Source organism: Petromyzon marinus, chromosome 8 (assembly GCF_048934315.1).
Source record: "Petromyzon marinus isolate PM22_M1 ecotype Great Lakes invasive population chromosome 8, UKy_Petmar_22M1.pri1.0, whole genome shotgun sequence".
Lineage (NCBI taxonomy): Eukaryota > Metazoa > Chordata > Hyperoartia > Petromyzontiformes > Petromyzontidae > Petromyzon > Petromyzon marinus.
Genome location: NC_133674.1, coordinates 4,037,010 through 4,161,974, shown reverse-complemented (window position 1 = coordinate 4,161,974; position 124,965 = coordinate 4,037,010). Strand labels below are relative to the sequence as shown.

Below are 124,965 nucleotides of genomic sequence, written 5' to 3'. Positions count from 1 at the left end.
AATTGATTTTGACAATGTTGCAGTGGTGTGTAAAACGAATTATTACTGGCAAAGACTAATTAGAGAATCCATTGAAATTGAGAGGAACAAGAATAACTTTAATCGCTCTGACAGCTACCGGCTTAGTGCGGCCTGGAAGCGTATTATTAAATAATACACATTACATTTTGATTTAAAGAATTACTAATCTACAACTCATTACTAATCATAACCAATGACTGATTACTAATCGATTATATAATTACATTACCCCCCCCTCCGCCTCTAATCACTGCACCTGATGAGTTAAGTGATGACGTCACCCTGCTGCTCTATATAAAACCGGGAGCAAGCGAGGGCTTTACCATTCTGGCGAATTGCCCGATGATGCTGGAAGTATTTACCAGCGAAACGTCGTACTCAAACTGTAAATGTGGATTAACTCTTCAACACACCGGTGGGCTGAAGTAGTGAATTATTTGTCTTTTGTCAACGTGACACTTTTTTTTTTGCTGATTGGCCGTGTCGGGTGGTGGAGGGTTACGACACATTTATAAATAAACGCGATCTAACCCAAAAACCTTTATTATGAATAATATTGGTCGCGAAAGCCTACGTGTTAAACTGGTCGAATGTAAAGCGGCACTTCGACACGCGCCACGCTACCTTTGCATCAAAATACCCTGCGGGAGACAGCAGAAAGAAAGCGTGCCAAGAGCTGAGCAGGGTGCAAGCTAGCCAGCAGCAACTCCGCGTATGGACCCGGCAAGGTGACTATAATTTGGCTAGCTTTGCTGGTTCTTTAGCAATAGTGAGGAACGGAAAACCATTCACAGATGGCGAGTATGCTAAAACGTTCATGCTGGATGTAGCCAATGAACTTTTTGATGATCTTCCGAACAAAGACAAGATAATCAAACGGATACAAGACATGCCTCTGTCGGCAAGAACTGTTCATGATCGTACCATCGTGATGGCAAACAAAGTGGAGGAAACGCAAGTGAAGGACATAAATGCAGCGCCGTTCTTTTCTCTGGCTTTGGATGAGTCAACAGACGTGAGCCATTTGTCGCAGTTCAGCGTGATTGCAAGATATGCTGTTGGTGACACACTGCGCGAAGAAAGTCTTGCTGTTCTGCCATTAAAAGGGTCCACAAGAGGTGAGGATTTATTCAAGTCTTTCATGGAGTTTGCTCAAGAAAAAAGTCTACCTATGGATAAACTTCTCTCAGTGTGTACTGATGGTGCTCCGTGTATGGTGGGGAAAAACAAAGCATTTGTGGCGCTTCTCCGTGAACATGAAAATAGACCCATCCTAAGTTTCCATTGCATTATACACCAGGAGGCACTTTGTGCTCAGATGTGTGACAGGCAGTTTGGCGAAGTGATGTCGCTGGTCATTCGTGTGATCAACTTTATTGTTGCCCGAGCCTTAAATGATCGCCAGTTTAAAACACTGCTGGATGAAGTTGTAAATAACTATCCTGGTCTGCTTTTGCACAGCAATGTGCGTTGGTTGTCAAGAGGGAAGGTGCTTAGCCGTTTTGCGGCTTGCCTGAACGAAATCCGGACTTTCCTTGAAATGAAAGGCGTCGGGCATCCTGAGCTAGCCGACACCGAGTGGCTCCTCAAGTTTTACTTTCTCGTAGATCTGACTGAACATCTGAACCAGCTCAACGTGAAAATGCAAGGCATTGGAAATACAGTGTTATCCCTTCAACAAGCTGTATTTGCTTTTGAAAACAAGCTGGAGCTTTTCATCACGGATCTTGAAACAGGTCGTTTACTACATTTTGAAAAACTGAGCCAATTTAAAGATGCATGCACAGCAAGTGAGCCCATTCAAAACCTTGATCTCCACCAGCTAGCTGGCTGCACATCCAGTCTCCTACAGTCCTTCAAAGCACGCTTTGGAGAATTTCGTGAGCACACTCGTCTTTTTAAGTTCATCACCCATCCAAACGAGTGTTCACTGAACACAGCCGACCTGAATTACATCCCTGGTGTCTCCGTCAGAGATTTTGAAGCAGAAGTGGCTGACCTGAAGGCCTCAGACATGTGGGTGAATAAGTTCAAGTCACTGAATGAAGATTTGGAAAGAATCACACGACAGAAAGCGGAGTTGGCGAGCAAGCACATGTGGACAGAAATGAAAAAACTCCAACCCGAAGACCAGCTGATTCTCAAAACTTGGAACGCGCTTCCTGTCACATACCACACACTGCAGCGTGTGAGTATTGCTGTATTGACCATGTTTGGATCTACGTATGCATGTGAGCAGTCATTCTCACATCTTAAAAACATCAAGTCCAACCTACGATCACGTTTAACGGATGAAAGCCTCAACGCTTGCATGAAGCTTAACCTCACCAAGTACCAACCCGACTACAAAGACATCAGCAAATCCATGCAGCACCAGAAGTCGCATTAATGGTGAGTGTTATAACAACATTATTTAAAAGAATAAATTCAGAGGCTTATTATACTGACATTTAGTTGAATTCACTTTTTAAATATATTATATGGCTCTCACTGAAATAAATTTCCAAATTTTTTGCTTTCATGGCTCTCTTAGTCAAAAAGGTTCCCGACCCCTGTTCTAACCCCTCCAGGCCACCACCATCAAACAGACACAACACCTACAACATAGACAGACAACTTAAGTGGGCTGATATCTTGGAGCGCTATGAGAGTAAGTTACATATACCTACATAAAATAGTTTGTTAGAATCAGAATATTTATATATTCTGGAGAATTCTGATGAGCTATAAACTTACTTTTCACAAATTACTAGGAAATGCAGAGGAGATCTCCATAATAATGGCATTCAGCAGAACTGGCTTGGTGGGTAAGGGATTAGACACTGATCCAGCATGGCAGAGAACGTTTATTAAGCTCTGGGTTTCAGCAACCTATAATTAAACTAGGGTCTCAAGTTTATGGAATGAATGATCTCAACATGCTCACAAAAATATGACATGTAAAGTGTTAATGCCATGTGATGAATATTTCTCAATAGCAGGGCCTGTAGTGTGATAAGAGGTAACTAGAGGGATCTCAGAATGAGTTCTGTGAAATCTCCATGTGCTTCGTTCTCTAACCCATCACTCATCCTTTGAATGAAATGTCTGTGCTCCGTAGTCCGGAAGTCGCAGCTCCAAACGACCACGTGGGGGACATTATGGACAGAGTTGACCCTTTCCCGAACCAAGGTGACAAGAATGGCGACCAAAAGGTGTGTATGTGGTCGGTGAGGGTCAAGGACACCGTCTGTACACGATAGCACACCATGCCACCACACGATAAAACTACAACATGACTACACATCACATCACCAAACCATCTCTCCACACCACCTTTCCCATCATACCACCCCACCATCCAGTCAATAACCCATCACAGAACCTCACCATGTGTCTACACCATCACATGACACGATCTCTCCATAACATTCCAACACATCACATCTAAATACCACCACATCATCTCCCGACATCACCCCATCTTGCCACCATGTCACGCCATATCCCACTCGTGCATGCACATAAATTGGCCTTTTTTTCAGGCAGTGACGCGACCTCTGTCTGTGAGCTCATTGGAAGGTGCTATTCCAGTTGCCCACGATGAGCGCTGCTGTTAGATTTTTCCAGATTATGGGCAGCTAGATCCTTACAATGGAACATTCTGTGGCACCTATTGCCCGTGATGAATGTTAATAACAATCGCCATTAAATTATCGCAGTTGATCAAGGTCTCAATGGGGTTCGTGAGGTCTGTGGGGTCGATAGGTGTCTGTGGGAATATATGAGGGTGTAACATGAATCATTAGTTTGTAGGGTTTAGGTGAATTAGTGGTTAGGGCTACATTAATGCTGTGTTCAAAAGTACTGATTGGTAAAGGTTTGTTTTAACATCGGGTGATTGTGTATATGTATGTGTGTGCTCAGCAAATTTGGATGAGTCAATATACATGTTTGCGTCCATGCATAGGTGTGTGAGTATGCATTTGTGTATGGGTGGAAATGCATGTTTGCGTGCGTGTGGGTATTATTTTGTGCATGTGTGTGCATGTTTGAATGTTCCTGTGCTAATCGTTGCGCATATGCACGAATAGAAGCAGCTCAAGTGTAGGCGCCCCAAGAACCAGAGGAGCATTCGGGAGGTGAATAACCTCGGCGAGGTGAAGCCTCTCGAGGAGGAGAAGCGCTTCACCAAATTGAAGCACCACTGCCTCCAGACCACGGCCACCAGCACCACCGCTAGCACCACCACCAGCACCACCACCAGCACCACCACCAGCACCACCACCAGCACCACTGCCAGCACCACCACCAGCACCACCACCAGCACCACCACCAGCACCACCACCAGCACCACCGCCAGCACCGCCGCCAGCACCGCCGCCACCTCCTCCGCTACCGCTACAACCACCACTACCACTCCTGTGCAGGGCCCAATCACACTGCACATTGGAGAAGATGTCTTTAGAGAAGGAGCCGCTGAGCCAGGGTAAGCAACTCTGCGTGTGTCCTGTGTGTATTTATTATGATTGTTTACGCAGGATAAGCATCAGTGAGTCTCAAGACCTTTTTTCAGCAGGGTCCTGCCAAGTTTTGTTAGTAATCGGGAACAAAATGACTGTTGTTTGCGATCCTATTTGAGTGATTTGCATTGCTTATGTGGGTTCAGTTATGGGGAGAAAGCAGAGCCCACCCAGAACAGGGGGAGAGAACAAACTCCACACAGAGAAAGTGGCCCAGTTGGGAATCGAACCCAGATCCCTCTAGTTATGATGCAAAGATGTTCCAGCTCTGCCACCCGCACAAACACACAGACAATGCAAACCCCACATGTACATTCGGCGATAGAAATGTTCTCCATAATTGCTTTCTGGGTGAGACCACGTAACAATGCGGTAATATATTCACCATGTAACCCTACATCCACTATATTGTTGCCAGACTAATGCCCGTTTCCTGGCCAACTACCAAGTGTATTTTTACTGCACAAGGATAGCTGCCATTGGGAGGAGGGGGGTGCCCCCTTTCAAATGCATTGAGACGAGAAATGCAAGATGTGAGTGGCTCATCACGTGTAAAGCGCTCTGAGATGCCATCAAAGTCAAAGGGGGCAACTTAGTCGACCACGAATCACCATAGATATTTTTCCACAATCGTGCATGGGTGAAGCGGGCCAGCGATAGCGGGTTCATCACTCACTGCTTACAGTTCAGCTCTGGCGTCCTGCCCTGGGTATTAGTGCTGCTGCGTAAACCACAAAGACACGCACACCCTCTCCTTCATAGCACACGTTAAAAATCTCCCCTGATGTCATTAGAAATGAGTATGCCATTGTGTGCCAGGGATCAATTATAGTACACATATACAAATGTCACTGCAAGTTATTCCATTGGATTTACACAGCAATTCCAGCCACTACTGTGAAACTACAGCAGTCTGTGTTAGATTCAGCAGCACCTTTCTTCGTGCTAGCCTTGCATTGAGAGAATGACAGCTGCAATGCCAAGCGTACTCACTGATTGTGATGTTTTGTGTGGTTATTAAATTCGAATTAGTCCGCCACACAGTCCACCTACAGATTGTAAGGAGACGACTGCGTTGTCTGCCATAGCAGGAAGGTTGAACGGTGTCATGCGCGTCTATTCACAGAGCGGAGTCAGCGCAGCAATCCTCGCAGGCCGTTGAAGAGAAGAGAGAGGTTGTGGAGAAGAAGATGAAAGAGGAAGTGAAGGAGGAGGTGAAAGAGGAAATGGAGAAGGTGGAGAGGGAGTTGGAGAAGACAAATGAGGAGATAGCGGTGGAGGACGAAGAGGACGACAAGGAGATGGAGGAGAAGATGGCTGTGGAGGAGGAAAAGGAGAAGATGGTGGTGGAGGAAGAGATGGTGATGCAGGAGGTCGAAAAGACGGAGAAAGAGAAGACGGAGGAGACAAAGGAGGCGACGGGGAAGGAGACAGAGGAGGAGACAGAGGAGGAGACAGAGTGGCAGGAGGCGGTGGTAGTGCAGGAACGAAAGGGCCTGGCTCGTGTGGCGAACGCGATCCATGCGCTCTTCCGCAGCATGATGCTGTTTGGTTGCGGCCGGTCGACCGCACAGTTGGGGTGATGGAGGTGCCACTGGGACCGCAGCCGGGGAAGGAAACTGAGCAGCAGATGCCAGGACTGTACTGGACACTGACTGCTGCCAACAGACTAACTCTGTTAAGAGTTAGCATCAATCCAATGCATTATGTAATAATTATCATTGTTGTTTTTATTATAAACTTTATGACATAAACCTATGAGGAAACAATGTAACTTTGCATTGCTTGTGAGCGCTGCCTGGGTTGGTTCAATGTGCCTTGGCTCGTGTGCAGTGTCCCGGCTGTGTGTGCGGCGGTACAATGACAACTATGTCATGAGAGAAGTTTCAGGCAATGGCCCTTCTTCAGAACGTGTACAAGCAGTGGTGGGAAAAGATCATCAGGCGATTCGTCTGACACATCCACCCCTTCACTGCCCCACTGCCCCTCTGCCAAGCTGCTTCCGCTGTCCTGCTGCCCCTCTGCCCACTGCCCCATTGCCTCACTGCCCCTCTGCTCCGCTGCCCCACTGCTTTGGTGCCACTCTGCCCTAATGCCCCGCTGTTCCATTGCTCCACTTTCCCACTGCCATCACATCCATCACGAAGCAGCGAGACGTCCATACCACCTCATTAAATATTACCCTGATGTGCACGCAGAGAGAGAGACCCTCGTTTAGCATTGCATACTGGAGGGGGCTGCTGTGATGCAATGGCTCGTAAACTTCACTGGCAATAGAGAGATTGCTGGTTCCACCTTCTGGCACAGCAGTTGAAACAAATGGTCGAGTATCTGAAGTTCGCCTGCCTCTGTCCGCCAAACAGTACAACTGGGTACACCATAATCGAGTGGCAAGTTGCGTGTGGTAGGTAAAAGTGTGGGTACTCCTTCCTCTTCAAAATCATCTGACGAGTATGGAAGAATAGACCAAAATATCGTTCAAACGCCTTTCTAGAGGTCTCTATTGTGTAAATTCTTCTTGCCAGCAGAGGCATGAGAAAGCAATTGCAGGACTGCTCCACAATACCAATTGTCTTGGCAAAGTATTCCAATAATGCTTCTTACTAAACAGGCTGCTTATATATTTAACATGGGGGGGGGGGGGGTGTTGATTGTTTAGAGATGGTCCAGTGGCTCAGAGGTCAGAGCACTAAAATGGGGTTGAATCCAGGCATTCACCTACGATTAAAGCAGGTTCTCAAGTCTGGTGAATTAATGGTCTCAGCGCGGTTGCCATTGACTGCACATTATAAACCATCACATTACTGCTTGGGTGAGTGGGAAATTGAGTAAGTGGGTGGGTAGGTGGTGGATGAATGAGTGCATCGGTGTGTGGATATGTGGGTGAGTGGATGGGTAATTGGATTAGTTGGTGCCTGGGTGAGTGGATGGTTGGTGGTTGAATGGGTGGATGGGTAATTTAATGAGTGGGTTAGTGTGTAAATTGGTGGATGTGTGAATGTGTTAATGAGTAAGTGGATGGTTGAGTTGGTGAATGATTAGGTGGGTGGATGAGTGAGTGGGTGGGTCAGTGAGTTAGTTTGAATGAATCAGTGGTTGAGTGGCTAATTAAATGAATGGGGAACTGGATACATGATTTGGTGCTTGGGTGGGTCAGTGGGTAATTGAGCGAGTGGGTGAATGAGTATAGGGGTGAGTGGATTTTTGAATGAGTGATTGGGTGAATGGGTGAGTTCGTGAGTCTGTGTGTGAGAGGGTAATGGAGTGGTTGGATGTGTGAGTGAGTAAATTAGTGGGTGAATGAGTGGTGGGTGAGTGGGGAGATGATTGAGTGAGTGGGTGAGTTAGCTGGTGGGCAAGTGGGTGCGTGGGTGGGTGGGAGAGCGGGTGGGTTAGTTAGTAGGTGGGTGAGTGAGTGAGCGGGTGAGTGAGTGAGTGGGTGGCTGGGTGAGTGGGTGGTTGAATGGGTGGGTGGGTGAGTGGGTGGGTGAGTGAGTGGGTGAGTGGGTGGGTGAGTAGTTGAGTGGGTGGGTGAGTGGGTAATTGAGTGAGTGGGTGAATAAGTACGTGGGTAAGTGGTATTTGAATGATTGAGTGATTGGGTGAGTTGGTGAGTGTGTGTATGAGTGAGTGAGTGGGTGGGTGAGTGAGAGTGGGTGGGTGGGTGAGTCAGAGTGGATGGGTGAGTAGGTGGGTGGATGGGTGGGTGAGGGTGAGTGGGTGGGTGGGAGATTGAGTGAGTGGATGAGTGGGTGGGTGAGTGAGTGTGTCGATATGTGGTGAGTCTGTCCCTGGTGAGTGTCTCTGGTGAGTCTGAGGACCAGACACTGTTCTGACCATTCCGTCCCCTTCGAGCGCCTTGCTGGCCTTCATCGGGGCTCACTACCAACACGAGCTGCCCCAGATATGTATATGAGAATCAAAATCTGAATATGTAATCATACTGGAGGAATCCGATCAGCTATAAAGCTTTTTTCAGAGATGTCCAGTAGGGACGGCTTTGTACGTTACAGCAACAAACAATACAAAAAAAAAGATCGGAGTGCAAGGTATAGGAAAAGTAAACAAATCACTAAAAAAAGAATAAACTAAGCAATTTTTTAAAATATTATCAGGTAAAGTCCAATGAGGTATTAGCTTATTTTTCAGAAGCCAATTGACCACAAATGATAACTCATGTCTGGGGGCAGCTATTGAAGGCTGAATTTCTTTCGCACCGTACATAGCCAACCGTGCTAATCGGAGGTGCCGGGGAAGGACACCAAAAGTATTAGGTTAGGGTCAGGGCTATAGGGTCAGGGCTATAGGGTCAGGGCTATAGGGTCAGGGCTATATGGTCAGGGCTATAGGGTCAGGGCTATAGGGTCAGGGCTATAGGGTCAGGGCTATAGGGTTAGGGCTACAGGATGTAGGGGCACTGCAGGTTCTCCACAAGGCACGTGATGCCCTCTAGTGGACAAACGCATAACTACAGCTGCTGCTGCTGCAGCTCAAGGAACAAGATATCCGAGTTGTACAGCCTCCACATCGCCACTTCTCCACGCACACAATGCGAGTGGTGCTACTCAGCCGCACAAGCTTCTAAGAGTGCATCTCATCATCAACATTAACTCAACACAAGCAGCACCCTGAAACAGGCTTCGTCTCTCAGTGTCTCATCAGCAGTCAGGCTCGCTTGAACTGGTGAACTGCCAGATGTTACTGAGATGGGGGGGGGGTTCCATGTGGAGGACGTAACCTGTTCATGATTATTGAGGGCGGCTGTTCGATGTGGAGTGACGTCACTTGTTCATGATTATTAGTGAGGGGGGGAGTACTGCATCTTGAGTGACGTCACCCGCTTATGATTATGAATGAGGCGTGGGGGTGTGTCCATTTGGAGGACGTCACCTTCTCATGAATATTAATGAGGGGGGCTGGTCGATGTGGAGTGACGTCACGAACGTTAAGGACATACATTCCTGGGTGATTACAGTAGATATATAACAACAACCGCCATTCGCCACTAAGTGGCGGTGACGTCACCACGACGCTTGTGCCAGGCCATGTGCACCTTGAGGCCACGTGAAGTGTCGAACGCCCGCTGGCAGGAGGTCACGGGGCAGACCCAGGTGCCACGGGTTGACTGACTGAGATGACTGAGATGACTGGCTGATGCACCACCTGTGCCCCCTATTGTGCCAACCTGCTGTGCCCTAGCCACCCGGCGCTCCCCTCGTTGTTGTGAGCGTCGCTCCTCTGCCCTCCATTGTTGTTGGAGGGCGACTACCTCCAAATGCCCAGTAGCGTCCTTCATGAGCCTCCTCCACAGAGGCCGATTTTGACACTGCTGGTACCAGTCATCGGCAACTCCACTCAGCTCCACGTCCTCCTGTACCACATCACTCCATCTCTTCTCTAGCCCGTGCCGCGCCCGTTTAGCCCCCTCGATCCGGCCGAACAAAAGCTGTTTCGGCATGCGGTGGCTGGGCATGCGGGCTACATGACCCAGCCATCGCAGCCTTGCCTGCCGGAGGAGCTCATCGATGGGACCTTGCCCAGATCTTTCAAGGATTTGTGAGCTCCTCACACAATCCAGTCTGGTTAAACCCAGGATGGATCGTAGGCAGGCCTGTCTAAATGTTTCTAACCGGCGAAGATGTTCCATTAGGAGGGTCCACGTTTCGCAAGCGTAGAGAAGTGAGGAAATGACCGTGACCGAGAAGACCCGAAGCTTCGTGTGGCGCGACAGACCAGGCAGCTTCCACACAACGTTACGCAACCGATGAAAAGATATTGCCACTCGACTTATTCAGAGTGAGACCTCTGCTGTTAAACTGGAGCCGGTCATAAGCACACTACCCAGGTATGGGAAACTCTCTACTCTCTCCACAACTGCCCCATCACCGATTGAGAGTTGTGGGGGTGGAGTGTCCGATGGTACAAAATACCCAGGCAGGTGCTTAGTTTTGGTGTTGCTGATGGTAAGGCCCCATCTATTAGTAGCACGCTCCAGTCTCAGCAGCAGCATCTCCAACTCCTCCTCTGAATGAGCAGCTATTACCAAATCATCGGCATACATAACATGACGATTTAAAGCTTTCGTGACTGCAATGATTCATCTTCTTTGGTTCTTTCGGTAAAGTCACGTAGAATGATAATAAAATAATAAATTGATAAAATAACACAATAATATTCTCACGACGTTTCGGCCACAACACAAGCGGCCTTCATCAGGTGAAGGGGGCGAGACTGTCTGGTAGGACAGCGCTGGAGTGAAAGAGCCACGTTCAGATACGGCCTTTAAGCTGTGTGAGAGGAACAAAGCGCCCTCAAATTTCAGCACCACGGATAGCTACGGGCCCCGTTCAGACGGACGATTTCGTCCATGGTCGGAACAGAGGAGGGGGAGAGAAACAGCTGCGAGGCCCTAGTATGCTCCATGTTGTAAAACTATACCATTAACCGTGGTGTGAGAGGTATTAAGAGGCAATGCTGGCGAAAGAGCTGCGGTCTGAAGGTCATCGTAAAAATACAATTAATTAAGAACAGAAATGATTTAAAACATCTTTCCAGTGGTTACTAAGCCTGAATCCATCTTCGCGGTTGAAATTGTCTCTGTGCTTGTATATGTGAATGGCCTCATGAACGAATCTCTCATGGTAGCCGGTTGGTTTGCAAAGAACCTCCGTCTTGGAGAAGTCAATGTCATGTGAGCCCACTGAATTATAACAGTGATCTGCCACGGCAGAGGAGTTCGTCCTACCGTGTTTCAAGTCTGCTTTGTGTTCGCGCATGCGGTCTGAGATATGTCTTTTGGTTTCTCCAATGTAGCTACTACCACAGAGGCACTTTAGTTTGTAAACGCCCGGGTACTGTATGTCTGGAACAGCATCTTTTACAGATGGAACAAAATCACGGATTTTATGTGCTGTGTTGAATCGGACCTGGATCTTGTGTTTGTTCAGGATTTTGGAGATCTTTTTAGTGACCCCTGCAATGTAGGGTAAGGTGATGGTTTTGAGTGGCTCCACAAGAGGATCCTTCTTCATGACTGGAGTGATGGCTTTGCGGATTGTGTAGTCGGAGTAGCCATTAGCCCCGAGAGCCTGGTGTACGTGCTTGAGTTCACTGGTAATGTGTTCCTGGTCGGAAATGCATTGGGCTCTATGGTATAGAGTCTTGATGAGGGAGTTCTTCTGGGATGGATGGTGGTGGGAATCCGGTTTCAAGTAAGCATCTGTATGGGTAGCTTTCCTGTAGACAGAGTGGCTCATTGAACCATCATGTCTTCTTTTAATTAAGACATCCAAAAAGGGTAGGACGCACTCTTCTGCCGTGGCAGATCACTGTTATAATTCAGTGGGCTCACATGACATTGACTTCTCCAAGACGGAGGTTCTTTGCAAACCAACCGGCTACCATGAGAGATTCGTTCATGAGGCCATTCACATATACAAGCACAGAGACAATTTCAACCGAGAAGATGGATTCAGGCTTAGTAACCACTGGAAAGATGTTTTAAATCATTTCTGTTCTTAATTAATTGTATTTTTACGATGACCTTCAGACCGCAGCTCTTTCGCCAGCATTGCCTCTTAATACCTCTCACACCACGGTTAATGGTATAGTTTTACAACATGGAGCATACTAGGGCCTCGCAGCTGTCTCTCTCCCCCTCCTCTGTTCCGACCATGGACGAACTCGTCCGTCTGAACGGGGCCCGTAGCTATCCGTGGTGCTGAAATTTGAGGGTGCTTAGTTCCTCTCACACAGCTTAAAGGCCGTATCTGAACGTGGCTCTTTCACTCCAGCGCTGTCCTACCAGACAGTCTCGCCCCCTTCACCTGATGAAGGCCGCTTGTGTTGTGGCCGAAACGTCGTGAGAATATTATTGTGTTATTTTATTTTATCAATTCATTATTTTATTATCATTCTACGTGACTTTACCGAAAGAACCAAAGAAGATACATAACATGGTTGAGCAATAGGGAGCCATCCCTTGACCGCACCCGGGCATCGATCAGCCTCCCATTATATCTGTACCATATGGAGATTCCCCCGGTACAGCTATTGAAGGCTTCACGAACTACGTGGTCAAAATAGATGTTAAATAATGTGGGAGCTAGAGGACATCCCTGTCGTACCCCAAGGTATACAGGGAATGGCTCGGACTCCCGGCCACGTAGTTTTACCCGGGCCCGCTCACCCTCATGAAGGTCCTTAATGATCGTGAGCAAAGGGTCAGATACTCCAAAAGCACGAAGAACAAACCAGAGCCCAGGCCTACTGATGGTATCATAGGCCTTGACCAGGTCAATAAAGCAGAGATGTAGGTCTTGCTGGAATTCCCTACACCTCTGCTGTAGCAGACGGACAGAAAATATGGCATCTGTGCAGGACCGCCCTTTCCTGAAACCGCATTGGGGCTCCGCAAGCCTCTCCTCAGCGTGCCTGGAAAGGCGATGTTGAATAATCCTTGCCAGGACCTTTCCCGGCACACTGAGGAGTGAGATGCCCCTGTAGTTGTTACAGTCTGTGCGGTCTCCCTTCTTAAAGAGGGGGACCACCAGGGCATCCTTCCAATCCTGCGTAACCTGTCAAGTGGTCCTGACTGTTGTTATGATGTCATATAGGGCAGTCTGTGCACCAACGCCACCTTCCCTCAGCATTTCGCTTGGGAGATCATCTTTGCCCGCTGCCTTTCCTGGTCTCAGACTCCGGATTGCCTTCAGTACTTCCTCAACAGATGGCACTTCAGCCAGCCACTCACAGGCGGTGACTTCTTCCAATATTTGAGGCACCGCAGCCTCAGCAGAGTCATCCTCACTTTGTGCCACGATTTTTTCCTGGCTGAGGGATTTTCCTTCCCCCAGGACCTCACAGAAATGCTCAGCAGATCTGCAAACCTGTTTCACCGGGGGGTCAGAGATTGGATCACCGTTTTTTCCCCTAATGATGGTAATAGGTGTGGCGCTGCAGGTTACTTTTTTGATGGAGTTAAATAGAGATTTGTGATCGTGGGCCACTGAGGCAGACTCCATCTCCTCAGCAACCCGCGACCACCACCCATCCTTGCAGCGCCTCACGGCTCTCCGAACCTCCGAGCGAAGGCTGCGGTAAGCCTCCTCATTCTCTGACGTGGGATTCTGTAGCCAATGACAGTGGGCCTGTCGCTTTTTCTCAACCATCTTGAACGCCTCCTCTGTCAACCAGGGTCTCTGGGGAGGTCTGGACCGCGTACCCAAAAGCAGCCATTGCAGCTGCATGAGTCACAGTCCTAAACCTCGCCCATTTACCCTCGACATCAGGAGGAGTGGGGGACGATGCCAACCCCAGCCGCAGGCGATGATGAAATTCTCAGTAGATATATGGGCCCTGCTTCACCCACCCACCCATTCACTCCCTCAGCCATCCACTCACCTACTCACCCATGCACTCACTTACTCAATGAGCCGCTCACCTTCTCACCCAGTACTTACACATTAACTGACCCTGCCACCCACTCAATTTCTAACCCACCCACTCAATTTCTAACCCACTCACTCACTCAACCAGTTGCCCACTCCCTCAGCCACTCACCTACTTACCCACCCACTTACACATCCACTTACCATGCAACCCACTCAATTTCTAACCCACCCACTCACCCAACCACCCGCCCACTCATCTGCTTACCCATTACCACGGAATTATTCACCCACTCACCCATCAGTGAACCACCCAATAATTCAACCACTCACAAGCTAAATCACCTATTAATTAAACCACCCACTAACTCAACCACCCACTAACTCGACCACCCACTAACTCAACCACCGATCCACTCACCCACTCAGCAAGCCACCCACTACTATATCTCTAACCCACTATTTCACTCACACACCGACTCACTCACCTATCCACTTATGCACTCACTCACCCACCTCCCACTCACCTACACACTAAACTAAATCTAAATTATGTTTATTTTACCAGGTAAGGCACACTGAGCTATACAGCTCGTTTTCAAAAAAACCTTCACCACAAATGATAGCTCAACAATTTGGCGTATCACGGATACATTTATAGCAGACAACTCCTCTAAATGCATGTTTCTAAATGTTTAGGGAAATAGAGACGCAACAAGGTAGGGATTGAACCTAGAAGCTCCTGGATACCAGGCAAGATAGTATCTCGTCACCATGGCGCTTCGCTCTTGGACTCTCTCACCCACTCAAACACCTACCCACTAACTTAACCACTCACTAACTCAACTAGCCACTTACTCAACCACCCACAAACTCAACCACCGAGCCATTCACACACGCACCCACTCACCATGCCACCCACTGTTGTTATTCTGTCTCTCACTGTTCAAATAAACCTACCATTAAAATTATAGACTGATCATTTTTTTTGTCAGTGGGCAAACGTACAAAATCAGCAGGGGATCAAATACTTTTTTCTCTCACTGTATATGTGATAAACCACTTTTTTCCTGTCATTTGTAACAAGGTCGCTTTTGAAAAAGATCTATATATCTCTGTGGGCCTTAGCTAGTACGATGAAAAATAGTTCAGTTTTAGTTTATTGAGTGGGTAGGTGTGTGATTGAATCATGGGTGGTTGGGTAGGTGGGTGAGTAGGTAAGTGGCTGGGTGAGCGGGCGTGTGAGTGTGTGAGTTAGAGAGTGGGTGGGTGGATGGGTGGGTTTGTAAGTGGGGGAGTGAATAGGTGAGTGGGTGGGTGAGTGGAGTCTTGAGTGAGTGGGTCAGTGATTGAGTGAGTCGGTTGGTGGGTGGGTCGTAGAGTTAATGAGTGGGTGTGTAGGTGGGTGCACAGGTAAGTTTTTGAGTGGCTGGCTGTGTCCATGAGCGAGTGGGTTGGCGGCTGAGTGGGTGGCAGGGTGACTGGATTTGTGAGTGAGTTTGTGAGTAAGTGTGTGGGTGGCTTTAGTAGTTGACTGGGTGGTGAGTCAGATAATGAGGCGCCACAGTGGCGAGATGTTAACTCCCTCGCTTGGTATATTGGACATTGTAAGAAATAAAATTAAACCCCTCTTATGGATGATATTGGTCGCGAAAGCTGACGTGTTAAACTGGTATATTGGAATTCATAGGTTTGACCCCAACCCTGATGGCTGTTTATTTGGAGTTTGCATGTTCTCCCTGTGGTCGTGGGCATTTTTCTCTGGGTTCTCTGGGTTTTCCCTCCACATTTACAAACATGCCTTTATAGGAAATTAGCTGCTATACATTTATATGTGCTAACCCACTTGGTTGAGCCATCATTTGTGGCCACGTCGCTGCTGAAAAAGATCTATATAACTAACTTGTAGTTTTTGTTTATTGAGTGAGTGAGTGGGTTCCTGGGTGGTTGGGTGGGTGGGTTTGTGGGTGTTTGAGTGAGTGGGTCATTGTCTGAGTGGATAAGTTAATATGTGAGTGGTGAGTAGGTGAATGTGTGGGTGGTTGAGTGAGTGGGTGTTTGGATAAATGGTTGGGTGACTGGTGGGTGGGTAATTTAGTGTGGGAGGTTGAGTGGGTGAGTTAGTGTGTGAGTGGGTGGTTGAGTCAGAAAATGGGTCACTACGGTGTTGAGATGTTAACTACCTCGCCCAGTATACAGGAAGTCATCAATCCCAACCCTGAGCCTGTATATTTGGAGTTTGCATCTTCTCCCGTGGTTGCGTCGATTTTTCTCTGATTCCTTCGGGTTTGTTTAACACGTAGACTTTCATGACCAATATCATCCATAATAGGTTTCTTTGGGGGTTAGATCGCGTAAATCTATAAATGTGTCGTTAAAACCCACCACCACCCGACACAGCCAACTAGTAAGGGTTGTCACGTAAACAAAACATTCCAATTTGTAACTAGTACAGCACACCGGTGTGTTGGAGAGTCAAGCCACAACATTTACAATCTGAGTACGACGTTTCGCCAGTAATTACAACTAGCTTCAGCAGGCGACTGCCAGATTTGTGGAGGCGTTCACCCTGTTTCGTTCCTTATATAGAGACGTAGATGTCGTGCCCGTCTTTATCATTTGCCTGTTATCAATTTAAAAGTAGAAATAGTTGTTATTATTGTTGTAATCACGTTATAAGGAGAAAAAATTGTGATTATTTCGTTAAAAGAAGAAATAAATATTGTTATCAAGTTGTAAGTGGAAATAATAATTATTGGTATCATTCGCCTGTTCTTACCATTCGTCTGTTCTCATTCGCCTGTTGTTCTCATTCGCCTGTTGTTATCAAGTTATAAGTAGAAAGTTATTATTGTTATCATTTGCCTGGTGTTGGTAGCGCACGTCTCTAATCCAGCACTGTGGAAGGTAGCGAGGGTTGGCGAATCACCGCACAATGATGTTGTCAAATCCCCTTCCCGTGGGCGTCAAGGTGCTATAACCTGACTCGCCAGGAGAACGCAGTAGAGCAAGTGGACTAATCACCATCTTCACCTTGTTGTATATCTGTACAGGGATAGAGTGTTTCACCCTCGCACGCATGGGTTTTCTATGGGTACTCCGGTTTCCCCCACGTGTATAAACACTCGTAATTAATTGGCGCATAATGCCTCCATAGAGGACTGCAGAGCTTGGACAATCGTTGGTACTGGCTCACCACGTGGCTTCCTTCCTGCACGTGTGTGGTTCCTCATGCCTCTGAGTCGTTCTTGTGCGCGTTAATAAACTTTAAATAATTACTATTATTCACCAGGCGGTCGTGTTGCAAGCCTGTAATCCAGCAGTGGAAGGCAGCAAGGGTTAGTGGACCACACAGTGAATGTTGTGAAACCCCCTTCCCGTGGGCGTCGAGGTGCCTTCTCCTGGCTGGCTGGCCAGGAGAAGACGGTACAGAAATTGGGATAATCGCCATCTTTGCCTGTACGATTTAAAGTGCTGCCCCCTCGTATGCGTGGGTTTTCTCCAGGTGCTCTGGTTTCACCCACTTGTGTAAGCACTCATCATTCATTATAGCTTCAACCGAGAGGATGGTTTAAAATTAAGCAACCACTGGAAGGACGTTTTAAATCATACCAAACGTCAACTAATTTCTAACAGTAATTTCAAGTAGTGGTATACCAAGCATATTCCTTCCGAACTTTCTATTTCCCTTTTTTATACTTCCCCCTTACATCACTTTCTTGCCGATCTTTAATTTTTATATATTTTTTCCGTTTCTATTGCACACACACAGTGACCCATCCCACGCACCCTCTACACAACAAAAGACGGATTAACTCAGCCCCGCACCCCACCAAGGTCCCCCTACATGGCTCCTCCCCCCCCCCCCTTAACCTGCATTTAAGCTGTTCTATTTCCACGGTTTTCTACTCTGCACCTTGCAGCACATTCTTGCCGATCTTTAATTTTTTCTATTGTTCCTTTTCTATTGCACACACACAGTGACCCACCCCCTCACCCTCTACACAGCAAAAGACGGATTAACTCAGCCCCTCACCCCACCAAGGTCCCCCTACATGGCTCCCCCCCCCCCTCCCTTAACCTGTATTTAAGCCAGAGGTTCCCAGAGCCTCGCCACTTGGTGCAGCAATTTTTTGCTGTGACTGTTTCCACCTGAAGACGGAAGCTTGTGTTGCCTCCGAAACGTCGTTTTAATTTTTTCTTTTATTTAATTTTAATTTGTTTTTTACCTACGTGACTTAACCGAATAAAACCAAAGAGTATGAATTCTTGCAGTCACGAAAGCTTCAAATCTAGAATTAACAACTTCTACGGGGAAGATTTTCACCTATCTGTCAGAGCTTTTAACAGACGAGACAAGAAGTCACAGCTCATCGAGACGCTGACCTTCCTCAAAAAATGCCGCGACCAGAAGGTAATACCCATCACTTTCACTCTCACATCTGCAGCTGTATCTTCACCGAACTCTAAACAGATTCTATTTAAGGCAAGTCTATCATTAATCTCAGAGAGGATTAGGTTAATTCTAGATTTAAAGCTTTCGTGACTGCAAGGATCCATACTCTTTGGTTCTATTTGGTAAAGTCACGTAGGTAAAAAATTAAAACAGCAAAAATCACGACGTTTCGGCCACAACACAAGCGGCCTTCATCAGGTGAAGGAACCAGGCTGTCTCGAGGACAGCGCTGGAGTGAAACACAGCCACGCTCAGACCGCGACCTTTAAGCTGTGTGCGAGGAAACAAGATGCCTTGACAAAGGAATTAGCATAAAAATAGCATTTGATTGGCCGACTTAGCATGATGAACGGTGTACATGCGGGTGCACATGCCGGTTGGCGCGGGGGGGGGAGGGGGAGTTTACCCGTTGATGGTGTGAAAAGGGAATTTTTAAGAGCTGCGAAAGTTTGGGGTACCACTACTTGAAAAATATACTGTACCATTGAAAATTAGTTTAATGTTTGGTTCGATTTAGAACATCTTTCCAATGGTTGCTTAATTTGAAACCATCTTCTCGGTTGAAATTGTGTCTGTGTTTGTAGATCTGAATTGCCTCGTGAACAAATCTCTGATAAAAACCCGTGGGTTTGCAAAGAACCTTGGTATCGGATAAAATTATATCATGATCAATCACAGCGTTGTAACAGTGATCAGCTACGGCAGAAGAATTCGTTCTGCCGTGTTTCAAATCTGATTTGTGCTCGCGAATTCGGCCAGAGACATGTCGCTTTGTCTCCCCGATATAGCAATCACCGCAGGTACAACTCAATTTGTAAACCCCGGGGTACTGTAAGTCAGGAATGACATCCTTCATGGATGTGATCAGATCACGAATTTTGTCTACTGCATTGAACCGGACCTGGATCTTGTGTTTGTTTAGAATTTTGGAAATCTTTTTGTAACGCCTGCTATATATGGTAATGTGATGGTTTTGACCGGAGTATCAAGTGGTTGTTTCTGTATGGAGGGAGAAACAGCTTGGCGGATGGTACGGTCAGGGTATCCATTCCTTTTGAGGGCCAGTTGTACATGTTTTTCATTCACTGGTCAGGTGGTGTTGGTCCGAAATGCAATGAACCCTATGGTATAAAGTTTTGTTGAGATAATTCTTTTGGGCTGGGTGGTGGTGGGAATCAGGTTTCAAGTAGGAATCTGTGTGGGTGGGTTTCCTGTAGACAAAATGCCCCAATGAGCCATCAGGTCTCCTCTCAAACAGAACATCTAAGAATGGTAGCTTGCCATCTTTCTCCACTTCCATGGTGAATTTGATGGCGGGATGTCTGGAATTGATGTGGTGTAGGAAAAGGTTCAGAGCTGGGAGGCCATGTGGCCAAATGACGAAAGTGTCATCCACATATCTCTTCCAAAGGGAAGGTCTGAGGGTGGAAGTCTGGATGGCATCTGATTCAAATTTCTCCATGAAAATATTGGCTATCACTGGTGACAAGGGGGATCCCATGGGGTACCCTTATTTTGTTTGTAGAAGGAGCCATTCCAAGTAAAGTAGGTATTGGTGAGGCAGTGCCTAACCAGTGCAGGTGTATCGGGGTCTAGTCCATGTTGGACCAAATTTTCAATTATTTCACAGGTACTGGGACCTTGGTGAACAAAGAGACCACATCGAAGCTGACAAGAATATCATCAGGGGACAGTACAACGTCTTTGACCATAGAGACCAATTGGGCTGAGTTAAGTACTGCTGAGGCGGTCTTGCCAGTGAAAGGCAGCAAGGTATCTGACAGAAAATGGGCTAGTCTATAGGTAGGGCAGTTGATCGTGGATACGATGGGTCGTAGTGGGGTGCCTTCTTTATGAATCTTGGGAAGACCATAGAATCTAGGAGTTCTTGCAGTAGAAGGTTTTAGGGAGGAACGTTTAGTTGGGTCGATTAGGGAGGTCGAACTTGTGATGATCTTGTTGGTTTTCATCGCTAGGCTATTGGTAGGGTCTTTTTTTTATTTTTGAGTAACTTCCATCGTTGAGCAGATTCTGAATTTTGTTGTTGTATGAATCTTTATCCATAATTACAGTAGTGTTGCCTTTATAGGCTGAGAGGATGACTATATCACTTCTGTTTTTTTAAATTCGCAAGTTCATGACATTCAGTTTTGCTGATGTTACTAATGGGTTTCTTAGCATTCTTAAGAAAAGTGGCTATTTCAGCTCTCGCAACGTCTGCTTGGATGTGTCCTACGCCTTTGAGGGCTACATCGACCTGAGAGATCATATCATCTACTGGTATGTGTTTTGAGGTGACAGCAAAATTCAGTCTTCTAGCCAGTACTGTTTCCAGATTATCCGAAATTGGGGTGCTACTCTGATTAATGACGATTTTGTTGATGTCTAGTTTTGTTATATGTGGAACTGGGTTCTTCTTTGATAGGTGGTTGAATTTAGAAATCAGGTTAGCTTTACATTTGACTGACAGTGAATCAGCAGAAGAAGCAGTCATGTTGTCTACGTGATTCCAATCCGCACCAACCGGCATGTGCACAGGCATGTACACCACCTCTACACCGTTCATCATGCTAAGTCGGCCAATCAAATGCTATTTTTTATGCTAATTCCTTTGTCAAGGCACCTTGTTTCCTCGCACACAGCTTAAAGGTCACGGTCTGAGCGTGGCTGTGTTTCACTCCAGCGCTGTCTTCGAGACAGCCTGGTTCCTTCACCTGATGAAGGCCGCTTGTGTTGTGGCCGAAACGTCGTGATTTTTGTTGTTTTATTATTTACCTACGTGACTTTACCGAATAGAACCAAAGAGTATGGATCCTTGCAGTCACGAAAGCTTTAAATCTAGAATTGATAACCTCTACGGGGAGGGCTTTCACCTATCTGTTAGAGCTTTTAACAGACTACGGGACAAGAAGTCACAGCTCATCGAGACGCTGACCTTCCTCAAAAGATGCCGCAATCACAAGGTAATACCTATCGCTTTCACACTCATTTCTTCTGCTGTATCTTCTCCGAATTCTAAACAGATTCTGTTTAAGGCCAGCCTATCTTTAATCTCAGAGAGGATAAGGCTACTCCGATTTGAACTCGATACTTTAGACAGGACTCTCCTACAAGCTCATTTAATGTTAACACAAAAAATGTCACCTTCTGATTGGAATCACATAGACAACATGACTGCTTCTTCTGCTGATTCACTGTCAGTCAAATGTAAAGCTAACCTGATTTCCAAATTCAACCACCTATCAAAGAAGAACCCAGTTCCACATATAACAAAACTCGACATCAACAAAATCGTCATTAATCAGAGTAGCACCCCGATTTCGGACAATCTGAAAAAGTACTGGCTAGGGGACTGAATTTTGCTGTCACCCCAAAAAACATACCAGTAGATGATATCATCTCTCAGGTCGATGTAGCCTTCAAAGGCGTGGGACACATCCAAGCAGACGTTGCGAGAGCTGAAATAGCCACTATTCTTAAGAATGCTAAAAAACCCATTAGTAACATCAGCAAAAATGAACGCTCTGAACTCGCGAATTAAAAAAAACAGAAGTGATATAGTCATCCTCTCAGCCGATAAAGGCAACGCTACTGTTATTATGGATAAAGATTCATACAACAACAACATCCAGAATCTGCTCAACGATGGAAGTTACTCAAAAATTAAAAATGACCCTACCAATAGCCTAGCGATGAAAACCAACAAGATCATCACAAGTTCGACCTCCCTAATCGACCCAACTAAACGTCCCTCCCTAAATCCTTCTGCTGCAAAAACTCCTAGATTCTATGGTCTTTCCAAGATTCATAAAGAAGGCACCCCACTACGACCCATCGTATCCACGATCAACTCCCCTACCTATAGACTAGCCCGTTTTCTGTCAGATACCTTGCTGCCTTTCACTGGCAAGACCGCCTCAGCAGTACTTAACTCAGCCCAATTGGTCTCTATGGTCAAAGACGTTGTACTGTCCCCTGACGATATCCTTGTCAGCTTCGATGTGGTCTCTTTGTTCACCAAGGTCCCAGTACCTGATACCATTGAAACAATTGAAAATTTGGTCCAACATGGACTAGACGCCGATACACCTGTACCGGTTAGGCACTGCCTCAACAATACCTACTTTACTTGGAATGGCTCCTTCTACAAAAGATATGAGGGTACCCCCATGCGATCCCCCTTGTCACCAGTGATAGCCAATATTTTCATGGAGAAATTTGAATCAGACGCCATCCAGACTTCCACCCTCAGACCTTCCCTGTGGAAGAGATATGTGGATGACACTTTCGTCATTTGGCCACATGGCCTCCCACCTCTGAACCTTTTTCTACACCACATAAATTCCAGACATCCCGCCATCAAATTCACCATGTAAGTGGAGAAAGATGGCAAGCTACCATTCTTAGATGTTCTGTTTGAGAGGAGACCTGATGGCTCATTGGGGCATTCTGTCTACAGGAAACGCACCCACACAGATTCCTACTTGAAACCTGATTCCCACCACCACCCAGCCCAAAAGAATTATCTCATCATAACTTTATACCATAGGGTTCATTGCACTTCGGACCAACATCACCTGACCAGTGAATTAAAACATGTACACCTGGCCCTCAAAAGGAATGGATTCTCTGACCGTACCATCCGCCAAGCTGTTTCTCCCTCCATACAGAAACAACCACTTGATACTCCGGTCAAAACCATCACACTACCATATATAGCAGGCGTTACTAAAAAGATTTCCAATATTCTAAACAAACACAAGATCTAGGTCCGGTTCAATACAGTACACAAAATTCGTGATCTGATGTCATTCCTGACTTACAGTACCCCGGGGTTTACAAATTGAGTTGTACCTGCGGTGATTGCTATATCGGGGAGACAAAGCGACATGTCTCTGGCCGAATTCGCGAGCACAAATCAGATTTGAAACACGGCAGAACGAATTATTCTGCCGTAGCTGATCACTGTTACAACGCTCTGGGTGATCACGATATAATTTTCTCCGATACCAAAGTTATTTGCAAACCCACGGGTTTTTATCAGAGATTTGTTCACGAGGCAATTCAGATCTACAAACACAGACACAATTTCAACCGAGAAGATGGTTTCAAATTAAGCAACCATTGGAAAGATGTTCTAAATCGAACCAAACATTAAACAAATTTTCAATGGTATAGAATATTTTTTAAGTAGTGGTACCCCAACTTTCGCAGCTCTTAAAAATTCCCTTTTCACACCATCAATAGGTAAACTCCCCCTCCCCCCCCCCCCCCGCACCAACCGGCATGTGCACCCGCATGTACACCACCTCTACACCGTTCATCATGCTAAGTCGGCCAATCAAATGCTAATTTTTATGCTACTTCCTTTGTCAAGGCACCTTGTTTCCTCGCACACAGCTTAAAGGTCGGGGTCTGAGCGTGGCTGTGTTTCACTCCAGCGCTGTCCTCGAGACAGCCTGGTTCCTTCACCTGATGAAGGCCGCTTGTGTTGTGGCCGAAACGTCGTGATTTTTGTTGTTTTATTTTTTACCTACGTGATGTTACCGAATAGAACCAATGGATTAGGTTACTCTGATTTGAACTCGGTAGTTTAGACAGGACTTTCCTACAATCTCATTTAATGCTAACACAAAAAATAACACTTTATGATTGGAACCACTTTGATAATATGACTGTTTCTTCTGCTGATTCACTATCAGTCAAATGCAAGGCTAACCTAATTGCTAAATTCAACCACCTATCAAAGAAAAACCCAGTTCCACAGATCACAAAACTAGACGTGAACAAAATTGTTATCAATTAGAGTTGCACCCCGATTTCGGACAATCTGAAAACTGTATTGGCTAAAGGGCTAAATTTTGCTGTCACCCCAAAATATATACCAATAGATGATATCATTTGTCAGGTCGATGTAGCTCTCAAAGGTATAGGACACATCCAAGCAGACGTCTCGAGAGCTGAAATAGCCACTATTCTTAAGAGTGCTAAGAAACCCGTTAGCAACATCAGCAACCATGAACGCTCTGAACTCGCTAAATTAAAAGAGAGAGATGATATAGTCATCCTCTCAGCCGATAAGGGCAATGCCACTGTAATTATGGATGAAGACTCATACAACAATAAAATTCAGGACCTACTCAATGATGGGAGTTATTCAAAAATTAAAAATGTCCCTACTAACAGCCTAACGATTAAAACCAACAAGATCATCACAAATTCGACCTCCCTAATTGAATCAACCAAAATTCCCTCCCTAAAACCCTCCGCTGCGAGACCTCCTAGATTATATGGTCTTCCCAAGATCCATAAAGAAGGTACCCCACTACGACCCATCGTGTCCACGATCAACTCCCCTACCCACAAACTGGCCCGTTTTCTGTCAGATACTCTGCTTCCTTTTACTGGCAAGACCTCCTCAGCAGTACTTAACTCATCCCAATTGGTCTCTATGGTCAAAGACATTGCACTGGCCCCTGACGATATCCTCGTCAGCTTTGATGTGGTTTCTCTGTTCATCAAGGTCCCAATACCTGACACCATTAAAATAATTGTGGATCTGGTCCAACACGGAGTAAACCCCGAGGTACCCACGTTGGTTAGGCACTGCCTCACCAACACCTACTTTACTTGGAATGGTACCTTATACAAGCAAAATGAGGGTACTCCCATGGGTTCCCCCTTGTCACAAGTGATAGCCAATGTTTTCATGGAGAAATTTGAATTGGACGCCATCCAGACATCCACCCTCAGTCCTTCCCTGTGGAAGAGATATGTGGATGACACTTTCGTCATTTGGCAACATGGCCTCCCAGCTTTGAACCTTTTCCTGGACCACATCAATTCCAGACACCCTTCCATCAAATTCACCATGGAAGTAGAGAAAAATGGCAAACTGCCATTCTTGGATGTTCTGTTTGAGAGGAGGTTTGATGGCTCGTTGGGACATTCTGTTTACAGAAAGCCCACCCACACAGATTCCTACTTGAAACCGGATTCCCACCACCACCACCCGGCTCAAAAGAATGCTCTCATCAAAACGTTACACCATAGGGCTCATTGCATCTCGGACGAACACCACTTGACCAGTGAATTAAAATTGGTACGGCTGGCCCTCAAGAGGAACGGATACTCTGACCGTACCATCCGCCAAGCTGTTTCTCCTACCACACAGAAACAACCACTTGATACTCTGATCAAAACCATCACACTACCATACATAGCAGGCGTTACAAAAAGATTTCCAAAATTCTAAACAAACACAAGATCCAAGTCGGGTTCAATACAGTACACAAAATTCGTGATCTGATCCCATCTGTAAAGGATGTCATCCCTGACTTACAGTACCCCGGAGTTTACAAATCGAGTTGTACCTGCGGTGATTGCTATATCGGGGAGGCGAAACGACATATCTCTGACCGAATTCGCGAGCACAAATCGGATCTGAAACACGGCAGAACGAATTCATCTGCTGTGGCAGATCATTGTTACAACGCTATGGGTGATCATGAGATTGTCTTCTCCGATACCAAGGTTCTCTGTAAACCTCTAGGTTATCACCAGAGATGTGTTCACCAAGCCATTCAGATATACAAATACAGGCATACCTTCAACCGAGAGGATAGTTTCAAATTAAGCAACCACTGGAAGGACGTTTAAAATCATACCAAACGTCAACTAATTTCTAACAGCAATTTCAAGTAGTGGTGTACCAAGCATATTCCTTCTGAACTTTCAATTTCCCTTTTTTCTACTTCCCCCTGACAGCACATTCTTGCCGATCTTAAATTTTTCTATTTTTTTCCGTTTCTATTGCACACACACAGTGACCCATCCCCCGCACCCTCTACACAACAAAAGACGGATTAACTCAGCCCCGCACCCCACCAAGGTCCCCCTACATGGCTCCTCCCACCCGCCCCCCCCCCCCCTTAACCTGCATTTAAGCTTTTCTATTTCCACGGTTTTCTACTCCGCATCTTACAGCACATTCTTGCCGATCTTTAATTTTTCCGTTTCTATTGCACACACACAGTGACCCACCCCCCACACCCTCTACACAACAAAATACGGATTAACTCAGCCCCTCACCCCACCAAGGTCCCCCTACATGGCTCCTCCCCCCCCCTTCCCTTAACCTTTATTTAAGCCAGAGGTTTCCAGAGCCTCGCCACTTGGTGCAGCGATTTTTTGCCGTGACTGTTTCCACCTGAAGACGGAAGCTTGTGTTGCCTTCGAAACGTCGTGTTTATTTTTTTTATTTAATTTTAATTTATTTTTTACCTACGTGTCTTAACAGAATAAAACCAAAGATTATAAAATAAAACCCCAATTCAGGACCCTACTGTGACTCAGTGTGGATTTCTTGGAGTAAGTATTTTATTATTATAAAGAATTACAGGGGCTGTTTGATGACACGACTAGGGAGCTGGCTTGCACTGCGGGGAACTTAATATTCAACTTGGATTCTGCAACCCTCAATGGCCTTTTTAAGTTCCATTTGTGCATGTAAAACTCGCACAAACAACCATACCCAGAAACCCATAGACTCCAACAGAGACCCACACATTCCTACAGACACTCAGACTCACACGGCAACCCCATAGACTCACACAGAGTCATTTTGACATGCACAGAGACCAATAGCCTCACACAGAGATCCATACACTCAAGAGACCCAAAAACTCACACAGAAATCCATAGATTCGCACAGAGGTCAATAGAATTTTAATCTGAATATTTATTTATACTGGATGAATCTGATGAGCTATAACGATCTGTTTTCACAGACGTCCAATCGGGCGGGTCAGAACATAACAAAAATACAATACAAAAACACGACAGGAAAGGTAAACAAATTGTTTAAATATATACAAATTAAACTGAACTGTTTTTATCTTACCATAGACTAAAATAAACCTGTTGGACTCGCACAGAGACCTTAACCACTAAACCTCGAACAAATAAAACCCTCTAAACCTCTAAACCCCGTAACTATCTAAATCCCTAACCATTTAAACCCATAACCATCTAAACCGCTAATCCTCTCAAACCCTTTACCCTTAACCCTAACCCTCCAAAAACCCCTCACTCTCCAAACCCCTTAGTTTTTTAACCCTAACCTTCAAAGCCATTAAAAACCAAACCCTCAACCCTCTGAATCCCTAACCCTCTAAACCTTGAAACTCTATCCTTCTAAAACCCTAAATCCCTAATATTCAAAATACCAACCAATCTAAACCACAACCCTCTAATGAACTAACCCTCTAGACCCCTAACCCTCTGAACTCACAACCTTCTAAATCCTCAACTTCTAAAACCCTAACCCTCAAAACCCTAACGTTCTAAAACCCTAAATCCCTAATCTAATCCCAACACATTTAAACCCCAACCCTCTAAAGAACTAACCCTCTAGATGCCTAACCCTTAAAACACCTATACCCCTAAAATGCTAACCCTCTAAACACATAACCCACTAAACCCCTAACCCTCTAAACCCATAAATGTTTTTTGGGGGTTAGCTTGTGTAACTATAAATGTGTCGTTAAACCAGCCACCACCCGACACAGCCAATTAGGAAAATTTGTCACATCAACAAAAAGTGCCATTTAGTGTTGGAGACTAACCCAATATTAGTTGTGAAAGTCTAGGTGTTAAACCCTCAACTCTCAAACCACTAAACCCCTAACACTCTAAATCCCTAACCCTTGAAACCCCTATACCTCTAAATCCCTAAACACATACCCTTATAACCTCCTCAACTCCTAACCATCTAAACCATTCAACCTCTAACAATCGAAACCCATAAACCTCTAAACACATAACTCTCTAAACCCTCTAAACTCAAAACGTTCTAAACTCTAACCCTCTAAACACCAAATTCTCTAAAGGACTTTACCCTGAAGACTCCAACCGTCTAAACACCTCACCCTTTAGAACCCTAACCCATAAACCCCAAAAACTCTTAACTGTCTAAACCCTTAACCTTCTAAACCAGACATGGGCAAAGTACGGCCCATTGGGCTTTTTAATCCGGCCCGCCGAACGTGTACAAATATTATTATTAAATTAAATTTTACCTTTCTCCTGTAATGCCCCCATTTCCCCATTAGATGGTGCACTTTGACCGGGAGTTACGACATGTTTTTGTATTTTTCATGTTGGTGCAATTTGTTAAATTGCCTTGCAAATAAATGCTTTGCTACCTGTTAAAGGCCAAATCCTTTCATGTTATTATTTTTACATGACATTTATATTAGTTCACACAAACACTCCATCCATCTGTTCCTGGCCCGGCCCCTCTGTCAAATTTTAGAACCCATTGTGGCCCGCGAGTCAAAAAATTTGCCCACCCCTGTTCTAAAACCCTTAAACCCCAAATTGTCTAAACCCATAAACCTGTAAAACCATAACCCTTTAAACCCCTCACCTTATAAGCCTCTAATCCCCGAAACCTCTAAACCCATAACCTTCTCAAACTCGTAACCTTGTAAACCAAAACACCGAGCAATCAAAACCCATAAACCCCCTAAACCTCTAAACACCGACAGTAACTCTAAACCCTTAACCCTCTAAACCCATAACCTTCTAAACTCTACCAAATAAAGACCTCAACCCCTTCACCATTAAAACCCTATCTGTCTAAACTCCTCACCCTTTGAAATCCTAACCCAAATACCCCGAAAACCCCAACCCTCTAAACCCCTCACCCTCTAATCCCCTAACCCTCTACACCCTTAACCCACTAAAACCCTAACCCTCAAAACCCCTAATACGCTCAAACCCTAAACATCATAACCCTTAAAACCCCCCAAACCTCTAAACTGCTTACCCCCTAACAACCCCAAAACCTCTAAACCCCTAAGCCCATAACCTTATAAACTCCTAACCCTCTAAACCACTAACCCTTTAACAATCAAACCCCATAAACCCTCTAAACACCTAATTCTCTAAACCGAGAACCCTTTAAAACCATAACCTTCTAAACTGTAACCCTCTAAAACTCAACCCTCAAAACCTCTTTACCCTTAAAACCATAACGGTCTAAACCCATCACGCTCTAAAATCCTAACCCATAAACCCCCAAACCTCTAACCTACTGAACCCCTAACCTAAACCCTTAAACACAAAATCTTTAAACCCAAAACCCTCTAAATCCTAACCCTCTTAACCCCTCTACCCTTAAAACCATAACCCTCTGAACCCCTAACTCTTTAAACCCCTATACCCCTAATAGCCTAATCCTCTAAACACCTAACCCTTTAAACCCCTTTACCCTTAAAACCCTAACCCTCTAAACCCCTAACTCTAGAATCCCCTAAACCCCTAACACTCTCAACCCCTAAACCCTATAACCCTCGAAATACCTAAACATATAAACCCCTTATCCCCAAAATACCCCAAAACCTCTAAACCCATAACTTTATAAACCCCTAACCCTCTAAACCCCTAGTCCTTTGTGTAGTGTGTGGTGGGTGTCACGGGGTTGGTGGGTGCAGGGTGTGTGTGGTGGGTGGTGGGTATCACAGGGGGGTGTATGTGTGGAGTGTGCATGTGGTGGGTGTGGTGATAGTGGTCGTGGTTCACAACGATCCATGACCACCACCTCTACTGTGTGGTGGACCGGCCACCACACAGCAGCGCGCGTCGGAGGAGTGAACGGATGGTTCTCCCTATGCGGGCCAGGCCCCCTCGCTTCCTCTTCTCCTCCTGCATCACCATCGCCTGATCCTCTTTCCTTGTCATCTCCTTCTCCTCCACCACTATCTCCTGCACCACCATCTCCTCCTCCTGCTCCTTCTTCATCTCCACCTCCTCTGTCTCCCCCTCCATCTCCTCTTCGTCCTGCACCACCAGCTCCTCCATCAAGGTCTCCTCCTCCTGCACCACCAGCTCCTCCACCAGACTCTCCTCCTGCACCACCAGCTCCTCCACCAGGGTCTCCTCCCCCTCCTGCACCACCAGCTCCTCCACCAGTGTCTCCTCCTGCACCACCAGCTCCTCCACCAGGGTGTCCTCCTCCTCCTGCACCACCAGCTCCTCCACAAGGGTCTCCTCCTCCTGCACCACCAGCTCCTCCACAAGGGTCTCCTCCTCCTGCACCACCAGCTCCTCCACTAGGGTCTCCTCCTCCTCCTGCACCACCAGCTCCTCCACCAGGGTCTCCTCTTCCACCACAAACGTCAGCATCCATTTAGAGGCCAGGGCAAGCGCGGAGGATGGGGGCAGCGCCGGCTCCGCTCTGTAAAGAGATGCGCACGACACCGTTCCAACTTCCTGCTACAGCAGAGATCACAGCCCCCCCACCATCGTCCGCGTACGGACTAACTGTGTGCAGAGATAGATTAACCAGGCTAATAACGATGCTGCAATAATGCAGCATACCTTTGCCCATCGTGGGTCTGGTTACAGAATGGGCATTAGTCTTACGATATCACAAAGGATGAAGGGCTACATGGCAAAGATATGGCTGTCTCATTATTTGTCCTCACCCAGGAACCAATTATAAAAATACATCCGTATATAACCGAATGTATACGTGGGGTTTGAACTGTACATGTGTTCGTTTGCAGGCGGCAGGGCTGGAACTCATTCAAAGAGGGACCTGGGTTTGATTCCCATACTTGGGCCACTTTCTCCGTGTGGAATGTGGAGTGTGTTCTACCCCCTCCCCCCCCCCGTTTTGTCCTGCATTGGTTTCCAAAATCAGAATACATTATTTAGACTGGATGAAGAGGAATCCGATAAGCTATGAAGCTCTTCTTTCACAGATATGCAGTCGAGGCACACGGTCAGCAAGTTACAACAACAAACAAAAGGAGTGCAACGTGTAAAAATGTAAGCAAGTCACAAAAAATTGAGCACATAAGCACAAAGTACATAAAATTCTGCCAGATTTTCAACACTAAATGTAAACTTGGGCAAGGCAACAAAACATCAACAAAAACAGCCCCAGACCCCTCCAAGACAATACACAGTCCCTCAATAAAATTGTACATTAAAATGTAACTTTCATTCCTTTGGGTTTGGCATTTTCCTCCACGTAACTGAACCCTGACACACGCCACGCAACCAGTGTTGGATGGACATCCTCGCCAGTGTTAGAAATTGAACCTCCAAATCATTCAATCGGGATCGCATAGCAGCAGTAGCAAAAGCAAATTTGTTCTGTACTGCAAACAACTTGGCAGGACTCTACTGAAAAAGAGTCTTGAGACTGAGTGAGGCTCATGCTGGCTAAATAAGGGTAGTAGTAATAAATATAAATACATTAACAGGAGCAGAGCCGTCCCCCGGGTACGGTGTACTGGGGAAACCGCCCCAGGCACCGTGCTTTTGGCGGCCCTGTGCTTCGATGTCACGGTGTCAGACGTCAAATGTCTTTTTAACACGTAGGCTTTCGCACCAGATTGGCTCACAAATGATGACATCACATTCACATTTATCACTATTTACGACCGAAACAGGAGTATTTCTCCACAATTCTGGCCGTCACCTTATGAGGCTGGTTGCAATCCCCGGCAAAATGTCGAAATCGAATAGTAAATGTGGTGGGTTTACTTTCCAACACTGGTGTGCTGATCTAGTAACTAATTGGCACATTTTGTTTACATGATACACCTTACTAATTGGCTGTGTTGGGTGGTGGTGAGTTTAACAACACATGTATATCTATGCGATCTAACCGAAAAAACCCCTGTATTGTTGCTAATACTTCCGATTTAATTGTGACTTGCCCCGGGCCCCACACCTCCCTATGGACTGCCTTGAACATTGGACAAGCAGCTCGTGGCTTACCGTCGCTCAGCAGCTCCAAAACACTGTACCCTGCCAGGAGCAGCAATGGTGGTGGCGGTGGCGTTGCTGGTGGTGCTGGTGGCCACGGTCCGGAGCCAGCTGTGACCCAGCGCCTGCGCTGGCGTCATACGACAATCCGGATCCCATCTGTTGAGAGACGCACGGGGGTCACACGCAGCGCACATGGTGAGAGAGGCGTGGTGAGAGGATTGACGTTCCTTCCCTTCTCCCACGAGGTCCAGGAATGCACGGCAGCAGCGGTAGTCTTGGTAGCAGCGTCAATCCTTCAATACGCAGTACTCTAAAAATGCCCTGAGCCTCACACTGCCGAGGAGCATCTTTAACGGACCTCCAAAGAGGGCGATCTTAACACCGGTGGTACTGGTCATCGGCAGGTTAACTCAGCTCCACATCTTCCTAGTTATCGGTGGAGAGCGATCGTTGATCACCTTGGTGGGGGAAATCCTCATGGGGAGGGGGGAGGGAGTGGGGGATGATTCTTACCGCAGGCAGGAGCTGACAAAGTCAACAAACTCCGGGTCGTGGCTTCTGAGTGCCCTCTGAAGTGACAAGCTCCCTGGCACCCTTCTCTTGACTGGGCAGAACATCATGCCCAAACGATCTGCAGGAGACATGCACAGCAGGAGAAACACACAGTCACCAACCACCACTTTGCCCACCTACCCACTCGCCCACGCCCCTATTTACCCACCCACTCACCCAAGGAATTGAAAATACAAAGAGACCCCCCCCCCCCCATGGCCACCCCCCCAAAAAAACTACAACAGCTCCAGGCCACACCCTAACACTGAATCCGGTCGGATGCTCGCCCCACCCTTCAACTCACCAAAGTAGTGCATTCCGTCAGGAGCTGCATCCATCATGCATTTTGGAGGCAACCCGAGGATCTGCACATGGTTGAGATAAAGGCAAAAGTCACCCATGTAGCCGCAGCAGACTGTAGGGGCAAGTGTTTTTAGTAGTGAGTAGAAACAGCAGCAGCAACAGTAGCGGCACCTGTTGAGGGCTAGGACTGTGGCACACACAGAGAGGGGATGGTTGGCCATATTGAAGCAGGTACACACGGCACCAGGTACTCATTTGAGGCTGATTTGTACTAGGGGATGCCCAGTACCGGTTCAGATAATCCTCACTGATGTTGGCCGTGAATTGGAATCAAACTCGCATTAGCAGGTTTGTAGCTGAGCACGCTAACCGCTACACCACTGCTCCCCCCACACGTACAAGACACACACGTGTACACACATAAAACATACGATGGCTGCCATTCGCCAGATCACCAAGTAGCCAATCGCCCCCCCTCTCCTGGCTCCCCCCCATAGCCTACAACTTCAAGAAAGGAGGGGGGAATCACGAGCGGGTGAACGCCCAGTTGGAAATACCTCCATGCAGCACGGGAGGTGGTCGTCGCAGCTGTCCGACTGGAATAAATTCCTGCCGGTCGCCAACTTCGCCACTGTGCAGCCCAGTGCCCACATGTCCACTGCACACGTTAATCTGTAGCCCAGCAATACCTCCGGAGAGAGGTATTGCAGGGTCCCACCCACATGCAGAGCTGCACAACAACAACAAATATATATGTAGGTGTGTGTGTATACTCACTGTGTCATGAACAGCATCGTTATCACACACTGTCACATGTACAGACACTAAGAGACTTGCACACACACACACACTGGAACACAGTCACACCCACAGGCAGAAACTCACACCCAGGTGAGGTTACTCACGTTGCCTTTTCACAAAAAAGCTGGTGCCAAAGTCCGTGACCCTGACGGTGCCGGTTACGGGATCCTTGAGTAGAACATTTTCCTAAAGGAAGAAAGGCAGAAGGAATTCACACTCGGAGGTTACGCCGATAGCATTCAGCCAGCAGTGGATCAATCACGTACCACGGTACAAGCTAAACAGGGGAACTAGGTGAGGCGTAGCGCCGTCATCAACCTTGAGTCCAGTGCAACATTCGCTGTTTTCTGACAGCTGCCACTGGGGGTGCCCCTTTCAAATGCGTCAAGATGAGCGATGTTAGTCGAGGCTCTATAGACAACTTATCCTAGTTGCTCAGCTGCCCGATAACGAGTTACGGACCAAAAACCACGCTCGAGGGCGCATGGATTTCGTGACGCCTTCCACCGCGCGTTTGTCTTGGGAAGTTTTCCATTCACAGCATGGAAGCTGACAACGGGCAGCTGTCAGTTCAAACGCGTGTTTGGCACGTTTTGAAAATCATTCTTTTCAGCTCCGGTTTGTGTTTCCCAAAGTTTGGGGCAACGCTGTGATCTACATTGCTAGTTTTATCTGTGGTGAGTCCCCCAATAGCGACACGACTCTACACGACAGTTTAATTCATACCAGATCATCACCAGAGGTAACGTGACCCTGCTTCCTTCCAGATAGACGGACAGAGCTAACACATCGACCCTGTGACCAACGTGGTTAGTTTTCTCTATGGACCGAGTCCCCAATAATGACACAACTCCGGAACAAAGTCACGCTGAATGCTGTGTCCACTCACTGGCTTGATGTCCGCATGGATGATGCTCCTGGCCTTGGTGTGGCAAAGGAACTTGAGGATGCCCCTGGTGTAAGTTTTCACCATCCCCATGTGCAATTTCCGGAACCCCGCTTCCGTAATCACATCATAGAGGCTCTCCCTGTGAAAGAGGCAGCAGCAGCAACAACAATGACAACAACGAAGCAGCGTCAGTGTCATACCCTGCAATACTGCGTGGATTCTGATAACGACAATATTAATATTATATTTGCACATTCACGACTAATATGATTCATAGCTCAGTGTGGGTTTAGGTCATCGGTTTGCTGATGAACCAAATCAGTTAGCACATCTGTCCACTTGCTTTCATTGGCTCTGTTTCCGGGTGGTGGAATTATCCATTAGGAGATACAAACTCCACGCAGAAAGGCGTCCGAGTTGAGAATCGAACTCAGGGATTTTCACCGAGGGGCACAAGCGTCACCACTGCGCTGCAGCCAACCTGCTGATCGAGTGGAGGCATGGCTATATAAAAGTGGGCAGGGCTGATTGAGAAAAGAGGAGTGGCCTCGTGCACCCGGGACACATGACAGCTCCACAGTACCGCAATGCGTGGGGCTTTGATCCCGACCGTGACGCATGTATATTTTGAGTTTGCATGTTCTACCCCTGGTCACGTGGATTTTTCTCCGGGTTCTCTGGTTTGTCCCTCCACATTTAGAAACTTGTGTTTAGAGTATTTGGCTGCTATACATTTCCACATAAGCCACTTTTTTTAGCTATAATTTGTAACCAGGCCGCTTGTGAAAAATAACTGATAGGGCAGTGGGCTTTACCTGTTAAATAAAAGTTTTAGTTTAGCTAATGTAGTTAACCACGCTATGGGGGGTGGGGGGGCGGTGGGAACACATGGTACGTACTTCAACAGCTCCAGGACAATGCAGTGGTGTCCTCTGAAGTCAAAATGGTTCAGGACTTTGATAACGTTGTACTCCTCATCACTGCCCTCGCCCTGAAGTTCCAGAGCCATCTGGAGCTCCTTTCTCTGAAATTTATCATCCTTGGAGCTGTGCAGAGAAAATCCACAAATGAATCATGACTTAGACTTGCTAAAGGAATGACCAGAAACAAATTCTATTCCGAATTAAATAAATAAATATGCGTTCCCCAAGTGTAATGGCATTGTGAGTTCCGATAGCGCGCTCATGGAAGGTTCCAGAAAGGATCGGGAAGAGGATCAAATAAGCAAGGGATAGAAGGGGGTTTGGGGTGTTGCCTGAACGTAGTGATTCCCTAATGTGTGAATTGAGCCGACTCCGAGCATGGCCCCAGCCACACTCAGGATTCCCAGAAGCTGAGCCAAACCACGGCTGAGCCACTCATGTATCTTTAACAGCAGCTGAGCGGCTCAAGCCTGAGCCAAACCACGGCTGAGCGAGAGCTGAGCCTGAGTTTTAGAGACTGAGCCACAGCTGAGTCGTGACTGAATGTGGCTCTCACAGAGCAAGGCATTATAACGTGGAATATCATGGGACCTCCTTTGCCAGTACCAAAATATCAGAATAGATTTTCCATTTTTTTCTGGCAACAAAACAGGTGTTAAGATGTTAAAACACCAAACTGAAACCTTTTACAAGGAATCATGTCTGCATTAACCATAATACTTGTGGTCAGAATGCAAACAAAAACATACTCTGATAATATATGCATTGTCTTTGAAACTGATTGGTCCACACCAGAGACAGCTTTCTTTTGAGCCTCGTCTCAAAAACGATGTTAGACCAGAGGACGCCAAAAGGCGTACAGCACAAAGACAAGCGTTATCAGAGTAATGAGAGCTCAGGGTGAACGGCTACATCATGGACCTTCTTTGGGAGTATATTTTGGTATTGGCAAAGGAGGTCCCATGATGTAGCTGCTATAACGCAGAACGCACACGTTATAACACGGAACACGCCCGTTATGACATGGGACAACCCCATTACAGCGTGGAACACGCCTTTTATAGCGTGGAACGTGCCCATGATAACATGGAAGGCTCCCGTTATAACACGGACCGCACCCATTATAATCCGGAATGCTTCTGTTCTAATGCAGGAAAGCGCCCATTATAACGTGGAATGTGCCCGCTATAAAATTGCAAAGCTGAGCGGTATGACACAGTAGGCGGAATGCGGAATGATCACGTGACGTGACAGCATGCCCTCCGTTATTGATCTCTTTACATCACTGTGTGCGTGTATTTTATCTTGCAAAACTTTATCGTTACATTATATATGGGGATATTATGTTTGCTTAATGTGCTTTCCCTTAATGCGGCACTTTTCAGGAATGCATCTACCGGGTTAAATGAAGACTTAATGTAATGTAAGAGTGAACTGATCCAGAACAGGGGGAGAACATACAAACTCCACACAGGAGGACACCCGAGTCAGGAGTCGAACCGGGGACCCTCTACGTGAGGCACGACTTGTCACCACCTCATCACACGGCCGCCCACAGCACTTGACGTAACAACAACGTCGTCCTTGTGACGACACCACTCTGAATTCTTACCTCAATGGTGATCTCAAGATCTTCACTGCCACCAGGGTGTTCATCTTGTGGTCAAGGCACCGGATCACCTGGCCTTGAGCTCCATCCCCAATCTTCTTCAGCACCTCATAGCGGTAGTGAAGGTGCTCATGGTGGACCTGCACAAAATTACACAAATTTAGACTGACTATATTTTGAAAATCACAACATGTGAGCATTATTTTACGAAATAATTGCTTTTATTAAGTATTTGGTTTTCTTAAATCTGTAATTGTGGAATGCTCTGATGTCTGCTGGCCGAGTCACCCTAAAAAAAGCTCTTTAGCTCAATGGGCTTAACTTGGGAAATAAACTTCTGATTGTGAAGTGTGTGGGAGAGTGCACGTGTGCTTTCTCTGGTTGGTTGCTGCTTAAATTGCAATGACAAGAAGCCACGAACCCCGCGACCGCTGCGCCCTGTGACCGCCCCCACGGCGGGGGCTTTGTGGCGAGTCTCACCGGAATGTAATGATGTTCGTGGTCGTCGTATCCATCGTTGTTGTGTCCCCGGGATCTGTTACGGAGCGCAAAGTACCATACTTCCTGTATGGCGACAAGCTCCAGCTTCTCCCGGTGGGTCATTTGTGGGCCAAAGAGAGCCAGGATTGCTGCAGGCAAGAGAATAACAACAGCTGTCGGTGATCTTTCATTTAAGCAGCACTGCCTCAAAAAGTCTCAAGATTCCTTTTCAGGAGGTTCCTGCAGATGCTTTACAGAGAATGGGGGCGACGCTGCTGCCATTACGTCTGCTGTGTGATCCCAATTTGAGGAATTTGCAGGGGATTTGGATGTTTTGGCCAATACCAGTTATGTCCGTATGTTAAACCGTGCTTCGGCAGCCCTGCTAATCAGAAGTGAGGGGGAAAGGCAACAAACTAACAAGTTCGCAAAAATTATTGATTTAAAAGTGCATCGCTCCAGTGGCTGCCTAATGTCGGAAGAGCATTCCAGATGACTGCAGAAGCACATCTGAAAGCGTGCCATGCAGTGATCATCTTTGTTCGATGTCCAGCTATATGCAGCTCTGAGGACATCTTAGGTTGCTTGGGTTTGAAAACGGGGTTAACGAATTAGATAAATATAACACAGGTATGCCAAGAAGGATTTTATGAAATAAGAATAGCTTTTACCATTTCTGGCACAAAAACAGGTGTTAATATGTTCAAACACCAAATAGATACCTTTTGCAAGGCATCAAGTCTGCATTTACCACACGTACTTGTTGAAAAATATGCAAACAAACATGCTCCGATAATATATGGGCATTGTCTTTGAAACTGACTGGCCCGCACCAGAGACAGCCTTCTTTATGACCTTGTCTCGTCGGTGTTAGACCAGAGAACGGCAAAATTCGAACGGTACATCAACCATGCAACATGGCCACCATGAAGTCCCCCATGCATCATGGTCACTGTGACGTCCCCCTTGAAACATGACCGTCGTGATGTCCCACCATTCAGCGTGGCCATCTTGACGTCACTCATTTCTATTCTTACCTTGTGGCGATTTGCTGTGGATGGAGCCGGTGCGCGCTGAGGACAGCGCACTCCACGTGGTGCAAGACTCGCCGTTACTCCGAGCCTCTCCAGCTCGGCTGATCTACACACACAAAAACAAAGGTCCACCACATGGGCTTGATTAAGATGTTGGAGCAAGTGCAGTGGGCGAGCACTGAGCCAGCATCTCTGACATCCTGGGCTCCACATTCAGGAGGGTCCTGCCGAGATGTTGCCAGTTCTCAGCGTTGGGATATTTGGCCAATATCAGTTGCCATGCTTGGATTTACAATGAAAGACGTGTGGATTTCGAGGTCACACGCAGGTCAATGGGATCGTTCAAACTGTTAAGAGGAGTGAGTGGGACTCGGGCCGGACGAGCCATGGCTAGGAGGGACAACAATGGCTCACGGTCAAGAATAATAACGGAGCGACAACCAAGGAACAGAACACATCAGAGAGGAGAGCCGCCAGAGAGATGGTGCGACGAAATCGGCGCTTGGCGGATTATTCCATCACAGGATGTGAGGGGTAGTAGGGTCTCAGGGAGGGAGGCGTTCATCCATCAGTGGATAGATAACAGCGCTGTAGATGCTCACGCGTAGACGGGCACGTACACCAACAGGATCTCGGAGAGACACTCTGATAGACCCGCACACACTTAGGCGGGCAAGGAGAAGCACACCCAGGTATACAGGTGACAGGTAGGCACACGCAGAGGGGAGAACACACGTCCACCCATACTTCACCACACGAGTCGAGGAGCCACATGTACCTCCATGGTAGCAACTTGCAGACGAGGGTGCTCAGAGCTCACGGTGTCTCTCGCGCGGTCCGGGTCTCTGCGTGGAGAGCGGCAGACAGAGGCAAGGGACACGCAGAGTTGAAGGGGCATGACACACCCACGTCTAAACCCACGTCACGTCACAATGCGGACTCTCATCAACACGGACTCACATCCTCACCAGTCACACAATACGAAAAATACAAAAAACAACAACTGCCATTCGCCACTAAGTAGCGGTGATGTGACCACGGCGCCTGTGCCAGGCCAGGTGCACTTTGAGACCACGTGAAGTGCCGAAGGCTCACTGACAGGCGGTCACAGGTCAGACCCAGGTGCCATGAGTTGTCTGACTGAGATGACTGTGCCAACTTGCTGCATTTTAGATGCCCGGCTCAAAGGTTGTTGTCGTGAGCGTTGCTCCTCTGTTCGGACACCACTACTAACACTACTCCTAACACCACCAACACCACCACTACGAACACCACCACTACGAACACCACCACTACGAACACCACTACTACGAACACCACTACTAACACCACAATTAACACCACGAACAAAGATCCCCCGTATAGCCTTAACAGACTGTTGGGGTAAGTGCTGTCCGCGAGCACCTATGAAGGCCGCCACGGCACACGAGGGGGTGGGTAGCCAACACCACGCCCGGCCGCCTTTGTCTCCCCAGTGGCAATGTTTGCACCTCGCACCAGATACTCATTTAAGGCTGAGTCAATCTAGGGTGAGGCCCAGGACCAGTTCAGATAATCGTCACCAATGTTGACTGTGAGCGGGAATCAAACCCAGGTCGCCAGGTTCTTAGCGCAGCGCGCTAACTGCTACACTACCCCACTAACACCATCACTAACACCACTACTAACACCACCACCAATAATACCACCAACACTAACACCACCACTAAGACCACCACGAACACCACTACCAGCACCAATAATACCACCATCACTAACACCACCACGACTAACACCAGCAACAAAAATTCCACCATCACTAACACCAACAACAACAATCGCCATTCGCCACTAAGTGGCGGTGATGTCACCACGACGCTTGTGCCAGGCCATGTGCACCTTGAGGCCACGTGAAGTGTCGAACGCCCGCCCGCTGGCAGGAGGTCACGGGGCAGACCCAGGTGCCACAGGTCGACTGAGTGAGATGACTGGCTGATGCACCACCTGTGCCCCTTACTGTGCCAACTTGCTGTGCTTTAGCCATCCGGCGCTCTGCTCGTTGTTGTGAGCGTCGTTCCTGCGCTCTCCGTTGTTGTTGGAGGGCGACTGCCTCCAACTGCCCAGTAGCGTCCTTCACGAGCCTCTTCCACAGAGGCCGATCTTGACACAGCTGGTACCAGTTATCGGCAAGTCCACTCAGCTCCACATCCTGCTGTACCACATCATTCTATCTCTTCTCTAGCCCGTGCTGCGTCCCTTCAGCCCCCTCGATCCGGCCAAATAAAAGCTGCTTGGGCATGCGGTGATTGGGCATGCGGGCTACATGGCCCAGCCAACGCAGCCTTGCCTGCCGGAGGAGCTCACTGATGAGGCTTTGTCCAGATCTTTCGAGGATTTGTGAGTTCCTCACACAATCCAGCCTGGTTAAACCCAGGATTGATCAGAGGCAGGCCAGCCTCAACGTTTCTAACCGGCAAAGATGTTCCATTAGGGGGGTCCACGTTTCACAAGCGTAGGGAAGGGAGGGAATGACTGTGGCTGAGAAGACCCGAAGCTTCGTGTGGAGCGACAGACCAGGTAGCTTCCACACAGCGTTACGCAACTGCTGAAAAGATAATGCCGCTCGACTGATTCGGAGTGAGACCTCTGCTGTTAAACCGGAGATGGTCATGAGCACACTGCCCAGGTATGGGAAACTTTCCACTCTCTCCACAACTGCCCCATTTACCGATTGGGAGTTGTGGAGGTGGAGTGCCCGATGGTACAAAATACTCAGGCAGGCGCTTCGTTTTGGTGGGGCTGATGGTAAGGCCCCACCTCTTAGTGGCACACTCCAGTTTTAGCAGCAGCGCCTCCAACTCCTCCTCTGAGTGAGCCGCAATTATCACGTCATCGGCATACATAACGTGGTTGACCAATAGGGAGCCATCCCTTGACGGCATCCGGGCATTGATCAGCCTCCCACTGTATCTGTACCAGATGGAAATTCCTCCGGTACAGCTACTGAAGGCCTCATGAACTACGTGGTCGAAATAGATGTTAAATAATGTTGGAGCCAGAGGACATCCCTGTCGCACCCCAAGGTGAACAGGGAATGGCTCCGACTCCCGGCAATGTAGTTTTACCCGGGTCCGCTCACCATAATGAAGGTCCTTAAAGATCGTGAGCAGCGGGTCAGGGACTCCGAAAGCACGAAGAACCCAGAGCCCAGGCCTACTGATGGTGTCATAGGCCTTTACCAGGCCAATAAAGCAGAGATGTAGGTCTTGTTGGAATTCCCTACACCTCTGCTTTAGCAAACGGACAGAAAATATGGCATCTGTGCAGGACCACCCTTTCCTGAAACCACATTGGGGCTCCGCAAGCCTCTCCTCAGCATGCCTGGTAAGGCAGTGTTGAATAATCCTTGCCAGGACCTTTCTCAGCACACTGAGGAGTGAGATGCCCCTGTAGTTGTTACAGTCTGTGCGGTCTCCCTTCTTAAAGATGGGGACCACCATGGCATCCAATCACCTCACTTACACCACCATCACTAATACCACCAACACCAACACCACCATCACTAACACCAGTAACACCACCACTATCACCACTACTAACAACCACAATCACTAACACCACCATCACTAACACAACTAACACCACCACCATCACGAGCACCCCCACCACTAATACCACCAACATTAACACCACCACTCCTCCCCCTGCCAGTATGGGACACCAAAGACAAAGATCCCCGTAGAGACTTAACAGGCTGTAGGGGCAAGTGCTGTTAGCCAGCAGTACGTATGAAGGCCGGCACGACACACGAGGGGGTTGGATTGCCAGCACCACGCCCGGCCGCCTTTGTCTCCCCAGTGGCGATCTTTACACACCACACCAGGTACTCATTCGAGGTTGAGTCGATCTAGGGGAGGCCCAGCACCGGTTCAGATAATCGTTACTGCTGTTGGCCTTTAGAGGGAATCCAACTTGGGGTCGCCGGGTTCATAGCGCGGCGCGCTGTCAGCTCTACGACCGTTCCACACACACACAGACTCACACAGAGACTCGCACACATACAGACTCACACACACAGAGACTCACACAGACTCTCACACACACATACAGACTCACACAGAGACTCACACACACACACACAGAGACTCACACAGAGACTCACACACACACAGAGACTCACACACACACACACACAGACACAGAGACTCACACACACACACAGAGACTCACACATACAGAGAGTCACACACACACACAGACTCACACATACAGAGAGTCACACAGAGAGTCACACACACAGAGACTCACACCGAGAGTCACACACACAGAGAGTCTCACACACACAGACTCACACAGAGAGACTCACACACACACAGACTCACACAGATAGACTCACACACACACAGAGAGTCACACACACACAGACTCATATAGAAAGCCTCACACACACACACAGACTCGCACAGAGAGACTCACACCACCACCGCCACCACTCACCCACAGCCCGGTTCCACTCCTGCTCTGGGGTCGGTCCGCGTCTCTCTAACGGCCAAACTGCCAGTCGGAAGCACGTGGCGCGAGACGCGGGGGTGGTCCAAGGTAACCACGCCCCCGTGACGTCAGAGCCATGAGCTCCTCCCCCTCACACCTGAGCTCCTCCCCCCCTGCCCCCCCTCGCGACCACGCCCCATGGTCCGCCATTTCCCTCCCCCTCGCTACCCCCCTGCCCCCCCTGCCCCTCCTCGTGACCCCCCTTCCCCCCCCGCCCCTCCACATTCGCAACCCCCCATGCCCCTTCACAACCCCCCATGCCCCCTCACAACCCCCCATGCCCCCTCACAACCCCCCATGCCCCCCCTTTTTCTCCACCTAACGAACCCCCTCTATGCTCCCCCTCACCCCCCCCCCCTTGCTCCCCCATGCCCCCCCTTGCGACCCGCCCCCTCACCCCCCATGCCCCGCCCCCCTCCCCCGCTGCTACTTCCGGTCAGGCAGGGGGCGAGTGGAGGCGGCGCGCGCTGTGGATTGTGGGTGGCGAGCGGCTGATTTGGATTCCCGCTCACGGCCACCGTCAGTGGCTCGCGAAAGCTTCTGAAGCTGCGGCTCGCTGGGCCTCCTCTACGTCGACTCAGCCTGAAGGTGAGAACCTCGCGCGGTGTGTCCACATCAGCAGTGGCGGCGGCGGCGGTGGGGGGAGACAGAGGAGGCGCCTGGCCCACAGCCGTCACGTTCTGCTGAGTTCACGGCGCTGCTTCAAGCAGAGCTCGGCCCTGCTGCTGCTGCTGTTGAGAGGCACTCCCAGAGGGCCGTGTGGCTGATGGGAATTATAGTTGTGGTTAAATTATAGTTGTGGTTACAGTTGTTGGTCGTGGTTATTGTTGTGTGGTTGTTATTGTGGTGGTTGTGCAGGTGGTGGCACACGAGTTAACCCATAGCACCAGGGTCTAGCCCTCTTGTACCTAGCCAGGCAGAGCAGTCAACCCACGGCACCTGAGTCTGGCCCGTGGCCTCCTCCTGCACTTAGCCTGGCACAGCCGTCAAACCTTGGCACCTGAGTTATTGTGGGGACATCACCGCCACGTAGTGGTGAATGGCGACTGTTGATGTGTGTGGGCTTGTGTGTGAGTATGATGGTGAATGCGTGAGTATCATGGTGAGTATCATGGTGAGTGTATCATGGTTAGTTAGTAATACTGAGTGTGAGTTTGACTAATTCTCCCTCTCGCTGTCTCGGCTTTCCCCCCTAACTACCTCGCCTGGTGTACAGGAGGTTGTGGGTTCGACCCCGACGCTGATGCCTGCTGTATATTTGGAGTTTGCGTGTCTCTGTCTCTCCCCGTGGTCGTGTGGACTTTTTCTCCGGGTCCTCCGGTTTTTCCCTCCACATTTAGAAACATTCGTTTAAAGTTTTGACTTAAAACTTTAGTGACTGTGATGATGAGCCACTTCGTTAAGCTATCATTGGTGCCAAGTCGCTTCTGAAAAAGAGATGTTTAGCTGAGTGGACCTTAGTCTAGTTTTCTCTCTCCTTCCCGAGCACAAGAACAAGCAGGAGCAGGGGTAGGAGCATTCTCCACTTAGTGGTGGTGACGACACCACGGCGCTTGTGCCAGGATATGTGCACCACAGATATCCATCACATAGAGACCCATAGAGTCATCACACATAGACCTATACACTCACCACGCACATACCCTCAGACTTGCACAGAGAACCATAGACTCACCACAGAGACCCATAGACTAATCAGACAGAGAACCACAGACTCAAACAGATCCACAGACTCGCACAGAGCCTTATAGACTCACCAAACAGAGACATAAACTCACCAGACAGATACCCATAGACTCAATCGTACCCATACTCACACAGAGACCCATAGACTCACCACAGAAACCCATAGACTCAGAGAGAGACCCATAGACTCACCATACAGACCCATAGAATCACCACATAGAGACCCATAGAGTCATACAAAAACGCATAGACTCACCACACAGAGAACCACCGAATCAAACAGACTCGCACAGAGCCCTATAGACTCATAAAACAGAGACACATAAACTCACCACACAGAGACCCACGGACTCTCACAGAAACCCATAGACTCACCACACACAGATCCATCGACTCACAGAGAGACCCAAGGGCTCGCGTGTGTGGTTATTTAGTTGAAGGTGGAGGGGGATTACCAGCCCCTTGCACCCATCCAGAACTCCCTGTTGCCACTGTGTGGCTGCGAGGCGACGTGAGGTTTACAGCTGGTCAGGTTTGGCGCCCCCCCCCCCCAAAATAGCATTTCTCACAACCACCACTGCGTTATCGACCGTCGCCATTCGCCAATAAGTGACAGTGACGTCACCACGGCGCCTGTGCCAGGCCAGGTGCACTTTGAAGCCACGTGAAGTGTCGAAGGCTCGCTGACCGGAGGTCCTGGAACAGACCCAGGTGCCATGGGTTGGCTGACTGAGATGACTGGCAGATGCACCACCTGTTCCCTGTACTGTGCCAAATTGCTGCATATTTATCATCCGGTGTTCCGCTCGTTGTTGTGAGCGTCACTCCTCTGTTGTTGGTGGAGGGCGACTGTCTCCAACTGCCCAGTAGAAGCGTCCTTCACGAGCCTCCCTCGCAGAGGCCGATCCCGACACCGCTGGTACCAGTCGTCGGCAAAGCCCACTCAGCTCCACATCCTCCCGTACCGCATCAGTCCACCTCCACTCCAGCCCATGGCGTGCCCGCCCATCTACTCTCAACCACTTACACCACATATTCGTTAACGATGCGCACCCTAATCTGCCACTACAGTTGTGTGCAGGGTGTTGTGATGTCACGTAGTTCGACGTTTCTCCTGGTCCCCCCCCTCCGTTATAACGCGCCGTATATCTATGGCCTCGTCGCATTGGCCTTCATGGACGAGTGGTGATGGTGAAAGATGATTCAGCGGTGGACACTGAATTACCGGGGCCCCATTTAACGTTCAGGTGACACGGGGCACGGTACGTGAAGAACCTCTTATCTGTCCTGTAAGCAGACTCCTCTGCGTGGGATATTTAACACCTCTTAATGCACAGACAACAGCCAACTCAGCCTTGCCTGCCGGAGGAGCTCGCTGATGATCGGACAGTGTCCAGATCTCTCAAGGATCTGTGAGCTACTCGCACACAAAGATCCCCCGTGTAGCCTTTAACAGACTGTTGGGGCAAGTGCTTTATAACATCATCAAAGGGGCGCTGCAATATGATGCAATCAAAATCACCGATCAGAGATTTTCCTATATATTGTCTTTGTTGATCGTGAATCGAGACTAATTGTATTGATTCCACTCAATCGATCTGGCAGCAAGCTCAAAATGTCCGATTTTATCTGCAATATTCTGCATTTCACAGATCATTCAAAGCAACGGTATTGATGCCCGATTTGTATGAGTGGGTGGGTGGCAGGGTGAGTGGGTTTGTGAGTGGGTGAGTGAGTGTGTGGGTGGCTTTAGTAGTTGAGCGGGTGGGTGAGTCAGATAATGAGGCACCGCAGTGGTGAGATGTTAACTCCCTCGCCCAGAATACAGGATGTAATCAATTCGATCCCGACCCTGAAGCTGTATATTTGGAGTTTTCATCTTCTTCCGTGGTCGCGTCGATTTTTTTGATTCCTTGGGGTTTGTTTTACACGTAGGCTTTCGCGACCAATATTATCCATAATAGAGGTTTTTTTTTGGGTTAGATCGCGTAAATATATAAATGTGTCGTTAAAACCCACCACCACCCGACACAGCCAACTAGTAAGGGTTGTCACGTAATCAGAACATGCCAATTTATCACTAGTACAGCACACCGGTGTGTTGGAGAGTCAAGCCACAACATTTACAATCTGAGTACAACGTTTCGCCAGTAATTACAACTAGCTTCATCAGGCGACAGCCAGATTTGTGGAGAAGTTAGTCTGTTTCGTTCCTTATAAAGAGGCATAGATGTGGTGACCAAACTTTGGCGCTCTTGATGCAAAGTGGGGAGGGGGGGGGAGATTAATGAGTCAACGTACATTATGCATGCGCATTATGCGAACCCTTTGCGCTTGTCCTTCCGGTCCATTGTGTGCATTAAAATAGCCGGGTTTTCCCTCCGCATTTAAAATCAACATGCGTTTAAAGGCTTTGAATGCAATAAATGTTTACGTGATAAGCCACTTCGTCGACCTATTATTTGTAATCAGGTCACTTGATATACCTCTGTGGGCCTTACCTGGTAAAATAAAAAAAATTGTTTAGTTTCAGTTTATTGGATGGTTGAGTGGGTAGGTGGGATTTTGAGTGCGTGGGTGTGTCAGTTGGAGATTGAGTGGGTGTCAGGGTGAGTGGGTGGGTAAATTGGTGAGTGAGTGAGTGTGTTTGAGATCCAGTGGGTGGGTTTGTGTGAGTGGGTGGGTGAGTAGGTGGCTGAGCCGGAGAGTGGAGTGCCATGGTGGCGAGATGTTAACTGCCTCGTCTTTTATAAACTAGGTCATGGGTTCGATCCCGACCCTGACGTCTGTATATTTAGAGTGAGTGGGTGTGTAGGTGGGTGCATAGGTAAGTTCTTGAGTGAGTGGCTTGGTGTGTTGATGAGTCAGTGGGTTAGTGAGTGAGTGAGTGGGTTTGTGAGTGGGTGAGTGAGTGTGTGGGTGGCTTTAGTAGTTGAGTTGGTGGGTGAGTCAGATAATGAGGCGCCACAGTGGCGAGATGTTAACTCCCTCGCTTGGTATATTGGAGTTCGTAGGTTCCCCCCAACCCTAAAGCCTGTATACATTTGGAGTTTGCATCTTCTCCCCATGGTCGGGTGGAATTTTCTCCGGGTTCTCCGGGTTGTCCCTCCGTATTTAGAAACATGCATTTATAGAATTTGGCTGCTATAACGTTCTACGTGAAAAGCCACTTCATTGAACTGTTATTTGTGGTCACGTGGCTTCTGAAAAATATCTATTTTGCTGTGGGCCTGACCTGGTAAAATAAAAAAATATTTTTAAAATGTAGTTTAGTGTGTGGATAATTGGGTGGGTGGGTGAGTGGGCAAGTGCATGGGTGAGTGCCTGGGTGGGTTTATGGGTACTGAGTGGCTGGGTGAGTCAGTGCCTGGATGCATGTGACGGTGGGTGTTTAAGTGAGTGGGTGACTGTGTGGGTTAGTGGGTGGGAGAGTCATATAGTGGGGGGCCACAGTGGCGATATGTTAACTACCTCGCCTCGTATACAGAAGGTTGTGGGTTCGATCCTGACCCTAATGCCTGTATATTTCCCTCCACATTTAGAAACATGTATTTAGAGGAGTTAGTTGCTATAAATGTAGACATGATAAGCCTCTTTTTTGAGCTATAATTTTTGGCGATGGTGCTTCTGAAAACAATATTCATAGCTCAATGGGCCTTACCTGGTAAAATAAACCTGGTTGAGTTAGTGGGTGGTTGAGTTAATGGGTAGTTTAATTATTGGGTGGCTTTATTATTGTTTGGTTGAGTGATGGGTGGGTGGATGATTAGTTATTTGGGTAGTGGGTGATTTGGTGAGTCGGTGAGTGGCTGAGGGAGTGGGAGGTGGTTGGGTGAGTGTGTGGGTTAGAAATGGAGTGGGTGGCAGGGTGAGTGGATGTGTAAGTGGGTGAGTGAGTAGGTGAGTGGCTGGGTAATTAGGTGAGTGGCTCGGTAAATAATTGAGCAGCTGGGCGAGTAGGTGAGTGTATGGGTGAGTGTGGGTGGGTATGTGGTTGGGTGAATGAGTGTGTGGGAAGGAGGTTAGGTGGGTAGTGGGTGGGTTATACATTGAGTGAGTGCGTTAGTGACTGGGTGAGTGAGTGGGTGGGTTAGCGATTGAGTGGCTCGGTGAGTGAGTGCTGGGTCGGTGAGTGGGTGAGTAGGTGAGTGTGTGGGTGTTAGTGGGTGGGTGATTGATGGGGTGGGTGTGTGAGTGAGGAGATGGGTGGGTGGGTTGGTGAGTGCATGAGGGAGTAAGTGGGTGGTTGGGCGTGTGCATAAGTGAGTGGGTCAGTGAGTGGGTGTGTGGGTGTGTGTAGATTAGTTTGGTATGAGATTGAGTGGGATGCTGGGTGAGTGGTTGAGAAGATAGGTGGGCAAGTTAATGAGTGAGTGGGTGGGTGAGCGGAGGGGTGAGTGACGGGTTGGGTGAGTGAATGGGTGAGTGACGGCTGGGTGGGTAATTTAACATGGGAAGTTGAGTGGGTAAGTTAGCGTGTAAGTGAGTGGATGGTTGAGTCAGAGAGTGAGGCGCCAAGGTGGTGAGATGTTCACTATTTTGCCTAGTATACAGGAGGTGGTGGATTCGATCCCGACCCTGTCGCCTGTATATTTGGAGTTTGTAAGTTCTCACCCGTGGTCGCCTGGATTTTGTTCTAGATCCTCAGGGTTTTCCCTCTGCATTTAGAAGCAACATGCGTTTAGAGGATTTGGCTGCAATAAATGTATCTGTGATAAGCCACTCGTATATCTATCATTTGTAGCCAGGTCTATTCTGAAAAGGATCTATATAGCTCAATGGGTCTTGCCTGGTGAAATAAAAAGTAAATTTCGGTTTAAAGCTTTCATGACTGCAAGGATTCATCTTCTTGGTTCTTTCGGTAAAGTCACGTAGAATGGTAATAAAATAATAAAATAAAATAAGACAATAAAATTCTCACGACGTTTTGGCCACAACACAAGTGGCCTTCTTCAAGTGAAGAGACAGGTCTGTCCGGAAGACAGAGCTTGAATGAACGCTGACATGCAAGGACCGCGTCTATTAAGCTGTGTGGGCGGAGTTAATATATGAATTTGCATGTTACCTGCATCACCTCCGGAGAGGAGGAGGGAGGGGGCTGGGAACACAGGCAGAGAGGAAACAAGAAAAGGGGCAAGTGCAACAGCCAAGGTGCGCTGTTGTGTCCTGAGTTGCCTTATGACTATGCTGTAAACTGGACTACTATATAATACAATATTATACCTTCCAATCTAAACTACATGGTATAACATCATATCATAGACAAATTCCACTTTTGAATTATGCAATACGTTACTTTACACTACCCTATACTTTAGATTATAAACTATTAGACTTGTGATATTACATTATGTCTTATTCTTTGAACCCAACTATATACCACACTGATGTATATTCATTATGCAATTACGATGCTATATATTGCCTTATGAGTTATGTTAAACATTACAATGTTATACTATTAATTAGTATACTACATGTTGTAAACCATACCATTGACCGTGGTGTAAGAAGTATTAAGAGGCAGTGCCAGCGAAAGGGCTGCGGTCTGAAAATCACCATAAAATACAATCAATTAAGAACCGAAATGGTTTAAAACATCTTTCCAATGGTTACTAAGCCAGAATCCATCTTCTCGGTTGAAATTGTCTCTGTGCTTGTATATGTGGATGGCCTCATGAACGAATCTCTCATGGTAGCCGGTTGGCTTGCAAAGAACCTCTGTCTTGGAGAAGTCAATGTCATGTGAGCCCACTGAATTATAACAGTGATCTGCCACGGCAGAGGCGTTCGTCCTACCGTGTTTCATGTCTGCTTTATGTTCGCGGATGGGGTCCGATATATGTCGTATGGTTTCTCCAATGTAGCTGCTACCACAGAGGCACTTTAGTTTGTAAACGCCCGGGTACTGTATGTCTGGAACCACATCCTTTACAGATGGAACCAGATCACGGATTTTTTGTACTGTGTTGAATCCGACCTGGATCTTGTGTTTATTCAGGATTTTGGAGATATTTTTGTGACCCCCGCAATGTACAGTGAGGGAAAAAAGTATTTGATCCTCTGCTGATTTTGTACGTTTGCCCACTGACAAAGAAATTATCAGTCTATAATTTTAATGGTCGGTTTATTTGTGGTGAAGGTTGTTTTGAAAACGAGCTATGTAGCTCATTGGGCCTCACCTGGTAAAATAAACATAATTCATTGTGTAGGTGAGTGAGCAGTGTGTGAGTGAGTGCATACGTGTGTAGGTGAGTGGGCGGTGGGTGAGTGAGATATTGGGTTAGAGATATAGTAGTGGGTGGCTTGCTGAGTGGGTGAGTGGCTCGGTGGTTAAGTTAGTGGGTGGTTTAATTAATAGGTGATTTAGTTTGTGAGTGGTTGAATTATTGGGTGGTTGACTGATGGGTGGGTGAATAATTCCGTGGTAATGGGTGAGTAGATGAGTGGGCGGGTGGTTGGGTGAGTGGGGGATTAGAAATTGAGTGGATTGCAGGGTAAGTGGATGTGTAAGTGGGGTGGGTAAGTAGATGAGTGGCTGAGGGAGTGGGCAGCTGGTTGGGTGAGTGGGTGGGTTAGAAATTGAGTGGGTGGCAGGGTCAGTTGATGTGTAAGTACTGGGTGAGAAGGTGAGTGGCTCATTGAGTAAGTGAGTGGATGGGCGAGTAGGTGAGTGGATGGATGAGGGAGTGAGTGGGTGGGTGAATTAGTGGGTGGGTGAGTGGATGTTTGGGTGGGTGGATGAGTGAGTGTGTGGGTAGGTGGTTAGGTGGTTAGTGTGTGCGTTAGAAGTTGAGTGGGTTAGTACCTGAGTGAGTGAGTCGGCGGGTGGGTTGGTGAGTTCGTTGTTGGATGAGTGGGTGAGTATTAGTGGGTAGGTATGTAGGTGAGTGATTGACTGTATGGGTGGGTGAGTGAGTGAAGAGATGGGTAGGTGGGTTGGTTGGTGGGTGCGTGAGTGAGTGAGTAAGTGGGTGCGTGAGTGCATAAATGGCTAGGTGAGTGAGTTTGTGGGTATGAGATTGCGTGGGTGGTTGGGTGAGTGGTTGAGAATTAATTTTGATGAGTTAGTGGGTGGGTGAGTTGGTGAGTGAGTGGTTGGGTTAGCGTATGGGTAAGTGAGCAAGTGGTTGGGTGAGTGTGTGGGGTAGTGAGTGATTGAATAAGTGGGTGAGTGAGGGGCTGGGTGGTTGGCTTGGGTAGTGAGATTGTGGGTGGGTAAGTGAGTGGGTGAATGGGTGTATTGGTCGGTGAGTGTGTGAGTAAGTTAGTCGGCACATGATTGAGCGGGTGGCTGGCTGAGTGCGGGAGAAGATGGGTGGGTGAGTTAGTGGGTAGGTGAGTTGGTGCGTGGTTGGGTGAGTGAGGGAGTGACTGGTGGGTGGGTAAGTTAATGTGGGAGGTTGAGTGGGTGAGTTAGTGTGTAATTGGGTGAGCGGGTCAGAGAGAGGGGTGCCACTATGGTGAGATATTAATTACCTCACTGAGTATACAGGAAATCGTGTATTCGATTCTGACCCTGCTGCCTGTATATTATGAGTTTTAATGTTTTGCCTGTGTCCTCGTGGATCTTTCTCCGGGTCCTCCAGATTTATCCCTCCACATTTAGAGTCAAGATTTGTTTAGACGATTTGGCTGCACTAAATGTCAGCTTGATAAGCCACTTCGTTCACGTATCAGTTGTAGCCAGATCACTTCTAAAATGTTTTATATAGCTCTGTGGTGCTTACCTGTTAAAATACAAAATAGTTTAGTTGTAGTTTATTGGATGGGTGATTGGGTAGGTGGGTAGTTCGGTGCGTGGGTGGGTTAGAGGTTGGGTAGGTGGCAGGATGAGTGGGTGGGTGAGTAGATAAGTGGCTGGTGAGCAGGTGGGTGGGTGAGTGCATGAGTTATAGATTAAGTGGGTGGATGGGTCAGTGTGTGATTTGGGGCATGAATAGGTGAGTGGGTGGGTTAGTGGAGTGTTGAGTGAGTGGGTCGTTGAGTTAGTGAGTGGGGGGTATGCAGGTGGGTTCGTAGGTAAGTGGTTAAGTGAGTGGCTGGGTGTGTTGATGAGTGAGTGGGTTTCGCGATTGAGTGGGTGCCAGGGTGATTGGGTTCATGAGTGCTTTGGCTGGGTGTTTGAGTGGTTGGGTGGGAGGCTGAGTCAGAGTGGAGCGCCAGGGTATCAGAATGTTAACTCCCTCGCCATTTGTATAGGACATCGTGGGTTCGATCCCGATCGTGACGCCTGTATATTTGGAGTTTGCATGTTCTCCCTGTGGTTGCATGGATTTTTCTCTGGGACCTCAGAGTTTTTCATGTATATTTAGAAATATACATTTAGAGGCTTTGGCTGCTATAAATGTCCACGTGATAAGCCACTTCTTTGAGCTATCATTTGTTTGCCATGTCATTTCCGACAAGGATCTGTATAGCTCAGTGGGCCTTACCTGGTGAATTTAAAATAATTCAATTGTAGTTGAACTATTTTAAGTGAATAGGTGGATGAGTGGGTCGGTGGGTTGGTGAGTAGCTGGTTTAGTAAGTGAGAGGTTGGATGAGTGGTTGGGTGGTTGAGTTGTTGGTTTAGAGATTCGGTACGTGGCAGGGTGAGTGAGTGGGTGGGTGGCTTTACCAGTGGGTGGGTGGGTGGATAAGTCAGAGAATGGGGCGCCATGGTGGCTAGGAGATGTTAACTACCTCGCCTGGTATATTGAACTTCGTAGGTTCGATCCCGACCTTGACGCCTGCTGTATATTTGAAGTTTGCATGTTTTCCCCGTGGTCGTGCAGGTTTTTCTCCAGTTTCTCCAGTTTTTCCCTGCACATTTAGAAACATGAGTATTTTGAGCATTTGGCTGCTATAAATTTCCATGTGATAAGCCACTTCGTTAGGCTATCATTTGTGGCCAGGTCGGTTCTGAAAAATAGCTCTGGTAAAATAAAAAATGGTTTCATTTATAGTCTACATAGGATTGACTTCCCAGGAAGTAACACTCATTGTATAAACCCCAGAAGAATATTGTTTTGAGTCACCCAAACCAGAATGTGAACTGATATATTCGTATTTTCAAGCGAGGTTCTCGGCCACAGACCACCTGGACAAATATGATGTAGTTTAGTTTGCATATGAATTATTACTTGGGGTTTGTTGACATGATAAAGTTAATGTTTTCTTTGACATGTCTATTGTGTTGTACACTCTGACAGGGGCTCAGGCTTGTTGGGGCAGCATCTGGCTGAAATGCACCTTCACAACAGGAAGATTGGAGAGAGGCTTCACAAGGAAGAGAAAACTATCGGTATTGAATCATGAAAATGTAAAACATGTGGAAAACTAGGCCCACCGATCCAACCCTAGCATCATGTCAACTATGTATTATGTTGACATTCCTTCGCACTGAGAGTAGGCATGCTAATCGGATCTAATGAATATGTGTAAACAGGCGATTTGTGTGTAAACAAACACACATTTCATACAGCTGTTTATTAATCGTAAAAATCAAGCGATTGAGCTAGTGAATGAGATAGACACATGCTGTCATTATTTCATACATGAACACAACTAGCCAGCCAGCAGTCATGCTTTTCCACACCTAATCACATTCATCTCTTTGTTTTAGCCATCTTTGTGATGAAGGGAACTGTATTGTTCATGTGTGTGCAATGTACTTTTCAGAATATGAATTATGTTGGGTAATATATGAATTATGGCTATTAAAAGTATCTGTATTTAAGTCCATCAGGGCAAACTCTTCTGCAAAGGAGACTTAGAGCATTCAACATTGCGTCCCTTTATATTTTTGCTAATCGCAATATTTTTCGATTTAAAGCTTTCGTGACTGCAGGGATTCATATGCTTGGTTCTTTCGGTAAAGTCACGTGGAAGGGAAATAATAAAATAATACAAATAAAACATTATATAATAAAATTTTCACGAAGTTTCGACCACAACGCAAGCAGACGTCCTCAGATGAAGAAACAGAGCTGTCGGAAAGACAGCGTCTTAATGAACACTGGGCAGTGAACACTGGGCAGTGTTCATTAAGACGCTGTCTTTCCGACAGCTCTGTTTCTTCACCTGAGGACGGCTGCTTGCGTTGTGGCCGAAATGTCGTGAGAATTTTATTATATTATGTTTTATTTGTATTATTTCCCTTCTACGTGACTTTGCCGAAAGAACCAAGAATATAATCGCAATATGTTCAGGAGATAAATGTCAAGGTCTGCTAGCCAAAAGAAGGCTTTAGGAGAGAGTTCATGTAGTTTTGCTATTCATTCATTAAAGGGCAATAGAGTAAATGCTAAAATAAATGTTTCCAGCTAATTTTTTTATATACGCTAGATTTACAAGTCTATAATGTACAGAAAATACCATGGTTGGCCAGACCATCGCTCGGCATCTGCATGTGGCTCCTGGGCAGTTCAAGTGTGGCTCTGCAGAGGCGCTGCTAATTTGTAACTCTTCAATTTAACTTTATATGAAGTGAGAACAATCTGGTATCGGAGGCAGGCCATGAGTACTCCCAGGGCACTGAGATTTCTAAACTCAAAATTCCACAGCCAGTCAACACGAGTCAACTTCTGTATGGCTAATCTTTATCTCTTGTGGCTCCCGTGGCCATCTAAAGATTATGGTATGCTGCTGGTAGGGTCAGGAAAGTTGGTCACCCTTGGTATATGCGTTGATGATTTTGTGCAATGTTCAGCTGCTCCGTCACGACAGGGGTCCCAGTCAGTTTGAGACTGCTAAATTAAGGTTCTCATGTGCTTTACAGATTTTGATACAAATTTCAGTCTTGAATTTCTCCCAACAGGTATGGACCCTGGGCAGGAGGATGTAGAGTATGTGGGTTTCATACGGCTATATGCTGTGGTTACATCCCACATGTGATCTCCGCTTTAAAGTCATGAAACTGGTTGTAGCCCATTTAAATTTTAATATACCCGTTTAACACGTAGGCTTTCGCGGCCAATATCCATAATATCGTTTTTTTTGGGTTGGATCGTTGAAATAGAAATTTGTCGTTATACCCGCCACCGACACAGCCAATTCGTAAGGTTTGTCACATAAACAGAACATTCCAATTCGTGAAGGGCTCACAAGTGACGTCATCACATCTATCCCTCCAAGGAATGAAACAGGAGGATTTCTCTACGAATTTGGCTGTCCACCTAATGATGATAGTTGTAAATACTGGCGAAACGTCATACTCAGATTGTAAATGTTGTGGATTTTCTCTCCAACACTTCGGTTTGCTGTACTAGTAGCGGATTGGCATGTTCCGTTTACGTGACAACCTTACAAATTGGCTGTTAGGTGGTGGTAGGTTTAACGGCTCATTTATTTTTATGCGATCTAACCCAGAAAAAAGCATATTATAGATTTAATATACCCTTTTGTTGAAGGACAGCCTGGGTGACCAAAGTTTTATAGGAGCGGCAATAATGTTTACTTGATTAAATTAGTTTTATCATGGAGCGGTAAAATCAGCTGTTGTTCAGATGTCAGTCTAATTAGTATTACATCGTAGAAATATGAGAGTCCTTTGTGTAATAGTCTATTAACCACTGATGATGGTAACATTGGTTTAAGGTTACATTTTAAGAACTAGATTGACGTACATTTTTTCTTGCATAAGTACACAAATTTATAAAACAGTATATTTGATGAAAAAATGCATATATTTTCTTCAATTGCACAGAGTTGTACCTTTGATAACAGGGCACACAGTTACAACTGACATCACCAGATGTCACTCAAGTTCCCTCAGAGATCGATCTTGCATAACCAGTGTTCACGTAATCAGTTATGTTTTCGCTAATTACCAATTACACTCAGCCGGGTTTGACAGACGTGTATGAATGTATGTTGCACTTCCTTTCCACCGTACATAGCCAACCGTGCTAAACGGAGGTGCGGGAATTAAGCGCAGAACCTATCGTTAGGATCAATGCTGTTGTAATTTTTTATGAGGATATCAATTGGTGGCTAGAATGAGATGTTCAAAGACTACAGCATGATAATCGGTACATAACATGAGTGTCGAATTATGTCTTAAGAATTACCCAGCCATTTGTACATAAAATTCAACGTTTCTGGGTGACCGTGTTCTTCATTGCAAGGCCCGCGGGCCGGTGGCAGTCCCTGGTGTCCTTTTTACTGCGACCCCTGACGTGCAGTCCCCGACAATACACACAAGTGAAAACACCCCATCATGCTGTCAAACCCCCCAATGGTTTCAAATGTGAGATGGCTCTTTCACTGATAATGTCTTATTCGCGAAAGTGGCCCGCCTCCGAAAATGAGTGAATATCACTGTTTTAGGTCAAGGATTGGCCAAATAAAGTAGGTATTATTTGCTTATGTTTTTAAATGTCTGTAATAAAACTATATTTATGCCACCAGCTGAATGAGTGGCAGGAGGACTGGGTGACGTTCTTCTCACGGCAGCGACTGCAGCTTCAGCTGGACATGATAGAGAAGGACTACGGTGAACGGGAAACCCGCGAGCTCTGGTCTCGGCTTCAGGTTCGTAAGCCGTTTCACTCTCGCCCTTAACCCTTTCCTGTTCCGAGACGACTGCTCATTTCAGGATGGGTCTTGTTCACCACCGAATCTCGGAACGCGCAAGTGGTTCAGCGGTAATTTTTTTTAGAGAGGCATAGCGCCGTTGTTTTTAAAGACATTGTACTCGCCGCAGAGCACCGTAGCGACAGGACAGCACTCTATTATAGCTGGTACCAAACTGTGCTACACACCTTCCCGCACGGCCTTGTGGGATCCTCGGTACCGATAAAGTTATTTAATATTTACTTCCTATTACGTTCCGATGACGTACACGAGATTCAGCGGTGAACGGGATGCACCCCGCAACTTGCAGTCATCTCGGAGCAGGAAAGAGTTAATACATGCAGCAGTGTAGCTCATCATGTGCACAGCCATATGGGAAACCCATTTGATCGCAGTGGGTTTTCGAGGTGACTTTAAAGGTAAAGTGGTGTTTCACACGCAGGCTTTCGCGACCAATATTATTCATGATAAAGTTTTTTTTGGCTTAGATAGCGTAAGTGTAAATGCGTCGTACACCCACATCCACCCAACACAGCCCATTAGTAATGTTTCTGACATGAACAGAACGTGCCATTTATGTTATTGCTCGGCACTCTGGTGTGTTAGAGAGGAAACGCAGAACATTTTCAAACGAGTACGACCTTTCGCTGGTGATTACACCCAGCATCATCAAGCAATTGCCAGAAGCGTTCTGGCTTCTGGCAATTGCCTAATGGCAATTGGAGTGGGTGTACGACGCATGTAAATTTATGCGATCTAACTCTAAAAAAACGTTATCATGAATAAAGTGGTGTTGTTTTTTGCGTGGTGTGCAGCTTCGGTTGGGGGAATTTTTCCGGGACGTAGAGGTGGTTCCGGCACTGCTCCACGGTGACCTATGGACTGGGAACGCTGCAGAGATTAATGAAGGGCCCGTCATCTTTGACCCAGCCTCCTTCTATAGGCACTCGGAGTACGAGCTTGCCATCGCTGGGTAAGAAAAAACTACAAACAACCAAAACAATTGCAGCAACTGCCGTTCACTGCCCTGTCTATGGCATGCAAGGTTCATTCGTATAACCTCAGTGTGGCAAGGGCTGGCTCATTAAATAAATAACAGAGACCAGGTAGAGTTGTGGTTGAGATGTCTACATGCTTAGGTCTCCACCCTCTCTATTTGCTAACTTACAAAGACTCATCCTTCCTTGCTAAGGCTTTTTGGGCAAATCCTGTTAAAGCTGATACGGTGCACAAAACACTAGTGGAACGATAAAACTCTTACTTATCCACGGCACTTGAGGATGCTTGAATGTTCCAGAAACACAGTTTGTCGAACAAGGAAGACAAGTTGCCACTGATGTGCTTTACCAGAAATCCAAGCTGAAGATAATTCATTACACGTCAAATGGAATTCAAACCCTCAGAGCTGGGATATGCTTCAGTGAACAAAAACACATTTGACATGATGTTTACTGTGCAGCCATTGGTGACTAAGTTGAGACCACAGCATTCCTGCCCTCAATTCGCAGGAACGTTTGTTGATAGATGGCTCACTGAATTTTGAACGGAGGACCTCAATGGCATTGGCTCGGTGCTCTGACATTGAAATTAACCTCGAGCCACTCAATTTCCTGCATTACGTTGAATTTGTGAAAATGTTGTTCATTGTTATGTTGTTCATACTGGAACAGCAGCATTGTAAGATTTTGAATGTTTGGTGTTGTTTGGGTACAGGATGTTCCAGGAGCTTTAGCTCCACGCTTCACTCATCCTACCACGCTCTCATCCCAAAGTCACAAGGCTTCGGCAAGAGCCAGAAGCTCTAGCAACTCTTCCACTACCTGAACCACTGGAATCACTTTGGGACAGGATACCGAGGGTCATCCATCTCCACCATGCGCAGTCTCCTCAAGTGAATGAACGGTGCAGGAAATCGTGGGCTATGGTGTATGACTATAAAAATTATTATCGGCCATGATATACATTGTTGAATAAAGGCCTTCCCTAAGCCACCACTCAATCTCACAAAACTAGTCCATTTAAATGCTGTGCAATGCCCTAGGCATTCCACGTGAGTGTGACCGGGGGTCCCTTTGTTCCACATCCTGGCCGTGATCTCCACGCGAAAACTGGGTCAGTTAATGTCCGAATCAGAATCTTTAATTAGGCTGGACGAATCTGATGAGCTATGAAGCTCTTTTTTTCACAGATGTCCAGTCAGGGCGAGTCAGAAAGTTACAACAACAAACAACAGTACAAACAGATAGGAGGGCAAAGTAAAGGAACGCGAAGCAAATTTTGACTTAAAACTTTCGTGACTGCAGGAATTCATATTCTTGGTTCTTTCGGTAAAGTCACGTAAATAGAAAACAAAAAACAATAAAATAAAGACCGCTTGTGTTGCGATTGAAACGTCCTGGGTTTTTTGCTTTTATTATTTTCAATTTATTTTTTATTTGTTTTATGTATTTAATTATTTAATTTGAATTTGATTTCTTGTTTTCTATTTACGTGACTTTATTTACGTGACTTTACCAAGAATATGAACGCTAAGCAAGTCATGAAATAAAAATATGTAAGAGTTCAAATTGCATTAGTGCATCAATTCCTGCCAAATTTTTTATCACCAAATGCCATTTTGGGCAATGCAGTATAACAAAAACAATCCCAGATGTTTGGCTAGTACCAGTTACAGTGTATGTTTTTGTTGTTGTTTTGCTATGGGAGTAAACCCATGCAGAGAAAGGGACCAGAATTAGGAAAGCGAAACCAGGCACTCCTTCAGAAGATGCCATGCACGGGCGTGACCACTGCACCACCCTGACGCCCAAACAAATGTAATTCAAATAATCTACAATACTGGCAAATAAACCCTATTAGTGTCAACCGAATATCCGGACAATCTGGCCTGTGTATAGCTGCATCGGTGTTTCTATAAGTCGTATTCAAATTGCCTGCTATGAATAATATTTTAAAGTACAGGTTGCCCACCTCTGGTTTTATTTAACTTACCAGTTGTACTCATTCTGTTTGTCACAGGTAATATGGCAAGGAAAATATTTCGCAGCACGATTAGGACAATTATGGTGACACATGTGACCCCCTCTACACAAGTAACAGTTGAGAGTCAATGCTGTGATGTTGTGCGATTGGTGCAAGCGACCCCATCGTTGTGTTTTAATGTTGAGCAGTTAAACTTGCACTGTTGTGGGGTGAGGTCAAGGCCGATGTCTGCTTGCAGCGGTGTCAAGATGAGCGTTTTGAAGAGGCTCGCGAAGGATGATACTTGGCAGTTGGGTGCAGTCTCCCTCCATTAACAACAGAGGGCAGAGGAGCGACACTCACAACAATTGGTTGAGCACTGGGCGTATACAACGCATGAAGTCGGCAGCAAGTTTATCTCAGGGAGTTGACCCGCACACGACAACTGGGTCTGTCCCGCGTGTTCACGCTATAACGCGGTTGCCTTCATTTAGGGAACGCGCACCGCCATAAGGCGACTTGTGAGCGGTCGACGCCGAACTACTTTCTTGAGCTGCGCGGTTGAGCGAGACGAGACGGTAACGCGGCGGCGTCCCCTCAAGTTGTTTGTAACCCAATTCTGACTGCGCAGTAAGAGGCGGTGGGGGGGTCACCAAGTGACACGCAGCTTGACCGTGGAGTAGACCGCGAGGACGCCAACGTCGCCTAGGCAACGCCGCCCCCCTCTGGCTCTGCCTGCCTCGCTCTGTGCACGTGAGGTGTCAACCACGTGACGCGGGCCACTGCGCGCGTTGCGTCACCGCTCACCGTGGGGGCCCCTCCGCTACGTCCACATCGTACAGTCGCACATTCATTAATAGTTACTCTTAATCATGTTTATGGTCATCGTCATTAAAGGTGAGTTTAATAATACTACTACACAATGTGTGCATTAATATATACGGCATGAATAAAACGCACCTGTAAATATCCTAAGTAAGTTTGACCTGACATTATTGCACAACAATTGCCCAGCCACCGTGGGATGTTTATCCTCCAATGTGTATCTGGCTCTGACCTGACTTATATAAAAGTGCAGCTCTGCAATTGCTTGGTCACACCACCGCTGGTGAAAAGACCTTCATGAGAGCAAACTCTTTACGAGTATTTGGTCTACTTTTCCATATAACAATAGGTTTTACCCTTTCTGGCAATACAACAGGTGTCAAGATGTTAAAACACCAAACAGAATCCTCATTCAAGGAATCCTGTCTGCATTAACCACACGTACTTGTGGTGAACATTCTTTGAAACTGATTAGTCCACACCAGGAAGGTCCCATATTCTACTTTTCCACGTTGACCAGATGTGTTGGAAGAGCCGGCTGAAAGCCACACTTTGCTGCATCACACACGACTTGCCGATCAGCTGTGGTGTGCCCATTTAGCGACCTCTGGTCTGTGAGTTCAGTTTACTAACCATTAACAGCATGGCAGCTTTCTAATTGGCTTGTGTGACAATTCACCTGTGTCATTATCTCTTGCACTGCCTGAAATAAGTTTTGGCGTAAGGGAGGGAAATTATGACTCACCCACCTGCACCTGCCTTGTGCTCCCAGACACCTAAGGACCTTACTACCGCTGTGAGAAATTGACGGGCGTAGACTGCTGTATGGCGATGATGTATTCACGTCGTTCCTGCTGTTTTCCTCTTTTGCTAGGTGATGCAATTGGTGTGCCAACACCTCCAGATGCAGTTCCTGAAGGACCTGGGCATTCGGGACATGTTCGTTTTGCCTGTGATGAATGAGTTTGTCCGAACACACAGGGAAGTCAGCCTGTTCATCGAGGTGCGTTTCCCATGTTTATTTCACTCGATTGGTCGTCTGTTTGCAAGGTCATGCTCTGCCCAGAGGTCACCCACTGAGATTTTTTTTACCGTAACATTACCGTCACTTGGGTTTGGTGATCGATTCAACGGGGCAAAAATATTTGTAAGAAGCGTAAACATGGCAACGTGATCATTGTCAGACCACGGAGAACCTTCAGAATGCCGAGTATGATCTTTAAATTGATCCTGGACTCGTTCGGGGGATATTTGAACAATTTGAATATTGGGGCGATATTGTCTTGCTACGGGTCTGAGTGAGAAGTCTCCCAGCGGTTTTTTGAGTCCATAATCGAGATTTTTGGGTTAGAGCACGTAAACATGCACTCAATGATACACTAAATATGCACTATTTATTTATATATATGCTAAATTATTTTGTTGATATGTAAACTCTGACTTTAACATAGCCACTTCCATGACCAGTTACATGCTAATTCCTCACATTAACATTATGTTAATCTCCCATTTACATGCTAATTTCTGACTTTAACATCCTGCTAATATATCACATTAGCATAGCTACTTCAATGCTAAATCGTTCTGTTGATATGTAAATTCCTTTGTCAAGGTGCTCCGCTCCTCCCACCCAGCTTAAAATACGCTGCCAAGCTTAGCAGTGTTCATTGGAGCGCTGTCTTTCCGACAGCTCTGTTTCTTCACCTGAGGACGGCTGCTTGTGTTGTGGCCGAAACGTGATAATTTTATTTAATAGTTTTTATTTTATTATTTTATTATTTCCCTTCTACTTGACTTTACCGAAAAAACCAAGAAGATGAATCCCTGCAGTCACGAAAGCTTTAAATCGAAAATCAACACACGTGGTACGAAACAAGTATCATATGTTATAAGAATAATATAAACATGCAATATTCACGGCAATGGCAGTGTTGTTCAGCGTGCCCTGCTGTGGAAGCCAGCCACATGAGTTTGATAACCAGTCATGGCTAGTATCAGTGGAAAGCAAAATCTGAACTGGTTCAATGCTTTGCTGACCCAGACTGAGCAGTATGGAGTGCTAATAAGTTAACCGGATGATACATTATTATTTGGCAATGCTGCTGCTGCGTTGGCAGTGGTGCCCAAGAACAATTAACTAAAAAACTCAACACATTAGTCAGTAATGTTGTGGCCTCAATAGACACAACATTATATGCAACGTTTCGGGCCATGGTCCTTCTCCCATTTGTACAATGAAAAAGGGCCATTGCCCAAAAGTCTACATTTTTTCATTTTTATTTAATTTTAAGGTCATTGTTATTGACGAACGTGTTGAGTTACCATGATAATTAAGAACAGATTTTGGTAGAAAGGTCCTGTTACTATGATGAATGTATCCTCTAGACAAACATACAAATTCATCACAGGGTTGCCTAAAGCTTGCCAATAGAAAATAATGCCGATTAAGTTGTGGGCACCCGACATTCACTTGCCCTGCGGCCACTCCCTCAACGACACGAGTCGCATTGACTCAGGGTCCCGCGGGTAGTTCCATGACTCGGTGGTCCAGGAGAGTGGCACGAGCGATGCGGGCATCAGCTGGGCGCCACAAGGGCAGCCATGCTTCGAGTCACTCGCACAGCTCCCTGTTCAGCACGACGTGAACGCATTCCCAGCCTTCTGATCTATGTGGCTTTTCCGAATCAAGCAAATTGTCACTGATAATTTAGCACATTTGCTATGCTATTTAAAAAATATCTAGCGATTCATTTTATATAGCGTCGTTCATGATAATTGCATCTCATAATTTCTGAGGAGCCAAAGACCAAGCTGGAATATTGCAAGGGAGGTGAGCCTGCACCAACAATTGCCCTGCATTTCTATATATGTTCAGATGTTGCCAGCCAATTAGTGAGTGTGTATATATGTGGAAGGAAACTGGAGCACACAGATAAGTCACTGCTGAGTGCATTAATCACCCTTTGTGAGATTTGACGCAGCATGTAATTAAAATATATTTCCAATTTGTCTTCGGGTGATTTTGTAGGTGTTTGTTTTAAGCAAGAGGAGAGTGGAGTTTTAATGCCATGTCCTGAATGGGCCTTCCATTACAAAGTCCTCATTCAGGATCCCAGTCCCACAACATTTCAAGCCTCCCTCTCAGTTCTACTGCTCTTTGCACTGAACATTTAAACCTACTTATTGGGCCTTCTGATATGCCCTCTTTGGTATCATGACATGCCATTTCCTATACTGGATCATTGTAATCATCGCTCCATCATGCCTCCTTGTCAGTCAGTAAACTTCTAACATTGGTGTCGTGTGTGTCTGTTGCAGGGATACTCTGGGGGGCCCTTTCTTTGCCAGGACTCAAACGGCCGCTGGTTGCTTTCTGGAATCACCAGCTGGGGTGTTGGCTGTGCACGGGCATACCAGCCAGGTGTCTAGCGCACAGTCGCCAAGTTCATGGACTGGATTCACCAGAACATGCAGTAGTCTCTTATACATTTCTGCACAAGCAGAATACTATAGATCAGGGATATAAATATTATGGGAACTAAACATCAAAATAATTAATTAAGGCAATAAATATATTTTTCTAAAACTGATTTAAAGTTAATGTTAAAAGGTTAATTTAATGAGCTGAATGCTATATTTTAACTGCACCATAATGCAAAAAAAAATTCCAAGTGAACACAGATTTTGGGTCAAATCAGAAAAGTATTTTTTTTACATGCGTTGTCAATAGCGTTTTTATCTTTTGGGCTTGCCACACATGTCAACGGGCCTGGCAAAGCAAACATGAGCATGATGTTGGCATTGGCAGGAGATGAAGACAGAGCTTGCTATTTTTCAATGTTGCTTAATTCTTTCAAAACTGACACAATGGACAATGAATGCACTGTCTAAATATTTGGCCCAACCTGATTATACATGCTAGCAAAGTGAGTGTTGTCCAAACTACGTATGATACATTTATATTCTTGTTATATTTTGACCTGGGTCATCAACTCGCATCTCCCATACATTAATTGCCATGGATGTTGAGCAGTAGGGGTACTCAGAGGGGGTCTTGGCCTTCTAGGGGACCACTGCAATGATCGGGGCATCCAGAAGGGATGATGAGTTCCACAGGGAGAACGTTCTTCATTGCCTTTGAGTGTCCATGGCAAGGTTATTGGTGATTACCTTCACCTCCCCCGGTCAACACAGTCCTTGAGTTTGTGAGTTTTGCTTTACTAACGACATGAAAACAAGACTGGTTTGCACAAGGAGCCTGCAAAAATTTTATTTAGAAAACCTCATGAAACGTGATGCATGGCACTTATCTGAGACGCCCCTTATCTGAGACGCCCCTGTGTAAATGGCGTGATATCAAGACCATTATTATCATAGTGAACTACATGACGTGTGTAAGAAAACTATATAAACATCTATTGGAAACATTTCATGAAAATATGTACAAAAATGAACACTTTAATAGTGTTTCATGGTATTCCAAAAATTTAGACATTTGATTGGTTAAGATGGTTTACTCGTTGGGATGATAAATGGCAATGATCCTTCATCATGTAAAAGACTGTAAGCTGCTTTCAAAAATATATATTTTTTGAAGATCGTATTCACACTCTGCAACAGTCTATTTTCCACATCAAACCATAACGTGTCTGTCGACTGCAATTGAAAATTGATGCATGCTTAGTAGCGATCGGGTGAATAAACATTGCAATGTGTCACATGTTCGTGTCTGGGTGGCTTTTGCTTGAGATTAGGGATCTTGTGAAAAAAGTTATAAGACTTTATATGAAAACCTCCACAGAGGCCGATTTTGACACTGTTGGTACAAGTCATCAGAAAGTCCAATTAGCTCCATCTACATCCTTCTGAACCGCATAATTCCATCTCTCTTCTAGCCTATGACACATCCATTTAGCCCCATCCAGCCAAACAAGCTGTATCATGGGACCTTTTTCCAGAATCAAAGTGTGAAAAATAATAAAAGGTTTTATCCTTTCTGGCAGTAAAGCAGGAAGTGGTGTTAAAATGTTCAAACAACCAATTAGAAACCTGTTGCAAGGAATCAAGTTACTGCATTAACCACACACGTGACTTGTGGTCAATATGCAAACAAACATGCTCTGATAATATTTGAATTGTCTTTGAAACTGATTGGCCTACACCAGAGACAGCCTTCTTTATGACCTTTATGACCTAGTCTCACCACCAGTGTCAGATCAGAGATCGCCAAAAGGGGAACAGTGCAAAGGCAATGCCACACGTATCGGAGCATTTATAGCTAACCACTGCCCACAGCTCCCCAATCACTCGGTGTGCTCACCGCGGTGCCACCACTCCCCCCTCACAATGTGCAAACCACTACGCCACCAATCTCCACATTCTCACAGTGCGCTCACCGCTGCGCCACCGGTCCCCACTCACAGCTAGAATATGAATTAAATGTCCACAGTCATCGTTTTCTGATTTCCGAAATAATACGAGTTGCATTTCATTCAACATTGGGGAGGGGTCTGCCCTTCATTTAAGGCCCTGGCTGCTTACAGAATTGTCACAGACTGTTTTGCCTCAGCAGCTTTCCTCTTTTCTCCTGATGATGATCGAAACGTCGTAGTTTTTTGTTATTTTTAAAAATTATTTTCTCTCAACTTATCTACGTGACTACCGAAAGACCCAAAGAATATGATTTCATGGATGTTTATGAGGTCTGTTGCTGAGGGTTTCAAAGAAGTGGAGGCCTCTCTCAGTACATAAGAGTGAGGGGTTGTAGGTTTCGGCTTGGGTCATGGGTACGGGTTATTTTTTGGCATATTTTATTTTAAAAAAATCGAATTCCAACGTCGTGGATATTGTGATGTTTGGATTATTGACGGTAGAATTAATATTATTGCGAATATTTCTTATATTCTCGTTTTATGCCACTGATTATTGATGTAAAAAATAGGTTCAAATTTAAACGGCATGCAAAGAAGGTTTCAGTTAATTATGAAACAATTCGCAACTGTTGATTTATGTGTTGTAGTGTATGATTGTCTGCTCGACTCAATTTCTGAGGATCTCACGTTTATTTCTATATTATTGTACATTTTACAGTAGTGCTATAAAAATGAAATGAAAAAAATGTTAGCTTTTCACCACAAACAAGGCTACAATGTTCTTAGTTTTTTCGGTAAAGTCACGTTGAAGAGAAACAACAAAATAACAAAATATATATTAAAAAAAAAAAAAAACTAAGAATATGAATTACTGCAGTCACGAAAGCTTTAAATCAAAATTTAAGGCTACAATGGTTATGATATTGTGATAATTCGATTTTCACCACAAACTAGGCTACAATGGTTATGATGTGATAATTTGATTTTCACCACAAACAAGGCTACAATGGTTATGATAGTGTGATAATTAGATTTTCACCACAAACTAGGCTACAATGGTTATGATATTGTGATAATTAAATTTTCACCACAAACTAGGCTACAATGGTTATGATAGTGATAATTAGATTTTCACCACAAACTAGGCTACAATGGTTATGATAGTGATAATTAGATTTTCACCACAAACTAGGCTACAATGGTTATGATATTGTGATAATTTGATTTTCACCACAAACAAGGCTACAATGCTTATGATATTGTGATAATTAGATTTTCATCACAAACAAGGCTACAATGGTTATGATATTGTGATAATTTGATTTTCACCACAAACTAGGCTATAATGGTTATGATATTGTGATAATTTGATTTTCACCACAAACTAGGCTACAATGGTTATGATATTGTGATAATTTGATTTTCTGCCACCAATTTACAATTAGATTCGTTGCTTCGCATATTCCCTGATATTTTGTTTAGACCGCAAGCGTGTATCCATTTAAACTTTTGCTAACTAGCTTGTTTATGTCATCTAGAATATGAATACAATTTTCACCATCATCGTTTTCTTATTTCTGGGACAATTGTGCCCTAAATAATAGGAGTTGCATTACATTCAGATCTTGGCTGATGACGTAGATGAATCCAGTCTGTGATGTCACAGTCATGTGGGAGGTACCTTTGACATCATGATGTCTATGACGTCATGCACCACGTGTCATTCATATTGGAAGAACTGCGTTTATTGGTGGCTGTGTTTCTTGTCTCAGCTAAAATAAGCGTGATATTATTTAGCCTCGTGGTTATTAAAGCCTCCACTACTGTTGATGAAACTGAAATTAATCTCAGCAGTTGTCAGCCTGCACATCATTTAACCGGTGAGCCTGAAAGGGGTGGTTTAAGGATTGTTTGCGTGTTAATGGGGTTTATTATTGAGGCTTTCAAGGGTGTGGGGGTCTCACTCACTACATGAGCATGAGGGGTTTGGGGGTTTCGCTCAGCTTATGGTAACGTGTTGTAACAAATACGTTTAAATATATAATTTTAGCAAATGTTATTAGAAAATCAAACTGAAAGGGGTGGTTTAAGGATTGTTTGCGTGTTAATCCGGTTTATTATTGAAGCTTTCAAGGGTGTGGGGGTCTCACTCACTACATGAGCATGAGGGGTTTGGGGGTTTAGCTTAGCTTAAGGTAACGTGTTGTAACAAATACTTTTGAATATACAATTTTAGCATATGTTATCAGAAAATCAAACTGCAATGTCGTGGATATTGTCATTCTTGGATTCTTGACGGTAGAATTAATATTGATGTGGATATTTCTGACATTGTCGTTTTATGTGACTGATTATTGATGTAAAAATTAGTTTCAAATAGAAACGGCATGCAAAAAAGGTGAACATTAATCATTAAACAATTCCCAATTGTTAATTTGTGTTGCAGTGTATGATCATCTGCTTGACACAATTTATGATTTTCTATTTTATTTCTATAATATTGTAAATGTTACAATAGTTTTTTTTCATAAGATGCCATTTTAAAAATATAATTTTACATTGTCACCTCAAACTAGACTCAAATATTCATAATATTGTGGTAATTGGATTGTCTGCCATCAAATTAAGACAATTAGATTTGTAACTTGGAATATCACTTCATATATTGCTGTTTCTAACATTGTTGAGACCGTAACCGTGTAACCTTTCAAAACGTTGATAACGAGCCTGTTTAAGTCATCTAGATTACGAATAAAATGTACACAATCATCATTTTCTTATTACTGGGACAATTGTGCCCGAAATAATCTGAGTTACATTACATTTAACATTGCGAAGGGGTCTGCTGTTCAGGTCAGATCCTGGCTGATGACGTAGTTGTCTCCAGTCTGTGATGTCACAGTCATGTGGGTGGTACCTTTGACATCATGATATCTATGACGTCATGCACCACGTGTCATTCATATTGGAAGAGCTGTGTTAATTGGTCGCTGTGTTTCTTGTCTCAGCTAAAATAAGCGTGAGATTATTTTGCCTCGTGGTTATTAAAGCCTCCACTATTGTTGATGAAACTGAAATTAATCTCAGCAGTTGTCAGCCTGCACATCATTTAACCGGTGAGCCTGAAAGGGGTGGTTTAAGGATTGTTTGCGTGTTAATGGGGTTTTCATTGAGGCTTTCAAGGGTGTGGGGGTCTCACTCACTACATGAGCATGAGGGGTTTGGGGGTTTAGCTCAGCTTATGGTAACGTGCTGTAACAAATACGTTTAAATATATAATTTTAGCAAATGTTATTATAAAATCAAACTACAATGTCGTGGATATTGTGATTTTTGGATTCTTGACGGTAGAATTAATATTGATGTAGATATTTCTTACATTGTTGTGAGAATTAGTTTCAAATAGAAACGGCATGCAAAAGAGGTGAACATTCATCATTAAACAATTCCCAATTGTTAATTTACGTGTTGCAGTGTATGATCGTCTGCTTGACACAATTTATTATTTTCTCTCTTATTTCTATAATATTGTAAATGTTACAATAGTTTTTTCATAATAATGCAGATACTCCTGCATTTTGTCTTGTTATTCAACAATTATTTAATTGATGGAAAACATTGTTTGTAAAGCAAAATTATGTAAATGCATTTACAATTAAATAATGTGCAACTGGACGCGATTATTTCGCATTCTAGTTTTTAAAAGATGCACAACCGGTGATAAAAGTAAAGTTAATCTCGTCAGTTGTGAGCCTGGTCTTCATCACATCTGAAAAGTGAGCCCGACACGGGCGTTTGAAAAATGATCAGGGATCGTTGTTAATAATTAGGGGTGAAAAGTTGTGGTTATGGGCTACAGGCTGAGTTTTAGTGTTTGGGGATAGAGTTAAGGGTTAGAGTTCACAGTTATAATTAGAGGTTGGAGTTTGCCATACGGGCAAGTGTGATACATATTCTTAGTTTTTTCGGTAAAGTCACGTTGAAGGGAAACAACTAAATAACAAAATATATATAAAACAATAAAAAATTCTCACGATGTTTCGACCATAACTCAAACGGTCATCATCAGTTATGGTCGAAACGTCGTGAGAATTTTTTATTGTTTTATATATATTTTGTTATTTAGTTGTTTCCCTTCAACGTGACTTTACCGAAAAAACTAAGAATATGAATTACTGCAGTCACGAAAGCTTTAAATCAAAAGTGTGATACAGTTACGGTTTAGAACTTAGAGTTACGGTTGTGTATTAGGGTTTGTGTATTAAGGGTTAGTGTTCGGTATGACGGGTTAGGGTTGCCTATCAGGTGTTCGGGTTATGCTTGAGTAATAGTATTTTGATGTTTGGGCGAGGGATATTGCTCAGGTAATTCGATTGGTTGACCTCTGATTAGATTACCCGTTATGTTCCTAATTTCATCAGGTCTCAGAAGCTAAGCAGGGTCTAGCTTGGGGAGTGATTGGATGTCCTAGCATTGGGTGGCCACCACGTGCTATAAATGGTGTAATAGCCATTGTGAGCATTGGAGGGCAGTGCAGAAATATATTTTCTTTTGCAGTCTCCCCGACCTTCACCAACCCACACTGACCAGCGTTTTTAAGTATGGTTACATAACCCTCATCATCCATGAGGCATTGAGAGGCGTTTATCAACCAGTGGATTAATACAAATGGGTTCTACATGAACAGGGTTACGTCTGACGATTATGTTCAATGGAATAGTGGATTGGAATAAACATGTGTGAGTGGGTGAGTGAATGAGTGAGTGAGCGGGTGCACAAGTGAGTGAGTTGGCGGTAAGCAAGTAAATGAAGGGGCTTGTAAATCAACATGCACAAGAGTGAGTGAACTGGTACTGTGAGTGGAAAATGGTAATTATTGAGAGGATGAGTGATTAATTGAGTTGATAAATTTGATCCTTGTTCTAACCCCTCCAGGCCACCACCATCAAACAGACACAACACCTACAACATGGACAGACAACTTAAGTGGGCTGATATCTTGGAGCACTATGAGAGTAAGTTACATATACCTACATAAAATAGTTTGTTAGAATCAGAATATTTATATATTCTGGAGAATTCTGATGAGCTATAAACTTACTTTTCACAAATTACTAGGAAATGCAGAGGAGAACTCCATAATAATGGCATTCAGCAGAACTGGCTTGGTGGGTAAGGGATTAGACACTGATCCAGCATGGCAGAGAACGTTTATTAAGCTCTGGGTTTCAGCAACCTATAATTAAACTAGGGTCTCAAGTTTATGGAATGAATGATCTCAACATGCTCACAAAAATATGACATGTAAAGTGTTAATGCCATGTGATGAATATTTCTCAATAGCAGGGCCTGTAGTGTGATAAGAGGTAACTAGAGGGATCTCAGAATGAGTTCTGTGAAATCTCCATGTGCTTCATTCTCTAACCCATCACTCATCCTTTGAATGAAATGTCTGTGCTCCGTAGTCCGGAAGTCGCAGCTCCAAACGACCACGTGGGGGGACATTATGGACAGAGTTGACCCTTTCCCGAACCAAGGTGACAAGAATTGCGACCAAAAGGTGTGTATGTGGTCGGTGAGGGTCAAGGACACCGTCTGTACACGAAAGCACACCATGCCACCACACGATAAAACTACAACATGACTACACATCACATCACCAAACCATCTCTCCACACCACCTTTCCCATCATACCACCCCATCATCCAGTCAATAACCCATCACAGAACCTCACCATGTGTCTACACCATCACACGACACGATCTCTCCATAACATTCCAACACATCACATCTAAATACCACCACATCATCTCCCGACATCACCCCATCTTGCCACCATGTCACGCCATATCCCACTCGTGCATGCACATAAATTGGCCTTTTTTTCAGGCAGTGACGCGACCTCTGTCTGTGAGCTCATTGGAAGGTGCTATTCCAGTTGCCCACGATGAGCGCTGCTGTTAGATTTTTCCAGATTATGGGCAGCTAGATCCTTACAATGGAACATTCTGTGGCACCTATTGCCCGTGATGAATGTTAATAACAATCGCCATTAAATTATCGCAGTTGATCAAGGCCTCAATGGGGTTCATGAGGTCTGTGGGGTCGATAGGTGTCTGTGGGAATATATGAGGGTGTAAAATGTATCATTAGTTTGTAGGGTTTAGGCGAATTAGTGGTTAGGGATACATTAATGTTGTGTCCAAAGTACTGATTGGTAAAGTTTTGTTTTAACATCGGGTGATTGTGTATATGTATGTGTGTGCTCAGCATATTTGGATGAGTCAATATACATGTTTGCCTCCATGCATAGGTGTGTGAGTATGCATTTGTGTATGGGTGGAAATGCATGTTTGCGTGCGTGTGGGTATTATTTTGTGCATGTGTGTGCATGTTTGAATGTTCCTGTGCTTATCGTTGTGCATATGCACGAATAGAAGCAGCTCAAGTGTAGGCGCCCCAAGAACCAGAGGAGCATTCGGGAGGTGAATAACCTCGGCGAGGTGAAGCCTCTCGAGGAGGAGAAGCGCTTCACCAAATTGAAGCACCACTGCCTCCGGACCAAGGCCACCAGCACCACCACCAGCACCACCACCAGCACCACCACCAGAACCACCGCCAGCACCACCACCAGCACCACCGCCAGCACCACCACCAACACCACCACCAGCACCACCACCAGCACCACCGCCACCTCCTCCGCTACCGCTACAACCACCACTACCACTCCTGTACAGGGCCCAATCACACTGCACATTGGAGAAGATGTCTTTAGAGAAGGAGCCGCTGAGCCAGGGTAAGCAACTCTGCGTGTGTCCTGTGTGTATTTATTATGATTGTTTACGCAGGATAAGCATCAGTGAGTCTCAAGACCTTTTTTCAGCAGGGCCCTGCCAAGTTTTGTTAGTAATCGGGAACAAAATGACTGTTGTTTGCGATCCTAATTGAGTGATTTGCATTGCTTATGTGGGTTCAGTTATGGGGAGAAAGCTGCAGAGCCCACCCAGAACAGGGGGAGAGAACAAACTCCACACAGAGAAAGTGGCCCAGTTGGGAATCGAACCTAGATCCCTCTAGTTATGAGGCAAAGATGTTCCAGCTCTGCCACCCGCACAAACACACAGACAATGCAAACCCCACATGTACATTCGGCGATAGAAATGTTCTCCATAATTGCTTTCTGGGTGAGACCACGTAACAATTCGGTAATATATTCACCATGTAACCCTACATCCACTATATTGTTGCCAGACTAATGCCCGTTTCCTGGCCAACTACCAAGTGTATTTTTACTGCACAAGGATAGCTGCCATTGGGAGGAGGGGGGTGCCCCCTTTCAAATGCATTAAGACGAGAAATGCAAGATGTGAGTGGCTCATCACGTGTAAAGCGCTCTGAGATGCCATCAAAGTCAAAGGGGGCAACTTAGTCGACCACGAATCACCATAGATATTTTTCCACAATCGTGCATGGGTGAAGTGGGCCAGCGATAGCGGGTTCATCACTCACTGCTTACAGTTCAGCTCTGGCGTCCTGCCCTGGGTATTAGTGCTGCTGCGTAAACCACAAAGACACGCACACCCTCTCCTTCATAGCACACGTTAAAAATCTCCCCTGATGTCATTGGAAATGAGTATGCCATTGTGTGCCAGGGATCAATTATAGTACACATATACAAATGTCACTGCAAGTTATTCCATTGGATTTACACAGCAATTCCAGCCACTACTGTGAAACTACAGCAGTCTGTGTTAGATTCAGCAGCACCTTTCTTCGTGCTAGCCTTGCATTGAGAGAATGACAGCTGCAATGCCAAGCGTACTCACTGATTGTGATGTTTTCTGTGGTTATTAAATTCGAATTAATCCGCCACACAGTCCACCTACAGATTGTAAGGAGACGACTGCGATGTCTGCCATAGCAAGAAGGTTGAACGGTGTCATGCGCGTCTCTTCACAGAGCGGAGTCAGCGCAGCAATCCTCGCAGGCCGTTGAAGAGAAGAGAGAGGTTGTGGAGAAGAAGATGAAAGAGGAAGTGAAGGAGGAGGTGAAAGAGGAAATGGAGAAGGTGGAGAGGGAGTTGGAGAAGACAAATGAGGAGATAGCGGTGGAGGACGAAGAGGACGACAAGGAGATGGAGGAGAAGATGGCTGTGGAGGAGGAAAAGGAGAAGATGGTGGTGGTGGTGGTGGTGGAAGAGATGGTGATGCAGGAGGTCGAAAAGACGGAGAAAGAGAAGACGGAGGAGACAGAGGAGGCGACGGGGAAGGAGACAGAGGAGGAGACAGAGGAGGAGACAGAGTGGCAGGAGGCGGTGGTAGTGCAGGAACGAAAGGGCCTGGCTCGTGTGGCGAACGCGATCCGTGCGCTCTTCCGCAGCATGATGCTGTTTGGTTGCGGCCGGTCGACCGCACAGTTGGGGTGATGGAGGTGCCACTGGGACCGCAGCCGGGGAAGGAAACTGAGCAGCAGATGCCAGGACTGTACTGGACACTGACTGCTGCCAACAGACTAACTCTGTTAAGAGTTAGCATCAATCCAATGCATTATGTAATAATTATCATTGTTGTTTTTATTATAAACTTTATGACATAAACCTATGAGGAAACAATGTAACTTTGCATTGCTTGTGAGCGCTGCCTGGGTTGGTTCAATGTGCCTTGGCTCGTGTGCAGTGTCCCGGCTGTGTGTGCGGCGGTACAATGACAACTATGTCATGAGAGAAGTTTCAGGCAATGGCCCTTCTTCAGAACGTGTACAAGCAGTGGTGGGAAAAGATCATCAGGCGATTCGTCTGACACATCCACCCCTTCACTGCCCCACTGCCCCTCTGCCAAGCTGCTTCCGCTGTCCTGCTGCCCCTCTGCCCACTGCCCCATTGCCTCACTGCCCCTCTGCTCCGCTGCCCCACTGCTTTGATGCCACTCTGCCCTAATGCCCCGCTGTTCCATTGCTCCACTTTCCCAATGCCATCACATCCATCACGAAGCAGCGAGACGTCCATACCACCTCATTAAATATTACCCTGATGTGCACGCAGAGAGAGAGACCCTCGTTTAGCATTGCATACTGGAGGGGGCTGCTGTGATGCAATGGCTCGTAAACTTCACTGGCAATAGAGAGATTGCTGGTTCCACCTTCTGGCACAGCAGTTGAAACAAATGGTCGAGTATCTGAAGTTCCCCTGCCTCTGTCCGCCAAACAGTACAACTGGGTACACCAAAATCGAGTGGCAAGTTGCGTGTGGTGGGTAAAAGTGTGGGTACTCCTTCCTCTTCAAAATCATCTGACGAGTATGGAAGAATAGACCAAAATATCGTTCAAACGCCTTTCTAGAGGTCTCTATTGTGTAAATTCTTCTTGCCAGCAGAGGCATGAGAAAGCAATTGCAGGACTGCTCCACAATACCAATTGTCTTGGTAAAGTATTCCAATAATGCTTCTTACTAAACAGGCTGCTTATGTATTTAACATGAGGGGGGGTGTTGATTGTCTAGAGATGGTCCAGTGGCTCAGAGGTCAGAGCACTAAAATGGGGTTGAATCCAGGAATTCACCTACGATTAAAGCAGGTTCTCAAGTCTGGTGAATTAATGGTCTCAGCGCGGTTGCCATTAACTGCACATTATAAACCATCACATTACTGCTTGGGTGAGTGGGAAATTGAGTAAGTGGGTGGGTAGGTGGTGGATGAATGAGTGCATCGGTGTGTGGATATGTGGGTGAGTGGATGGGTAATTGGATCAGTTGGTGCCTGGGTGAGTGGATGGTTGGTGGTTGAATGGGTGGATGGGTAATTGAATGAGTGGGTTAGTGTGTAAATTGGTGGATGTGTGAATGTGTTAATGAGTAAGTGGATGGTTGAGTTGGTGAATGATTAGGTGGGTGGATGAGTGAGTGGGTGGGTCAGTGAGTTAGTTTGAATGAATCAGTGGTTGAGTGGCTAATAATTAAATGAATGGGGAGCTGGATACATGATTTGGTGCTTGGGTGGGTCAGTGGGTAATTGAGCGAGTGGGTGAATGAGTATAGGGGTGAGTGGATTTTTGAATGAGTGATTGGGTGAATGGGTGAGTTCGTGAGTCTGTGTGTGAGAGGGTAATGGAGTGGTTGGATGTGTGAATGGGTAAATTAGTGGGTGAATGAGTGGTGGGTGAGTGGGGAGGTGATTGAGTGAGTGGGTGAGTTAGCTGGTGGGCAAGTGGGTGCGTGGGTGGGTGGGAGAGCGGGTGGGTGAGTTAGTAGGTGGGTGAGTGAGTGAGCGGGTGAGTGAGTGAGTGGGTGGCTGGGTGAGTGGGTGGTTGAATGGGTGGGTGGGTGAGTGGGTGGGCGAGTGAGTGGGTGAGTGGGTGGGTGAGTAGTTGAGTGGGTGGGTGAGTGGGTAATTGAGTGAGTGGGTGAATAAGTACGTGGGTAAGTGGTATTTGAATGATTGAGTGATTGGGTGAGTTGGTGAGTGTGTGTATGAGTGAGTGAGTGGGTGGGTGAGTGAGAGTGGGTGGGTGGGTGAGTCAGAGTGGATGGGTGAGTAGGTGGGTGGATGGGTGGGTGAGGGTGAGTGGGTGGGTGGGAGATTGAGTGAGTGGATTAGTGGGTGGGTGAGTGAGTGTGTCGATATGTGGTGAGTCTGTCCCTGGTGAGTGTCTCTGGTGAGTCTGAGGACCAGACACTGTTCTGACCATTCCGTCCCCTTCGAGCGCCTTGCTGGCCTTCATCGGGGCTCACTACCAACACGAGCTGCCCCAGATATGTATATAAGAATCAAAATCTGAATATGTAATCATACTGGAGGAATCCGATGAGCTATAAAGCTTTTTTCAGAGATGTCCAGTAGGGACGGCTTTGTACGTTACAGCAACAAACAATACAAAAAAACGATCGGAGTGCAACGTATAGGAAAAGTAAACAAATCACTAAACAAAGAATAAACTAAGCAATTTTTAAAAATATTATCAGGTAAAGTCCAATGAGGTATTAGCTTATTTTTCAGAAGCCACTTGACCACAAATGATCACTCATGTCTGGGGGCAGCTATTGAAGGCTGAATTTCTTTCGCACCGTATATAGCCAACCGTGCTAATCGGAGGTGCCGGGGAAGGACACCAAAAGCATTAGGTTAGGGTCAGGGCTATAGGGTCAGGGCTATAGGGTCAGGGCTATAGGGTCAGGGCTATAGGGTCAGGGCTATAGGGTCAGGGCTATAGGGTCAGGGCTATAGGGTCAGGGCTATAGGGTCAGGGCTATAGGGTTAGGGCTACAGGATGTAGGGGCACTGCAGGTTCTCCACAAGGCACGTGATGCCCTCTAGTGGACAAATGCATAACTACAGCTGCTGCTGCTGCAGCTCAAGGAACAAGATATCCGAGCTGTACAGCCTCCACATCGCCACTTCTCCACGCACACAATGCGAGTGGTGCTACTCAGCCGCACACGCTTCTAAGAGTGCATCTCATCATCAACATTAACTCAACACAAGCAGCACCCTGAAACAGGCTTCGTCTCTCAGTGTCTCATCAGCAGTCAGGCTCGCTTGAACTGGTGAACTGCCAGATGTTACTGAGATGGGGGGGGGGGGGTTCCATGTGGAGGACGTAACCTGTTCATGATTATTGAGGGCGGCTGTTCGATGTGGAGTGACGTCACTTGTTCATGATTATTAGTGAGGGGGGGAGTACTGCATCTTGAGTGACGTCACCCGCTTATGATTATGAATGAGGGGTGGGGGTGTGTCCATTTGGAGGACGTCACCTTCTCATGAATATTAATGAGGGGGGCTGGTCGATGTGGAGTGACGTCACGAACGTTAAGGACATACATTCCTGGGTGATTACAGTAGATATATAACAACAACCGCCATTCGCCACTAAGTGGCGGTGACGTCACCACGACGCTTGTGCCAGGCCATGTGCACCTTGAGGCCACGTGAAGTGTCGAACGCCCGCTGGCAGGAGGTCACGGGGCAGACCCAGGCGCCACGGGTTGACTGACTGAGATGACTGAGATGACTGGCTGATGCACCACCTGTGCCCCCTATTGTGCCAACCTGCTGTGCCCTAGCCACCCGGCGCTCCCCTCGTTGTTGTGAGCGTCGCTCCTCTGCCCTCCATTGTTGTTGGAGGGCGACTACCTCCAAATGCCCAGTAGCGTCCTTCATGAGCCTCCTCCACAGAGGCCGATTTTGACACTGCTGGTACCAGTCATCGGCAACTCCACTCAGCTCCACGTCCTCCTGTACCACATCACTCCATCTCTTCTCTAGCCCGTGCCGCGCCCGTTTAGCCCCCTCGATCCGGCCGAACAAAAGCTGTTTCGGCATGCGGTGGCTGGGCATGCGGGTTACATGACCCAGCCATCGCAGCCTTGCCCGCCGGAGGAGCTCACCGATGGGACCTTGCCCAGATCTTTCAAGGATTTGTGAGCTCCTCACACAATCCAGTCTGGTTAAACCCAGGATGGATCGTAGGCAGGCCTGTCTAAATGTTTCTAACCGGCGAAGATGTTCCATTAGGGGGGTCCACGTTTCGCAAGCATAGAGAAGTGAGGAAATGACCGTGACCGAGAAGACCCGAAGCTTCGTGTGGCGCGACAGACCAGGCAGCTTCCACACAACGTTACGCAACCGATGAAAAGATATTGCCACTCGACTTATTCAGAGTGAGACCTCTGCTGTTAAACTGGAGCCGGTCATAAGCACACTACCCAGATATGGGAAACTCTCTACTCTCTCCACAACTGCCCCATCACCGATTGGGAGTTGTGGGGGTGGAGTGTCCGATGGTACAAAATACCCAGGCAGGTGCTTCGTTTTGGTGTTGCTGATGGTAAGGCCCCATCTATTAGTAGCACGCTCCAGTCTCAGCAGCAGCATCTCCAACTCCTCCTCTGAATGAGCAGCTATTACCAAATCATCGGCATACATAACATGACGATTTAAAGCTTTCGTGACTGCAATGATTCATCTTCTTTGGTTCTTTCGGTAAAGTCACGTAGAATGATAATAAAATAATAAATTGATAAAATAAAATAACACAATAATATTCTCACGACGTTTCGGCCACAACACAAGCGGCCTTCATCAGGTGAAGGGGGCGAGACTGTCTGGTAGGACAGCGCTGGAGTGAAAGAGCCACGTTCAGATACGGCCTTTAAGCTGTGTGAGAGGAACAAAGCGCCCTCAAATTTCAGCACCACGGAGAGCTACGGGCCCCGTTCAGACGGACGAGTTCGTCCATGGTCGGAACAGAGGAGGGGGAGAGAAACAGCTGCGAGGCCCTAGTAAGCTCCATGTTGTAAAACTATACCGTTAACCGTGGTGTGAGAGGTATTAAGAGGCAATGCTGGCGAAAGAGCTGCGGTCTGAAGGTCATCGTAAAAATACAATTAATTAAGAACAGAAATGATTTAAAACATCTTTCCAGTGGTTACTAAGCCTGAATCCATCTTCGCGGTTGAAATTGTCTCTGTGCTTGTATATGTGAATGGCCTCATGAACGAATCTCTCATGGTAGCCGGTTGGTTTGCAAAGAACCTCTGTCTTGGAGAAGTCAATGTCATGTGAGCCCACTGAATTATAACAGTGATCTGCCACGGCAGAGGAGTTCGTCCTACCGTGTTTCAAGTCTGCTTTGTGTTCGCGCATGCGGTCTGAGATATGTCTTTTGGTTTCTCCAATGTAGCTACTACCACAGAGGCACTTTAGTTTGTAAACGCCCGGGTACTGTATGTCTGGAACAGCATCTTTTACAGATGGAACAAAATCACGGATTTTATGTACTGTGTTGAATCGGACCTGGATCTTGTGTTTGTTCAGGATTTTGGAGATCTTTTTAGTGACCCCTGCAATGTAGGGTAAGGTGATGGTTTTGAGTGGCTCCACAAGAGGATCCTTCTTCATGACTGGAGTGATGGCTTTGCGGATTGTGTAGTCGGAGTAGCCATTAGCCCCGAGAGCCTGGTGTACGTGCTTGAGTTCACTGGTAATGTGTTCCTGGTCGGAAATGCATTGGGCTCTATGGTATAGAGTCTTGATGAGGGAGTTCTTCTGGGATGGATGGTGGTGGGAATCCGGTTTCAAGTAAGCATCTGTATGGGTAGCTTTCCTGTAGACAGAGTGGCTCATTGAACCATCATGTCTTCTTTTAATTAAGACATCCAAAAAGGGTAGGACGCACTCTTCTGCCGTGGCAGATCACTGTTATAATTCAGTGGGCTCACATGACATTGACTTCTCCAAGACGGAGGTTCTTTGCAAACCAACCGACTACCATGAGAGATTCGTTCATGAGGCCATTCACATATACAAGCACAGAGACAATTTCAACCGAGAAGATGGATTCAGGCTTAGTAACCACTGGAAAGATGTTTTAAATCATTTCTGTTCTTAATTAATTGTATTTTTACGATGACCTTCAGACCGCAGCTCTTTCGCCAGCATTGCCTCTTAATACCTCTCACACCACGGTTAATGGTATAGTTTTACAACATGGAGCATACTAGGGCCTCGCAGCTGTCTCTCTCCCCCTCCTCTGTTCCGACCATGGACGAACTCGTCCGTCTGAACGGGGCCCGTAGCTATCCGTGGTGCTGAAATTTGAGGGTGCTTAGTTCCTCTCACACAGCTTAAAGGCCGTATCTGAACGTGGCTCTTTCACTCCAGCGCTGTCCTACCAGACAGTCTCGCCCCCTTCACCTGATGAAGGCCGCTTGTGTTGTGGCCGAAACGTCGTGAGAATATTATTGTGTTATTTTATTTTATCAAATTATTATTTTATTATCATTCTACGTGACTTTACCGAAAGAACCAAAGAAGATACATAACATGGTTGAGCAATAGGGAGCCATCCCTTGACCGCACCCGGGCATCGATCAGCCTCCCATTATATCTGTACCATATGGAGATTCCCCCGGTACAGCTATTGAAAGCTTCACGAACTACGTGGTCAAAATAGATGTTAAATAATGTGGGAGCTAGAGGACATCCCTGTCGTACCCCAAGGTATACAGGGAATGGCTCGGACTCCCGGCCACGTAGTTTTACCCGGGCCCGCTCACCCTCATGAAGGTCCTTAATGATCGTGAGCAAAGGGTCAGGTACTCCAAAAGCACGAAGAACAAACCAGAGCCCAGGCCTACTGATGGTATCATAGGCCTTGACCAGGTCAATAAAGCAGAGATGTAGGTCTTGCTGGAATTCCCTACACCTCTGCTGTAGCAGACGGACAGAAAATATGGCATCTGTGCAGGACCGCCCTTTCCTGAAACCGCATTGGGGCTCCGCAAGCCTCTCCTCAGCGTGCCTGGAAAGGCGATGTTGAATAATCCTTCCTTGCCAGGACCTTTCCCGGCACACTGAGGAGTGAGATGCCCCTGTAGTTGTTACAGTCTGTGCGGTCTCCCTTCTTAAAGATGGGGACCACCAGGGCATCCTTCCAATCCTGCGTAACCTGTCAAGTGGTCCTGACTGTTGTTATGATGTCATATAGGGCAGTCTGTGCACCAACGCCACCCTCCCTCAGCATTTCGCTTGGGAGATCATCTTTGCCCGCTGCCTTTCCTGGTCTCAGACTCCGGATTGCCTTCAGTACTTCCTCAACAGATGGCACTTCAGCCAGCCACTCACAGGCGGTGACTTCTTCCAATATTTGAGGCACCGCAGCCTCAGCAGAGTCATCCTCACTTTGTGCCACGATTTTTTCCTGGCTGAGGGATTTTCCCTCCCCCAGGACCTCACAGAAATGCTCAGCAGATCTGCAAACCTGTTTCACCGGGGGGTCAGAGATTGGATCACCGTTTTTTCCCCTAATGATGGTAATAGGTGTGGCGCTGCAGGTTACTTTTTTGATGGAGTTAAATAGAGATTTGTGATCGTGGGCCACTGAGGCAGACTCCATCTCCTCAGCAACCCGCGACCACCACCCATCCTTGCAGCGCCTCACGGCTCTCCGAACCTCCGAGCGAAGGCTGCGGTAAGCCTCCTCATTCTCTGACGTGGGATTCTGTAGCCAATGACAGTGGGCCTGTCGCTTTTTCTCAACCATCTTGAACGCCTCCTCTGTCAACCAGGGTCTCTGGGGAGGTCTGGACCGCGTACCCAAAAGCAGCCATTGCAGCTGCATGAGTCACAGTCCTAAACCTCGCCCATTTACCCTCGACATCAGGAGGAGTGGGGGACGATGCCAACCCCAGCCGCAGGCGATGATGAAATTCTCAGTAGATATATGGGCCCTGCTTCACCCACCCACCCATTCACTCCCTCATCCATCCACTCACCTACTCACCCATGCACTCACTTACTCAATGAGCTGCTCACCTTCTCACCCAGTACTTACACATTAACTGACCCTGCCACCCACTCAATTTATAACCCACCCACTCAATTTCTAACCCACTCACTCACTCAACCAGCTGCCCACTCCCTCAGCCACTCACCTACTTACCCACCCACTTACACATCCACTTACCATGCAACCCACTCAATTTCTAACCCACCCACTCACCCAACCACCCGCCCACTCATCTGCTTACCCATTACCACGGAATTATTCACCCACTCACCCATCAGTGAACCACCCAATAATTCAACCACTCACAAGCTAAATCACCTATTAATTAAACCACCCACTAACTCAACCACCCACTAACTCGACCACCCACTAACTCAACCACCGATCCACTCACCCACTCAGCAAGCCACCCACTACTATATCTCTAACCCACTATTTCACTCACACACCGACTCACTCACCTATCCACTTATGCACTCACTCACCCACCTCCCACTCACCTACACACTAAACTAAATCTAAATTATGTTTATTTTACCAGGTAAGGCACACTGAGCTATATAGCTCGTTTTCAAAAAAACCTTCACCACAAATGATAGCTCAACAATTTGGCGTATCACGGATACATTTATAGCAGACAACTCCTCTAAATGCATGTTTCTAAATGTTTAGGGAAATAGAGACGCAACAAGGTAGGGATTGAACCTAGAAGCTCCTGGATACCAGGCAAGATAGTATCTCGTCACCATGGCGCTTCGCTCTTGGACTCTCTCACCCACTCAAACACCTACCCACTAACTTAACCACTCACTAACTCAACCAGCCACTTACTCAACCACCCACAAACTCAACCACCGAGCCATTCACACACGCACCCACTCACCATGCCAGCCACTGTTGTTATTCTGTCTCTCACTGTTCAAATAAACCTACCATTAAAATTATAGACTGATCATTTTTTTTGTCAGTGGGCAAACGTACAAAATCAGCAGGGGATCAAATACTTTTTTCCCTCACTTTATATGTGATAAACCACTTTTTTCCTGTCATTTGTAACAAGGTCGCTTTTGAAAAAGATCTATATATCTCTGTGGGCCTTAGCTAGTACGATGAAAAATAGTTCAGTTTTAGTTTATTGAGTGGGTAGGTGTGTGATTGAATCATGGGTGGTTGGGTAGGTGGGTGAGTAGGTAAGTGGCTGGGTGAGCGGGCGTGTGAGTGTGTGAGTTAGAGAGTGGATGGGTGGATGGGTGGGTTTGTGAGTGGGGGAGTGAATAGGTGAGTGGGTGGGTGAGTGGAGTCTTGAGTGAGTGGGTCAGTGATTGAGTGAGTCGGTTGGTGGGTGGGTCGTAGAGTTAATGAGTGGGTGTGTAGGTGGGTGCACAGGTAAGTTTTTGAGTGGCTGGCTGTGTCCATGAGCGAGTGGGTTGGCGGCTGAGTGGGTGGCAGGGTGACTGGATTTGTGAGTGAGTTTGTGAGTAAGTGTGTGGGTGGCTTTAGTAGTTGACTGGGTGGTGAGTTAGATAATGAGGCGCCACAGTGGCGAGATGTTAACTCCCTCGCTTGGTATATTGGACATTGTAAGAAATAAAATAAAACCCCTCTTATGGATGATATTGGTCGCGAAAGCTGACGTGTTAAACTGGTATATTGGAATTCATAGGTTTGACCCCAACCCTGATGGCTGTATATTTGGAGTTTGCATGTTCTCCCTGTGGTCGTGGGCATTTTTCTCTGGGTTCTCTGGGTTTTCCCTCCACATTTACAAACATGCCTCTATAGGAAATTAGCTGCTATACATTTATATGTGCTAACCCACTTGGTTGAGCCATCATTTGTGGCCACGTCGCTGCTGAAAAAGATCTATATAACTAACTTGTAGTTTTTGTTTATTGAGTGAGTGAGTGGGTTCCTGGGTGGTTGGGTGGGTGGGTTTGTGGGTGTTTGAGTGAGTGAGTCATTGTGTGAGTGGATAGGTTAATATGTGAGTGGTGAGTAGGTGAATGTGTGGGTGGTTGAGTGAGTGGGTGTTTGGATAAATGGTTGGGTGACTGGTGGGTGGGTAATTTAGTGTGGGAGGTTGAGTGGGTGAGTTAGTGTGTGAGTGGGTGGTTGAGTCAGAAAATGGGTCACTACGGTGTTGAGATGTTAACTACCTCGCCCAGTATACAGGAAGTCATCAATCCCAACCCTGAGCCTGTATATTTGGAGTTTGCATCTTCTCCCGTGGTTGCGTCGATTTTTCTCTGATTCCTTCGGGTTTGTTTAACACGTAGACTTTCATGACCAATATCATCCATAAGAGGTTTCTTTGGGGGTTAGATCGCGTAAATCTATAAATGTGTCGTTAAAACCCACCACCACCCGACACAGCCAACTAGTAAGGGTTGTCACGTAAACAGAACATTCCAATTTGTAACTAGTACAGCACACCGGTGTGTTGGAGAGTCAAGCCACAACATTTACAATCTGAGTACGACGTTTCGCCAGTAATTACAACTAGCTTCAGCAGGCGACTGCCAGATTTGTGGAGGCGTTCACCCTGTTTTGTTCCTTATATAGAGACGTAGATGTCGTGCCCGTCTTTATCATTTGCCTGTTATCAATTTAAAAGTAGAAATAGTTGTTATTATTGTTGTAATCACGTTATAAGGAGAAAAAATTGTGATTATTTCGTTAAAAGAAGAAATAAATATTGTTATCAAGTTGTAAGTGGAAATAATATTATTGGTATCATTCGCCTGTTCTTACCATTCGTCTGTTCTCATTCGCCTGTTGTTCTCATTCGCCTGTTGTTATCAAGTCATAAGTAGAAAGTTATTATTGTTATCATTCGCCTGGTGTTGGTAGCGCACGTCTCTAATCCAGCACTGTGGAAGGTAGCGAGGGTTGGCGAATCACCGCACAATGATGTTGTCAAATCCCCTTCCCGTGGGCGTCAAGGTGCTATAACCTGACTCGCCAGGAGAACGCAGTAGAGCAAGTGGACTAATCACCATCTTCACCTTGTTGTATATCTGTACAGGGATAGAGTGTTTCACCCTCGCACGCATGGGTTTTCTATGGGTACTCCGGTTTCCCCCACGTGTATAAACACTTGTAATTAATTGGCGCATAATGCCTCCATAGAGGACTGCAGAGCTTGGACAATCGTTGGTACTGGCTCACCACGTGGCTTCCTTCCTGCACGTGTGTGGTTCCTCATGCCTCTGAGTCGTTCTTGTGCGCGCTAATAAACTTTAAATAATTACTATTATTCACCAGGCGGTCGTGTTGCAAGCCTGTAATCCAGCAGTGGAAGGCAGCAAAGGTTAGTGGACCACACAGTGAATGTTGTGAAACCCCCTTCCCGTGGGCGTCGAGGTGCCTTCTCCTGGCTGGCTGGCCAGGAGAAGACGGTACAGAAATTGGGATAATCGCCATCTTTGCCTGTACGGTTTAAAGTGCTGCCCCCTCGTATGCGTGGGTTTTCTCCAGGTGCTCTGGTTTCACCCACTTGTGTAAGCACTCATCATTCATTATAGCTTCAACCGAGAGGATGGTTTAAAATTAAGCAACCACTGGAAGGACGTTTTAAATCATACCAAAAGTCAACTAATTTCTAACAGCAATTTCAAGTAGTGGTATACCAAGCATATTCCTTCCGAACTTTCTATTTCCCTTTTTTATACTTCCCCCTTACATCACTTTCTTGCCGATCTTTAATTTTTATATATTTTTTCCGTTTCTATTGCACACACACAGTGACCCATCCCACGCACCCTCTACACAACAAAAGACGGATTAACTCAGCCCCGCACCCCACCAAGGTCCCCCTACATGGCTCCTCCCCCGCCCCTTAACCTGCATTTAAGCTGTTCTATTTCCACGGTTTTCTACTCCGCACCTTACAGCACATTCTTGCCGATCTTTAATTTTTTCTATTGTTCCTTTTCTATTGCACACACACAGTGACCCACCCCCTCACCCTCTACACAGCAAAAGACGGATTAACTCAGCCCCTCACCCCACCAAGGTCCCCCTACATGGCTCCCCCCCCCTCCCTTAACCTGTATTTAAGCCAGAGGTTCCCAGAGCCTCGCCACTTGGTGCAGCAATTTTTTGCTGTGACTGTTTCCACCTGAAGACGGAAGCTTGTGTTGCCTCCGAAACGTCGTTTTAATTTTTTCTTTTATTTAATTTTAATTTGTTTTTTACCTACGTAACTTAACCGAATAAAACCAAAGAGTATGAATTCTTGCAGTCACGAAAGCTTCAAATCTAGAATTAACAACTTCTACGGGGAAAATTTTCACCTATCTGTCAGAGCTTTTAACAGACAACGAGACAAGAAGTCACAGCTCATCGAGACGCTGACCTTCCTCAAAAAATGCCGCGACCAGAAGGTAATACCCATCACTTTCACTCTCACATCTGCAGCTGTATCTTCACCGAACTCTAAACAGATTCTATTTAAGGCAAGTCTATCATTAATCTCAGAGAGGATTAGGTTAATTCTAGATTTAAAGCTTTCGTGACTGCAAGGATCCATACTCTTTGGTTCTATTCGGTAAAGTCACGTAGGTAAAAAATAAAACAGCAAAAATCACGACGTTTCGGACACAACACAAGCGGCCTTCATCAGGTGAAGGAACCAGGCTGTCTCGAGGACAGCGCTGGAGTGAAACACAGCCACGCTCAGACCGCGACATTTAAGCTGTGTGCGAGGAAACAAGATGCCTTGACAAAGGAATTAGCATAAAAATAGCATTTGATTGGCCGACTTAGCATGATGAACGGTGTACATGCGGGTGCACATGCCGGTTGGCGCGGGGGGGGAGGGGGAGTTTACCTATTGATGGTGTGAAAAGGGAATTTTTAAGAGCTGCGAAAGTTTGGGGTACCACTACTTGAAAAATATACTGTACCATTGAAAATTAGTTTCATGTTTGGTTCGATTTAGAACATCTTTCCAATGGTTGCTTAATTTGAAACCATCTTCTCGGTTGAAATTGTGTCTGTGTTTGTAGATCTGAATTGCCTCGTGAACAAATCTCTGATAAAAACCCGTGGGTTTGCAAAGAACCTTGGTATCGGAGAAAATTATATCATGATCAATCACAGCGTTGTAACAGTGATCAGCTACGGCAGAAGAATTCGTTCTGCCGTGTTTCAAATCTGATTTGTGCTCGCGAATTCGGCCAGAGACATGTCGCTTTGTCTCCCCGATATAGCAATCACCGCAGGTACAACTCAATTTGTAAACCCCGGGGTACTGTAAGTCAGGAATGACATCCTTCATGGATGTGATCAGATCACGAATTTTGTCTACTGCATTGAACCGGACCTGGATCTTGTGTTTGTTTAGAATTTTGGAAATCTTTTTGTAACGCCTGCTATATATGGTAATGTGATGGTTTTGACCGGAGTATCAAGTGGTTGTTTCTGTATGGAGGGAGAAACAGCTTGGCGGATGGTACGGTCAGGGTATCCATTCCTTTTGAGGGCCAGTTGTACATGTTTTTCATTCACTGGTCAGGTGGTGTTGGTCCGAAATGCAATGAACCCTATGGTATAAAGTTTTGTTGAGATAATTCTTTTGGGCTGGGTGGTGGTGGGAATCAGGTTTCAAGTAGGAATCTGTGTGGGTGGGTTTCCTGTAGACAAAATGCCCCAATGAGCCATCAGGTCTCCTCTCAAACAGAACATCTAAGAATGGTAGCTTGCCATCTTTCTCCACTTCCATGGTGAATTTGATGACGGGATGTCTGGAATTGATGTGGTGTAGGAAAAGGTTCAGAGCTGGGAGGCCATGTGGCCAAATGACGAAAGTGTCATCCACATATCTCTTCCAAAGGGAAGGTCTGAGGGTGGAAGTCTGGATGGCATCTGATTCAAATTTCTCCATGAAAATATTGGCTATCACTGGTGACAAGGGGGATCCCATGGGGGTACCCTTATTTTGTTTGTAGAAGGAGCCATTCCAAGTAAAGTAGGTATTGGTGAGGCAGTGCCTAACCAGTGCAGGTGTATCGGGGTCTAGTCCATGTTGGACCAAATTTTCAATTATTTCAATGGTATCAGGTACTGGGACCTTGGTGAACAAAGAGACCACATCGAAGCTGACAAGAATGTCATCAGGGGACAGTACAACGTCTTTGACCATAGAGACCAATTGGGCTGAGTTAAGTACTGCTGAGGCGGTCTTGCCAGTGAAAGGCAGCAAGGTATCTGACAGAAAATGGGCTAGTCTATAGGTAGGGCAGTTGATCGTGGATACGATGGGTCGTAGTGTGGTGCCTTCTTTATGAATCTTGGGAAGACCATAGAATCTAGGAGTTCTTGCAGTAGAAGGTTTTAGGGAGGGACGTTTAGTTGGGTCGATTAGGGAAGTCGAACTTGTGATGATCTTGTTGGTTTTCATCGCTAGGCTATTGGTAGGGTCATTTTTTATTTTTGAGTAACTTCCATCGTTGAGCAGATTCTGAATTTTGTTGTTGTATGAATCTTTATCCATAATTACAGTAGCGTTGCCTTTATAGGCTGAGAGGATGACTATATCACTTCTGTTTTTTAAATTCGCAAGTTCATGACATTCAGTTTTGCTGATGTTACTAATGGGTTTCTTAGCATTCTTAAGAAAAGTGGCTATTTCAGCTCTCGCAACGTCTGCTTGGATGTGTCCTACGCCTTTGAGGGCTACATCGACCTGAGAGATGATATCATCTACTGGTATGTGTTTTGAGGTGACAGCAAAATTCAGTCTTCTAGCCAGTACTGTTTCCAGATTATCCGAAATTGGGGTGCTACTCTGATTAATGACGATTTTGTTGACGTCTAGTTTTGTTATATGTGGAACTGGGTTCTTCTTTGATAGGTGGTTGAATTTAGAAATCAGGTTAGCTTTACATTTGACTGACAGTGAATCAGCAGAAGAAGCAGTCATGTTGTCTACGTGATTCCAATCCGCACCAACCGGCATGTGCACAGGCATGTACACCACCTCTACACCGTTCATCATGCTAAGTCGGCCAATCAAATGCTATTTTTTATGCTAATTCCTTTGTCAAGGCACCTTGTTTCCTCGCACACAGCTTAAAGGTCGCGGTCTGAGCGTGGCTGTGTTTCACTCCAGCGCTGTCTTCGAGACAGCCTGGTTCCTTCACCTGATGAAGGCCGCTTGTGTTGTGTCCGAAACGTCGTGATTTTTGTTGTTTTATTATTTACCTACGTGACTTTACCGAATAGAACCAAAGAGTATGGATCCTTGCAGTCACGAAAGCTTTAAATCTAGAATTGATAACCTCTACGGGGAGGGCTTTTACCTATCTGTTAGAGCTTTTAACAGACTACGGGACAAGAAGTCACAGCTCATCGAGACGCTGACCTTCCTCAAAAGATGCCGCAATCACAAGGTAATACCTATCGCTTTCACACTCATTTCTTCTGCTGTATCTTCTCCGAATTCTAAACAGATTCTGTTTAAGGCCAGCCTATCTTTAATCTCAGAGAGGATAAGGCTACTCCGATTTGAACTCGATACTTTAGACAGGACTCTCCTACAAGCTCATTTAATGTTAACACAAAAAATGTCACCTTCTGATTGGAATCACATAGACAACATGACTGCTTCTTCTGCTGATTCACTGTCAGTCAAATGTAAAGCTAACCTGATTTCCAAATTCAACCACCTATCAAAGAAGAACCCAGTTCCACATATAACAAAACTCGACATCAACAAAATCGTCATTAATCAGAGTAGCACCCCGATTTCGGACAATCTGAAAAAGTACTGGCTAGGGGACTGAATTTTGCTGTCACCCCAAAAAACATACCAGTAGATGATATCATCTCTCAGGTCGATGTAGCCTTCAAAGGCGTGGGACACATCCAAGCAGACGTTGCGAGAGCTGAAATAGCCACTATTCTTAAGAATGCTAAGAAACCCATTAGTAACATCAGCAAAAATGAACGCTCTGAACTCGCGAATTAAAAAAAAAACAGAAGTGATATAGTCATCCTCTCAGCCGATAAAGGCAACGCTACTGTTATTATGGATAAAGATTCATACAACAACAAAATCCAGAATCTGCTCAACGATGGAAGTTACTAAAAAATTAAAAATGACCCTACCAATAGCCTAGCGATGAAAACCAACAAGATCATCACAAGTTCGACCTCCCTAATCGACCCAACTAAACGTCCCTCCCTAAATCCTTCTGCTGCAAAAACTCCTAGATTCTATGGTCTTTCCAAGATTCATAAAGAAGGCACCCCACTACGACCCATCGTATCCACGATCAACTCCCCTACCTATAGACTAGCCCGTTTTCTGTCAGATACCTTGCTGCCTTTCACTGGCAAAACCGCCTCAGCAGTACTTAACTCAGCCCAATTGGTCTCTATGGTCAAAGACGTTGTACTGTCCCCTGACGATATCCTTGTCAGCTTCGATGTGGTCTCTTTGTTCACCAAGGTCCCAGTACCTGATACCATTGAAACAATTGAAAATTTGGTCCAACATGGACTAGACGCCGATACACCTGTACCGGTTAGGCACTGCCTCAACAATACCTACTTTACTTGGAATGGCTCCTTCTACAAAAGATATGAGGGTACCCCCATGCGATCCCCCTTGTCACCAGTGATAGCCAATATTTTCATGGAGAAATTTGAATCAGACGCCATCCAGACTTCCACCCTCAGACCTTCCCTGTGGAAGAGATATGTGGATGACACTTTCGTCATTTGGCCACATGGCCTCCCACCTCTGAACCTTTTTCTACACTACATAAATTCCAGACATCCCGCCATCAAATTCACCATGGAAGTGGAGAAAGATGGCAAGTTACCATTCTTAGATGTTCTGTTTGAGAGGAGACCTGATGGCTCATTGGGGCATTCTGTCTACAGGAAACGCACCCACACAGATTCCTACTTGAAACCTGATTCCCACCACCACCCAGCCCAAAAGAATTCTCTCATCATAACTTTATACCATAGGGTTCATTGCACTTCGGACCAACATCACCTGACCAGTGAATTAAAACATGTACACCTGGCCCTCAAAAGGAATGGATTCTCTGACCGTACCATCCGCCAAGCTGTTTCTCCCTCCATACAGAAACAACCACTTGATACTCCGGTCAAAACCATCACACTACCATATATAGCAGGCGTTACTAAAAAGACTTCCAATATTCTAAACAAACACAAGATCTAGGTCCGGTTCAATACAGTACACAAAATTCGTGATCTGATGTCATTCCTGACTTACAGTACCCCGGGGTTTACAAATTGAGTTGTACCTGCGGTGATTGCTATATCGGGGAGACAAAGCGACATGTCTCTGGCCGAATTCGCGAGCACAAATCAGATTTGAAACACGGCAGAACGAATTATTCTGCCGTAGCTGATCACTGTTACAACGCTCTGGGTGATCACGATATAATTTTCTCCGATACCAAAGTTCTTTGCAAACCCACGGGTTTTTATCAGAGATTTGTTCATGAGGCAATTCAGATCTACAAACACAGACACAATTTCAACCGAGAAGATGGTTTCAAATTAAGCAACCATTGGAAAGATGTTCTAAATCGAACCAAACATTAAACAAATTTTCAATGGTATAGAATATTTTTTAAGTAGTGGTACCCCAACTTTCGCAGCTCTTAAAAATTCCCTTTTCACACCATCAATAGGTAAACTCCCCCTCCCCCCCCCCCCGCGCCAACCGGCATGTGCACCCGCATGTACACCACCTCTACACCGTTCATCATGCTAAGTCGGCCAATCAAATGCTAATTTTTATGCTACTTCCTTTGTCAAGGCACCTTGTTTCCTCGCACACAGCTTAAAGGTCGGGGACTGAGCGTGGCTGTGTTTCACTCCAGCGCTGTCCTCGAGACAGCCTGGTTCCTTCACCTGATGAAGGCCGCTTGTGTTGTGGCCGAAACGTCGTGATTTTTGTTTTTTTATTTTTTACCTACGTGATGTTACCGAATAGAACCAATGGATTAGGTTACTCTGATTTGAACTCGGTAGTTTAGACAGGACTTTCCTACAATCTCATTTAATGCTAACACAAAAAATAACACTTTATGATTGGAACCACTTTGATAATATGACTGTTTCTTCTGCTGATTCACTATCAGTCAAATGCAAGGCTAACCTAATTGCTAAATTCAACCACCTATCAAAGAAAAACCCAGTTCCACAGATCACAAAACTAGACGTGAACAAAATTGTTATCAATTAGAGTTGCACCCCGATTTCGGACAATCTGAAAACTGTATTGGCTAAAGGGCTAAATTTTGCTGTCACCCCAAAATATATACCAATAGATGATATCATTTGTCAGGTCGATGTAGCTCTCAAAGGTATAGGACACATCCAAGCAGACGTCACGAGAGCTGAAATAGCCACTATTCTTAAGAGTGCTAAGAAACCCGTTAGCAACATCAGCAAACATGAACGCTCTGAACTCGCTAAATTAAAAGAGAGAGATGATATAGTCATCCTCTCAGCCGATAAGGGCAATGCCACTGTAATTATGGATGAAGACTCATACAACAATCAAATTCAGGACCTACTCAATGATGGGAGTTATTCAAAAATTAAAAATGTCCCTACTAACAGCCTAACGATTAAAACCAACAAGATCATCACAAATTCGACCTCCCTAATTGAATCAGCCAAAATTCCCTCCCTAAAACCCTCCGCTGCGAGACCTCCTAGATTCTATGGTCTTCCCAAGATCCATAAAGAAGGTACCCCACTACGACCCATCGTGTCCACGATCAACTCCCCTACCCACAAACTGGCCCGTTTTCTGTCAGATACTCTGCTTCCTTTTACTGGCAAGACCTCCTCAGCAGTACTTAACTCATCCCAATTGGTCTCTATGGTCAAAGACATTGCACTGGCCCCTGACGATATCCTCGTCAGCTTTGATGTGGTTTCTCTGTTCATCAAGGTCCCAATACCTGACACCATTAAAATAATTGTGGATCTGGTCCAACACGGACTAAACCCCGAGGTACCCACGTTGGTTAGGCACTGCCTCACCAACACCTACTTTACTTGGAATGGTACCTTATACAAGCAAAATCAGGGTACTCCCATGGGTTCCCCCTTGTCACAAGTGATAGCCAATGTTTTCATGGAGAAATTTGAATCGGACGCCATCCAGACATCCACCCTCAGTCCTTCCCTGTGGAAGAGATATGTGGATGACACTTTCGTCATTTGGCAACATGGCCTCCCAGCTTTGAACCTTTTCCTGGACCACATCAATTCCAGACACCCTTCCATCAAATTCACCATGGAAGTAGAGAAAAATGGCAAACTGCCATTCTTGGATGTTCTGTTTGAGAGGAGGTTTGATGGCTCGTTGGGACATTCTGTTTACAGAAAGCCCACCCACACAGATTCCTACTTGAAACCGGATTCCCACCACCACCACCCGGCTCAAAAGAATGCTCTCATCAAAACGTTACACCATAGGGCTCATTGCATCTCGGACCAACACCACTTGACCAGTGAATTAAAATTGGTACGGCTGGCCCTCAAGAGGAACGGATACTCTGACCGTACCATCCGCCAAGCTGTTTCTCCTACCACACAGAAACAACCACTTGATACTCTGATCAAAACCATCACACTACCATACATAGCAGGCGTTACAAAAAGATTTCCAAAATTCTAAACAAACACAAGATCCAAGTCGGGTTCAATACAGTACACAAAATTCGTGATCTGATCCCATGTGTAAAGGATGTCATCCCTGACTTACAGTACCCCGGAGTTTACAAATCGAGTTGTACCTGCGGTGATTGCTATATCGGGGAGGCGAAACGACATATCTCTGACCGAATTCGCGAGCACAAATCGGATCTGAAACACGGCAGAACGAATTCATCTGCTGTGGCAGATCATTGTTACAACGCTATGGGTGATCATGAGATTGTCTTCTCCGATACCAAGGTTCTCTGTAAACCTCTAGGTTATCACCAGAGATGTGTTCACCAAGCCATTCAGATATACAAATACAGGCATACCTTCAACCGAGAGGATAGTTTCAAATTAAGCAACCACTGGAAGGACGTTTAAAATCATACCAAACGTCAACTAATTTCTAACAGCAATTTCAGGTAGTGGTGTACCAAGCATATTCCTTCTGAACTTTCAATTTCCCTTTTTTCTACTTCCCCCTGACAGCACATTCTTGCCGATCTTAAATTTTTCTATTTTTTTCCGTTTCTATTGCACACACACAGTGACCGATCCCCCGCACCCTCTACACAACAAAAGACGGATTAACTCAGCCCCGCACCCCACCAAGGTCCCCCTACATGGCTCCTCCCCCCCCCTTCCCTTAACCTTTATTTAAGCCAGAGGTTTCCAGAGCCTCGCCACTTGGTGCAGCGATTTTTTGCTGTGACTGTTTCCACCTGAAGACGGAAGCTTGTGTTGCCTTCGAAACGTCGTGTTTATTTTTTTTTATTTAATTTTAATTTATGTTTTACCTACGTGTCTTAACAGAATAAAACCAAAGATTATAAAATAAAACCTCAATTCAGGACCCTACTGTGACTCAGTGTGGATTTCTTGGAGTAAGTCTTTTATTATTATAAAGAATTACAGGGGCTGTTTGATGACACGACTAGGGAGCTGGCTTGCACTGCGGGGAACTTAATATTCAACTTGGATTCTGCAACCCTCAATGGCCTTTTTAAGTTCCATTTGTGCATGTAAAACTCGCACAAACAACCATACCCAGAAACCCATAGACTCCAACAGAGACCCACACATTCCTACAGACACTCAGACTCACACGGCAACCCCATAGACTCACACAGAGTCATTTTGACATGCACAGAGACCAATAGCCTCACACAGAGATCCATACACTCAAGAGACCCAAAAACTCACACAGAAATCCATAGATTCGCACAGAGGTCAATAGAATTTTAATCTGAATATTTATTTATACTGGATGAATCTGATGAGCTATAACGATCTGTTTTCACAGACGTCCAATCGGGCGGGTCAGAACATAACAAAAATACAATACAAAAACACGACAGGAAAGGTAAACAAATTGTTTAAATATATACAAATTAAACTGAACTGTTTTTATCTTACCATAGACTAAAATAAACCTGTTGGACTCGCACAGAGACCTTAACCACTAAACCTCGAACAAATAAAACCCTCTAAACCTCTAAACCCCGTAACTATCTAAATCCCTAACCATTTAAACCCATAACCATCTAAACCGCTAATCCTCTCAAACCCTTTACCCTTAACCCTAACCCTCCAAAAACCCCTCACTCTCCAAACCCCTTAGTCTTTTAACCCTAACCTTCAAAGCCATTAAAAACCAAACCCTCAACCCTCTGAATCCCTAACCCTCTAAACCTTGAAACTCTATCCTTCTAAAACCCTAAATCCCTAATATTCAAAATACCAACCAATCTAAACCACAACCCTCTAATGAACTAACCCTCTAGACCCCTAACCCTCTGAACTCACAACCTTCTAAATCCTCAACTTCTAAAACCCTAACCCTCAAAACCCTAACGTTCTAAAACCCTAAATCCCTAATCTAATCCCAACACATTTAAACCCCAACCCTCTAAAGAACTAACCCTCTAGATGCCTAACCCTTAAAACACCTATACCCCTAAAATGCTAACCCTCTAAACACATAACCCACTAAACCCCTAACCCTCTAAACCCATAAATGTTTTTTGGGGGTTAGCTTGTGTAACTATAAATGTGTCGTTAAACCAGCCACCACCCGACACAGCCAATTAGGAAAATTTGTCACATCAACAAAAAGTGCCATTTAGTATTGGAGACTAACCCAATATTAGTTGTGAAAGTCTAGGTGTTAAACCCTCAACTCTCAAACCACTAAACCCCTAACACTCTAAATCCCTAACCCTTGAAACCCCTATACCTCTAAATCCCTAAACACATACCCTTATAACCTCCTCAACTCCTAACCATCTAAACCATTCAACCTCTAACAATCGAAACCCATAAACCTCTAAACACGTAACTCTCTAAACCCTCTAAACTCAAAACGTTCTAAACTCTAACCCTCTAAACACCAAATTCTCTAAAGGACTTTACCCTGAAGACTCCAACCATCTAAACACCTCACCCTTTAGAACCCTAACCCATAAACCCCAAAAACTCTTAACTGTCTAAACCCTTAACCTTCTAAACCAGACATGGGCAAAGTACGGCCCGTTGGGCTTTTTAATCCGGCCCGCCGAACGTGTACAAATATTATTATTAAATTAAATTTTACCTTTCTCCTGTAATGCCCCCATTTCCCCATTAGATGGTGCACTTTGACCGGGAGTTACGACATGTTTTTGTATTTTTCATGTTGGTGCAATTTGTTAAATTGCCTTGCAAATAAATGCTTTGCTACCTGTTAAAGGCCAAATCCTTTCATGTTATTATTTTTACATGACATTTATATTAGTTCACACAAACACTCCATCCATCTGTTCCTGGCCCGGCCCCTCTGTCAAATTTTAGAACCCATTGTGGCCCGCGAGTCAAAAAATTTGCCCACCCCTGTTCTAAACCCTTAAACCCCAAATTGTCTAAACCCATAAACCTGTAAAACCATAACCCTTTAAACCCCTCACCTTATAAGCCTCTAATCCCCGAAACACCGAAACCTCTAAACCCATAACCTTCTCAAACTCGTAACCTTGTAAACCAAAACACCGAGCAATCAAAACCCATAAACCCCATAAACCTCTAAACACCGACAGTAACTCTAAACCCTTAACCCTCTAAACCCATAACCTTCTAAACTCTACCAAATAAAGACCTCAACCCCTTCACCCTTAAAACCCTATCTGTCTAAACTCCTCACCCTTTGAAATCCTAACCCAAATACCCCGAAAACCCCAACCCTCTAAACCCCTCACCCTCTAATCCCCTAACCCTCTACACCCTTAACCCACTAAAACCCTAACCCTCAAAACCCCTAATACGCTCAAACCCTAAACATCATAACCCTTAAAACCCCCCAAACCTCTAAACTGCTTACCCCCTAACAACCCCAAAACCTCTAAACCCCTAAGCCCATAACCTTATAAACTCCTAACCCTCTAAACCACTAACCCTTTAACAATCAAACCCCATAAACCCTCTAAACACCTAATTCTCTAAACCGAGAACCCTTTAAAACCATAACCTTCTAAACTGTAACCCTCTAAAACTCAACCCTCAAAACCTCTTTACCCTTAAAACCATAACGGTCTAAACCCATCACGCTCTAAAATCCTAACCCATAAACCCCCAAACCTCTAACCTACTGAACCCCTAACCTAAACCCTTAAACACAAAATCTTTAAACCCAAAACCCTCTAAATCCTAACCCTCTTAACCCCTCTACCCTTAAAACCATAACCCTCTGAACCCCTAAACCCCTAACTCTTTAAACCCCTATACCCCTAATAGCCTAATCCTCTAAACACCTAACCCTTTAAACCCCTTTACCCTTAAAACCCTAACCCTCTAAACCCCTAACTCTAGAATCCCCTAAACCCCTAACACTCTCAACCCCTAAACCCTATAACCCTCGAAATACCTAAACATATAAACCCCTTATCCCCAAAATACCCCAAAACCTCTAAACCCATAACTTTATAAACCCCTAACCCTCTAAACCCCTAGTCCTTTGTGTAGTGTGTGGTGGGTGTCACGGGGTTGGTGGGTGCAGGGTGTGTGTGGTGGGTGGTGGGTATCACAGGGGGGTGTATGTGTGGAGTGTGCATGTGGTGGGTGTGGTGATAGTGGTCGTGGTTCACAACGATCCATGACCACCACCTCTACTGTGTGGTGGACCGGCCACCACACAGCAGCGCGCGTCGGAGGAGTGAACGGATGGTTCTCCCTATGCGGGCCAGGCCCCCTCGCTTCCTCTTCTCCTCCTGCATCACCATCGCCTGATCCTCTTTCCTTGTCATCTCCTTCTCCTCCACCACTATCTCCTGCACCACCATCTCCTCCTCCTGCTCCTTCTTCATCTCCACCTCCTCTGTCTCCCCCTCCATCTCCTCTTCGTCCTGCACCACCAGCTCCTCCATCAAGGTCTCCTCCTCCTGCACCACCAGCTCCTCCACCAGACTCTCCTCCTGCACCACCAGCTCCTCCACCAGGGTCTCCTCCCCCTCCTGCACCACCAGCTCCTCCACCAGTGTCTCCTCCTGCACCACCAGCTCCTCCACCAGGGTGTCCTCCTCCTCCTGCACCACCAGCTCCTCCACAAGGGTCTCCTCCTCCTGCACCACCAGCTCCTCCACAAGGGTCTCCTCCTCCTGCACCACCAGCTCCTCCACTAGGGTCTCCTCCTCCTCCTGCACCACCAGCTCCTCCACCAGGGTCTCCTCTTCCACCACAAACGTCAGCATCCATTTAGAGGCCAGGGCAAGCGCGGAGGATGGGGGCAGCGCCGGCTCCGCTCTGTAAAGAGATGCGCACGACACCGTTCCAACTTCCTGCTACAGCAGAGATCACAGCCCCCCCACCATCGTCCGCGTACGGACTAACTGTGTGCAGAGATAGATTAACCAGGCTAATAACGATGCTGCAATAATGCAGCATACCTTTGCCCATCGTGGGTCTGGTTACAGAATGGGCATTAGTCTTACGATATCACAAAGGATGAAGGGCTACATGGCAAAGATATGGCTGTCTCATTATTTGTCCTCACCCAGGAACCAATTATAAAAATACATCCGTATATAACCGAATGTATACGTGGGGTTTGAACTGTACATGTGTTCGTTTGCAGGCGGCAGGGCTGGAACTCATTCAAAGAGGGACCTGGGTTTGATTCCCATACTTGGGCCACTTTCTCCGTGTGGAATGTGGAGTGTGTTCTACCCCCTCCCCCCCCCCCCGTTTTGTCCTGCATTGGTTTCCAAAATCAGAATACATTATTTAGACTGGATGAAGAGGAATCCGATAAGCTATGAAGCTCTTCTTTCACAGATATGCAGTCGAGGCACACGGTCAGCAAGTTACAACAACAAACAAAAGGAGTGCAACGTGTAAAAATGTAAGCAAGTCACAAAAAATTGAGCACATAAGCACAAAGTACATAAAATTCTGCCAGATTTTCAACACTAAATGTAAACTTGGGCAAGGCAGCAAAACATCAACTAAAACAGCCCCAGACCCCTCCAAGACAACACACAGTCCCTCAATAAAATTGTACATTAAAATGTAACTTTCATTCCTTTGGGTTTGGCATTTTCCTCCACGTAACTGAACCCTGACACACGCCACGCAACCAGTGTTGGATGGACATCCTCGCCAGTGTTAGAAATTGAACCTCCAAATCATTCAATCGGGATCGCATAGCAGCAGTAGCAAAAGCAAATTTGTTCTGTACTGCAAACAACTTGGCAGGACTCTACTGAAAAAGAGTCTTGAGACTGAGTGAGGCTCATGCTGGCTAAATAAGGGTAGTAGTAATAAATATAAATACATTAACAGGAGCAGAGCCGTCCCCCGGGTACGGTGTACTGGGGAAACCGCCCCAGGCACCGTGCTTTTGGCGGCCCTGTGCTTCGATGTCACGGTGTCAGACGTCAAATGTCTTTTTAACACGTAGGCTTTCGCACCAGATTGGCTCACAAATGATGACATCACATTCACATTTATCACTATTTACGACCGAAACAGGAGTATTTCTCCACAATTCTGGCCGTCACCTTATGAGGCTGGTTGCAATCCCCGGCAAAATGTCGAAATCGAATAGTAAATGTGGTGGGTTTACTTTCCAACACTGGTGTGCTGATCTAGTAACTAATTGGCACATTTTGTTTACATGATACACCTTACTAATTGGCTGTGTTGGGTGGTGGTGAGTTTAACAACACATGTATATCTATGCGATCTAACCGAAAAAACCCCTGTATTGTTGCTAATACTTCCGATTTAATTGTGACTTGCCCCGGGCCCCACACCTCCCTATGGACTGCCTTGAACATTGGACAAGCAGCTCGTGGCTTACCGTCGCTCAGCAGCTCCAAAACACTGTACCCTGCCAGGAGCAGCAATGGTGGTGGCGGTGGCATTGCTGGTGGTGCTGGTGGCCACGGTCCGGAGCCAGCTGTGACCCAGCGCCTGCGCTGGCGTCATACGACAATCCGGATCCCATCTGTTGAGAGACGCACGGGGGTCACACGCAGCGCACATGGTGAGAGAGGCGTGGTGAGAGGATTGACGTTCCTTCCCTTCTCCCACGAGGTCCAGGAATGCACGGCAGCAGCGGTAGTCTTGGTAGCAGCGTCAATCCTTCAATACGCAGTACTCTAAAAATGCCCTGAGCCTCGCACTGCCGAGGAGCATCTTTAACGGACCTCCAAAGAGGGCGATCTTAACACCGGTGGTACTGGTCATCGGCAGGTTAACTCAGCTCCACATCTTCCTGGTTATCGGTGGAGAGCGATCGTTGATCACCTTGGTGGGGGAAATCCTCATGGGGAGGGGGGAGGGAGTGGGGGATGATTCTTACCGCAGGCAGGAGCTGACAAAGTCAACAAACTCCGGGTCGTGGCTTCTGAGTGCCCTCTGAAGTGACAAGCTCCCTGGCACCCTTCTCTTGACTGGGCAGAACATCATGCCCAAACGATCTGCAGGAGACATGCACAGCAGGAGAAACACACAGTCACCAACCACCACTTTGCCCACCTACCCACTCGCCCACGCCCCTATTTACCCACCCACTCACCCAAGGAATTGAAAATACAAAGAGACCCCCCCCCCCATGGCCACCCCCCCAAAAAAACTACAACAGCTCCAGGCCACACCCTAACACTGAATCCGGTCGGATGCTCGCCCCACCCTTCAACTCACCAAAGTAGTGCATTCCGTCAGGAGCTGCATCCATCATGCATTTTGGAGGCAACCCGAGGATCTGCACATGGTTGAGATAAAGGCAAAAGTCACCCGTGTAGCCGCAGCAGACTGTAGGGGCAAGTGTTTTTAGTAGTGAGTAGAAACAGCAGCAGCAACAGTAGCGGCACCTGTTGAGGGCTAGGACTGTGGCACACACAGAGAGGGGATGGTTGGCCATATTGAAGCAGGTACACACGGCACCAGGTACTCATTTGAGGCTGATTTGTACTAGGGGATGCCCAGTACCGGTTCAGATAATCCTCACTGATGTTGGCCGTGAATTGGAATCAAACTCGCATTAGCAGGTTTGTAGCTGAGCACGCTAACCGCTACACCACTGCTCCCCCCACACGTACAAGACACACACGTGTACACACATAAAACATACGATGGCTGCCATTCGCCAGATCACCAAGTAGCCAATCGCCCCCCCTCTCCTGGCTCCCCCCCATAGCCTACAACTTCAAGAAAGGAGGGGGGAATCACGAGCGGGTGAACGCCCAGTTGGAAATACCTCCATGCAGCACGGGAGGTGGTCGTCGCAGCTGTCCGACTGGAATAAATTCCTGCCGGTCGCCAACTTCGCCACTGTGCAGCCCAGTGCCCACATGTCCACTGCACACGTTAATCTGTAGCCCAGCAATACCTCCGGAGAGAGGTATTGCAGGGTCCCACCCACATGCAGAGCTGCACAACAACAAATATATATGTAGGTGTGTGTGTATACTCACTGTGTCATGAACAGCATCGTTATCACACACTGTCACATGTACAGACACTAAGAGACTTGCACACACACACACACTGGAACACAGACACACCCACAGGCAGAAACTCACACCCAGGTGAGGTTACTCACGTTGCCTTTTCACAAAAAAGCTGGTGCCAAAGTCCGTGACCCTGACGGTGCCGGTTACGGGATCCTTGAGTAGAACATTTTCCTAAAGGAAGAAAGGCAGAAGGAATTCACACTCGGAGGTTACGCCGATAGCATTCAGCCAGCAGTGGATCAATCACGTACCACGGTACAAGCTAAACAGGGGAACTAGGTGAGGCGTAGCGCCGTCATCAACCTTGAGTCCAGTGCAACATTCGCTGTTTTCTGACAGCTGCCACTGGGGGTGCCCCTTTCAAATGCGTCAAGATGAGCGATGTTAGTCGAGGCTCTATAGACAACTTATCCTAGTTGCTCAGCTGCCCGATAACGAGTTACGGACCAAAAACCACGCTCGAGGGCGCATGGATTTCGTGACGCCTTCCACCGCGCGTTTGTCTTGGGAAGTTTTCCATTCACAGCATGGAAGCTGACAACGGGCAGCTGTCAGTTCAAACGCGTGTTTGGCACGTTTTGAAAATCATTCTTTTCAGCTCCGGTTTGTGTTTCCCAAAGTTTGGGGCAACGCTGTGATCTACATTGCTAGTTTTATCTGTGGTGAGTCCCCCAATAGCGACACGACTCTACACGACAGTTTAATTCATACCAGATCATCACCAGAGGTAACGTGACCCTGCTTCCTTCCAGATAGACGGACAGAGCTAACACATCGACCCTGTGACCAACGTGGTTAGTTTTCTCTATGGACCGAGTCCCCAATAATGACACAACTCCGGAACAAAGTCACGCTGAATGCTGTGTCCACTCACTGGCTTGATGTCCGCATGGATGATGCTCCTGGCCTTGGTGTGGCAAAGGAACTTGAGGATGCCCCTGGTGTAAGTTTTCACCATCCCCATGTGCAATTTCCGGAACCCCGCTTCCGTAATCACATCATAGAGGCTCTCCCTGTGAAAGAGGCAGCAGCAGCAACAACAATGACAACAACGAAGCAGCGTCAGTGTCATACCCTGCAATACTGCGTGGATTCTGATAACGACAATATTAATATTATATTTGCACATTCACGACTAATATGATTCATAGCTCAGTGTGGGTTTAGGTCATCGGTTTGCTGATGAACCAAATCAGTTAGCACATCTGTCCACTTGCTTTCATTGGCTCTGTTTCCGGGTGGTGGAATTATCCATTAGGAGATACAAACTCCACGCAGAAAGGCGTCCGAGTTGAGAATCGAACTCAGGGATTTTCACCGAGGGGCACAAGCGTCACCACTGCGCTGCAGCCAACCTGCTGATCGAGTGGAGGCGTGGCTATATAAAAGTGGGCAGGGCTGATTGAGAAAAGAGGAGTGGCCTCGTGCACCCGGGACACATGACAGCTCCACAGTACCGCAATGCGTGGGTGGCACAGGAATCCCAAAAGTAACATCTAGCCCCGGTGGTGTGACGTTACCACCCTCCCCTGGTGTGGAAGAGATCGGGGCTTTGATCCCGACCGTGACGCATGTATATTTTGAGTTTGCATGTTCTACCCCTGGTCACGTGGATTTTTCTCCGGGTTCTCTGGTTTGTCCCTCCACATTTAGAAACTTGTGTTTAGAGTATTTGGCTGCTATACATTTCCACATAAGCCACTTTTTTTAGCTATAATTTGTAACCAGGCCGCTTGTGAAAAATAACTGATAGGGCAGTGGGCTTTACCTGTTAAATAAAAGTTTTAGTTTAGCTAATGTAGTTAACCACGCTATGGGGGGTGGGGGGGCGGTGGGAACACATGGTACGTACTTCAACAGCTCCAGGACAATGCAGTGGTGTCCTCTGAAGTCAAAATGGTTCAGGACTTTGATAACGTTGTACTCCTCATCACTGCCCTCGCCCTGAAGTTCCAGAGCCATCTGGAGCTCCTTTCTCTGAAATTTATCATCCTTGGAGCTGTGCAGAGAAAATCCACAAATGAATCATGACTTAGACTTGCTAAAGGAATGACCAGAAACAAATTCTATTCCGAATTAAATAAATAAATATGCGTTCCCCAAGTGTAATGGCATTGTGAGTTCCGATAGCGCGCTCATGGAAGGTTCCAGAAAGGATCGGGAAGAGGATCAAATAAGCAAGGGATAGAAGGGGGTTTGGGGTGTTGCCTGAACGTAGTGATTCCCTAATGTGTGAATTGAGCCGACTCCGAGCATGGCCCCAGCCACACTCAGGATTCCCAGAAGCTGAGCCAAGCCACGGCTGAGCCACTCATGTATCTTTAACAGCAGCTGAGCGGCTCAAGCCTGAGCCAAACCACGGCTGAGCGAGAGCTGAGCCTGAGTTTTAGAGACTGAGCCACAGCTGAGTCGTGACTGAATGTGGCTCTCACAGAGCAAGGCATTATAACGTGGAATATCATGGGACCTCCTTTGCCAGTACCAAAATATCAGAATAGATTTTCCATTTTTTTCTGGCAACAAAACAGGTGTTAAGATGTTAAAACACCAAACTGAAACCTTTTACAAGGAATCATGTCTGCATTAACCATAATACTTGTGGTCAGAATGCAAACAAAAACATACTCTGATAATATATGCATTGTCTTTGAAACTGATTGGTCCACACCAGAGACAGCTTTCTTTTGAGCCTCGTCTCAAAAACGATGTTAGACCAGAGGACGCCAAAAGGCGTACAGCACAAAGACAAGCGTTATCAGAGTAATGAGAGCTCAGGGTGAACGGCTACATCATGGACCTTCTTTGGGAGTATATTTTGGTATTGGCAAAGGAGGTCCCATGATGTAGCTGCTATAACGCAGAACGCACACGTTATAACACGGAACACGCCCGTTATGACATGGGACAACCCCATTACAGCGTGGAACACGCCTTTTATAGCGTGGAACGTGCCCATGATAACATGGAAGGCTCCCATTATAACACGGACCGCACCCATTATAATCCGGAATGCTTCTGTTCTAATGCAGGAAAGCGCCCATTATAACGTGGAATGTGCCCGCTATAAAATTGCAAAGCTGAGCGGTATGACACAGTAGGCGGAATGCGGAATGATCACGTGACATGACAGCATGCCCTCCGTTATTGATCTCTTTACATCACTGTGTGCGTGTATTTTATCTTGCAAAACTTTATCGTTACATTATATATGGGGATATTATGTTTGCTTAATGTGCTTTCCCTTAATGCGGCACTTTTCAGGAATGCATCTACCGGGTTAAATGAAGACTTAATGTAATGTAAGAGTGAACTGATCCAGAACAGGGGGAGAACATACAAACTCCACACAGGAGGACACCCGAGTCAGGAGTCGAACCGGGGACCCTCTACGTGAGGCACGACTTGTCACCACCTCATCACACGGCCGCCCACAGCACTTGACGTAACAACAACGTCGTCCTTGTGACGACACCACTCTGAATTCTTACCTCAATGGTGATCTCAAGATCTTCACTGCCACCAGGGTGTTCATCTTGTGGTCAAGGCACCGGATCACCTGGCCTTGAGCTCCATCCCCAATCTTCTTCAGCACCTCATAGCGGTAGTGAAGGTGCTCATGGTGGACCTGCACAAAATTACACAAATTTAGACTGACTATATTTTGAAAATCACAACATGTGAGCATTATTTTACGAAATAATTGCTTTTATTAAGTATTTGGTTTTCTTAAATCTGTAATTGTGGAATGCTCTGATGTCTGCTGGCCGAGTCACCCTAAAAAAAGCTCTTTAGCTCAATGGGCTTAACTTGGGAAATAAACTTCTGATTGTGAAGTGTGTGGGAGAGTGCACGTGTGCTTTCTCTGGTTGGTTGCTGCTTAAATTGCAATGACAAGAAGCCACGAACCCCGCGACCGCTGCGCCCTGTGACCGCCCCCACGGCGGGGGCTTTGTGGCGAGTCTCACCGGAATGTAATGATGTTCGTGGTCGTCGTATCCATCGTTGTTGTGTCCCCGGGATCTGTTACGGAGCGCAAAGTACCATACTTCCTGTATGGCGACAAGCTCCAGCTTCTCCCGGTGGGTCATTTGTGGGCCAAAGAGAGCCAGGATTGCTGCAGGCAAGAGAATAACAACAGCTGTCGGTGATCTTTCATTTAAGCAGCACTGCCTCAAAAAGTCTCAAGATTCCTTTTCAGGAGGTTCCTGCAGATGCTTTACAGAGAATGGGGGCGACGCTGCTGCCATTACGTCTGCTGTGTGATCCCAATTTGAGGAATTTGCAGGGGATTTGGATGTTTTGGCCAATACCAGTTATGTCCGTATGTTAAACCGTGCTTCGGCAGCCCTGCTAATCAGAAGTGAGGGGGAAAGGCAACAAACTAACAAGTTCGCAAAAATTATTGATTTAAAAGTGCATCGCTCCAGTGGCTGCCTAATGTCGGAAGAGCATTCCAGATGACTGCAGAAGCACATCTGAAAGCGTGCCATGCAGTGATCATCTTTGTTCGATGTCCAGCTATATGCAGCTCTGAGGACATCTTAGGTTGCTTGGGTTTGAAAACGGGGTTAACGAATTAGATAAATATAACACAGGTATGCCAAGAAGGATTTTATGAAATAAGAATAGCTTTTACCATTTCTGGCACAAAAACAGGTGTTAATATGTTCAAACACCAAATAGATACCTTTTGCAAGGCATCAAGTCTGCATTTACCACACGTACTTGTTGAAAAATATGCAAACAAACATGCTCCGATAATATATGGGCATTGTCTTTGAAACTGACTGGCCCGCACCAGAGACAGCCTTCTTTATGACCTTGTCTCGTCGGTGTTAGACCAGAGAACGGCAAAATTCGAACGGTACATCACCCATGCAACATGGCCACCATGAAGTCCCCCATGCATCATGGTCACTGTGACGTCCCCCTTGAAACATGACCGTCGTGATGTCCCACCATTCAGCGTGGCCATCTTGACGTCACTCATTTCTATTCTTACCTTGTGGCGATTTGCTGTGGATGGAGCCGGTGCGCGCTGAGGACAGCGCACTCCACGTGGTGCAAGACTCGCCGTTACTCCGAGCCTCTCCAGCTCGGCTGATCTACACACACAAAAACAAAGGTCCACCACATGGGCTTGATTAAGATGTTGGAGCAAGTGCAGTGGGCGAGCACTGAGCCAGCATCTCTGACATCCTGGGCTCCACATTCAGGAGGGTCCTGCCGAGATGTTGCCAGTTCTCAGCGTTGGGATATTTGGCCAATATCAGTTGCCATGCTTGGATTTACAATGAAAGACGTGTGGATTTCGAGGTCACACGCAGGTCAATGGGATCGTTCAAACTGTTAAGAGGAGTGAGTGGGACTCGGGCCGGACGAGCCATGGCTAGGAGGGACAACAATGGCTCACGGTCAAGAATAATAACGGAGCGACAACCAAGGAACAGAACACATCAGAGAGGAGAGCCGCCAGAGAGATGGTGCGACGAAATCGGCGCTTGGCGGATTATTCCATCACAGGATGTGAGGGGTAGTAGGGTCTCAGGGAGGGAGGCGTTCATCCATCAGTGGATAGATAACAGCGCTGTAGATGCTCACGCGTAGACGGGCACGTACACCAACAGGATCTCGGAGAGACACTCTGATAGACCCGCACACACTTAGGCGGGCAAGGAGAAGCACACCCAGGTATACAGGTGACAGGTAGGCACACGCAGAGAGGAGAACACACGTCCACCCATACTTCACCACACGAGTCGAGGAGCCACATGTACCTCCATGGTAGCAACTTGCAGACGAGGGTGCTCAGAGCTCACGGTGTCTCTCGCGCGGTCCGGGTCTCTGCGTGGAGAGCGGCAGACAGAGGCAAGGGACACGCAGAGTTGAAGGGGCATGACACACCCACGTCTAAACCCACGTCACGTCACAATGCGGACTCTCATCAACACGGACTCACATCCTCACCAGTCACACAATACGAAAAATACAAAAAACAACAACTGCCATTCGCCACTAAGTAGCGGTGATGTGACCACGGCGCCTGTGCCAGGCCAGGTGCACTTTGAGACCACGTGAAGTGCCGAAGGCTCACTGACAGGCGGTCACAGGTCAGACCCAGGTGCCATGAGTTGTCTGACTGAGATGACTGTGCCAACTTGCTGCATTTTAGATGCCCGGCTCAAAGGTTGTTGTCGTGAGCGTTGCTCCTCTGTTCGGACACCACTACTAACACTACTCCTAACACCACCAACACCACCACTACGAACACCACCACTACGAACACCACCACTACGAACACCACTACTACGAACACCACTACTAACACCACAATTAACACCACGAACAAAGATCCCCCGTATAGCCTTAACAGACTGTTGGGGTAAGTGCTGTCCGCGAGCACCTATGAAGGCCGCCACGGCACACGAGGGGGTGGGTAGCCAACACCACGCCCGGCCGCCTTTGTCTCCCCAGTGGCAATGTTTGCACCTCGCACCAGATACTCATTTAAGGCTGAGTCAATCTAGGGTGAGGCCCAGGACCAGTTCAGATAATCGTCACCAATGTTGACTGTGAGCGGGAATCAAACCCAGGTCGCCAGGTTCTTAGCGCAGCGCGCTAACTGCTACACTACCCCACTAACACCATCACTAACACCACTACTAACACCACCACCAATAATACCACCAACACTAACACCACCACTAAGACCACCACGAACACCACTACCAGCACCAATAATACCACCATCACTAACACCACCACGACTAACACCAGCAACAAAAATTCCACCATCACTAACACCAACAACAACAATCGCCATTCGCCACTAAGTGGCGGTGATGTCACCACGACGCTTGTGCCAGGCCATGTGCACCTTGAGGCCACGTGAAGTGTCGAACGCCCGCCCGCTGGCAGGAGGTCACGGGGCAGACCCAGGTGCCACAGGTCGACTGAGTGAGATGACTGGCTGATGCACCACCTGTGCCCCTTACTGTGCCAACTTGCTGTGCTTTAGCCATCCGGCGCTCTGCTCGTTGTTGTGAGCGTCGTTCCTGCGCTCTCCGTTGTTGTTGGAGGGCGACTGCCTCCAACTGCCCAGTAGCGTCCTTCACGAGCCTCTTCCACAGAGGCCGATCTTGACACAGCTGGTACCAGTTATCGGCAAGTCCACTCAGCTCCACATCCTGCTGTACCACATCATTCTATCTCTTCTCTAGCCCGTGCTGCGTCCCTTCAGCCCCCTCGATCCGGCCAAATAAAAGCTGCTTGGGCATGCGGTGATTGGGCATGCGGGCTACATGGCCCAGCCAACGCAGCCTTGCCTGCCGGAGGAGCTCACTGATGAGGCTTTGTCCAGATCTTTCGAGGATTTGTGAGTTCCTCACACAATCCAGCCTGGTTAAACCCAGGATTGATCAGAGGCAGGCCAGCCTCAACGTTTCTAACCGGCAAAGATGTTCCATTAGGGGGGTCCACGTTTCACAAGCGTAGGGAAGGGAGGGAATGACTGTGGCTGAGAAGACCCGAAGCTTCGTGTGGAGCGACAGACCAGGTAGCTTCCACACAGCGTTACGCAACTGCTGAAAAGATAATGCCGCTCGACTGATTCGAGTGAGACCTCTGCTGTTAAACCGGAGACGGTCATGAGCACACTGCCCAGGTATGGGAAACTTTCCACTCTCTCCACAACTGCCCCATCACCGATTGGGAGTTGTGGAGGTGGAGTGCCCGATGGTACAATATACCCAGGCAGGTGCTTCGTTTTGGTGGGGCTGATGGTAAGGTCCCACCTCTTAGTGGCACACTCCAGTTTTAGCAGCAGCGCCTCCAACTCCTCCTCTGAGTGAGCCGCAATTATCACATCATCGGCATACATAACGTGGTTGACCAATAGGGAGCCATCCCTTGACGGCATCCGGGCATTGATCAGCCTCCCACTGTATCTGTACCAGATGGAAATTCCTCCGGTACAGCTACTGAAGGCCTCACAAACTACGTGGTCGAAATAGATGTTAAATAATGTTGGAGCCAGAGGACATCCCTGTCGCACCCCAAGGTGAACAGGGAATGGCTCCGACTCCCGGCAATGTAGTTTTACCCGGGTCCGCTCACCATAATGAAGGTCCATAAAGATCGTGAGCAGCGGGTCAGGGACTCCGAAAGCACGAAGAACCCAGAGCCCAGGCCTACTGATGGTGTCATAGGCCTTTACCAGGCCAATAAAGCAGAGATGTAGGTCTTGTTGGAATTCCCTACACCTCTGCTTTAGCAAACGGACAGAAAATATGGCATCTGTGCAGGACCACCCTTTCCTGAAACCACAGTGGGGCTCCGCAAGCCTCTCCTCAGCATGCCTGGTAAGGCAGTGTTGAATAATCCTTGCCAGGACCTTTCCCGGCACACTGAGGAGTGAGATGCCCCTGTAGTTGTTACAGTCTGTGCGGTCTCCCTTCTTAAAGATGGGGACCACCATGGCATCCAATCACCTCACTTACACCACCATCACTAATACCACCAACACCACCATCACTAACACCAGTAACACCACCACTATCACCACTACTAACAACCACAATCACTAACACCACCATCACTAACACAACTAACACCACCACCATCACGAGCACCCCCACCACTAATACCACCAACATTAACACCACCACTCCTCCCCCTGCCAGTATGGGACACCAAAGACAAAGATCCCCGTAGAGACTTAACAGGCTGTAGGGGCAAGTGCTGTTAGCCAGCAGTACGTATGAAGGCCGGCACGACACACGAGGGGGTTGGATTGCCAGCACCACGCCCGGCCGCCTTTGTCTCCCCAGTGGCGATCTTTACACACCACACCAGGTACTCATTCGAGGTTGAGTCGATCTAGGGGAGGCCCAGCACCGGTTCAGATAATCGTTACTGCTGTTGGCCTTTAGAGGGAATCCAACTCGGGGTCGCCGGGTTCATAGCACGGCGCGCTGTCAGCTCTACGACCGTTCCACACACACACAGACTCACACAGAGCCTCGCACACATACAGACTCACACACACAGAGACTCACACAGACTCACACACACACACAGACTCACACAGAGACTCACACACACAGAGACTCACACAGAGACTCACACACACACACAGAGACTCACACACACACAGACACAGAGACTCACACACACACACAGAGACTCACACATACAAAGAGTCACACACACACACACAGACTCACACATACAGAGAGTCACACAGAGAGTCACACACACAGAGACTCACACAGAGAGTCACACACACAGAGAGTCTCACACACACACACAGACTCACACAGAGACTCACACACATACAGAGAGTCACACACACAGACTCACACAGAGAGACTCACACACACACAGACTCACACAGAGAGACTCACACACACACACAGAGAGTCACACACACACAGACTCATATAGAAAGCCTCACACACACACAGACTTGCACAGAGAGACTCACACTACCACCGCCACCACTCACCCACAGCTCGGTTCCACTCCTGCTCTGGGGTCGGTCCGCGTCTCTCTAACGGCCAAACTGCCAGTCGGAAGCACGTGGCGCGAGAGGCGGGGGTGGTCCAAGGTAACCACGCCCCCCGTGACGTCAGAGCAATGAGCTCCTCCCCCTCACACCTGAGCTCCTCCCCCCCTGCCCCCCCTCGCGACCACCCCCCATGGTCCGCCATTTCTCTCCCCCTCGCTACCCCCCTGCCCCCCCTGGTGACCCCCCTTCCCCCCCCGCCCCTCCACATTCGCAACCCCCCATGCCCCCTCACAACCCCCCATGCCCCCTCACAACCCCCCATGCCCCCTCACAACCCCCCATGCCCCCCCTTTTTCTCCACCTAACGAACCCCCTCTATGCTCCCCCTCACCCCCCCCTTGCCCTCCCTGCCCTCCCCTTCGTGACCCGCCCCCTCACCCCCCATGCCCCGCCCCCCTCCCCCGCTGCTACTTCCGGTCAGGCAGGGGGCGAGTGGAGGCGGCGCGCGCTGTGGATTGTGGGTGGCGAGCGGCTGATTTGGATTCCCGCTCACGGCCACCGTCAGTGGCTCGCGAAAGCTTCTGAAGCTGCGGCTCGCTGGGCCTCCTCTACGTCGACTCAGCCTGAAGGTGAGAACCTCGCGCGGTGTGCACACATCAGCAGTGGCGGCGGTGGTGGGGGGAGACAGAGGAGGAGGCGCCTGGCCCACATCCGTCACGTCCTAGACGCCTGCTGAGTTCACGGCGCTGCTTCAAGCAGAGCCCGGCCCTGCTGCTGCTGATGATGAGGCGCTGACGGTGGAAACCGGCCCCAGAGTGGCCCTCGTGTTGAGCCATAGCTGATGAGAGGCACTCCCAGACTGCCGTGTGTTTTTATCCCTGGAGGGACGGGTTTGTTGTGGAGGCGAATCGCCTGCTGCTGGAAAAGGCATCCACTAGAGGCCGCTATATAGAGGTATTTGGTCTACTCTTCCACGCTGGTCCGGACGTGTTGGAGCAAAGTGGCCATGCCCACACTTTACCCCATCACACGCAGGGCGTTAGCTCGCTGGACTTGCAATGCAGAGGTGCAGGTTAGATTTCATTCCCACTCACATACCCACCGACACTCACTCAGCCACCTACTCAGCCACTCTCTGGGCATCTATGAAAAAGAGCTTCATAGCTCATCGGATTCCTCCAGCAAAAACATACTGATTCTCACCCACCCACTCAGCCATTCACCCACCCACTCTGGCACTCATCCACTCACCAATTCACTCAGCCACCCACTCGGCCACCCACTCAGCCACCCACTCTCTCACCCACTTCGTCACCGGTCACCCACTGCCACCCACCCACTTGGTCACCGGTCACCCACTGCCACCCACCCACTTAGTCACCGGTCACCCACTGCCACCGGTCACTCACTCTGCCACCGGTCACTCACTCTGCCACCCACCCACTCTCTCACCAACCCACCGACTCTCTTGCCAACCCACCGACTCTCTCGCCAACCCATCCACTCACCCACAGGGAGACACAAGGAGACAAGGGGACCCACATGGTGTGAGAGTGTATCAGCATCATTGTGGTTGTTGTGGTGGTTATGTTGGTTGTTATGGTTGTGGTGGTTATGGTTATATTTGTGGCAGTAGTGTTTATACTTGTGGTTATGTAGCTGGTGGTTATGATTATATTTGTGGTTACGGCGATTATGGTCGCAGTGATTGTGATTATATTTGTTGTGGTATAACCCGCGATGTATTTCGTCGAGGATGGATGCCGCCGCGTGCAGGAGTTGGGCGAGGCGGGAGTGAGCCACCTGAAGCGCCCTCTCCGACGGTGGTGAGCCGCCGGGCGGCCGGGCAGTGAGCAGCTCGGCCGGCGTCGCTTCTCCTCCCCCTTCCGGGGCTGCCAACCCCAGTGGTGTTGAGTCGTCCTCCTCTTCCACTGGAGCCCTGGTACGAGTTTTTCTTCGCGTCTCCATTATAGCGATTCATCTTACTATTTGGCTACTTCTGACGCCAGTTGTAGTGGGTGGAACGGAGAGCGAGACTTCTTACCGAAAGAACCAAAGAGTATGAACTTATATGGTTTATTTCATCTATTTTTAGTGGTTTGCTACCATTCCCTTTGCACTCCTATCGTTTTTGTATTGTTTGTTGTGACGTTATGACCCCGTGCCCCCTACTGGCACATCTTTGATCAAAGAGCTTTATAGCTCATTGGATTCCTCCAGCACAGAATCAATACCGATTCTGATGAGACCGGAACGAACACGTTTGAATCGAATCGCGTACTTCGCTTTACTAAAATAGTTGTGGAATCGATTCTTGTGGAATCTGTTCTCGTGGAATCGAATCATCGATATTAATTACAGAGATTCACCATCGATATTAATTACAGACATTAATCAACGACGTCGCTAGGAGTATCGTGGTGCCGCTCTGCAAACCTTCGGGCTACTATCAAAGGTTTGTTCATCAAGCCATCCAGATATATAAACACAGACATAACTTCAACCGAGAAGATGGATACAAATTGAGTAATCATTGGAAGAATGTTATTAACCAGGTAAAACCTTAACTGCTTTATGGTGTTGCCTTAACTTTCCGCATCTCTAATTTCTTAAGCTTCCCACTCCCAGCCCCGCTCTCTTCAGCACTCCCCTCCTCATACCCCCCCTCTCTATCTCTCCTCCCTGATCCTCCCCCCTTCTCTTACCTATATAGTCTCTTGTTTACAGCAGCTCTTTTGCCCACGTCGGCAATTGTTTCTTGCTGTGGTTTGTCCCACCTGATGATGGACGCTTGTGTTGTGCCCGAAACGTCGTGATTTTATTTATTTTATATTTTATGCCTATGTGACTTTACCGAAAGAACCAAAGAGTATAGCCCAAGAGAGTTTGTGTAGGTTGGAGCGGTAGTGTAGCACAGTAGGGGGCACAGGTGGTGCATCGGCCAGTCATCTCAGTCAAGCAACCAATGGCAACCTGGGTCTGTCTGTCTGTGACCTCCTGCTGCCAGCGGGCGTTCGACGCTTCATGTGGCCTTAACCTGCACGTAGCCTGGCACGAGCGCCGTGGTGACATCTCCACCACTTCGTGGCGAATGGCGGTTGTTGTTTATGGTCGTCTCGCGATTAGCACTACGCTGCACTACTAACCCAGCGACCCGAGTTCAATTCCCGCTCACGGCCAACACTGGTGACGATTCCGTTCCTGGGCCTCCCCTTGGTCAACTCAGCCTCAAATGAGTACCTGGTGCGTTGTGTAAACATCGCCACTGGGGAAATTAAGGCGGCCGGATGTGGTGCTGGCCACCTACCCCCCTTCGTGTATCAAAGGTGCTGCTCGTTAACAGCACTTGCACCCGACAGTCCTGTCGAAGGCTACATGGGGGATCTTTGTCTTTGTTTGGTGGTGCAGCTGAGGAGGCGCAACTGCACGGCGAGTACCTCTACCGCAAGGCGCAGGAGGCCAAGAAGGTCCTCGTAGAGGAGAAGGCGCGGCTCAAGAGGGCGCTCGATGGTAACGGGCGGCGAGACGGATCTAGAGATGGGCTCGCGACGACAAGACAGACGAGAGACAGCGAGACAGACTAGAGACGTTGAGACACGCAAGACAGACTAGAGACGGATCTAGAGACAATGAGACACGCAAGACGGACTAAGATGGGACAAGACGGTCTGACAATACAGGCGAGAAGACAACCGCGCGTTGGAAAGCGTTTCCGAATGAATCCATGCGTGCGCATGATTTTTCTTCCTTGTTAATTCTCCCCTGCCCGCCCCCCACCCACTGCCCCCTGTCCCCCTGACGTCGTCACCGAAGAAAACCTGGTGCTGCCTACGGACCTGCGGTGGGAGGCGCTTGAACTCCAGAAGGCCGTGGAGTTCGACCAGGGAGGGGAGGGTGATCTCACATCCCTCACCATCACGTCTCCTCGCATCTCTCTCTCTCTTCCTTCCCGCGAGACTCCCGAGGCAGAGGGATAAGCGTCGCGCGTCTCCGCCCGCTAGACACGCCGAGTCGGCGCGCATCCCCGGCTCGCCGTCGGTCCTTCCTGCCAAGCGGTGGCACCGTGTTTTGCCGCGGAGGTTCGCGGTTCGAGAACGGCGGGCCCTCAACCCCCCCCCCCCCCCCCCCCCCACCGGTTTAATGGGTTTAATGCCGCAGTTGCGTTGACCGTAAATACTGCACGGCGATTGCTTCCCAAGTGGACTTTGAAAAATCCCGTGGCGTGAACGTGGAAAAAGAGTCGGCCGTGTGTGTGTGATGGCTGGCGTAAATTTTTGTGGAATGTCAAATGAAGGCCGTGGTCACCACATAACGTGTGCTTCTGGAGCAGTCTTCCTTCTGGAGCGGTCTTCCTTACAATATTAGGAAGCCACTGGAGCTTTGCACTTTTAAATCATCGTCTAGATTGACAAACTCATTTCTTGAGAACTACTTTTTGTGGTTAGTTTGTCACACTTCCGATTACCACGGTTGGCTACGTGCTGTAACAAAGAGGTTTAACATGCACTGACGCACTCATTCACTCACTCATCATTTTACTCAATTTACCCACTCACCTGCCATATCACCCACCCACTCTTGCAATTGGGACTCATCCAGGTCTCATTATTGCTCAGCTCGCTACACAAAATCAACGCGATTACTGCAGAGTGATATTCTCAACCATTCCTGGTCGCTCCTTCCATCCATCCACCCACACACACACCTTCACTCACCTGCACGGTGAAGTATGGCAAATGATAACCTACCCTCTCCGTCCCCCCTGCCCCATCTACCACCTCTTTCTATCCACCCCCCCCCCCGTGTCAGTAGGAGTGAGCAGCCACATGGATGACGAGTACCGCTGAGCCGGCGTGAAGGACCCACACATCATGGCGACGACCTCACGCGACCCCAGCTCCCTCCTCAAGCAGTTCATCAAGGTGCGGGCACGGGGTCACAGGGGCTACAGGGTTTGGGGTCACACGAGGAATGTGGGTCCTCGTGTATTGCATGTGTACAAGCGCGCAAAGACAGAGGTCCCCCATATAGCCTTAACAGGTTTTTGGGACAGGTGCTGTTTGCGTGGGTGTAGGTGGCTAGCACCACAACTGGCCACCTTTATCTCTCTGGTAATGATGTTTAAACACCGCACTAGGTACTCGTTTGAGGCTGAGTTGATCTAGGGGAGGCCCAGGACCAGTTCAGATAATCGCCACTGGTGTTGGCCATGAACGGAAATAAACCTCGGGTCACTAGGTTTGTGGGGCAGCATGCTAACTGCTAAATTACCGCACACACACACGTGTTCTCTATCGGCTTTAGAATCAGTTCCTTGCACCTCACACGAGTCGTGTCGACCAATCATCGGGCTTGTGCAGTGTGAGACAACTCGCATCCGTTGAGTTAACCAGAAAAAATCTGGTTGTTGATGAAAGGTGGAGGCTGTGTGGGGGGGGGGGGGGTCGTAAGTGGTGGAGCGTTGGACACTTTGGTTTGGTGCATGCAGCTTTTGTCAACTTCATTCCTCGCGATTCAGTCCGCCTTTTCGCGATGACCGATCCCTTCCATTCATCGAAAATGTATCTACTGTAGCACTACGCACGGTCGGTGGTCACGGAAAGATGTACCATTGGGGGCGCCACTGTGGCGAGATGTTAACTCCCTCACCTGGTATACAGGAGGTCGCAGGTTCAATCCTGACCCTGATGCCTGCTGTATATTTGGAGTTGCGTGCCTCTTTCCGAGGAGTCGCGTGGATTTCTCTCCAGGTCCTCCGGTTTTTCCCTCCGCATTTAGAATCAACGTCCGTTTAAGAGTATTTGGCTGCTATAAATTTCCACATGGCGATAAGCCACTTAGTTGAGCTATGATTTGTGGCCAGGTCGCTTCTGGAAAAGAGCTGCATAGCTCAGTGGGCCTTACCTGGTAAAATAAAAATAGTAAAGTTTTTCCAATGGTGCATCCCAGTTGTGCCAACACGGGGTTTGGCGACCCTGTATACCGGCACGGCTCGGCTTGGCTTCCGCAATGGAAAAAACAAACAACACAACCCGAGTCGGATACAGTGGGGGGGCGGGGAAGTGGGGGGGCGAACGCAGCGTGGCCGGGAAGGACGCCGGTGGGAAGAGCGGACTCGGCGTGTGACCGCTTGCTGTCATGTTACCACACCACCACCACCATCCCACCACCACCGCAGGAGAAGAAGCTGATCCTGCCGAACGCTCAGCCGATGAACCACGGAGGCCACAAGCTGCAGGCGCTGGTGTGGGCGTGCTGCGCCAACGCCGTCAACGACTTCATCGTCCTGCATGAGCACCGCGGTATGCCAGGCACGCGCACGCACCGCAGTCGACAAAGCTCCTCCGTGTAGCCTTTAACAGGCTGTCAGGGCAAATGCTGTTTGTCGAGCGACCTACGAAGGCCGGCAGGGCACACGGCGGGGTGGGTGGTGTGGTCATTACCGCATCTGGCCCCTTTTGTCTCCCCACTGTCGATGCTTGGACACACCGGAAATCGAAGTCAGGTCACCGGATTTGTAGTGTAATGAGATAGCCACTCCGCTCCCGCTCCCCGGTGTGATGCATGGTGTGACGTGTGTGATGCGGTGCAACAGACGGGGATGGAGGTGTATTTAGCTGTGCGTACGATGTGCGGTGTGTAGTATGACGCTGCAGACATGGAATTGTGGTGTTTTAACTGTGTATGTGGTGTGATGTGGTATGATGCCGCAGATGGAAGGGCAGTCTGTTTAACTCTCCAGTACAGTCTGTGTGACACCTGTGGTGTGTCTAACTTTCCGGCATGCTGTTCATGTGACACGTGGTACGATGCCACGGTGTACTTGACACTCTCGAGCGTGGTGATGCGGCACGACATCCGGACATGGACATGATGTCCGAGGCATTCCAACACCTCGTGATGCACAACTTCACGTCGCGACTCGGAAAGAGGGTGCGTGCGGGCACCGTGCCAGTCTCACCCACATCTTCCTCCCCCATCCCCAAAGCACAAAGATCCCTCGTATAGACTATAACCCTTTCTCATTTCCATGATGTACATATACGTCGTCGAAACGGAACCGTAAGAAAAACTCAAGTACGTCTTCTGACCTGAAGACATACCTTTTGCTCCCATAAGACTATGCGGGAGGGCGTGTGGCACAGTTTTGTTCCATAGAGTGCCGGTCGTGTCACTACGGTTCTCTGCGGTGAGGGCAACGCCTTTTAAAAACAGCAGCGCTACGCCTCTATAAATAAAATTAACGCCGAGCCGCTCGCGCGTACCGAGATTCAGCGGTGAACGTGACACCTACCACCCGGCAACTTGCAGATGTCTCGGAATGGGAAAGAGTGAGCAGACTTTTGGGCCAGGTGCTGTGTGTCCGCCTGTATATTCGGAGTTTGCATGTTCTCCTCCTGGTCACTTTGATTTTTCTCCGGGTCCTCCGGGTTTTTCCCTACACATTTAGAAACTTGAATTTCGAGTATTTTGCTGCTATACATTTTTATGTGAAAAAGAGCTACATAGCTCAGTGGTAAAATAAAAATAGTTTCGTTTTACTTTAGTTTTCGAGCAACAGCACAGAGTTTTTATTTAACGCCATCTCTGAAGCTCAAGGCGCGTAATGTTGTTCATTTGCTAATGCATCCGCAGTTTTAAACAGGGTGGCCGCTGGCCTCTAACTGGCAAACGTCTGCGAGGACACGTAATGAGAGTCCAGCGCCGTCCGTGTGACTTGCCGCGACCCCTCCCGTGACTTCTGTGCCCCCCTTCCCCCCTCCCAACAGGCACAACGTCTACAAGCGCGACGGCAAGGACATCGAGTTGAAGGAGGTGGGACCGTGATTCGAGATGGAGCGTAAGTCTGCCTGACACATTGTTACTCGTCTCCACTTTACACCCCTGCAGAGGCGGTGGAAATTCCACATTCCTTGTGGACTTCCCTACGAAGTGGTTGTAAATTTTATCGACCCCTGAGAGGATGATGGGCTGAATGTAAGAGTCTAGCCTCGGGCTAGGTGGCCCGCGGGTGACTTGTAGAGCGGATCGGAACTTGAGTCGGTGGGGTCGCTGCTCTGGTCGCATTCGCTGTACCGTGACCCGACTCGCATTTCCCCACCCCGGATGCGATGTGTAAATTCAAAGATGATCGGATGTAATGCTGGCCACCCACACCCACCCCTTGGTGTGCCGTGCTGGCTTTCCTACATGCTAACACACGAACAGCGCTTTTCCCACGCCGTCTGTTAAAGGCTGCATGGGGGGGATCTTTGCTTTTGTGTGTCGCGCAGTCTATGAGATTAAACTGGGCACGCTGGACAACGCGGCCACCGCCGAGGTGGAGTGGCCTTGGCGACCGTACATGAACACGGCGAAGAAGAGGAAGTTCCTGAGCGTGGAGTGAGGGAGGGGAGCGACTTCCCCCCCCCCCATGGGCCTGGGGGGAGGGGCATTGGGGGGGGGGTTTGTCCCTGGAAAGCCGGAGTTGGAGTCGAACCTCGCGGCGCGCTCCGCCGAGGCTCGAGACGTTGAGGAGAGGTCGCCGCGTGGATAGGGCAGTGCGTGAATCTCTGTTCCAACCGTCGTCACACACGCGCATCATACGCGTCACACACACATTGCGGATGTACATTTATCAAACACAAACATGCACATCGTCGCATGCGTCGCACACAGAAGCACACAATTGCACAAAAAGACAAAGGTACTCCGTATCGCCGTTAACAGATTGCTGGGGCAAGTGCTGTTAACGGGTAGCACCTATGATGGCCGGCATGGCACAGAAGTGGTTGTGTGGCCAGCCCCACGTCTGGCTGCCTTTGTCCTCCCCAGTTTTGCGATGTTATACACACCCCACACCACGTACTCAGATGGCTGAGTTCGTAGTGCGCTAACTGCTGCACCACCGCTCCCCAAACGGTGTACATACACGCGTACACAAAACGAAACATTAACATTTATTTAAGTAACAAAAATGAAAATACCAAGTCAGGCAGATGGAGAAAGTGGCGTGCCGCCGTGCACAGCACCGCTCTCGTAGCTACTCACCTAGGGTGGGAGCTCTTGGCTTCAATGCCACCCGGGATGTTTAGATGTGAAAACCTGCCATAAATAATATTTTTGGGAAGTCACAAGCGCCTTAAGTTGCATCTCATCTCGACCATTTTAATGGGCACCCCCCCCCTGTAGCTGTCCCCCTGTGGCACAAAATAAACTAACAAAACTAATCTCTTTTTATTTTACCAGGTAAGGCCCACTCAGCTGTATAGCTCTCTTTCAGGAACGACCGGGCCACAAATGAAAGCGCTATAAAGTGGCTTGTCACGCAGAAATATATAGCAGCCAAATACTTTTAAACGCATGTTTCTAAATGTGGAGGGAAAAACCGAAGGACCCAGAGAAAAATCCACGCGGTCACGGGGAGAACATGCAAACTCCAGATATACAGGCGTCGGGATTTAACCCACGACCTCTATACCAGGCGAGGCCCCAAGGTGAATCAGCACTTGGCCTGCGAGCGGGTATTATTAGTCTGTCAGTAGGGGGTAATGATTCCGGATTTCAGTCTCAATTGAAACTGAAATCTGGAACACTTTTGTCATATTTTGCTCGTATAAGTGTGTTCATAAAATACAAGTTTGGTCATTGAGAGAGTTATAAATGTCCTATACGCATTTCATGTTTATTGTGTTTTTTGTATTTAATGTATGAAGAAAATACAATTTTGTATATGCTACAGTATGTTTCACACGTTATTCAGTGACACTGCATATGACGGGCAATGTTTGGGGCAATCGGCCTTCAACATGGAAAATACATAGAGGCCACATGACCCGTGGCCACCGCCACTTCAACCGTGGCCCCACCACTTCAACCGTGGCCCCATTGGCACGTTGATGTGTGGCTCTGCCTTCACCTGTGGTGAGAATGAGACCAGAAAAATTACAGGAGGCCGACTCCATATGAGTCCGTCACGCTCTGGATCTCGCTAATGGGACGTCGGATGAAAATAAAGCATGGAAGCGACAAGTTTCTTCTCTGGCGAGGACATTCCCACAAGATTGCCACCTTTCCCAATTAATGGAATTTGCCCCAACATCACCCTGATCCAAACCAGCGGGAGCTGAAATCTTCCAGAAGGTTCAGGATTTATTGGTACAATCGTTCGGATGTTGGTGTCCGCATGGACTTGCATTTAAAACCCCCGGTCCGCTTGACGTCTTTTAAACAATACCTGTGGTCGGGTCCGCTCCCCCACCTTTCTATCCCCTGCTTTTTTTTTTATAACCGGTGTAGTATATGTTGACGGTGTGTGCGTGTATCACAACGCGATGTAACCGGGCCCTCGAATTGCCTCAAGAAATGAATAAACAACACCTGTCGCTTTGCTGTTGTGATGTCACCACGAGGCGCCGAATGACGGTGGGACGGCGTCGTCGCACTCGTCGAGCGGACAAGGGCTCCGTGAAATGACGGTGCGGATTGCGCCAAGCGTATAGAGGTCGCCGATTGCACGCCGCTGTGGCTCAAACACTCGTGGGTCCACCTCAAAGTTCCTGTGCCCATTTGAACCTCATTGCCTGCGATGATGCTGCTGCTGCCATGGAAGAACACACGTGGCGCCCTCTTGTCTCTCCATGTTGTCTTTCACGTCCCATCGCAGTTTTCAGGTCACTTGATGTTTACAGCCTCCGGTAAGGAGGCAGTGAGGTTCAGCCGCTCCATTTTTCTTCCTTTAGTGCACAGTACCGTACACGGATACGGGCACAGTACAACACCGTAGCTTTATTGATTGTTCAACAAAAAAGACCATCCCTCGCCCAATCTAGTTACCTATACGGTGTAATATATGGCGAGACATTTGTTAACGTAAAAAAAATGGAACTGTAATGCTGAAAATTATACTCCATGAAACTCGGGGTTTTATGGAGTATCTGAGGGCTTCTCAACGCTTCATGCCTCGCCCCCACTGATGCCCTCTTCTCCCCACTACTACTGACGATTGTATGTAGGGTGTGTAGGCATTTACTTCCAACTGTTGTATGTAGGGTGGTGGTGGTGGTGATGGTGGGAGTAAATGAGATTTAAAACTGGGTGCTTAACTTGAACTCACCACCACTCACATCATGTATGCACTCATCCGCCATCTTGCTCACTGACCCTGTTTCCGTGTTGATGGTGTGAGTCCGTATTGATGCTGTGAGTCTGTTGATCGTGTGAGTCTGTTGATGCTGTGAGTCTGTGTTGATCATGTGAGTCTGTGTTGATGCTGTGAGTCCGTGTTGATGGCTCGGGGGCACGGTACAGAGGGGCAGTACAACTGTAGAGTAATAGTTGTTGTCCAGCAGCGGCAACTGCGGTGGACGGGGAGTACACACGCCAGTGAGCCTCATGCGGGTTTGTCAGCAGGGCGGAGGCACTGGGGCAAGGATCACAGAGACCCTCCCTGGAAGACACTGGAACCCGCTCGTGGGTTGGAGAAGGGAGGCGCGGCCGAGTCGGATAAAAGCAGCGGAGAGCGAGAGCTCGTGGTTGCACGTTCTGGGAAGTGGAGTCGTCTCGTCGGCACTGTCGTCTTTGCCGACTTGGTCGCTGCCGTCTTCACTAGATAATTGGGCGGCCGGATAGTTGTTGGCTGTCTCGGTCGATGCCGTCAGTGTAACATGGTGGGGGTTGTGTCTAAGCTAGGCTATTTGACTGGGAGAAGCGAGGGCGAGTCTGTGAACCTGATGGTGTTAAATAAGGAAGGTGCGGAAGGTACGGGAGAGGATGAGGAAGATCGTGGGATGGATGGGGGAGGATGAGAAGATAGTGGGAGGGACGGGGGAGGAAGGAGGTGGGAGGGATGTGAGAGAAAGAAGGAGATAGCGGGGGGGACGGGAGAGGAAGAGGGAGATGGTGGGAGGGAAGGGGGCGGAAGAGGGAGATAGTGGCAGGAAAGGGGAATGAAGAGGGAGATAGTTGGAGCGACTGGGGAAGTAGAGGGAGATAGTGGGAGTTATTTGGGAGGATTAGGCAGATCGGTTAGAGTAAGAAGGTGATAGTGGGAAGGAAGAGGAAGGAAGAGGGAGAGAGTGCGAGGGATTGGAGATGCAGAGGGAGATAGTGGGAAGGATGGGGGAAGAAAAGGGAGATAGTGCGAGGGACGGGAGAAGAGGGAGATTACTAGTAGAGCCAAGTGGGAGGAAGAGGGAGATAGTGGAAGGTACTGGGGAGGAAGTGGGAGATGGTGGGAGGGACGAGGGAGGAAGAGGGAGATGGTGGGACGGATTGGAGAGGTAGATAGTGGGAGGGACGCGGGAAGAAGAGGGAGATAATAGCAGGGACGAGAGAGGAAGAGGGAGATAGCCACTGATGTTCGCCGTGGCCAGAAATTTAAACTCGGTTCACAAAGTTCATGGTGTAGTGGGTGTTGAGGTGGCATATCCTGGCTGGCCAGGAGAAGGCAGTACAGCAAGTGGGATAAGCACCATCTCTGTCTGCATGGGATAGAGGGTTGCCCCCTTGCACGAGTGGGTTTTCTCTGGGTACTCCTGTATCCCCTCACGTTTATGAACGCTCAGTAATTGCCCAATTGAATTATTGCTATGCACCGCGACGTTCGTTTTGCTATGTCATGTGATCAGAATTGGGCGCCACGGTGGCGAGATGTTAACTATTTTGTAGGGTATACAGGAGGTCGTGTATTAAATCCTTACCCTGACACCTTTGTATTTGGAGTTTGTATGCTATCTCCCCGTGGTCGCGTGTATTTTTCTCCGGATCCTCCGGGTTTTCCCTCCACATTTATTAGCACATGTTTAGAGTATTTGGCTACTAA

General features: G+C 47.3%; 1 protein-coding gene and 1 long non-coding RNA gene across 2 annotated transcripts; both read left to right on the top strand.

Annotated features, from left to right (window-relative positions):
* Nucleotides 1-3,737: 3,737 nt before the first annotated feature.
* On the top strand, nt 3,738-66,027 carry LOC142924054 (fructosamine-3-kinase-like). Its single transcript, XM_076065501.1, has 8 exons — nt 3,738-3,746; nt 43,718-43,865; nt 54,158-54,249; nt 57,357-57,479; nt 58,337-58,494; nt 59,235-59,423; nt 62,182-62,310; nt 64,626-66,027. Exons 1-6 carry the CDS (start codon nt 3,738-3,740, stop codon nt 59,251-59,253), a joined length of 549 nt encoding a protein of 182 aa, XP_075921616.1. The 3' UTR covers nt 59,254-59,423; nt 62,182-62,310; nt 64,626-66,027.
* Nucleotides 66,028-116,279: 50,252 nt separating this feature from the next.
* On the top strand, nt 116,280-122,532 carry LOC142924093 (uncharacterized). The gene is made up of 5 exons (XR_012941240.1): nt 116,280-117,085; nt 118,342-118,465; nt 119,001-119,096; nt 119,933-120,003; nt 120,437-122,532. It is a non-coding gene; the product is annotated as an uncharacterized LOC142924093 (long non-coding RNA).
* The last annotated feature ends 2,433 nt before the right edge of the window (nt 122,533-124,965 follow it).

What these genes read in the sequence shown, in the direction of transcription:
- LOC142924054 (XM_076065501.1), top strand. An exon ending in TACGTCGACTCAGCCTGAAG is followed by an intron (nt 43,866 to 54,157) that starts GTGAGAACCTCG and finishes ACACTCTGACAG; the next exon opens with GGGCTCAGGCTTGTTGGGGC. An exon ending in CAAGGAAGAGAAAACTATCG is followed by an intron (nt 54,250 to 57,356) that starts GTATTGAATCAT and finishes TTATGCCACCAG; the next exon opens with CTGAATGAGTGGCAGGAGGA.